At 52.5% G+C, this 125,983-nt stretch overlaps 41 protein-coding genes and 3 non-coding genes across 44 annotated transcripts in view; 21 read left to right on the top strand and 23 right to left on the bottom strand.

Moving 5' to 3' along the window:
- Positions 1-93: 93 nt before the first annotated feature.
- On the bottom strand, positions 94-1,428 carry GLOTRDRAFT_129944 (aldolase; the record flags this gene model as incomplete). Its single annotated transcript, XM_007868683.1, has 4 exons — positions 94-332; positions 391-537; positions 594-1,049; positions 1,110-1,428. 4 exons carry the CDS (start codon positions 1,426-1,428, stop codon positions 94-96), a joined length of 1,161 nt encoding a protein of 386 aa, XP_007866874.1.
- A 794-nt stretch (positions 1,429-2,222) lies between these two features.
- Positions 2,223-2,595, top strand: GLOTRDRAFT_43526 (uncharacterized protein; the record flags this gene model as incomplete). Its single annotated transcript, XM_007868497.1, has 2 exons — positions 2,223-2,345; positions 2,410-2,595. 2 exons carry the CDS (start codon positions 2,223-2,225, stop codon positions 2,593-2,595), a joined length of 309 nt encoding a protein of 102 aa, XP_007866688.1.
- A 287-nt stretch (positions 2,596-2,882) lies between these two features.
- GLOTRDRAFT_121678 (Sec1-like protein) lies at positions 2,883-9,527 on the bottom strand (the record flags this gene model as incomplete). The annotated part of the gene is made up of 31 exons (XM_007868682.1): positions 9,423-9,527; positions 9,111-9,343; positions 9,023-9,038; positions 8,933-8,964; positions 8,854-8,878; positions 8,705-8,795; positions 8,528-8,636; positions 8,354-8,464; positions 8,072-8,303; positions 7,908-7,980; positions 7,544-7,687; positions 7,288-7,495; positions 7,136-7,215; positions 6,856-7,083; positions 6,599-6,802; positions 6,225-6,545; positions 6,001-6,159; positions 5,839-5,946; positions 5,643-5,773; positions 5,415-5,582; positions 5,140-5,359; positions 4,999-5,069; positions 4,684-4,942; positions 4,577-4,619; positions 4,348-4,506; positions 3,993-4,282; positions 3,608-3,931; positions 3,449-3,526; positions 3,270-3,381; positions 3,119-3,200; positions 2,883-3,033 (listed from the first exon to the last, which is right to left on the bottom strand). Exons 1-31 carry the CDS (start codon positions 9,509-9,511, stop codon positions 2,883-2,885), a joined length of 4,551 nt encoding a protein of 1,516 aa, XP_007866873.1. The 5' UTR covers positions 9,512-9,527.
- Positions 9,528-10,089: 562 nt separating this feature from the next.
- On the top strand, positions 10,090-10,449 carry GLOTRDRAFT_42777 (uncharacterized protein; the record flags this gene model as incomplete). Its single annotated transcript, XM_007868447.1, has 2 exons — positions 10,090-10,285; positions 10,340-10,449. The coding sequence occupies 2 exons, from the start codon at positions 10,090-10,092 to the stop codon at positions 10,447-10,449; spliced, it is 306 nt and encodes a 101-aa protein (XP_007866638.1).
- A 170-nt stretch (positions 10,450-10,619) lies between these two features.
- On the bottom strand, positions 10,620-11,749 carry GLOTRDRAFT_116441 (opioid growth factor receptor). Its single transcript, XM_007868681.1, has 4 exons — positions 11,551-11,749; positions 11,439-11,492; positions 11,163-11,380; positions 10,620-11,109 (listed from the first exon to the last, which is right to left on the bottom strand). Exons 1-4 carry the CDS (start codon positions 11,709-11,711, stop codon positions 10,799-10,801), a joined length of 744 nt encoding a protein of 247 aa, XP_007866872.1. The 5' UTR covers positions 11,712-11,749; the 3' UTR covers positions 10,620-10,798.
- An 8,051-nt stretch (positions 11,750-19,800) lies between these two features.
- On the top strand, positions 19,801-22,253 carry GLOTRDRAFT_116440 (uncharacterized protein). Its single transcript, XM_007868680.1, has 2 exons — positions 19,801-21,142; positions 21,204-22,253. The coding sequence occupies exons 1-2, from the start codon at positions 19,852-19,854 to the stop codon at positions 21,383-21,385; spliced, it is 1,473 nt and encodes a 490-aa protein (XP_007866871.1). The 5' UTR covers positions 19,801-19,851; the 3' UTR covers positions 21,386-22,253.
- A 7,644-nt stretch (positions 22,254-29,897) lies between these two features.
- On the top strand, positions 29,898-30,777 carry GLOTRDRAFT_111328 (peptidyl-prolyl cis-trans isomerase). Its single transcript, XM_007868679.1, has 6 exons — positions 29,898-29,954; positions 30,009-30,066; positions 30,119-30,185; positions 30,241-30,299; positions 30,364-30,419; positions 30,480-30,777. The coding sequence occupies exons 1-6, from the start codon at positions 29,952-29,954 to the stop codon at positions 30,561-30,563; spliced, it is 327 nt and encodes a 108-aa protein (XP_007866870.1). The 5' UTR covers positions 29,898-29,951; the 3' UTR covers positions 30,564-30,777.
- Positions 30,778-30,916: 139 nt separating this feature from the next.
- On the bottom strand, positions 30,917-33,347 carry GLOTRDRAFT_139137 (uncharacterized protein; the record flags this gene model as incomplete). Its single annotated transcript, XM_007868678.1, has 15 exons — positions 33,254-33,347; positions 33,157-33,182; positions 33,013-33,043; positions 32,933-32,954; positions 32,718-32,879; positions 32,641-32,656; positions 32,466-32,588; positions 32,315-32,418; positions 32,254-32,262; positions 32,157-32,204; positions 32,050-32,107; positions 31,939-31,999; positions 31,824-31,884; positions 31,041-31,398; positions 30,917-30,990 (listed from the first exon to the last, which is right to left on the bottom strand). Exons 1-15 carry the CDS (start codon positions 33,310-33,312, stop codon positions 30,917-30,919), a joined length of 1,212 nt encoding a protein of 403 aa, XP_007866869.1. The 5' UTR covers positions 33,313-33,347.
- A 410-nt stretch (positions 33,348-33,757) lies between these two features.
- Positions 33,758-35,873, bottom strand: GLOTRDRAFT_139136 (uncharacterized protein; the record flags this gene model as incomplete). Its single annotated transcript, XM_007868677.1, has 3 exons — positions 33,758-34,660; positions 34,730-35,724; positions 35,792-35,873. The coding sequence occupies 3 exons, from the start codon at positions 35,871-35,873 to the stop codon at positions 33,902-33,904; spliced, it is 1,836 nt and encodes a 611-aa protein (XP_007866868.1). The 3' UTR covers positions 33,758-33,901.
- A 252-nt stretch (positions 35,874-36,125) lies between these two features.
- On the bottom strand, positions 36,126-37,038 carry GLOTRDRAFT_111327 (uncharacterized protein). The gene is made up of 3 exons (XM_007868676.1): positions 36,778-37,038; positions 36,663-36,724; positions 36,126-36,606 (listed from the first exon to the last, which is right to left on the bottom strand). Exons 1-3 carry the CDS (start codon positions 36,968-36,970, stop codon positions 36,478-36,480), a joined length of 384 nt encoding a protein of 127 aa, XP_007866867.1. The 5' UTR covers positions 36,971-37,038; the 3' UTR covers positions 36,126-36,477.
- Positions 37,039-37,325: 287 nt separating this feature from the next.
- On the bottom strand, positions 37,326-38,778 carry GLOTRDRAFT_61765 (ARM repeat-containing protein). The gene is made up of 6 exons (XM_007868675.1): positions 38,575-38,778; positions 38,378-38,511; positions 38,132-38,310; positions 37,849-38,079; positions 37,563-37,794; positions 37,326-37,504 (listed from the first exon to the last, which is right to left on the bottom strand). The coding sequence occupies exons 1-6, from the start codon at positions 38,723-38,725 to the stop codon at positions 37,430-37,432; spliced, it is 1,002 nt and encodes a 333-aa protein (XP_007866866.1). The 5' UTR covers positions 38,726-38,778; the 3' UTR covers positions 37,326-37,429.
- Positions 38,779-38,791: 13 nt separating this feature from the next.
- Positions 38,792-39,897, top strand: GLOTRDRAFT_77184 (uncharacterized protein). Its single transcript, XM_007868674.1, has 5 exons — positions 38,792-38,825; positions 38,885-38,943; positions 38,998-39,095; positions 39,165-39,264; positions 39,321-39,897. Exons 1-5 carry the CDS (start codon positions 38,798-38,800, stop codon positions 39,798-39,800), a joined length of 765 nt encoding a protein of 254 aa, XP_007866865.1. The 5' UTR covers positions 38,792-38,797; the 3' UTR covers positions 39,801-39,897.
- Positions 39,898-40,222: 325 nt separating this feature from the next.
- On the bottom strand, positions 40,223-41,134 carry GLOTRDRAFT_94043 (uncharacterized protein; the record flags this gene model as incomplete). The annotated part of the gene is made up of 3 exons (XM_007868673.1): positions 40,223-40,280; positions 40,304-40,880; positions 40,930-41,134. The coding sequence occupies 3 exons, from the start codon at positions 41,132-41,134 to the stop codon at positions 40,223-40,225; spliced, it is 840 nt and encodes a 279-aa protein (XP_007866864.1).
- A 344-nt stretch (positions 41,135-41,478) lies between these two features.
- On the top strand, positions 41,479-44,577 carry GLOTRDRAFT_61760 (alpha/beta-hydrolase). The gene is made up of 13 exons (XM_007868672.1): positions 41,479-41,755; positions 41,827-42,340; positions 42,396-42,509; positions 42,557-42,702; positions 42,751-42,835; positions 42,889-43,447; positions 43,507-43,572; positions 43,633-43,724; positions 43,782-43,837; positions 43,890-43,998; positions 44,079-44,254; positions 44,308-44,376; positions 44,432-44,577. The coding sequence occupies exons 1-13, from the start codon at positions 41,517-41,519 to the stop codon at positions 44,490-44,492; spliced, it is 2,286 nt and encodes a 761-aa protein (XP_007866863.1). The 5' UTR covers positions 41,479-41,516; the 3' UTR covers positions 44,493-44,577.
- A 331-nt stretch (positions 44,578-44,908) lies between these two features.
- On the top strand, positions 44,909-50,081 carry GLOTRDRAFT_139131 (uncharacterized protein; the record flags this gene model as incomplete). The annotated part of the gene is made up of 8 exons (XM_007868671.1): positions 44,909-45,599; positions 45,650-45,885; positions 45,943-47,007; positions 47,059-47,116; positions 47,178-47,724; positions 47,776-48,235; positions 48,288-49,677; positions 49,734-50,081. The coding sequence occupies 8 exons, from the start codon at positions 44,909-44,911 to the stop codon at positions 49,973-49,975; spliced, it is 4,689 nt and encodes a 1,562-aa protein (XP_007866862.1). The 3' UTR covers positions 49,976-50,081.
- A 1,014-nt stretch (positions 50,082-51,095) lies between these two features.
- GLOTRDRAFT_42824 (uncharacterized protein) lies at positions 51,096-51,961 on the top strand (the record flags this gene model as incomplete). Its single annotated transcript, XM_007868451.1, has 3 exons — positions 51,096-51,146; positions 51,217-51,571; positions 51,630-51,961. Coding segments are annotated over 3 exons (738 nt in total), but the record flags the coding sequence as incomplete, so codon positions are not given.
- Positions 51,962-52,121: 160 nt separating this feature from the next.
- GLOTRDRAFT_t85 lies at positions 52,122-52,193 on the top strand. The gene has a single exon. It is a non-coding gene; the product is annotated as a tRNA-Glu (tRNA).
- A 644-nt stretch (positions 52,194-52,837) lies between these two features.
- Positions 52,838-54,795, top strand: GLOTRDRAFT_43704 (cyclopropane-fatty-acyl-phospholipid synthase; the record flags this gene model as incomplete). Its single annotated transcript, XM_007868509.1, has 7 exons — positions 52,838-52,975; positions 53,114-53,287; positions 53,356-53,395; positions 53,552-53,995; positions 54,228-54,313; positions 54,456-54,628; positions 54,744-54,795. The coding sequence occupies 7 exons, from the start codon at positions 52,838-52,840 to the stop codon at positions 54,793-54,795; spliced, it is 1,107 nt and encodes a 368-aa protein (XP_007866700.1).
- Positions 54,796-55,151: 356 nt separating this feature from the next.
- GLOTRDRAFT_129926 (uncharacterized protein) lies at positions 55,152-59,790 on the bottom strand (the record flags this gene model as incomplete). Its single annotated transcript, XM_007868670.1, has 9 exons — positions 55,152-55,462; positions 55,520-55,618; positions 55,675-56,737; positions 56,790-57,084; positions 57,132-57,275; positions 57,325-57,815; positions 57,866-58,984; positions 59,038-59,276; positions 59,334-59,790. 9 exons carry the CDS (start codon positions 59,788-59,790, stop codon positions 55,152-55,154), a joined length of 4,218 nt encoding a protein of 1,405 aa, XP_007866861.1.
- Positions 59,791-60,853: 1,063 nt separating this feature from the next.
- On the top strand, positions 60,854-61,364 carry GLOTRDRAFT_24481 (uncharacterized protein; the record flags this gene model as incomplete). The annotated part of the gene is made up of 4 exons (XM_007868422.1): positions 60,854-60,933; positions 61,022-61,119; positions 61,174-61,266; positions 61,324-61,364. Coding segments are annotated over 4 exons (312 nt in total), but the record flags the coding sequence as incomplete, so codon positions are not given.
- Positions 61,365-62,216: 852 nt separating this feature from the next.
- GLOTRDRAFT_129924 (uncharacterized protein) lies at positions 62,217-62,737 on the top strand (the record flags this gene model as incomplete). The annotated part of the gene is made up of 3 exons (XM_007868669.1): positions 62,217-62,472; positions 62,533-62,625; positions 62,682-62,737. 3 exons carry the CDS (start codon positions 62,217-62,219, stop codon positions 62,735-62,737), a joined length of 405 nt encoding a protein of 134 aa, XP_007866860.1.
- Positions 62,738-63,109: 372 nt separating this feature from the next.
- Positions 63,110-63,835, top strand: GLOTRDRAFT_129923 (uncharacterized protein; the record flags this gene model as incomplete). The annotated part of the gene is made up of 2 exons (XM_007868668.1): positions 63,110-63,440; positions 63,504-63,835. The coding sequence occupies 2 exons, from the start codon at positions 63,110-63,112 to the stop codon at positions 63,833-63,835; spliced, it is 663 nt and encodes a 220-aa protein (XP_007866859.1).
- GLOTRDRAFT_111322 (Emopamil-binding protein) lies at positions 63,583-65,142 on the bottom strand. The gene is made up of 6 exons (XM_007868667.1): positions 64,919-65,142; positions 64,752-64,854; positions 64,430-64,698; positions 64,352-64,365; positions 63,891-64,290; positions 63,583-63,842 (listed from the first exon to the last, which is right to left on the bottom strand). Exons 1-5 carry the CDS (start codon positions 65,075-65,077, stop codon positions 64,191-64,193), a joined length of 645 nt encoding a protein of 214 aa, XP_007866858.1. The 5' UTR covers positions 65,078-65,142; the 3' UTR covers positions 63,583-63,842; positions 63,891-64,190.
- Positions 65,143-65,324: 182 nt separating this feature from the next.
- GLOTRDRAFT_61750 (UPF0172-domain-containing protein) lies at positions 65,325-66,310 on the bottom strand. The gene is made up of 4 exons (XM_007868666.1): positions 66,073-66,310; positions 65,870-66,016; positions 65,768-65,809; positions 65,325-65,700 (listed from the first exon to the last, which is right to left on the bottom strand). Exons 1-4 carry the CDS (start codon positions 66,265-66,267, stop codon positions 65,473-65,475), a joined length of 612 nt encoding a protein of 203 aa, XP_007866857.1. The 5' UTR covers positions 66,268-66,310; the 3' UTR covers positions 65,325-65,472.
- Positions 66,311-66,360: 50 nt separating this feature from the next.
- Positions 66,361-68,141, top strand: GLOTRDRAFT_61748 (Metallo-dependent hydrolase). The gene is made up of 5 exons (XM_007868665.1): positions 66,361-66,514; positions 66,567-66,909; positions 66,970-67,333; positions 67,385-67,799; positions 67,861-68,141. The coding sequence occupies exons 1-5, from the start codon at positions 66,439-66,441 to the stop codon at positions 68,037-68,039; spliced, it is 1,377 nt and encodes a 458-aa protein (XP_007866856.1). The 5' UTR covers positions 66,361-66,438; the 3' UTR covers positions 68,040-68,141.
- Positions 68,137-69,346, bottom strand: GLOTRDRAFT_77167 (uncharacterized protein; the record flags this gene model as incomplete). The annotated part of the gene is made up of 3 exons (XM_007868664.1): positions 68,137-68,734; positions 68,792-68,975; positions 69,087-69,346. The coding sequence occupies 3 exons, from the start codon at positions 69,344-69,346 to the stop codon at positions 68,183-68,185; spliced, it is 996 nt and encodes a 331-aa protein (XP_007866855.1). The 3' UTR covers positions 68,137-68,182.
- A 197-nt stretch (positions 69,347-69,543) lies between these two features.
- GLOTRDRAFT_129918 (DUF254-domain-containing protein) lies at positions 69,544-71,993 on the top strand (the record flags this gene model as incomplete). Its single annotated transcript, XM_007868663.1, has 10 exons — positions 69,544-69,937; positions 70,013-70,081; positions 70,136-70,180; positions 70,257-70,441; positions 70,505-70,619; positions 70,673-70,815; positions 70,883-70,964; positions 71,020-71,375; positions 71,438-71,797; positions 71,853-71,993. 10 exons carry the CDS (start codon positions 69,544-69,546, stop codon positions 71,991-71,993), a joined length of 1,890 nt encoding a protein of 629 aa, XP_007866854.1.
- Positions 71,994-72,271: 278 nt separating this feature from the next.
- GLOTRDRAFT_129917 (uncharacterized protein) lies at positions 72,272-73,189 on the bottom strand (the record flags this gene model as incomplete). The annotated part of the gene is made up of 4 exons (XM_007868662.1): positions 72,272-72,326; positions 72,431-72,520; positions 72,884-73,037; positions 73,096-73,189. 4 exons carry the CDS (start codon positions 73,187-73,189, stop codon positions 72,272-72,274), a joined length of 393 nt encoding a protein of 130 aa, XP_007866853.1.
- Positions 73,190-73,290: 101 nt separating this feature from the next.
- GLOTRDRAFT_t84 lies at positions 73,291-73,362 on the bottom strand. Its single transcript has one exon. It is a non-coding gene; the product is annotated as a tRNA-Glu (tRNA).
- Positions 73,363-74,063: 701 nt separating this feature from the next.
- On the top strand, positions 74,064-75,147 carry GLOTRDRAFT_129916 (uncharacterized protein; the record flags this gene model as incomplete). The annotated part of the gene is made up of 2 exons (XM_007868661.1): positions 74,064-74,284; positions 74,349-75,147. The coding sequence occupies 2 exons, from the start codon at positions 74,064-74,066 to the stop codon at positions 75,145-75,147; spliced, it is 1,020 nt and encodes a 339-aa protein (XP_007866852.1).
- Positions 75,148-75,929: 782 nt separating this feature from the next.
- Positions 75,930-76,730, bottom strand: GLOTRDRAFT_17778 (SMAD/FHA domain-containing protein; the record flags this gene model as incomplete). Its single annotated transcript, XM_007868411.2, has 5 exons — positions 75,930-75,988; positions 76,089-76,183; positions 76,250-76,301; positions 76,377-76,487; positions 76,544-76,730. Coding segments are annotated over 5 exons (504 nt in total), but the record flags the coding sequence as incomplete, so codon positions are not given.
- A 486-nt stretch (positions 76,731-77,216) lies between these two features.
- On the top strand, positions 77,217-77,288 carry GLOTRDRAFT_t86. Its single transcript has one exon. It is a non-coding gene; the product is annotated as a tRNA-Glu (tRNA).
- Positions 77,289-81,782: 4,494 nt separating this feature from the next.
- GLOTRDRAFT_129914 (uncharacterized protein) lies at positions 81,783-82,045 on the top strand (the record flags this gene model as incomplete). The annotated part of the gene is made up of 3 exons (XM_007868660.1): positions 81,783-81,818; positions 81,866-81,946; positions 82,001-82,045. 3 exons carry the CDS (start codon positions 81,783-81,785, stop codon positions 82,043-82,045), a joined length of 162 nt encoding a protein of 53 aa, XP_007866851.1.
- A 9,164-nt stretch (positions 82,046-91,209) lies between these two features.
- Positions 91,210-92,079, bottom strand: GLOTRDRAFT_129913 (uncharacterized protein; the record flags this gene model as incomplete). Its single annotated transcript, XM_007868659.1, has 3 exons — positions 91,210-91,576; positions 91,633-91,781; positions 91,834-92,079. The coding sequence occupies 3 exons, from the start codon at positions 92,077-92,079 to the stop codon at positions 91,210-91,212; spliced, it is 762 nt and encodes a 253-aa protein (XP_007866850.1).
- A 516-nt stretch (positions 92,080-92,595) lies between these two features.
- Positions 92,596-95,137, bottom strand: GLOTRDRAFT_43196 (vanillyl-alcohol oxidase; the record flags this gene model as incomplete). The annotated part of the gene is made up of 13 exons (XM_007868471.1): positions 92,596-92,705; positions 92,759-92,867; positions 92,922-93,052; positions 93,101-93,152; positions 93,209-93,337; positions 93,399-93,827; positions 93,894-93,945; positions 94,014-94,143; positions 94,206-94,292; positions 94,347-94,374; positions 94,428-94,576; positions 94,639-94,794; positions 94,879-95,137. 13 exons carry the CDS (start codon positions 95,135-95,137, stop codon positions 92,596-92,598), a joined length of 1,821 nt encoding a protein of 606 aa, XP_007866662.1.
- Positions 95,138-95,734: 597 nt separating this feature from the next.
- GLOTRDRAFT_116429 (alpha/beta-hydrolase) lies at positions 95,735-97,019 on the bottom strand (the record flags this gene model as incomplete). Its single annotated transcript, XM_007868658.1, has 7 exons — positions 95,735-95,862; positions 95,920-96,049; positions 96,105-96,251; positions 96,316-96,499; positions 96,550-96,619; positions 96,677-96,745; positions 96,821-97,019. 7 exons carry the CDS (start codon positions 97,017-97,019, stop codon positions 95,735-95,737), a joined length of 927 nt encoding a protein of 308 aa, XP_007866849.1.
- A 2,290-nt stretch (positions 97,020-99,309) lies between these two features.
- GLOTRDRAFT_121668 (uncharacterized protein) lies at positions 99,310-102,829 on the top strand (the record flags this gene model as incomplete). Its single annotated transcript, XM_007868657.1, has 11 exons — positions 99,310-99,418; positions 99,506-99,994; positions 100,088-100,559; positions 100,612-101,181; positions 101,229-101,765; positions 101,818-102,095; positions 102,152-102,205; positions 102,260-102,303; positions 102,353-102,476; positions 102,543-102,649; positions 102,702-102,829. The coding sequence occupies exons 2-11, from the start codon at positions 99,735-99,737 to the stop codon at positions 102,827-102,829; spliced, it is 2,574 nt and encodes an 857-aa protein (XP_007866848.1). The 5' UTR covers positions 99,310-99,418; positions 99,506-99,734.
- Positions 102,830-103,044: 215 nt separating this feature from the next.
- GLOTRDRAFT_77157 (uncharacterized protein) lies at positions 103,045-105,137 on the top strand. The gene is made up of 8 exons (XM_007868656.1): positions 103,045-103,441; positions 103,501-103,522; positions 103,575-103,742; positions 103,791-103,990; positions 104,045-104,303; positions 104,368-104,638; positions 104,696-104,710; positions 104,760-105,137. Exons 1-8 carry the CDS (start codon positions 103,146-103,148, stop codon positions 105,008-105,010), a joined length of 1,482 nt encoding a protein of 493 aa, XP_007866847.1. The 5' UTR covers positions 103,045-103,145; the 3' UTR covers positions 105,011-105,137.
- A 1,965-nt stretch (positions 105,138-107,102) lies between these two features.
- Positions 107,103-109,074, bottom strand: GLOTRDRAFT_43396 (galactose oxidase; the record flags this gene model as incomplete). Its single annotated transcript, XM_007868481.1, has 5 exons — positions 107,103-108,062; positions 108,123-108,652; positions 108,709-108,847; positions 108,902-108,943; positions 109,006-109,074. The coding sequence occupies 5 exons, from the start codon at positions 109,072-109,074 to the stop codon at positions 107,103-107,105; spliced, it is 1,740 nt and encodes a 579-aa protein (XP_007866672.1).
- Positions 109,075-116,426: 7,352 nt separating this feature from the next.
- Positions 116,427-118,927, bottom strand: GLOTRDRAFT_139119 (uncharacterized protein). Its single transcript, XM_007868655.1, has 3 exons — positions 118,252-118,927; positions 116,768-118,199; positions 116,427-116,720 (listed from the first exon to the last, which is right to left on the bottom strand). Exons 1-2 carry the CDS (start codon positions 118,811-118,813, stop codon positions 116,782-116,784), a joined length of 1,980 nt encoding a protein of 659 aa, XP_007866846.1. The 5' UTR covers positions 118,814-118,927; the 3' UTR covers positions 116,427-116,720; positions 116,768-116,781.
- Positions 118,928-119,647: 720 nt separating this feature from the next.
- GLOTRDRAFT_100221 (uncharacterized protein) lies at positions 119,648-120,542 on the bottom strand. Its single transcript, XM_007868654.1, has 2 exons — positions 119,736-120,542; positions 119,648-119,686 (listed from the first exon to the last, which is right to left on the bottom strand). The coding sequence occupies exon 1, from the start codon at positions 120,271-120,273 to the stop codon at positions 120,094-120,096; it is 180 nt and encodes a 59-aa protein (XP_007866845.1). The 5' UTR covers positions 120,274-120,542; the 3' UTR covers positions 119,648-119,686; positions 119,736-120,093.
- A 146-nt stretch (positions 120,543-120,688) lies between these two features.
- GLOTRDRAFT_61727 (pyridoxamine 5'-phosphate oxidase) lies at positions 120,689-121,942 on the top strand. The gene is made up of 2 exons (XM_007868653.1): positions 120,689-121,319; positions 121,370-121,942. The coding sequence occupies exons 1-2, from the start codon at positions 120,730-120,732 to the stop codon at positions 121,485-121,487; spliced, it is 708 nt and encodes a 235-aa protein (XP_007866844.1). The 5' UTR covers positions 120,689-120,729; the 3' UTR covers positions 121,488-121,942.
- Positions 121,632-122,603, bottom strand: GLOTRDRAFT_22642 (uncharacterized protein; the record flags this gene model as incomplete). The annotated part of the gene is made up of 1 exon (XM_007868420.1): positions 121,632-122,603. A coding segment is annotated over one exon (972 nt), but the record flags the coding sequence as incomplete, so codon positions are not given.
- A 90-nt stretch (positions 122,604-122,693) lies between these two features.
- Positions 122,694-125,983, bottom strand: part of GLOTRDRAFT_43328 (uncharacterized protein) — a gene marked incomplete at both ends in the record, with an annotated part of 4,466 nt that continues 1,176 nt past the window's right edge. Inside the window, 6 exons of the mRNA XM_007868478.1 lie at positions 122,694-123,255; positions 123,309-123,814; positions 123,995-124,510; positions 124,577-124,887; positions 124,939-125,177; positions 125,367-125,983. The exon at positions 125,367-125,983 is cut by the window's right edge and continues 1,176 nt beyond it. Coding sequence (XP_007866669.1) covers positions 122,694-123,255; positions 123,309-123,814; positions 123,995-124,510; positions 124,577-124,887; positions 124,939-125,177; positions 125,367-125,983 — 2,751 coding nt within the window. The remainder of the gene's footprint in view (positions 123,256-123,308; positions 123,815-123,994; positions 124,511-124,576; positions 124,888-124,938; positions 125,178-125,366) is intronic.

Genomic DNA, 125,983 nt, shown 5'->3' with positions numbered 1-125,983 from the left:
CAAGTTGCAATCGCTGCATGATGAACACGCGTCTATATACACATCGCGCTCGTATGGCCCCAATTATGGATTAATCGCCTTATCCACAATACCTCACACGTTCAGCTGGCCCCTTGCAGCATCGTAGCATGCCTTAGCCCTGACTTCAAATGCCTTCTTCGCCCCTTCCTCGTCACCCTTAACCCACTTCTTCATCGCGTCCCCTTGTAGGCCCCTGCCGAACGAGAAGCTTAGCGGCGGTAGCCTCGAGAAAGGCGACGGCGCCGTGGAGGCGTTGACGAGTACATTGAGTTTGTTGAGGTAAAGGATCGATTCCGAGTCGGATAGACCACCTGAAGATTAGGCATCAAAGTCAGTTTGAAGAGGTGAGCGAAGGAAATTGAGACGAACCTGAAAGGAAGACGACACCAGCGACTGCTATCGGCACGGACCGGGCAAGGACTGTGGCAGTGGCAAGAGCAATGTCCTCGGAGGTAGTAGTAGCCCGCGAAGGATGCTTCAAGCCTGGCTGAGGGAAGGACGGCTTGATCAACGAACCTATATCCTCCCTTTAGCACGCCTACCAAACGAGTTCATTATCTAACGCAGCTCACCCTCTAGGAGCACCCCATACTGGGCGCACCGTGCAAATATCATACTAATAATCTTCACGTGCACCTCTACGCTCCTCTTCAGATCCGCATCCTCCGCGAAGTCGACGTCGGGCTCCACAATGGGCACCAAACCCGCCTGCTGGCTGATCGCCGCAAATCGCGCGAGGCTCTCCGCCTGCGCCTCCAGCGCGGCATGTGTGGGCAGACCGCCCGCGGCCGATGTGCAGAGGATCGGGGCCCGCCATTTCGTGAAGCGTGCACCGGCGAGACGCGCTGACGTCAGGCGCGGGAGCAGATCGTCGAGACCCTGCGTCGCGGGCTCGAGCGGGGAGATGGGGAGCGGGTGCGAGTCGGTGTCGGCGCGGATGCCGGGGATGATGCCCCTGCTGGCGAGGACGGGCCCGAGCTGGAAGTCAAGGAGGGTCTCCGCATACAAGATCACTCCGGAGATGTACTCTGAAGTGCGAGGTGTAGACGTTAGTAAGGGCACATCACATGACGGACGTCCGAACTTACGCGTAGGGAGAGATTCGTAGAGACATTCGCGGAACCGCCGTCTCTTCTCTCTCTTCTCCGCGTCTGTCCATTTGGTATCTTCACCGAGGGCGGCGATCAAGCGAGCTTCGATGCCCTCTGGAGTCTCGTCCGTGGCATATATGCCCTTTCCACGAGGGTTCACGAGGGTCTGAGCGGTAGATATCAACTGATCCGCTATCGCTGTCGAGTGATACGGATACAGATAAGCGTTGGCATCCGAGGGGTTAGAGGAGAAGGAAGCCGTATTTGCGGGGCTGAAGCCGTAGCCGGGCGTGCTTGTCGCGTTCAGGTTAGACATGTTCCTCGCAGACAGATATCAATATGATAGCCCCGAGTATCAAGCAGCAGCGTCGGCGAGCATTGGCCCTGTATTTATGCCCATGGGTGAGGTCTATCCGTCAGATGACACCGCGCGAAGAGTATTTTGGTTCCACGAGAAGCCACGGCACGGGAGACCGCACCGACAATGCAAGGCCCGACGGAAAGCTTGCTCTCATAGCAAAGTAAGCAGATCGACGGCATTGTGCTGAAAGAAAAGCATTCTTGGTCGTGCTGAGACACGTTCGTGATCCCGTTGGAAGCTGCAGGCAAGTGGTTGTACCATAGCCTGAGATGGAGATTAAGGATGAGCGCCTATAAAGAAGCTGTGAAAAGCGTAGGTGAATTCTTCCTTTCATCTTGAGATATGGTTACTTACTGAGTCTGCGTTTCTCTATACCATCGGGATCCCGTTATAGGGCATGAAGCTTGCAGGGTGATCTGATCGTAAGGTCGTCGGACAGTTTGAGGAAGGACTTCGAATTCAGGGAGCCTCGGGGACGAAGCCGAGCTCGCTACCGGCTATGCAGCGACTTCGCGTAGCAGCGTCGGGAATTCGAGATTATTGGAGAGTGTTGGAGCTCCATCGCGTCGTCGGCTTCGACGTTGGTCAACAGCGCTCCCTCGACCTCCCCAGTGCTTGACATCAGCATGACGTACCTTCCCCTCCGATCCTCTTTATATTTGCTGCCCTCACTGCCATGTCTAGCACAGACATTTGTTACGACACAACCTGCATCTGAAACCACTCTCAGTCTCATAGCTTAAATCACCATGTCGCGCATCGAGGCACACAACGACGAGTCCAAGACCTTCAAGAAGGCGTTCCAGGAGGTCGGACGCCCCGCGACCACAGACCACAACATTAACGACGAGTATATGCGCGATCCTCCAAACGTGAGTTATAGTGACTCGATGCACACTTGACTGGAGTCTGACACGGCTTCTGTAGAATCTCCAGAACACCGGTGATGCACCAACAACAGACCGCAAGACGCGGGGTGCAAAGGAGGGCGCCTATGGTATCGAGCCCACGCAAGAAGGCGTCCTTGGGGATCCAGGCAAGGGCAGGCCAAAGAAGGACGAGCTCATGAGGGAGGCAATCCAGGGAGCTGGGGACGAAAATGAGCTGTTGACGAGTTCATAATCAATTAACTTGCCGGACTATTGCATGGAGGTGTATGATAGAGAAGCACTGTAATCAACATTCGTAATGAAGGATAAGCATGGAATCAACGTCCAGACGACGAGTGCAACGCAGCCGCGCTCCATTCTCAGAGGTGCGATCATAGTGAGATGCTGACCTGCTCGCAACAGTTGTCGACCAAGCGTTGTGAACCTGTCCGTAATCAAGCAAATATTTGGACGGAGCAAGACCGACAGCGATATCCCACACCTAGTACACACACTTTGTAGCAGCAAGATTCCGAAGTTTTACATGAGCTTCCCATGTCCGTACACCCCATTCCCGTTCACGCTCGGCGAGCTCCCAGCTCCCGACTTCTTCAACCGTCGACTCGCCGTGAACAGCATACTGTCCACTATAGACGCGACGGTGAGAACACCTCCCACGATGGCGCACGACCTACAGCAGAGCGAAGAAGACGTTAGAGGCAATTCAGGCGTAGCAACGTGGGGTGCGACGGGACGGGTATGAAATGAATACATACGATGTGAGGAAATGCGCGAATGACTGCCGCGTCTCAGTATGCACCACTAGAATTGGCGAGATTTCGAAGTTGAAGAACGCGCCTGTGCGTCGCAACAAGCGTGTCAGATACCTCTTTCTATAGATGATACGCGGGTAGGAAGACAACCTACCCGGTAACCCGGTGGTTCCATGCTGTATGTGCAAGCCCTCTCCGGTGCTCCCTCGCTGACCTTGTGATAGATCACGTTCAAAGTGCGTCGCGCTGTATTGGTGGGTGTTGACCTAAGTCCGAGTCGCCGAAATGAACGACGTGAGTACCAGCCAGTCCCAATACGGTGGCGGCACGTACAGTCCTGCCTTGCAGGTCCACAAACCGTGTCTTCACGATTTTCAGGAAGTATTGAAACATGAATTGGTGCTTATTCGTCTGTTTCGTATGGATGTCAGTCATTGGCCCGCTCTCTGCCGCAAGGTGGTGACACGTCAATATAACAACCAAGCTACTCACGTTCGCAGTCCTCCCATTCAGTGGCTGGTCCAGCATCCCCATCTTCGCACGCATCTCCTGCGATATCCTGGCTTTGTTCATGTCATACTCGTCGTCTCCAGAGAACCTGAACTCGTGTATGTAATGACTGAAATCGTGCTGGTTCCCGTCGTTTCGCAGGTACGGCACGAAGTCATAGATGTTGTTGCCACCCAGGCTTCCGAATGAGCGGCCCGGTGACATATGAATGTTCCCCACAACCTTGTTGACGCGCAGACGTCCGGCGACGTTGCAGCCTTCTGATGCTTGGTCTTTCAGTTTCTCCGTCCAGCGCTCAGAGACGCACTACCGTGCCAGCGGGTTGATCAGCAGCTTATTCAGATTCACTACACAGATTACTCCGCACCTGTTCTATCGCGTCCGGATTACTGAAGCTCCATCCCCGCTGCACGTATGCCTGCCGTACGCTTTCACACGTATTACAGCACTCCATGCCCTCTGGCGGGTCCGCGCCGTAGCAGCTACCGCAGTATCCGTCGGTCCGCTGCTCCTGCATCTTCTCCACCTCATTTCGCAGGTCGGACGAATGGATCCCGGTGACACGCTGGCCCGTCTGGTCGAGACGGGTTTTGACGACCGCATGGGAAATGTCGCGTTGCTGCTCCCCGGAGATGTCCATCACGTCTATGCTGAGTACTGGACGAGGGAGATTTCGAGCATTTTAAGTCGCAGCAGGTTGGGGGAGAGACATGGGCACTCACGGTAGCATGGCACCCTTGGGAACGTTATATTCAGATTCACCGTAAGCTTCTCACCCCGACTTCGATCCACCACAATGGAGGTGTCAACGTATACACGTCGGTAATCAATGAACTCCATCATGCAGAAAGCCAGTATAATAGCAGCCGAAAGAAGAGTTACTACATTCCGGTAACGGCCACGCTCAGCTCAATACAGCAGACATCCGCAAGCATGACCCAAGGCACTCACAGAAAGCACCAGTGCGCGTCTTGACCTTTACATCTTCCGTAGTCTACCCCGCATCCATACCACGTCGTCACTTGATCCAAACAGCGCATCAGACGAGACGCTCTCACCTTCCCAAAGGCATCAATGCCCTTGAGCCCGCCGAAAAGCCCCTTGGCTGGCATCGTCGCTGCGGTGCCAGGAGCACGAATGGAAACCAGACAATAATAAGTAAGAGGAAGGAAAGAGAGACGAGCAGTCCGCAGGGACACGAGAACTGAAATAGCAGTGTGGGTTACGGAGACCGAGGCACTCGGTGCGGGCCATGATGGCCACGCGATCGGCGTCGACGTGTCTCCATCACGCGTCCCTGTGCTAATTGACGCCGAGCTTTGTCCCCGGACAATGTCCCGTGCTTGTCAACGACGCATGGCCGTCCGACGAACTCTCCAGATTGCAATGCGGACGCAAACTCTCGACGATGATGCATTAGACCAGCTGTAGCACCATGAATTATCTGTATTATCATAAATACCGATTAAAAAATATAATTAAGGCAACCCTATGCGGTCGACACCTTGCTTCACCTTCCCAAATAAATTCTTTACGCCGTCTCGGATCCCGTCTGCCTGGACACCAACGTTCTCGCCGCTGGTCCTGAAGACACCAGGTGTAGTTCCGCCAAGGCTGACATTCACGCTCCCTAGACTGATGTTCAGTGCAGGCATATTCGACCCAGACTCTGGCGGCGGCTCGTAGACCGAGGAAGGGAAGGAGTTAGCAGCAGCCCTAATCATTTCGATGTAGCTGGTGTAGTTGAACAGTCAGACTCCAACGAAGATACACAGGCGTAGCATCCCACCTCGAGGAATTGTGTACGCATGTCCCTCCTAAGAGAAGTCTAGTCCCAGCAGCGGACGTGAGTCCTGTCTGACCCCCGCCAGCAGCCAGCTCCTGGTTCAGGAGAGCAACCGTTCTCGCCTCTTCATAAGTTGTGCCTCCGATCATGAACACGATGACATCCTGTGGTCTGCACGGAGTGCATTAGTACTGTCACCGAATGACATTATTCAGTTTTCCGGTTGTTCACCTTTGCAAGCCTGCATTAGGGCCTGCACCTTCGATGAACGGATAGCTCGTCTCCTTCAACCGGCCCTTGAAGAGATTCTCCAACGTTTGTGACATCCGCGGCGTGTGCTGCATGTAGACGTTTTCGATGCCCTAAGAATTGGTGAGACCCAGTGAGAAACTGTGAAACCCCGAAAATCAGAGCGCCTCAGGCCGACCTTGAGTCCTTTCAAAGCCGAACGACCTTTGGCAAGGAGTGACTCCATGGAGAATAGCTCATCTTGTCTTTGATCCGAGCCGGCAATATTCAAGAAAACATACACAAGCTATGGGCCTAGTTAAAGTGATGACTTCTAGGTCTAGGGATGACTCAGACTTACTCTTGCGTCTTCCCGGCTTACTCCATTTTCAAGCATAAGGTTGATTAGGGAAGCGATGTTGTTGGCTTGACTCTTCTGGTATCGCAAGGCGTACAAGATAACAAGGCGCAGTTTATTCCACGGCGTCACAGCAGGGTTGGTAAGGAGAGCTTGTACACTCTAGCATTCGCATTCGATGTAAAGATTAGGGGATATGATGGAGTCGGATATGATTAATCACTTACTCGTAAGTCGGCTCCAGAACCAGTGGCGAGGCCCTGTTCGACCTCCCCTACGTCCAATAGCTTGTCCCTCTCCACGAGCCGACTGAGCTCACCGACGAGGGCGACATGTTTACTGACGTTACCACCAAGCTTCTTGAACTCAGGATATTCCTCCACAAAGCGTTTCATGTCGGCTATGGAATTGATAGAAGATGGTGCATGCGCCAGTGACTTGCTCTGGTACGACTGCACATAATTCTTGAGATGTTCACCGAGGTCTCCAAACGTGGCGAGGTGGTGCTCTTGGAAGAACGGGTCGGTCGACGTGGTCAAAGTGACTTCCTGCGAAAGTTCAGTTATGGGCTCTGGGTGACGGCCCTCGGAGAAGTACATACACTGAGTTCCGGTGCTATACCGGGCACCATGCGCAGATCAACACGGCCATTCTGAATCCCGAGCAATTCGTGCACCATTGCCTGGTATGTCCATTGACATAGCAGCGGAGTGACAGGATCGTTTCTTCGGTCAAGTATCAGTAACAGCGGCGGGACTTGTGTCAATCTGAAGTCAAACAAGGACGACTCCGATTGGATACGATGCTACAATTCCAGCGTCAGAACTGTCTTCATCACTAGCCGTGATTTGAATTCACCTGTATCTCGATACCTAACTTACGAGCCATCCCGCTCATCTTCTCGTACCGTATAACGGGTTTCTTTTTGAGACTGAGCAATACAGCAGTGATACCATCGACCGCGCGATCCAATGCCTTCGAGTCCCACAAATTCGGTGTCGACCCGTACAGTGGTCTCTGGACGGTCGGGACGTGGTTCAAGGAGAATAGCGACGGAAGTAGCGGTGCATAATCTGCAAAATATTCCTTGCTCATGAATCAGGGCCTTACGATCGGATTTGCATTGCCATCCACGTACTTGGACTTCTCTCACCACTTCATATTCGTCGACCTCCGCTAGCCGTTCGATAGCTGTCTTGCTCAAAACGTTGCTGAAGTCTGGTCAGAACGCGCCTGGTGAGTCAAGGTACGTCGACGCGCCGATATGAGGCCAGAGATTCACCAACTGACACAGGTAGTACTCTCCGTACTTCGGCTCCCTTAGTTCGCTCTCAAGAGCCTCGAGGCTCTCTTCGCTATTGCGCAGGAAACACACACATTTCATGTGCGGCAGCCGGTCCCGCTTCCGGTTATCTATCCTGTCCGTCAGATAGACTTGATGCGATAGAAGACTTGACTGTGTTGAGGCCAAGGACACGATGGGTGTCTTCGGCGAGCGCTATGGGTGAGCATCTCCATTGACGCGACAGTTATTCACACAACTAACAGTATGAGAGTCCAAGAGTAGAACCTTCATAGCCGAAGGCACTGAGACCATCTTTGTGACATAAGTTTCCACTGCTTTGACTACATCCATCTTGAAGTCGGTGGGACTCAGCCACCGGAGTGAATGGTGCGTTGAATGACACGGCTACCAGACGAGATCCCAGCGCGGCCCAAGTCACCGGAATGTTTATCAGATATCGGAAGGAAGCACACAATCCGACCAGAATGCGAGAAGATATGTGAGTAAGGCCTGTACGTCGAATGAATATGTCGAAGTCGAGCTGGCGAGAAACTTCCGAAATTGGAGTCTAATAAGCGCAGCTGCACTTCATATCGACGGCTGTGCGCGGCCCGCTGTGGCGTACCACCTTGCCCTCCCATACCGCCGGCTGGATTGTGAGATAGCAGAAGAAAACTCGAGCATAATCAACAGGGTATCTAGGATAACATGAGGGGGATGTACGATAAACGAAATAATGCCCTTTGGACAGGTCATTGCTGGTACACGCCCAAATCGCGTAGTATAGACAGTGTAGTCGAGTAAAGCTCCTCCTGCAATTCCAGGTCACGGGCAGGTCTGTTAGCCGCGTTCACTTCACCAACCGGATGTAAGTACGCTCCCTTGAATTTCTCCGCATTGGCGCGAACAGCGGGTGATGTCGCCGCGAACACGGAATTCAATGCACCGACTGGAGGGGTGACAAAGATGTACCTGAATAGCCATGCCAGATGATACTGCGATAAGTATTCTATGCCGTATTCTGCCAGACAGTCAGCAGGGTCAGACACCTCATGTGAAGAGGAAGCTTACCGGTGTTCACACCACCTGGATGGACTGCCATGGCTATGATGGATGAACTATCGGCATCTAGACGCTTTTGCAAATGCTTCATCCATATGCAGTTGGCGAATTTTGCTAGACCTGCCAAGAAGTGGAAGTCAGTTCGAAAAGCGCACAATCGCCGCTAACAAGCGGATACTTCACCGTAACGATTCATGGAAGGGTACCATGCCTCCTTGAAATCTCGATTGAAGTCGTTAATATCTCGGAAATGTATGTCATTGGGCATCAAAAGGAGGGCGTCAGAAGACAGCTTTAGAAAGTCGAAGCAAAATCGAGATCAGCAAAGTCAGCATCCACGTGTGAGCGGCGAAAACTCACAGTCACAATGCGCACATCAGCGTCTGGCAACTGCGATGTCTTCTTGAGAAGCGGAAGCAGCGCTTCAGTGAATACAAACGGGCTAAGATAGCTACAGAGAACTGGTGTCAAGACAGCCCCACCACTTTGGAGCATGCCAGGGGACGTACTCGACCATCATAACTTGTTGGATCCCTGGATTTCGAGAAGGTCACAAACGCGTTTTATGTTAGTCTTTCATTTTCTCACCATCTCTTGTCTTCTCATAAGGAACCATCAGCCTGATGAAGGCAAAATAAGCTTAGATTCACGACTGATGACGATTAGTGTGGTGCTCACAAAGCAGCGTTGTTCACTATGGACATGCGACGAGACATTAAGCCGTAGGACACCTAGAACCGACGAAACGTATTCCACGATGACATACCAAGCACGTCAAGTCGCGACTCTCTTCCTGCGAACTCCTCTGCGACCTTCTTCGCATTGCGAGGATCGGTTAAGTCAAGGTTCAGCCAGTGAACTTCTCCAAAACCGGGACCCATTCCCTCAGCCTTGAGGCGTGCGATAGCGCCAGTGGCTTTAGATTCATTTCTAGCTCCCATGTAAACCTTCGCACCGCGCCGCACGAGATGCTGGATGGTCGCGAAGCCAATGCCAGTGCTGGAATATGTTACGGACACGTAATGTTCATCAGGTTTCGTGTACCGGGCGCGACCACATGAACGACTAGCGAACTCACTTTCCACCTGTCACGATAATGACTTTGCCCTTGAGATCAGGTACATCCCGAATGGGGTCGAACTTGGTGCTCGAGAAGAGGCCGCCCATGACGAATCAAGTTAGCAACTTTTGAGGCTTGAGAGGGCTGAAAGTCGCGTCCGACGCGGTCGCTGGGAGTTGAGGAGTTATGAAGGCTGGAATTTGGCAGCGTTTCTATATTTACGTCAAGCCTAGCAAGCACCCACGACAGTACTTCGGCCATGGTTCCATGCCTGAGTGCCAAGTGCGATTCAGACGTGCAATGTGTAGCGCGTGTACGATGACCTGGCTGCCGAGTAGGACCTTCGAGAAGTTATGCAAAGTGTTGGTAACGGCAAGAGGAGCAACCCTAGAGTCTGTACATGTAAGATGTTTATCTCGGTACCACGGAGTCGACACGCTCATACGCGAGTTGGACGCTTGCGAGCTCGCGACCAAGCCCAATAGTGCGGCAACCAATGAAACAGACGCCATCCTTCCAGGATTTTCCCTGGGTTACACATTTCGCCCTCCAGCCATGACCTCTCTTCACAGACAATGAAGCTTTCCGCAGACGTTTAAAATCCAGGATGTTTCGCCAGGGGATGTCGTATTTGTTTTCCGGTTTCCGCTGGAGAAACGAAGAAAACACCGATCCTGCCACCTTAATGTCCCAGCCCGCCTCCTTTTATCGAGACGAACTCCGGAGAATACTCAATGAACAGTTCTTTGGCGTATCTTCATTCATCATAACCGGCGCTAGTGCGGAAGACGCTACAGCATCCGTTAAGCTTTTAGAGGGCAGGGATGTCACGATCATTCTAACAGCTAGAGGTTACCAGGTGAGGCCATATTGCACGTCGGGTGCTTTGGTCGTAAGTAATACTAATGTCGTTTCATTGCAGGACTCTTCTACAGGCTCCATGTACGAGACGATAGAAAGCCTTCTACGATCTATCAGCCCAATGTATGCAAGCAAGTATCAAGAGGTCCTCCTCTCCAAGCTCGGACAGTTATCCCAGCATTAGTGTATAGGTAAGTAGGCAGGTTGAGACAGCCGGACGAGCTCTCGGTGCTAATTTGGTCTCAGTTCACTACAGCTACCGAGCCGGAGACGACGGTCGGCGTATTTACTGGTGATCGACCACGTCTAAAGGAGCAGTGTACCATTTGTAGACAAGCCCCGACGCAGCCTGTCGTGCGTCTATCACCGACAATATTCCCCACTTTAGAGATTCAAGCATATACAATGTACATGTACTACTTATGGTTGGTGATACGCTCGTAACCCCCATGCAAGTCGGCACCGTCTTATGACGTCGGGCTTGATTGCCTTCTCTAAGTCAAAGCTAAAAAGCCAAAAACTACGCGAGCTCCTTACGGGCCTAGGCGGCCCGCCGACCTTCGCCTCTCTAGAGCTTCTTCGTACATACCTCTTGAAAATACGAAGTCTGGGTCTCCCCTCGCCTTTTGGATTAGACTTGCGATGTATAGTCTTTCCTCTTCATTCCTCAGGCAGTTGGTCCACCACCTGTCCATGCTGCTGAGGAGCATGGGAGAGTTGAGATGACCGTGTTCACTCTGTTCATTCAGAACGTGCAGGAGAAAACCAGCGTTCAACCGCTCCAAGCCAAATTCGGATAGACATTTCAAGATGCGAGATATCCGCAAGTTGTTGTGGCTGGAACCTAAGCAAGACGGGGTTTAGCTGGTGAATACGTGATATATAGAGGATACTTACGAACAAGGTTTTGATAGCGAGCGCCGAAATGTGACGAGGGAGATCTGTTCAACAAGCCGGTCTCCTGTGATTCGAGCCGCATCCCGTAGAAGTCCAGCATGAGCCGATACGACAGCAGCAGCCTACCCATGATCTGTTCGTCGTTCCTCATGAATTCTATTTCATGTGTCTGTAAAGGCTGTGACTCATAGTTCATGCCGTGCTCTCGGATAGGAAATCTGGCGAGTCGGCGGATGTTAAGCACAACACATACGGACAGAGTAAAACGAGACTCACAGCCACTGTATGTAACCATGCTTGTACTCTAGCTTTTGGTAGTCTCCAAGCCACCTATGCAAGCGACGATATTCAATTACGACCCTTACAACAATCCATCGAAGCCACACACCGCTCATGCAGCTCATCGATGAGCAGATTATCCGGACGACAACGGAGTCTGTTTGAATAGAATTCTAGGTTGGCATTGAGGGATATGTCATCTTCTTCACCAGGATAGCTGTCGAGGAATTCGACGATGTCTCTGGGTAATGCAACTCTGCGCGTCGACATAGCGGCCGAAGCTTTGAACGATTGCCGCCACACCTGGGATGATAATCGGCTGCCAAGACGCATGCGGGGAAGTTGCCGGCGGTAGTTGCAGCAAAGCAGTACATCCACGTGCAAGCCACATGCATACGCGCTCCTTTGAATGAGCTTAGCTTAAGTTCAAACAAGCACATCGAGCAGGCGTGGCGGCTTGTTTGCAAGAACTGCCCTTCCTTGTGCTATCAGGTACTTAGACTGAACTAATATCACGGCCAGGAATTTCACAGTGCCGTTACTGGCATGCACATGGCGGCCGCGGATGTCCTCAAGGCAGTCCACTCGTTTACTCTGTCAGGATTTGTCTTCCTAGGGCTTTCCCGTGTACTTGTACAAGGCAGCTTTTAACTCGTCTCCCACCCGCGTTTGCATGCTTGCCGTGATACTTATCAACCTGCCATTATCTACCAATTTCTCTGCCACAGGCATACTACTACGATGATTAATGAGCCTCACCTACTTAAGGTTGAAGTTCGTGCCACGACTGGTTCCGCCCGCTGTGAATTAGATGCCTAAATTCTGACTACAAAAAGGACTGGAGCAAAGTGCCGGCATACCGCTGAGGACCAAACTGAGACATATCTCCAGGCGACTTTCAATATCAGCGATGTTCCGGTCTAACTGTGTTATCGGGTCTCTCGGGCTGTAGGATTAAATACCTCAGTATTGCGCATGTGTACGTTATCCCTCGCCTTCGCGGAATATACGGAGGGTCCGCGCATATTCCACAAGGTACTCGGTTGATAAGGTCCTTAGCTCTATGTATTAAGGTTGATTTATACTTTCTCGACGCGCTTCGATTTCGGATCTTCGGGCTAGTGGTAATACCTGGTATCGTCGTGACAACCTTCAGCAGTCAGGTTATTGGCTCGGAACATGGAACATTATCGAGCTCGTACTTACGCAGGGGATCTTCACTAGATGTTCCTACTCTAGGCCGTCTCTTGCCATTGATTTTCTATCAATGACACCGTAACCCTGCCACAACCGGGAGAACATGCTGAACGTTCAAAGCGAACCCGGTGGGTCCATGAATAACGCGCATCCAAATACTAAGATGAAACTACTTTGCAGTAACACGTAGTTAGTGGAATTACGGCCAAAGCCAACATGCATGTTCTTACTAGATCAAGGTGCGACTCCATAGTGTCTACATCGACTTTGGCTCGGATCAGCTCAATTCAGGTTATCGGCAAGCGTGCTATCCGAGTGGTGGCACCAGCCGACGGCGAAGGGTGGCTATCCTCTCAACCAGCAAGCTGCAGGGAAACCGCGTAGAGACATGCAGAAAGAGGGACTAAATGCAATCCTCCCAACAAAGTTGAGGACGCGGGGCCCGTAAAAGGAAGGTCGAGGCCATCGTGAAGTGACTGCACAGACGGCTGTGCGGCAAGTCTGCGCAGTGCCTATGTTGCGTTCCCACGGTCTCTGGCCATTTGAATCCGAGTCTCGACACCAGAACGATGCATATACATATGTAGAGTACGTAGGGAGGTATACGAAGTATTTTATGTGATATGTACTGAGAATTACAATCTCGTTGCGATAAAAAAGGGGTGCGCAGCAGGCGGCAGCTGTGACTCTTGACACACTGATATCAAAGTTTTTCTCCTGCCCTAACTACAGGCTTGTCAGCATAATATCAGGATGGTGTGGAGTGTATTGTAAGTTCTGATGAAATACATTGAAGCCCCAAGAGTAAGGAGTTTAATTTACAGGTGATGCATACATGTTGACAATCTCTCGGAAAAAAATGGTGCGTAAAACACACGGCTAGGGAATCGAACCTGCGGGCTCGAGCATCAGCCGATCCGATCCCTACAAGACACTTACCATATACACTACAAGAACATATCATATAGAGATGTCGAATTTTATATATCGCACACAGCGTCTACTGTTATCTATATACGGCCAGGCATAGGCTAACCCCCGCGCTGCCCTGCGGAGTGACGCTTCGCGTTGCGCGGGGCCCCGTTACGTAATGCGCGTCCTCAGGTTTGTTGGGAGGATTGCATTTCGTGAAAGAGGGACAAAGCACCGAGGGCATTCTGGACATTAGCTGAGCAACGACAAGTGACTTATGGATTTCGTGCCATACTTAGGTGGCCCCGAAAGAATCGAGGACAACAAAGCGTGCCAAAATTTCTGTTCTTCCTGATCTTTCCCAAAGACTCGTTTCTCGAGGTCACCTCACTTGCTGGTTAAAATGATGATTTACCAGCCGATCTGACGCATGTCCTTCAAGCCAATGGTTGCATCCGCAATTCCTAGATGACCAAGTGAATTTGTATAGCAAAGGCACAAGCATGGTTGTAGATATAACGAAGAGGTGAAAAGCGCAACTCACGAGGGAATTGAATGACATTCAATCAAATTGACTGGTACTTGCTGAACGATGCTAGCCTGTATGCTCCTGCTAACCAATGACCATGGATCAAAATCGTAAGACAAAAGAAGATCACAGGAGGAAAGATCGACGCAAGGGAGTCGAGGCATTGATGCAACATAAATTAGAGGCAGCTCGTGTGAGAACAAGAAGCAGGGCCGGGAAACGCGAGCCTATTGAAGCATCTACGCTTCGCATCGAATGGAAACATTCAGCATAGATGGATGCGATTTGCCACGGCTGACGCATGTCATTCGAGTCGAGCGACACAAATCGTCGGGCGTACTTCGGCAGGATCACCGGTACGAGCAGGCATGACTCCTTATGTACCGGAATAAGCGGTAGGTCTCAGGTGGGGCCCCATAGGGTGAATGTCGGGACCGTCGTTGCACCACAAACCAGACAGATCTCTTGATATTGCAACATCTGCCGAGAATATCCGAGCAGCCTTCCATGGTTGGTAATGCGGAAGATACAGTGAAGCCAAATGAGCGCATGGTCCTCATCTTGATTGGCTGCCGAGGCAGAAGCTGGAGGGTAAATCACCCGCGTATGGAAAACAGTGCCAGTCATGGACGATGTCACGTCCAAGTCCGAATGCAACCTTGAGACGTATTCAGCCAGATCGCAAGGAAAGCTAATCACGCGTAACTTGCTTCGGACCGTGGCTGATCGTCTCGAAAGCGAGCAGGCCTTGAGTTGGTTTGCAAACCGTGACACGAATCCCAAGGCACAATGAGAATGGCCCACGAGAGCTGGGGAACTTGCCTGGGCTACCAAGCACGGGATCTCCGGAAGTCAGAGGGCGCGGATATCAGATTATTATCGAGGGAGCATGCAGCACCCTTGAAATGAAATATCCGCAGCGACCGTCCTAAACCATATGCAGCGGTAGTAAGACATCCCGCAATGCCTTGGTCCCGGTCGAGGAGATGGAAGAGTCCGAAGAGATGGAGAAATCGGGAAGGCGTGCCCAAGATGGCAAGTACACAATTGTCGATGTGGCGTCGATCCTGGTGGGCATGGTCATCCTTACACTGCCATGATCCTTTTTGCCCTCGGCATCGTATCTGAGCGCGCTGCTCTAGGCCATGGCCTGATATCTGTTGATGGCAAGATAGACTGGTCAAGTCAGAGCAGGCCAAAGCATGGAGAAACAAGGGTATCGCGTTTGTTCGCCATCGTAGGGCAGAGACGAGTATTTGCGCGGAATCTCGATGTTGGTTCTTGATCCTGTCAAATTTCGCTGAAGGTCGGGTCAGGGAACAAGTGCAAGGTGAAGTCTAGGCCGAGAGGCGAAAGGAAGACAATACACAGGAACAGGAGCGAATAAGGGACCGCGTCTCATACAAAGAAGTCGGCGAGCATGGAGCAAGAACCCGGTCAGCTGAGGCCAAAGCTGAATTATTGCACTGTTACTCGCTCTTGTCCTTTGCTACTGTGATGTCTCGCGCACTACGATTGTATTGGGTCAACATATCTTTGATCAACCTAGCCGGCGGTCTGGTACTTGCGATTAGATTCGGGCTGCACTCCCTGGTTATCTCCCACCAGGCCCTAATTTCATCTGGCACTCAATGCCATAAGAAGCTGGCCCCAGCACTCAGAGAAAAGCTTCACCGGTACAATGCTTTACTGGCTGGCAGGGGTGGTAGTGGAAGTTTGCCGGTTACTTGACTCTCGGGGATCTGTCCTTTTCGTTCTCACTAGTGCTGATCTTGGGCCTTCAACTCAATTACCAAGTGTTCCGAGATCCAGGGCAACGGACTTAACGTGCGGTTCAGGACCGGTATCGCGAACTCGTGCGTGAATTTTATTGGCCAGATCGACGCGGGCGCGCCTGGGGACTGGTACGTGCAGGCGCGAACTCTGAGTAGGACGCCCAAGAAGTCTACTGATGAACATACTCCTCTCATGTCGGGAATATGTCGAGCAACGAGGACGGCAGGCTTGAGAATGTCGAAGGCGACGCGTACGTCCCGACTACCCGTGCCACCCGGTCCAGAGTAAACCTGCCACCACCTCGAGTCAAAGCTAATATACGAACACCGTCGCACGGGGCCTAATCACGGAATGGCCTGGTCCTGTAGCATGGACAGTGCTTCTCGGTCTCAGCAAGGTTTTAAGCAAACACGGTGTACAGCATTGGAGGAGGTGCAGGCTTCTCGCGTCCAGGTAACCTAGGCCTACAGGGAAAGCCACACAGTCGGAGCACGAGACGCGCGTCGCGACTCTGGGGAGAACGGTGCCGTGGTTATTCGGGTCAGCTGAATGTATGTGCGATATCTGAGTGGGTATCGCGGGGTGAGTGGTTCGTACTCGTCGCGGCCATCTTCGGGCCAAGATTTGCTCGGACGCAAATAGTATAGTATGTTCATATACACTGAATGAAAGCTCTCCGTCTCCATAACGTTAGTCGGAAGCGTGCCTCGTACTCGTCTCGAACGTTGTCTGCGCACGTTCTGCAGTGGCATTTGCACGGCTCTACAATAGTGCAGAACATCTGTGTACGAGCGCCGAAGATAATCAAACCTGCGAGTGCGGAGCTTGGCCATCAAAGAGAAGCGTGTACAGCGGTACCGTGCAAATCACAGACGCTTGACACGGAAGCATATCTCGATACTGGAAACTGACAGGGAAGCTGTATCGACATCGACCAATGCTCTGATTCAAGCCACAAGCAGCATATGCATGTGCATGTTCCGTGCATTCCTGTGTATGAATGTGATAGCTTCAGAGCAACTCGGTGATCTGAGACTCGATCTAGGCTTGGTGCCCGGAAAGAAGCGCGCTGCTCGGGACGCCAGCAGCATAGGATGGGTCAGCTGGACGCTGTGGAAGCCCGCAATGGCCTTGTACAACGGGAAGTGAAACGAGGCTCGGACCGCTTGACATGGCTTCCGAAGGTCTTGTAGATTGAAAGCCAGATGAGACCGGGTGATTTCGAGGGTACGGCGGCTTCCCAAATATTATCGAGATCATGGCCCTTGTTCGGCCGACATTTGCCTGCGCTCGTGAAAGGAAGGTGCGCCGGAGCGAGAGATGCGCGTCAGCTGCTCGTCCAGCAGTGGGTATGTGGCACAACCGCTGCCAGTGGCTTCGGATTCTCTTTGATGCGCGCCGGATGGATCAGGCGCGCTCGACAAACGTTCGAGTCTGCGCAGGTGAACAGCGAACGCGTTCTTTCATCCAGCAATGCGCCGCTCTTGTGATCAGACCGACTGGCACGGAAGCAAATCACATCGGCGAGGCACAAGAACCATGGCGGATTAGATTAGATTAGATACATGTCGAAGTGATTAATGTGGATGGACCTACAACGGCCCAAGATGACTCGAGCGGGCGATGATCCTAATCGGCAGACAACGATGAGCCGACGCGACCGTCGTTGCGACCAGTATGGTGTTCCGTCGGAATACCTGTGCGCCGCGTGGTGCTGATGAAATATGCATACTGGTCTACGTTCATGCATTTGGTCACAACACGACGATCTATGCAAGGAAATCAAGTGCTTTGCAAGTAACAGACGCAACGGATACATCTCAGACTAGGACAACAGGGAGAGGATGCATAGTGCCCATGCAGACCGGAATCAACTCTAATCTTGATGAACGGAGACGGAACGATGGGGTTGAAACAAACGTCCGTTTATAACAGCAATAACGTCGATTTGGGCTAGCGCGGGCTTAGACTGCGTTGGGCGGGAGCACCCGAAAGTTCATCCAGATGCTATGTCGACAATCAACAGGCCGGGCTCACCTCGGGGGGACAAAGTTTGGACTGCGCGAGCTCCGGGTATCAGATCAGCGCAGTTCCGTAACCGCGCGCACGCTCGGTGGCGATAACATTTATTCAGTATGAACTCGAAGGCGTACACAGATGCTAGGAGAACTGGACAGGTACACGAGAGAAATGGGCGAGAGGAGATTTGAGAGAGATAGCGGGCGGGAGATGGGCGCCCACGAGGATCTAGGATCAAAGGGAAGGAGCAACAAACAATGCACAAGATACCTTGACAGATCCATCCGGGACGACAGACCAGCCGGGTATTCGGTGGTTTTGCGAGCAAGAACGACAGGTGCTGGATCAGGCATCACATCAGCCGGGAACAGCCAGCAGCGCTGCGAGTCGGAGACCAGAGAGATGAAGGTTCGGGAAAATGCGAGAGGTGGGTGCGCGCGCAGATGACAGGGCAGATGGACCGGACGGATCTTTGTGCTGTGTTGGACATGATGATTGGACTCTTCCGCGCGCGACGGATGGGACTGGGTCTGGACGGTGGATACGAGTCATGTTATTGCCACGAGCAGGGCGTGTGGCGATTAGATGCTGATACAGAGTTTAATGGTGTTTTTATTTAATGTGCGTGGTAGGACAGCGACGGTAGGATATGATTGGCTGATGGAGGCAGGGCCGTTGCACCGAAGACAAGTGAGAATAAAATACGGGAGCATGAGGGACGCGCCAGGCAGCGGGAGAGGGATTGCTATAGAGGAGGAGCTGCGACGGTGACGAGTGATGGAGGGAATAACGGGACAACGTGGTTGTGTGGACGAGTTGGCTAAGCAACAAGCGAAAGGAGTAACCTGGGAACGCGGAGGGAGGGGTTACGTTTTCGGGAAGGGAAGGAGCGCGGATTGCTGAGAGCGGAAGGCGAAGAGTGCAGGGCCATTTCGGCAGGCGATAAGGATTTAGCTTAGTGCGGTGGGCGTGAGGACGGCGTCTGTGGCTGGCGCGGGGACAGCCGAGCGCGTGCGGCGGGGTGGGTATTGCCGAGGCAAGTCCGATGCGGGGATAGACACAACCTGGCATTGCGAGCAGGGCTTGAATGTTGTGAGAGGGGTTGCATGTTATGAGATACAAGAGCTCTGTCTCGTGTGGAATAAAAAACATATATGCGGCCCAGACCAGCTGGAGCCAATGGAAGCGAGGAGCGAATAGGCGAGCAGGGCCTGGACGCGGGCGGGGATTGGTCTGTGGGGGAAGCGAGCCAATGGGAGCGCGGGCCCGAACGGACGGCGTCGGCCCAGTTACGGCAGTGCCCAAAGAGGCGATGACGTTTCGATGGTGTAAAACGGTCGGAGGGACCGGCGCGGCACTGCGAGCAAACCGCCTGTCCCTGTCACGCCCCTGTGACACGCCCGCGACTCGCCTGCTGTTGATTAACCTAAATAAAACCCCGGCCGTCTCTCAACCGCTTCCCTTTGTCCCGTCCCCTCAGTCCTCCGCCGTCCGCACCACAGACGCCACTCTTATAATGGACGCCTTCCTCGACACCTCCTGGTGTCCCGTCTGCGACCGCCAGATCGTCCCCAAACGCTACCTCGTCCCTCTCCCGCCCCCGCCCCCTCCCGACGCCCCCGCCTCCCCCGCGCCCCCGCCCAGTTCCCCCTCTTCGTCTCGTGAGTAGCCCGCTGCCATGTGCTGGGATACGCGCTCATAATATCCACAGCAAAAAACACCTCGTCCGACGCAACCATGCGCCAGCAACAGCGCAAACCAGCCGCCACGCGCACCCGCAACGCCGGCGGCCTCGCCCACGGCACCGGACGCATAAAGCCCAACGGCACAGTCAAGCGCAGCGACAACGCGGCCAAGAAACCCTCGCCCGCCGCGTCGACGACCTCCGAGTCCAACTCGAAGCCAGCCGCCGCGGTCAAGCACCGCACCGTCATCGACCAGTCGCCCTTGCCCCTCTATTGCTCCGACGAGTGCAGGATGAAGGACATTAACAACCTCTCAGGTGCGCTTGCCTACAACTACAACCCCGACCGCTATTCCCCGCCGGTCCCCCCTGTCCCCCACAACTCCTTGACGGGCCTGAACGAGGAGAGCGACTCGAGCGATAGCACGACGTCTTCCTCTGTCCTCTCCCGCTCTCCGCCTTCCTCCGACTCGGACGTCTCCCCAGCATCCACACGCCCCAAATCACAACACACCGAGTCGTCTTGTCTCCCGAAACACCTCGCGACCCTCGCGAGGATCTACGACTTTCCCCCTATTCCGCCCGCTCCTCCCCTTCTGACACCTGCCTCTCCCACGTCGACGCTCTCTTCCTCCCCTTCCAGCCACGACTCGTACCAATCTGGCATCATGATGGCCGCTCGCCGAATTTCGGAGACTCTGCGCCCCGCTAAGCGCTCCGACAAGGATTCGAGAGCAGACGTTATGCAACGCGAGCGGGAGAGGAAGCCGATCCCTGGCTGGACAGATGGCAGCGACGCGTGGCGCGCTGACGTCTATTCCTTTGCAAAGCCCATGGACCCGTCTACGGTTGGCAAGCGCGCCGAGGAGGGCATTGAGCGTGCTTACGGTGGCTTCGCTGCCAGCCCACATCGCAGCCGCGGCGTCTGCTCTACCCTGAGCGACGCGGGCGTGCCTGATCTCCGGGCATCGACTCAGAGTCTCGATGGCGGCGCTCGCAAGGCGGTCGACGAGCTCTACGAGAAATACCCGCTCAGTCACTCGAAGAGGAGCGAGAGTCGCGTTTCTCTCCAGTACAACCCGTCGTTCACGAGTCTCTGCTCGACGTCGCCGAGTGCCGTTGAGGACTCGCTCCTCGGTAGCCGGAGCTTGCCCTCGGCGGGTGTGCGGAGGAGGGAAGTCAAGTTGGTGAAGCCGGGCGCGGAGGGGAAACTCCTCGTGCCCGACGTAAAGATGGTCTCGCGGTCACCGCCTTCATCTTACGCGTCGTCGGCCACGACCGCGTCCTGGTATCCTTCGAGCTCGAGGAGGAGCTTCGGCTCAATTCCGAGCATCCGCAGTCCTCTAAGCAGGGTTGGCAGCGAGCTGATGATGGGTGAGGTGCAGGAGGAATGCGAGTCGCTGGAGGACAGCGCTAGCGAGTACGGCTGGAGAAGTGAGAGCAGCCGATGTAAAGGCAAGGAAGAGCGCGAGCGTGAACGCAAGGAGAAGCTTCTCGTTGGTGGTAGTTCAGAAACAACCCCGACCTTCTCCTGCGGCAGCGAGAGCGGTAGCTTGCCCGCACCGAAGCGGCCGACTGTCGAGAGTGAGTCACCCTGTTGTCTGCTGCAGCGAGAGGCGGTAGCTGACTATATGCGGTCGCACAGCCCGGACGTGGTCATACGACAATCTGCTGACTTACCCTGCCATGCCTCTTCCCGTCAAGAAGGTGAAGAGGAAGGAGAGGAAGATCGTCGATGGGGAGGAGAAGGAGGTCGAAGTCGAGGTCGACGTCTGCGAGCCCAAGCGTCTCTTCTTGTTCCCGGGCAAGGAGGTCTTCCGTGGTTAGGTTCTCTCGCGTTCTCCCTCGTCGTCCTCGGGTTCGGCTTTCTGGTCTTGGCTCAGCATTGGCTTCATCCGGCATCTCCTCATCGCGATACCATCATTCATGATACCCTCTCCTGGTTTTCAAGCTCGTCCGCCCTCATCCATCCATCGCCTATCTATCATCACGATTTGACGCATACACCTCATCCACTCACGCATCATCATCGCCATCCATACCTCACGCGCATCGATACCTTACTTATTGTCCCTGTCACGAACGCATGGCCTCTTACGCGAACTCACGTTTAATGGATGATGGATGGTCGGGCGGCGGCTCTCGCTAGGACCGGTCTTTCTATGTCTCCCTCCCTCTGTCGTCGGACCCGTCGGCAACGACCCTCAAAATGTTTATAATCTATTTCTCCTCAGGCTCATCATCTCGGTCGCAAAGCAAGCATGTATAATTTGTACTTTTATCGGTCAACACTGTACTACTACGTCAACATCTTTTCGATTCCTGGGGGGCTCTACGATACGGACCTGTTTATTAGTTGGATTTCTCTGTTGTTTGGCGTTGCCGTCTTTTTGGAGCGCATCATCTCAAGGACTTGGTTTTTGGTGGTCTTGGACTTGGAATTTACCCCTGTACGTGCATGGGTCCATACCATTGATATCCAACCGCGTCCTCTTTTTTACTTTGTCGTCGTTGTAAGCTTTCGCTGTCTGTACGTTTTGCACATCCAATCCTAGTCGTTGTCGTTCCTGCCGCATATCACACACATCACATCCTAGCGTACATATGGTTATCGATAGGGACGAGGTTAATCGCATTGTTTTGTCCGTCTGCATACATCTGTGACTAGTGAAACTACATATGATACATCATGGCGACGCGAATGTGCATGCGTGATACGTCAAGTGGGTGGGAGCGAGTCCAGACCGGGGAGAGGTGATCACGCTGGGTGGTTGAAACAAGGAGACGACGTGAGCTAATTATATAATTGGGCAGGCGGGTGCGGGAAGGGACGACGCTGGATCCGGATCCGCACTCGCTCGTGGATATTTGAATGGGAGAAGTTTCTGAGGGTAATTGGCGTCGAGGCGTGCGCGCGGCCGACGATCCTGTCGCTACCGCGCGTGAACCGTTCAAGGCAGCTCGGAAACCAGTCGGGGTATCATCGACATCATGCATGCCGCGCGATAGGCTGACCGAGCACACCATCTGGAAAATGCAGGGTTATATCAGTTGATAATTGGCGTGGTGCGGGCGTGCAGTTGAAATCGTCGGCTACGAGGAATTGCACTGATCTGAAATAATTTCTGGGGGAGGAGGGGAGGGGGGGGCGGGCCGAGTGTCTGGGCTCGGAAAAACTCCAGGAAGCACATGGGCGAGGTACGTGATTGGCCCTGCTCCTGTGCGGAGGGCCAGCGCGCGGAGGGATTGTGCCCGGGCGTGAGCCGGCGGGTGAACTTGAAGAGGCGACGTGCCGCGGTCGGCGGGGGCGGTAAGGGCTTCGACGTTGGAGATGGGGAATGCAGATAGCGAGTCTGGGCTCTGTGGAGCGGAGAGACATATCCAACAGGGGACAGCGAGGAGATGATACACACCGGTGATGGCTTGATAGGGCCCGGCCACTGACAATCAGTTGGGAGGGCAATTGCGACTCGCTATTCTTGTCAGGAGCCGCTGTCTCGCAGCAGGAGAATGGACGGGGCTGGACGCTCGCCTATGTCATGCGTGCCATGGCAGCAGTGCCCAACTTCTCGCCGAAGTCGAAGTATTTCCTCGGTAGGAATTGCCTCTGCGAAACCAATCACGACAAGTCGCCAAGCGTTGCCGAGGTGGGTCATCTGTACGAACAAGGACTTGCCTGTTTCGACCCCTGCTACGCCTTCTCAATCTGTTCCTGCCTGTCTTGCTTCCGTCTTGTATTTCGCTTGTTGTCCAATAGAGCTAGCTTCGGTCTTTGAGGCGACGAACAAGAAAGTTTCTGGTTTGCGTAAAGCCCGGCCAATGTGACCAGCGGCGTCTTTGTGGTTTGTATATTGATTTATGATTGCGTCCCATGATACTTACATCCGGATGTAAAGGTGAAGTAGCGTCGACCCAGTCCAGCCCAAATCTAAAACAACGCCGAAGCTGTCGAACGCCTCCAAGGCAGGAGAAGCCATGACGTCGCTGCCTCTGCCCCCGAGACAGAGTCTCGATCCGTGGCCTACGTCAGTGATGCTCGGGCTCCCATTGGCCTATCAGAGTATCCTGACAGCCCCCGACTCTCCCCACTCTGCGGCCACTCGCCCTCTTCCCGACAGCCACACCGCTCCTCCTCGAAATGCTACGGTGGATGTCCGCTGTAGTCTCGTGAATTGCTAAACCCACCTCGGCTCTCCGCCCGCACCTCGATAGGACACCACCGGCTTGCAGGGCTCCCCGCCCCATGCCCAACGTCCGCGGGTGACCGGTATCTCGACGGTCCGATGGGAACCGGACGCTATCAATCACGACATTGGGCGACACGACATTCCTTTCTCTGGCACTTCTCTTTCGCTTCCTCCTCCTTCCTTTTCCGTCGCCCTGCTTTGCTGTGTCGCCGCCTGTCATGTCACGCTCGATTCATTTCCAGGCTCAGCGCTCAGCTGCTGTGAATCTGTGGGGCCCCGCACGTAACAGCAGGCAATTGCACATGATCCCTGTTGTTGCGGAACGCGAGGCAGTTGGCGCCGCTGCGTGCCCTCGCCTTCATTCAATGAATAGCGAATCATGATACCGGTGAAACTCTGATTGTGCTCACGTTACAGCCATTCTCCCTACGGACAAACAACCTTACACATGCGTCTAGCCCTTGTATGTACGTGAAACGGAAGGCGTCTGCGCTTGATCCCCGCTTTCGTAGCTCTCCATGGCACAAAGGCTGTTGTAGCATAATAAACAGGTCAAATGGACCGCACGCGATCCGCGGACATGCGAGCGGCTACATATGTGCATAAGCTTTACGATTCTCAATTGGTGAACGCAAGACGTATGTGGCTGGCAGCGCTCCGCCAGTCGAACCACCGAGCGAGCCTCATTCACAGAGAAGTTTCCCCGACCGATTTGCCCCACCTCTGTCGGCAAAGGGGTGCCATCAGCGAATGCGGCACCATCACTGAAAGAAGTCTGGGGTAAATGCGGGGTAATAAGCGCTCCTGAGGCACGCGCCACTCGGTATGCCGCAACGTGAATTTCCTGGAACAACTAATCGTGCTGCGTACGAAGCCGGTTGCCCCGATATTCAGCGGGTGGTAATCCAATGCGGCGAGCGCGGGGAGTGCTCGGGAGGTAGTGCGCAGCTGGTTGGCATGGGCGTGGGTCAGCGCGTCTCGAATGACTGCCCCTGCTGGCACCCATGGGACATGCGTATGCAGTGACGAGAACAAATACGAGGATAGGGAAATCGGGTTGCTTAGCGTGCGGCGAATGCCAGACAGCTCCTGAGAAACGCGTCGTGAGTGTGTGCTCACGTCCGCGCCTCCGACGTCCTAGGCCTCGGAGGCCCTGCGATGCCCCCGACTCCGTTCCGCAACGTCCGGAGCGCCTGCCTGTACTACCCCCGCGCAGCTTGGCTCTTCTGCGTTTCATAGTGTCATCTCTCGCGCTGTCAACGCTGGAGAGTAATGGCAAAGAAGGGAAGCACCCGGGGGAAGATGTGCATGTCATTGGTGGCTGTGCAAATAGACTTGAGAACGCGGTGGTACTTAGTTATGCACGGACGGCCTCGATTGTCGACGTAGGGGGTAACAAGTGTTTTAGGCACATCAAGCAGAAGTGAAGAGAAACTGTATCTTATGGACATGGTTCCTTCACCCGCAAGAGTAGTCGTATGGCAGGTTCGGCTGCAGAATCCTGCAGATCCGGAATCTGCATTTGTGGCAGCGAGATACATGAAATCTGGGCACAAGATAGACTGCCAGAGAGCTACCCTCCTTTGTCGTGTGCACGCTTCCTACCTAACTCGCGGTGCCAGTCCGGGGAGACGTGAAGAGACCAGAACCTGAAGAATGCACCCCCGCCCAGACCGATGTTGAAAAATGGGGAGCACAGTTTGGTCTCTAGCCTCATGAGGGGATGGTGTACTGGCTTCTATCGCTCTTTGGATTCGTTCCGCTTGTCCGAAGGGCCGAAATCCCGACCAAGGGTCCCTGCATCTCGTGATATAGGACGTGCATATGCAAATGGCAGACTGTATCTAGATCATAACCAGGATTTTAGTAACAGAGTATGGTCCCAATATCTGAATCGAGTATACCTTATGTAGTACGCGCTTTGGCGAAGAGATTTTCGGTGTGTCCGCGCCGACGTGAAGAAATAGAAGCTGCCCTTCCCACTACCTTGTCAACCGGTGTCAGGAAACCGGAATGCATAGGTAGGCCCGACGTCCAAGACAGAGAACAGAAGCAGTCGGACCCACGTTACGCGGATCGTCAACCGCAAGGAGGCGGGTAGGGGAAGTTCAAAAGGGTTGTCCAAAGTTCCGAGTCACAGCAAATGGCTGTATGGATATACGCTCCTCGAAGCATAGACCAGGCAGTAGACTCATCCAAAAGTGTTTAAGGATACCGCCTCGAACTTGACGCCTTGCGGACTTGGCGGGCCATTTAATAAAAGGGACCGTTCCGACGACGAAAAATGTATATTCGTCAGGATGCCCGGGAAATTTCTCCTCGTATCATTTAGGTCAGCGGATAAGTCCGCTGCATATGGGGTAGAACAGGAGCGGTGTCTGCCAAAGGATCGAGTTCCGCACAACGCCCCGCTTAGAGCAGCTGCAGGAGCACTACTGATCCATTCCTAGCGAAAACTGCCCAGAGAAACAAAAATGGATTACATTGCAAAGGCAAGGGTGGCCAACTGTCTGACGAAGCCGCCAATGCAGAAGATGGGGTAGATTGCCGTAAGTCGGGAGTAGGAATTGAGGCACTTGTTCCAGTCTTATCATGCGTAGACAGTCGCGGTAAGGATAAATCCCGCCCAGACCCATAGGCAGCACATATGGCATAAAAGGGGTTAGCTTATGGAGGAAAGGGGTCATGCTGTCTGTCTGCGTGGTTAGACCTGCTTTCAGTCACGTTGGTTAGAAGGTGCATGACATAAAGAACACAAATGGGACCGTCTTGCAGAGCGCAGTACGAAAACAGGGGTGTCGACCTCTTTCTTGGGCAATAAGCAAAGCAAAGTCATCACTTCACCCGTGCGTACGAGCATGGGCCGGTTCGGGCCCGTATCGGAACCCGAAGGATAACTACAAATTCTCGGTATGGCAATGCAGGACAGAATGTTCGACAGGCTCACAAATTTCGATGCATGCGTTGTAGCTCCAGAATTGCCTGGGTACGGACGACCCAGGTCCAGCCGTCGGCAGGCGCCTCCAACGATGAACAGGCACAGATATACGTCCTCCCACAACGATGGTTATCTGCACGACATTCTGCTTCAGTCCGGATGTTTGACAGAATTGTCAGCAGGGAATGCATATGCCTCTACATACCGTCAGCACCAGAGTCAGGTCAGTTTCTCCAACAGCAATCCCCCGAAGAATCTCCCGAGTTGCGAACGCCACTGAGCGCTGAGAAGGTCGTAAGGAGTTAAAATTGGATGGTCCTACCACGGGGAAAGCCGACCAGTAGTAGTTATCAGATATCAGCTCCGGTCAAGTCTGGCTTCCAGTCAGCAGCGGCGAGCTCGGGTAGCATCTTTCTCCAGTGACAGTAACTTCAGAGGAACGGAAGTCTTTCAGTATGGACCGGATAAGCTATCCAGATTTCCCCGCGTTCCATTTGAGCGCTTTCAAGCATCGACATGGATAGTGTCACTGCATGCCTGAGCCGTCTGAATGTCGGATTGCCTGCCATATGGCTCGTTCTCACGCATGATACCAGGACTTCCTTTTCGCGGGGATCCTGAGACATCTGGCTCAGGCTGGCTAGCAGGTAGCACGGACAAGCCCGCAATGAATGCATGTCCGGACGCGCAGTCTCGCCGAGGTGCGAAAGCAGTCAGGGCCGTCATTCCTGCTCAAGTCGCTTTAATGAAGATATGCTCAATGGATTTGATTCAACGCACCCACCTCGCTAATCCCGAATGTCTATACCATCACGATTGCAGGAGATAGCCGGGGCAGATGGTTCCCTGCACCTCACGGACCGCGCATGGGGAGTAAGCAAGTGGCCGACCAGGCTTCCGGTAGACCTCATATATCATGCGGAGATACCGGCGCAACGTGGCAATTACGGTAGAGTATGGAAGAGGCCCAGCTATGATAGTCAGAATAAGTCGAGGTTCAGCCGCCAGTTGCTGCGTCTTTGCCGGACTAGCAGCACGCCAACGGGTTCCTGAGGATTGTGCACTTCAGGGCCCCAGGGGAGGAGATAACAGTCGTACATACCGTCACGATAATCAGGTCGTGCACCCTTTGCTGCTACCGCCTTGAAGCATCTATCTTCCTCGGGCAGCAACTTCGTCAGTTCATCACTTTATCCAGAAGGTAAGTCCTTCTGCATGCAGCTCCGAGATGATGGTGAAATAGCATTTTCGCAATGCTCCGCCCTTCGTAGATATTTATGCTACTCCAAGGGGTTGAGCCAGGGTCTTTCCGAGAGTGTCTTGAAGCAAGCCCGGTGCAACCTTCTCTCATCTTAGCGGCCTTGAGACGCAGAAGAGTTGCAGCCGGGTCGTAAGACGAAGTGCGTACAATGGTTTACATGGTGGAAACTTAGTTTCTGCATACGTGAATAAACTAGCTCCTGTGCAGTGAAGTGATTGGGGCGACCCATTAATACATTGATGCCAAATGTACGGTGAAAGCACTTAACCGAAGAGACGGGCGGTACTCCATGCAACTCGAAGATCATGTTCCTACCGACGAAGGTCTGGTTCTAACTCGACCACGCTTGCGATTCGATAAGTACGAGGAGGCACATAGGACGTGCAGAAAGCATGAACATATTCCCTATATGCGCGTCGCGACACCCGGCCTACGAAGGAGGCCCCCGGCGAATCCCAATCTGGTAACACGGTCACGTGTCAGCAGGCTTGCACGTTACGCTCATGTTTGAACTGGGAAGAGGAGGATTGCCGACAGAATGTGGACTGTCTATGGCCGCGAGCTGTCTACGTCCTTCTGAAACTGCTAGGCATGCTTTCTCTCCGTTTTGGCCACTATCAGAATGTTTTTTACTGCGGAGGAATGGCTCCTGATCGCCCGAAGAGCGGACTGGGAGGGCTGTTATTTCCGTCTATCGGAGTTCGCAAGCGCAAAAACTTTGACCTCCTCGCTCACATGGAATGCTCGAGATCCGTCCTGCCATATTCTTACTGCTTTGTCTGGTGCTGCCCCACCACGAGCTTGTCTTCATTCCACCTGGCTCACGGAGGAGTCGCGCTGTCTTTGCCTTCAATAGTCTTCTGCCTCGCACTAGTAGGGTCCAAGAAAAACCACGGCGCAATTGCCACGGTGCTGACGTTGACTCAGTCCTACTTCATCCCGTCCGGTCTCTATCGAGACTTGCTATTGCATGGGTGTCGGGCCTGACGTTACATATACATGGCTCCACTGGTTCTCTGCTAGAACTACCAAGCGGCTTCCGAAGTAGTGTTCTCGAACGGATTGGAAGCACCCGGATTCTGTCCACCGCACTATCAAACCCATCGCTTCCGCTCAATGACCAGGTTCGCACCTGGGAGATGCGCCAGATCTCTCAGATTGTCAGTTCTTCACCGCAGGACTCGAGAGAAGCCTCCGTCTGGCGTCACCCTTGCTCTCACCCCATCTTCCAAGGGCTGGTGCCAGAGAGGTCGGGACGCTGAAAACATATCTTGGTCATGCTCGCCTGGTCGTATGGCAGGTTTGGCCGACCTAGAACCGCTTTTCTCGCTATCCTTGGCATGGATTAAGGTTCCAAAGTTATCTTTCCTGTGGTATCCACTGTACTTCCCCCGGCTGTTCTTGCGTTCGGTGGTAGCGTCATCTATGGCTATCTGCGCTCTGGGGACAATCGTCTCGACGCGTGTATTCATCGATCACCGTATTTGGTAGAGCGTTTACTACATCCCGGGCAGAATTGTGGCGCGCTTTCATGTCAACATCCTAGATGGTGCTCTAACGAAGTCCTTAGATTGGGACTGTATAGAATGCGATTAGCGTTGCTTCTGACATCCTGGAGTGCTGACTAATCAGAGAGCCTATTGTCGCCTATTATGCTTAATTTCTATCCACCCGTCCGCTCCCTGTCTGTGGCCGAATAGTCGCGGGCTATGGACGCTCGATGTCGCTATCTAGGCCTTGGGATGGCAAAGAATTTTGGAGGCCGCGGGCTAAGTTATCGACGGCGAACTCTGCTGGCTATCTTGTGCTCACTCAATTACATCGATAAACAAGACAGGGCGTTGATTGCAAGCAGAAGATCAGTGGTCGGATGACGCCAGATTTTCGGATCAAGATCCGTACTCCGCGTCTCTCCGGACTATAAGGACATAGCCGCAAGCTACTGCTCTTTCCACCTTACACCTCACCTTCCTTTATCTCTACTGTACTATCAGAGTTACTGACGATATGGTGCGCTCTGCTCGTCGTGCCGTTCGCTCTCGGCAGCTGATCCGGGTCTGCTAGGGTGTAACGGTTGAATCTATCACGCCTGGTGATGGTAAACACTTCCCTCAGCGAGGCGGTGAGTAATGTTAACGCGCTAGCTACGAGTCTGCTCATCGTCCGATGTTTAGATAGGGTCAAGATTCATTATGTCGGTACCCTGCTGGACGGGAAGAAATTCGATTCAAGCCGCGACCGGTGAGTATCACCTCAGTGCCCCGTCTATGTTGGTTCATGACCAACGACTTTACAGCGGCTCACCATTCGAGACGGAGATTGGTGTAGGCAAGGTGATCAAGGGATGGGACGAAGGTGCGCCGCCATTGTCCAGCCTTCTGTCGTTATCTGCTCATCGGTCGATAATCGATGTGATCAGGCGTCCCGCAATTGTCCCTCGGGGAGAAGGCGATTCTGACCTGCACGCCTGATTTCGTACGTCTCCGTTCCTATCATGCCTGGCAGACTATTTACGACGATCGATGCGTGGCGCAGGCATATGGGGCGCGTGGATTCCCGCCCGTCATTCCGCCAAATTCGACGCTAAAGTTCGAAGTGGAACTGCTGAGCATTAACTGATTTACGCCTCACGTAATGCACGCCATCGTCGATTTTTGTAAGCTTTGAGTCGTGGACTACCCTGGGTCAGCTCTCGTGTGTTACATACTGTTCTGTATCACTGCATGTTTTATATGTTTTCCATTACATTCCCCGGTGCGATGAGATAGAGCCAATGATGCGTGCCGGATATGGTAGTCAGTTAGACTCCTTAATCGAGAAGACAATCGGTCAGGTCTGATCTAAGTTGTGCCGATCAATCTGGTCTGGACCCGCGCCCATCGCTTCCCCTCCATCGCGATAATCTTGCTCTTGTCTCCGCTAAGTCCACGATGAACTGGAATTTAATATCTGCCTCGGACGGACATATACTATTATCTCCTGCGGTTGTTTTCCTCGATGGCTGCTCGAAGTTCTTCTTGATTTCGTCTGTTGATCGCAAGAGTATCTGCCGAGGAATGTCAGCTAACCGGACATGACTGGAATGCAATGATTGACCTGCCACAAACGTCCTCAGCATCTCCATGCGCTCCTCGTGAGCGGTGTGCAGCTGCTGCGTCAAGAACTCCATTTGCGGGGATTTATCTAGCGGGGGACTTGGATCAGGTTTCGCAGAACATCTTATAATGGCAGGGCGACCTTCGCCTCTGGTTATGATGTTTCTGAGATCCTCGTCTTGGTGATCGCGCATCTGGGCAACTTTGGAACGAATGTCCCCAGAGCGACGATCTTTCTCCTCCTCCCGGGCGTTCGTAGCCTGATCGCGCTTATTCATGACATCTTTGCTGTCTTCGCAAATCTCCCTACTGTTTTGTAGTAATTGTCGTAGCACGGACAGTTGTTCGTCAACGTAATTCTGAAGCTTCTCAGGGTCAGAATGCTGAGTTTCGCTCATAGAGGAACGTCCCGCGTCGGACATCGAGTGTGTGGAGCTTGGACCAGGAAAGAGTTCGATAACAGATAGGAAGAAGGAAGGCGCGACTTTCCATAAAGTCCAAGAAATGTGGTATAGTACAGTGCTATAAATACACCATTGTCCGGGCAAGCAGTCATGGTATAGCTTGCAGTTCTAGTCGTTCAATCGCGTCGCGTACGAGCGAAGAATGCTGTTTTAACACTTCCGTATCTGTAGGAAGGACCGTGCGACGGAGCATCAGTATCCTGCGAAGAACGTAAGTGACGGGAGTGCATCCAAGGCTATGAAGGCTATACAGACAATCGGCAAGCCTGGTAGAGAATCAATTTGATCTCACAGTGAAGACCCTCATGCAAAATACTCACAATTATGTTGGGGAGTATCATAGTGTAAGGTAAGCTCATGCCATCATACTGTCGTAAGGGGCTGTTGTGTATGATAAGTGGTGACTGACATATGGATGCTACTGGCCAGACGTACGAGAAGTATAACGCAGCGGACAGCAGATTCAGCACAGACATCACGACGAATGCGCCGATCCCTGGTGAGAAGCTGCGTTAATAAGAAATGCATGAAACACGGAGCATTCACCTTGTTCAACGAAAGTGGTCGCCAGCCGGCATCGAATGCTCGGCTCAGAGAAGCAGTACTGAGAGTGGGTTTAGAAGGCAGCGGGTAAAAACGCGTATAGATCGTACCCATATGACCAGGCCAATACACAGGCAGTCGAGTCCAAATGCAGCAAGCTAGTTCGTAGTTCAGCGCTGTGGACGCCGGATGAAAGATCAAACATACAAAAAGGGACTACAAGAATCAGCTACGCGGACGTCAGGGTGTGTACAGCCGGACAACCTACCGCAGTATGGTAAGCACGTTGATAGACAAAGGCCTGCGATTGCGCAAACTTGTCGTTGCCAAAGCAAGCTGTCCTTCCGTAAAGGACGAAGAGTTCCTCGGCCACTTCGCTTCTGTTAGGTTGAAACAACCCCATCCGTCTTAGCACGCACGTGAGAAACTGGCGCCGAAAATCCACACTTCGACAGCAAACAGGACCGCAAAAGCGAGGCACAGGATACCCAGTATGACTTTTTGCCGGCCCGTGAACGCGTACGTTCGGAACAATATTACCGCTGCAAGAGCGCGCGTCAACGACCGTGGTAGGAAGCGGTGAGGGACGCATACCTTGCGCAGACATGGGCTACAGCGACCGCTTACCGCTAAGCATTATAATGGTAGGAGAAAGGAATCCGTCCGCTTACAAATGGGATAACCATGCAGTACAACAGGCGGACTATACTGTGGCACGTATGGAGACTATGGTCACCCAGCCAAGCCCACATATGCACCGGGAAGAATAGGAGCGGGTAATATCGACTGAATAAGTAGGCGACTTTTATCGCATTCCAGCGGGCCCGGTGAATCTATGGGACGCATAAATCAGTTGTTCAGTGCCGTGCGACATCGATCGACAAACCAGGGTGATTTCCTCGTCGAGGCTGTTAAAGCAGGCAACTCAGCTATGTCGCCATACTCCAAGCTTTGAGAGGCACGTACGTTAGCAACCATTCGTATAAATGGAGGGCATCTGCGTGTTCAGGTTAGGGGAGGTGGATATTCAGCTCCTATACCTAAAGAATACTAACAGACAGCTTAGAGAACGCCGAATATCAGAGTCTATATGCATCCTTATGTTCTGAGACTCACATGTGACATTGTAGCGACCTCTGTTCAAGTCAAGAGGGAAGATACGCGTTCATTCCTACTGACTGATCTTCATAGCCACGTGCTCACTCACAATGTCAGGGATCTCACTGCGATTTCTGCGATCTGCAAGACGTCTGGTACGGCGGGCATGAATTCACAACATCGGCCGGAGACGTCGAGGATAAGGACAGGTAGAGGGTTGGGTCCAACACCGAATACACTCGTTACATAACTGCTCTGCGAACGAATTAATCTGTCTGAAAGCGGGAATAGAAGATCCGCGGGGATGTTGGGCCACCTGTTTAGACAGTTGCCGACGGTTTGTTGCGATCATTCGAATTCAGCAGACTCTGAGCAGACCGCCTCCCCAACTTCGCCAGCTTTATAGTGGCCATTACTGCGAGCGCTTCAACGCTGCACGCCATCAGGACTGTCACAGTCGACTTGCAAGCTTAAGAATGGACCGCCGTCCTGCGAGTTGTGCAATGTACTACTTGCGACCGCCAAGTCAGTATCAACTCGAAAAAATTACCAGTCCAGAAGGCTGTCAAGCTTTGACAGTTCGTCGATGACTTACGCACAGTCGCATGATCAGGTCCGGGCGAAAATGTGCAATCTCTCTTCAATCCAAATTAGCCAGACTTTGGACGTTATATGTACTACGAGAGAGACGACAGCAGTGCGATACAGAGCAATTCGACAAGCAGTGACATGCAGCCAAAGACCATAAACCGTTCAATCATGTCCGTGGTGGATCGATAGGAACCGACACATCAACCATCTCCATATCCTCGTCAGAATCCTCGCTCTCAACGTCCTCATCCCGTTCTCTTGTACGTTCAGTCTGTGATTGCCTGGAAGGGCCAGATACAACCTCGGCTGGATCGTGATGTTCCGCGGTAGCCAGCATCTCCTCCTCTTCCGCAATCTCTTCGAGCTGCGCAGCCAAGAGCGCCAACTGAGCCTGCAAGGCCGCTTTCTCCTCGTCTGTCAAAGTAGGCGCCGGCCCGGATCCGTCTCCATTGATCTGGGAAGCCGTGGCCGAGGGTTCAGGAGGCTGCACATCCACACTTGTTGCGCCCAGGTTAGCTTGTTCCAGCAGAGGTCCAAAGTTGATCGCCTTGAGAATGCTCTGCGCAGCCTCCCAAGCATCGACATGCGGGGCCTCAGCGGATTGGGTATTTGCATCAGGTTTGGAAGCGTTGTTCGCAGATGCGCTGGTCGACGAGACGGTAGTCTTCTGGGCCTGAGCATGACCAGCTGGCAAGGAAGCCGGCCAACCAGAATACTGGTAACCGGGATACCCGGAGGTCTGGTAAGGGTAGGGCGTTGCACCCGCATGGAGGGGCGAATTATAGTTGGGAGGAACATTAGCCGGCGCACTGCCTGCGCGATGAGCGAGTGGGGCATTCGTAAATGGAGACTTCGATGATTGAAGGTCATGCGACAGAGCAACTTGCGTCTGCGTCTGCGGACGTCGCGTGGTGCGTTTTGACGTCTATATCCAGTACGAATTGACAATTAGGAATGTATATCACCTGAGGTAATCTCATAGAGGCAAGCTCACACTTCCACCTTCCCAAGCAGCGTTGAGACGGTACTTCCCGTCGCTACTCTTCTCCAATCGACCACGTTTGAACGCTTTCTGCAGCGCCTGGCTCGCTGATGGCCTGAAATTTGACTGTAACGGATATCGCGCCGCCATCCACAGGAACATATTCTTCGGCGCCAAACCTTCCGGATCCGCACAATCCATGAGCGCCTCCACGATCATATCTTCGTAGCTCGGTAAGTCTTCTGCCGAGCCACCAGGATGCCCACCGAGAATAGGCGGGCGCGTCGGGGGCGGCGGCTCGTGGTGGGGAACTGGTGGGGTGTGCGGAGTTGCAGGATACGCACCTGCTTGAGGATAGTGGGGATATGCGCCGGGGTATGGGGGATAATGGGGCGGGTAACCTGATGGAGGATGACCGTAGTAGGACGCATGCGGGTAGAGGTGATGGGGATGGTAGCCATAAGGGACATGGGGGTACGGCGGTTGGGTTTGAGCATAGGCGGAAGGAGGCTTGTTGGGCTGAGTGGTGGGAGCGGGCGAATTGGAATGACTAGGACCGCCGACTGGCTGCAGCTGCGGAGTCGGTTGGGTAGTTGCGGTACTGCCCAGTGATGTTGTAGACGCTGTCTGTTCAGTTTGGGCGGCAGGTGTATTGGACGATGATGCGGGGTCTTGCAGCGAATCCATAGGCGGTGGATCATTGCCATGCGCAGTGGCGGTTGGGCTATTGGTAAGGAACGGAGCAGAAGCCTTGGCTACAGGCGTATGTCCAAAGGGGGGTTCACGAGAGGGGCCAGGTAGTCTGGGCAACACCGAAGCTTCCAGCTGGAGTGCCGCAATGGCGGAGTGAAAGTCCACAGGCCATATCCTGTTCTTCACGTCCGGGGGCACATAAGGGTCAAAGCTCAGGCATATCTCGACGACCTGCACAGGTGGTAGAAGTCTCAAGTAACTTCGCTTCAGGTTGGTCTCATCGGAATGGACGAAATTTGGCCGATCATTGGCAGCTAGGATTCGGCACGGATGTCAGACATGGGACCGATAATACTGATCACGGTATTATCTATGACATACCAGACTGGGGCGGTTGCGAAGCGGCATCCTGAGGTTGTGTGGTGGGAGCGGGCGACGCTGCGTCGCCGCTGGGGGCCTCCATAAGAGCTGCACAGTTTTTCCAATCAAGGTTCGCAGCTGCAGCCACTTCTGTCTTTGCCACCGCTGAGCGCGTCGCGTCTGGCGCCTGCAGACATTCTAATTTCTTCCGCTGCAGGCTAGTATACTCGTGAAATAGAGGTGTTCTGTGTCTCGACCCCGGACGGCTACGCTATACGCCACAAATACTACATGAGATTGCACGACTCATCCTGAGCGAGTCGCAGACGTGTAGGAGATAATGAACCCGCATAACTATCTCACAATTCATGCATTCGGATTCGCGACGGGGCTTACATGCACATTCGAAATATTAGAGGACTGGAGCTATGCTATATGGTACGTGAATGGCACAGTACAGACATCCTGCCTGGCGGATACTCCTTCGTGTGCCTCGAATCCATCCATGTCTATACACAAATGTGTCCAAATCTCCCGGTAGCGCATCACCCCGCTGAAGTCCTGCGTACCTCTCCTTTGCCTCTCTTCATGCCGATTCGCATCTTGCGGCCAGAAGTCTCGCCTTTCCATGTGAGCAGCGGAGAGAGCGTGCGCGTTGAACTATACATCACACTTGGTCCGAGAGTGACAGTGTGGGTCCAACTAGTTCAACTTTTTGTGGGTGCGTCAGCTGCTGGTGCAGCAGGTGACTCTGCCATGTCCGTCTCTACAAGCTTGCGCTCCTCTGGTGAAAGGTTGAAGAACGCAGCCTTCTGCTGTTCCAGCCATTTCCGCGGCTGGTGGGAAACATAATGTCAACAAGTCCCCTTCGTAACAAGGATCTTGAACCTACGGGTCTGAACACATGGTCACCCTCGCCCCAGTCAGCGTAGAAGACAGAATAAACAAGAAACCCTAGAGTAAGAAACATCAACGCAAGCGGTAACTCACACCGGACAGGGACATACCAGGGACAAGCGTTACCCTTAGCCAAAAAGCCGCTCTATGCCACCAGGGCGCTTTCAACAGAGGTTGCGGTTCCTTCGGCACGTCACCATTATGACGAGACGCGTGCTCCTTCAACGCACTCCCGGAGGAGGCTCTCCTCGGAACCTTGAAGAACCCCTGTAGTCTTAGATTCGCGCGAGCATAGCGATGCATGTAAGCGGCGCTTCGAGCCTTCAGAGACGATACTGTAATGCACGAGGAGGCAAGCGTCGAAGATACCCATCCGAAAACATATCACCCGTTATGGAACCCTCGGGACAACCCGATTGGCTGGTATCTGGGTCTGGCGTAGTGGAACTTCCGAGCTTCGAGTGCAGTCTGCGTCAAAGCAAAGGGCTTTCCTGCATATCCGGGCGCCATCAGTCTCCTCTCATCATTCTCTCGACCGGTCGTTATGCAGTGGATCTTCGCCGCAGGACACGTTAGATTAATTCGACGACCGGTAGGGAATTTAAATTACCACACGCATTTGGACCATTTACGAAGAGCATGACACAACGACTCGGTACAGAGTACAACAGAACATATATTACCATCCTCACAGCACTCCATGATCATGTTGACAAATACACCAGTGGAATTGACTAATCGATACATATGACACGTCTAACTTTACGCCGTGAGTGAGACGGATGCAGGTGTTGAACCCAGTCCATCGGCATATTGGAACTGATCCGAGTTTTCGTACTACACGGACGACGGTCAGCTATCATGTGAACCAGCAATCCTATTGAACTATTCGTACCTCCCACATGTCAATCGCGACTTGGCAGCTCTCTCTGACGACACGAGGAGCATCTTCACGGTTCATCCATTCTTTGAGATGGGGGAGAACCTCGGGAGTAGCAATCCCACCCAACGCTTCAGCCGCCTCATGGCGAACCATATCGGACTCGTTGGTGTCCCGAAGTACCTGTAATAGAGAGGGGACGGAATGCGCCGACAGAAGTTGGCCGAAGACGAAAGCTATTTCGTGTCTGTATTGCATGTTACATCAATGAGCGACCTTCGACAGAAGGAAATTGACGTACTTGAACAAAGCGCTATCGTCTGCGAAGCCTGCAGAAAGGGCATCGACCGCAGCAGGCGTACCGATGTCCCGTAAGGCGAACATGGCCCGGTACCGCTCGAAAAGGGGCAGTTTCTTATCGAGCAAGGTAGCACGCAGCTGTGATATAGTCGTCTCGGACAAGTCTTCTGGTGCTGGTTTGCCGGATAACAGTCGGGAGCTCGGGGGAGCGGGATCAATGGACGAGTAAGACCTATCACGCGTATTACAGCTGGGAAAGGGGATCAGCCACATACTTGGCGCACCTATCCTTAGACTCCTCTACAATTTTGCTGAACTTTTGACCCTCCTCCGAATTATCCCATCGAATCTTGTCTATTGCGATCTCGCAGGTTTCGCGAACGCTTCTCTCAGGGTCAGTTGCGTATTTCTCCAGAACGGGGAGGGATGCAGTGGATGATATTGCGCCCATAGCTTCAGCTGCCTACTCCTCGAGTTCTGATGTGTCAATTTGGTGCAGGAGTACTTGCGATGTAACGTGTACCGCTCACCTCATGCCGAACCATGGGATCCTCAGACTCGTCCGACAGCACCGACTCCAATATGGGAAGCGCTTTTGTGTTCTTCATCTGGCCAAGACAATATGCGAGCTCGTGTTTAAGAAGGGCAGAATCGTCCCTGAAACCTAACATCCAACCACCCGGTCAGGAATTCACGCCTATGCTGTTCGCAACGCGAAACGTCCGACCTTTCGAGATAATCTCGACAGCATCGTCGTTTTTAAGGGACTTCAGCGTAAATAAAGCTCTGAACCGGTTGTGAAGTGGCACAGTGCCCGACGTATTGAGGAGCGTTGCCTCGAGGGCCTCGAGAGTGGACGCAGAGACTTCAGCCACCATGAGGGAAGAGATCTAAGAGATTTTTGGCGGACTTCCAAATTCGCACTTTGTACATCCCTTCAGCCCTCCACCATGCCCAAGTCAAAAAGAGCCCAAGTCGGTGAGTGTATCCGTTAACTGATGCACTTAAGTCGCAGCGCTGAACAGGTTGTGCTACAGTATCGCTCACAAAAGTCACCAAGAAGACACGAGAGCAGAAGGGCGCCCTGATCCAAGAGGTATCCTCATTCCTTGCATAACCCATCCGGTGCACTCACCCTCTCACCACTCAGATCCAACAAAATGCCGAGAAGTGGGAGTATTGTTGGCTGTTTGAGGTCGGGAATATGCGCAATGCTCACTTGAAGACGGTCCGAAAATTATGGAAAGAGTGCGTCTCGCACGTATTTCATACACCATACGATCTCTGACCTTCAGCCGTCTCCTCTTCGCAAGGTAGTTCTGCCCGAATGTTCTTTGGGAGAGGCGCGGTTATGGCTAAGGCATTGGGGACCACACCGGACGAGGAATGTCGGACAGGCGTGCATAAACTGGCCAAGGTGATTTAGACCGTCCTGCATCTCCTTCACCAATGCTTACAAATACATTCCCCTAGCAAATCAAGGGTCAGGTTGGTATATTCTTCACGAATTCTGAGCCGGAAGAAGTCACTGCGTGGTTTGACGACTTCCACCCGGATGACTTCGCGCGAGCGGGGAATCGCGCAACCCGCACCATTGTCTTACCTGAGGGCCCTGTCCTGCAGTACCATTCTGTACCGCCTGAACCCTTCCCACATAATGAGGAGCCGCAACTGCGAAAGTTGGGACTACGGACCGTGATGAAGAAAGGCGTGCCTACCTTAGAAGCACCGCATCAACTGTGTGAAGAGGGGAAGACGCTGACGCCGGAGCAGGCGCAGCTATTAAAACTCATTGGGGAGAAGATGGTGGAGTTTAGGGTCCGGCTCCGCGCACGATGGGACGCATCGAGCGGGGAGGTTGTTCAGGTTGATAGCTCGGAGATATCTCCAGATGAGCGAGCGGGAGATGTCGTGGATGAGGCGGCGGCGGATGACGCGATGTTCCTTTCTTAACTTTGCTTGTCTTGCATTCCAGCAATCATGTATATGTACCATGGTAGATGTTGGCATATATGATCTATGGGTTACAACACGGACTTGATAATACAGCAGATGAAGAAGAAAAACAAGCAAAAAGATACCATACAAATTATACAAGCGCCTCAACCTCCCATCGCTTCATGTCGGAATCGGACACGAACATGCAGTGCCGACGAGTCCTTCTAGTGCGACGGAAGTCTTGTCCACTCATAGGTCGCTCACTCTGATTAACGTCAGAGACGATATCCCGAGAGACAGAGCGTTCGCAAGGCAGTACCGGAGCGGAGTCCGCCTTTGCATGATGTTTCCGGTTAGCTTTCTTGGGCGGACAGGAACTCTGATCGGGGATTACGAAGTCATGGATGGACAGATCGTAGATATTGACGGTCGTCACTTCATGCTGCCTCGACGGTACAGGAAGTTTGCCCTGCCGAATTTGCTTGGCCGGAAGAGCTTCAAATATACTTAGGTCGTACATGGCCAATCGAGACTCATTTGGAGAGTCGATAGAAGTATTCGGGGCGAAGTAGGATTCTCCGTGCATACTGAAAGGGTCCGAATCCCAATGGCTGTTCTGTATGGAGTCCGATATGGGCAAGAAGAGCGATGACAAAGGCGTAGTAGGCAGGGGAGACGGCAGGGGCCGCAACAGGTTACCGAACTTAGCCTTCAAACTCTTAGAAGTGAGAAGCGATCCAGGTTCGGAGTAGGAATCGTTTGAAGCTGTAGATGACTTCCAGTCCTTCGGCTCGATGATGATCGGGGAACCTTTGAAACCACGGCGTTGAGCAAGGGCGCCCAACTGAGAGTAATCTAGGCCATCTTCGGCACCGCTGCGGTGTGCGGTTGAAGGAGGAGAAGAATCACGAATTGCCAGAGAGAACGGGATGGAAGGAGCAGTAGATCCATGCGAAGACACGGATAGCTCGGGCAACCATCTACTGGCACTGTCCGAGGTTGAACGCCGGGTGTCCCCGCGGCAATGACCATATGAAGGTCGACGTGCATTCCAAACACTGGATATCGTGCTCTCCTCTGCAGCATAAGAGTGGTCTGTACGGGAATTAGGCAAAATATGATAGTGAGTGTATCTTTCACCAACCTGCGGTTACTGCGGATCGCCACGGGAATGAGCCTTGAGTGACCCTCAGGTTGGTGGTGGTGTACTTGCTTGGGTTCGGCCCTGCAGAAGAGACATTGGCCAACTCAGAGGGGTGATCGTTAACCTCTTCAGCCAGCCCTAGACACGAACAGATGCAGGCCCAAAGAGACAGCCAGACTCCCAGTACAGAGCCGACTAAGGTCATCTTCACTTAGTCCTTCCACGAGTAACGTAGAGATAAGCGGCGGGAATGGGAGAATCTGTGGACCGTAATCCAGTCTTTAACATCTTGCAGATCGTCAGCCGCTTGGTGGCCGACTGGCATGGGCGACACCGTCCAGTTCGAAATCTGCTGGTATATCTGAAATGCCATGCTCGAGTCCCTGTCGAGTCCGGTTGCAATTGAATGCGATATTGGGGCGGCATTACGATTTACGAGAGTGGTAGACAGCATGAGAGGATTGAGGACCGTCCAGGTCTATGCGATCACATGTTTGGTAGTCACGGAACCCCTTATTCGAGTTATCTCCCACAGACATAAGGGGGTAGAGACACTATAGTTGGCCGTGTACACGGGCGGGCGTACCATGCGGTTCCCGCTATCTCTACTTGGGTTTGCCCAAGTCCCTCTCGAGCAACCACAGCCTGCAGGCGAGATGAGCATCGTCAGTCCGGTCCCACCTCCGGACTTCAGCTTCAAGGAAGGCGTCGATGTATTCTCGCCCAAGGATCTCGTCGAGTTAGCCAGACCGGGCACAGCAGCGGCCAACGATGCTGGCGATCTCGTCCTTGTACCTGTCAGCAAGTTCTCGCTCGAGGAGAAGAAGTGAGTGGCAATGCAGCCTCAATGCATCACTGATACTGAGGCAATTGCTATCCGGGGAAATCATCGCTTAGGAATAACAAGACCATTGTTATTGCCTCCGTGGACTCGACGGTGCAGCCTCTGGAAATACCACTGGCCAGGGGGGGTACGGCATTCTGGTTGGACTCACGTACTGTGGGCCATGTCTTTTCCCCGGAAGAAGGGAAACCTCAGGAGCTCTATGCGATCTCCGTTAAGTTCGAAGCGGAGTCTAATATTCTATCGACACCGGATCCCCCAGCACCGGTTGGGGAATTCCCGACTTCTACCTCTGCCAACTTCCAATACTCTTCTGACTCAGGCATCTTGGTCTTCTCTGACGAAGTTTATGCAGATGGGCAGCTGGAGACGGTCAAGGCACAGGATGAGGCTTGGGAGAACCGAGGCAATACGGCCTTGGTCTACGATAGCACATACGAGAGGCACTGGGACCATTGGATCGGGCCTAAGAAGTCCTCTCTATTCTCCGTTTCCTTGTATCTGGCTCCCGGAAACAAATGGATAATGGGGAGGACGTTCCTGAACATCTTGAAGGACACAGGCCATGTAAGCCCGACACCCTTATCTTTGTCAATGAACCTTAACCAGGCATCGCCTTTAGCACGTCCCTGTGGAACCGTTCGGAGGGACGGACGACTTTGACATAGGCCCTGACCGCATTATTTACACGACGAAAGCCCCGGATCTGCCGGAAGCCTGGCATACGAAACAAAACGTACGGCCTCGTCTTTCGCTTCCTGTCCCCTCCATGACGTGGATTAGGTCTATATAGTAGCCGTTTCGGGAGCAGAGAAGCCCCGGGAGTTAACCTCTGGGAAGCAAGGGGCGACGCATAGTCCCGTCTGGTCAAAGCAGGGAAACAAAGTTGCCTGGCTCGAACAAGATAAGGACGGCTACGAGTCCGACAGGTGAGTCACAACCCCTTATCACTGGGTAGCTATCGAACTGGCGTGCAGATCCAAGGTCGTCGTATATGACCTCGAGAAAGACGTGCGGTTCACTATCACACAGCACTGGGACCGGTCGCCCGACTCCATAGTTGTAAGCACATTTTTATTTCGAGAAAACTGGGTGGCTTTAATACCGTTTATTAGTTTTCGAAGTCGGGCAAGTCAATCATTGCTACCGCGGGTGACAGGGCCAAGATCAAAGTCTTCATTTTGCCTGTTCCGCCGACCCCTTCGGCATCGTCTGAACATCCTGCACTTGGCCGGCAATACACGAAAGATCCTGTGCCACTCATTGAGAGCGGAAGCTCTGGAGGGCTTCAGATCGTCGGGGAAGGGCGTGTCATCTTCACTAGGAGCTGCATGACGAGTCCCAATGATGTCTGGGTAGTCAAAAAAAATCTGGATAAACTGGAGGATATGTTGCACGAAGACGCTAACGCTACCCGCTCGGAACTGCAATCAGTTGTGCAGGCGGAACAGATCACCCGTTTCACCGGTGATGCCCTGTCAGGGAAGACCCTCCACCCTGGCTCGGAATTCTACTTCGAAGGTGCTGAAGGGAAGCAAGTGCAGGGCTGGCTCCTGACACCTCCCGGCTTTCAGAAGGGCGTTGACAACAAGAAGTGGCCAGTGGTCATGCTTATTCATGGCGGTCCACAAGGCGCTTGGGAGGACCAGTGGAGTACGAGATGGAATCCTAATGGTGCGGTTGGCTCTCTTTGATTCGGGTGTCTACAGACAAATGTGACGATGCTTCTGTAGTGTTCGCCAACCAGGGCTACGTAGTTGTCGCCATGAATCCCACAGGTTCCACCACGTTTGGCCAAGGTTAGTGTTTCTTCAACGGTACCATGGATTACTTCTGACTGTATGCATCCCTCCTGACAGAATTTACGGACGCCATAACTGAAGACTGGGGCGGCAAACCGTTCGTCGATATGCAGAAAGGGTGGAAATACGTGCTGGAACACTTCCCCGAGGTGCGTCGCATCACATCTTTACAAAATGCCGCTCCGTGACTCGCGAACCTTTCCAAGATTGACTCGAACAGGGCCGTCGCTGCAGGGGCCAGCTGGGGCGGCTATGCTATCAAGTGAGCGTTGTTCATAATCTTTTCGCAACTTACCCATACAATTTATCGACAGCTGGATACAAGGTCATCCCGAATATGGATTCGGTTTCAAGGCACTTTTCTGCCACGACGGCGTCTTCGATTCCATTTACAACGGCTACTCTACTGATGAGTTATTCTTCGTGAGCGAATTCCGCAGAGTTGTTGATCCGTCGAGTCTGATCTAATTGTTGTGGTTTTTTCCTCATTCATGACTGTCCAGTTTAATCATGACTGGGGCAGCGCTCCGTATGAATCCAAGGCAAGAGAGCTGGCTGAGAAATTCAGCCCGGTCAATTTCGTCCACAAATGGTCGACCCCCCAATTGACGGTTCACGGTAGCAAGGACTATAGATTGCCCGAGACAGACGGGATCGGTGCTTTCCATGCCCTTCAGGGGTAAGTCGTAGTTATCCTGCTCGACGTTTGAGCTGACATGCCTGGGACCTTAGGAGGGGTATACCCAGTCGGCTGGTTATTTTCCCCGATGAGAACCATTGGGTCCTCAACCACGGAAATAGGTGCGTAAACGTCCCGAGGCTACGGGGGAGTCTTTGCTCACGATAACACGTCCAGTTTGAAATGGCACTACGAAGTTTTCAGGTGGTTTGACAAGTACGTTGGAAGGAAAGATTGAGCATTACGTGGCCCTGGCTTACGTCGTGTTTGTAACTATGTATGTAATTACAATAGTATCTCTGAATCCGAGCTCAATGGCCCTATCTTCACGGACTCTGCTCTCTTTACTGCGATGTACATATGATCACGCGTATGAGTACCTTGCATTCACCGTCAGAGAAGTCCTGCCACCACGAACCATATTCGGCTATCGTGGTACCGGTTTAGGTAACGACGCGTCCAGCAAATAAATGCAAATAAACCCCGCAACGCGTCAACAGACGCGGTTACGCCCTAATTTAGGACGCGACGCGGGGTGGGCTCTTCACTGCGTCTTGACTGCCGACGCCAACATCGCCCACCACCATCAAGCAGTCTGGTCTCCATCCGCACCCGTATTCTCCATCGTTACATCCCTTGGGGCGTCATATAATCATGAGTCTCCCTACTCCGCCTGGTACATCTCATCGCGACAAGGAGAACCGGCCGCCTCAAGCTTCGTCTGGAACTCGCGTCGCGTGGTCACAACAAAACCAATATCACCTAGTTCCTTCCAGCCCCGAGCCATTATCCACCGGGACGGTCTCATCCAAGAATCTTCCTGTAAAGTCGATTCTCAAGAAGTCGTCACAGCCTATCTTCCCATTCCAAGATGAAGACGTGCGGGAGCCCACTCCAGTCCCAGAAGATCCAATGAAAGATGCTCTTTACCTCCAGTCCGCTGTCTCGAAAATTATTGCGGTGGCTTCTACAATGCGGGATATTATCCAAGGGTACTCTGTGCTTGGTGCGCGAATTCGGGAGCACGTCGACGACGACGCATTCCGAGCAAGTCAGTGCCCCTTGCTCGCACCTATTCGGGATAACCGTGATACACTAGCAAACGCTATTATTCGGGATCTCGGTAGGGCATTGATACATCCTCCCACTATGGACGTGGCAAAGGGCGAGCCAGAGATTAGACGGGCCTTCGGTTTGCCGTCGCCTAGGCAGAGTCCCAAGAAGAAGAAGAGCATGACTGAGGAGCAAGTCACCTACGCCCGAGACCTCGGCACCACGTGCCACGCAGTGATAAGGTGTCTCGCCGTCATCTGGACGAAGCCTGCCGTGCACACAATCTTCACTGGTAAGCTCTCTCGCCCCTGCGATGTCGCATACACTGAGTTTCGGGTACAGAACGCCAGCTCAACGACATGCTCACGGCACTCCTGGCCATCCCTCTGGAGTCTGAACTGCCCACCCCCAATGCACGCAAAACATGTGCGCTCTCGATTTGGTTAATTCAAGTTCAGCGATTACCTGAGGACGTCCTCTACCCTGCAAAGGACCGGATTGCGTATGCCATCCGACGAGGTATAGAAGGCGAGCTGGGGAAGGAGGGGAAGAAAGGTTCTGTGAACGATGGGTACAAGGTAAGTACTACTAGGCATGCCTCCCGGATCCTTTATCTGATCCTGCCTCCTTCACAGGCGATACATGACCTATCCATGTATCTTCCTGCGGTCTTCATCCCACCGTTCACGGATCTCCTGCCTTGCATATTCTCAGGACTTCTGGGGCCGACGGTAGTAGTGCGTGCCCAAGCTTGCAACGCCCTCGGCGGGTTTGTGCGTGGATGTGCAAGTTTGCAACGGTTACCCATTCACACACGGATAGCGACTCTCGTTGGTGACTTCTTGACAACGCCGTCGACTGCACTCCGTAAGAGTCCCTCTCCCAGCAAGCTTCCCCTCGAGTCCGCGATCGTGCGCACGCTGCGAACGACCCTGAATGCTGTTGAACCTGCACATGCAGCCCAAGGACCGGTGTGGGCCATCTCTGTGATGGCGAGCATGATTGTCCTGCTGGGGCCGACGCTAGGTACTGATCCGCAAATCTTGAGGATCATTACCGCCCTCCTGACGTTGGCGATTCGGCACAAGAAAAGCTCAATTCGTGCACTTGTCTGTGCGCTCTGGCCATCTCTTACTCATGCCTTCTTCCAACCTCCGCTGATCGTTGAACGTGACGAGGATGAAGATGGCTCCGATGGTGAGAACGACCAAGTCGTCGAGACTCGCGCCAGCGGTAACAATCGAGAGGCCTTCTGGAAAATGATCAAGAACATGGTAGACATGGGCGCAGGTGTATCAACCATTGCAGCAACACTTATCGCTGAAGAGGACGAAGAGGCGAGGTTCACACGAATTCTAACTGTCCTGAATCAGATGGTCCACAAGGGAGGCCCGCCGTCGAGCAACGCTATGGATGTGCTACAGCGTCTCGTTAATTTGGACCAGGCGTCCGACGACCACGATCCAGTCAGACTATTAGCTCCCGGCCTATTCTCTAGTCTTGGAGGTCTTCTCGCGACAGAATGGAAGTCAGTGCATAGTACAGTAAGGCCTCTGTTCGACGACCTTGCAAAGGTCGGAGCAGTACGACCGCTCAGCAAAGATGAACTGGCAGATGGACGGCTGTTCCAGGGTCTTATGGACATATGGAAGGTCGCCATGATGAAAGCCGAAATTCCAGGCGATCAGGACGGGCTGCCTGTACGTGAATTCTGCTTGCTTTGTCTGCTTTGCTTATAGAAGTGCACATAGGAGAATATTACTGCGGCCTGGGAAGGCCTGCTCAAATCCAAGATTTCTCTCATGCAGGGTGAGTGGCCACTGCTTGCGTGGATGTCCACAACTCACGGGTCGTGTCTTGCGCATTTCAGACGATGGAGACCATGACGGCCTCCTAGAATTCGCTGAGTATATAGTGCAGATCCTCGTGGACGTCTTAAAGGATGACGAGATAGACTTCACCACATGCTCGGCGACCTCGAAAAGCTCCTCGAGCTCGATCGAATTGCCGAAGGTGCTTGTGAAGTCCAATCGTTCACGACCCGCGTTGAGGCTATTGGTGGTACGAAAGTTGTGGATGGCTTTCCGACCTATGCTTCCTTCGCAGGACCTTGCGGCGGCGGCAGAGCAGCTTTTAGCGTGCCTGAGGCAGGACCGTCCTCAGATCATAGGCGATGAGAAGTCAGGAGGCATCGATGAAGACGCGTGGTCCCAATGGGCCACCTTGTGCTCCCAGACTCTGGCCATCTGCGACGTCGATGACCTTAAGACATTCTGGTCCCACGTCTCCGATGTTTCTCTGACGTCGTGGCCAGCTGGTATTCGAAGTGTTGTATGGGATCGCTTTACCAGCGAATGGTTCATTGATCCAATGGTCTCTCGCGAGACGGCCATGATTGTGCTAAATGTCCCATTTACGTGAGTCCTTGTCTCCGTTCCTGCCGAGTACCTCTGACAATTATGTTGCAGTTCTTCTGTTCCGTGGGATATGGATGAATCAGAGTTGCGTCAGTGGCACCATTGCTGCTTGTCAGGAGCGAGTGATATGGCGTACGACGCCGGTGATGACTACATCGGCGTCTTGAATGAAGTGGTCGACACTATCTCCAAAGCACACTGGCAACTGATGTCGTCCATGACGTCTCCGGCTCGTATTGCGGATATTCTGTTGCAGACTTTCGGGATCAGCGATGCTACTGAGTTACCATGCAGGCTCTTCGAGTTCGTCAACGATACATTGTTGGCATCCTACCCACCGGAGCCTCGCAACAAAGTCGTCTGTACCTGGTTAATTCGGACGTTCGTCCGATCAGTCGAAGAATGCCCGAGTGACCTCCTTATCACCATGTTGGAGTCCGTTACGGACGGCCTAGCGTTGTGGATCGCAGATGAACACGTGGTTTTTTCACAGGACGAATATGCTCTCGACGTGAGTCTTTCTTGATATGCTGACCGAGATCTCGTACTTACGCCCCTGTAAGATTCTACCCCTCTATCAAACAGTCCTTGTGACGGTCGGCGCTCTCCCCGCTTCGCTCGACATCTTGGATAAGCTGTCTCCTATAATCCATTCAGCTTTCCTGGTGAAGAACGAGAATTCATCGTCCACTGCTCAGGCTTTCATCGACTTCTGGCGGTCTGGATATGACCAGCTTCCGGTACCGGAAGACGGGTGGCCAAGCTACATTCACGATTGTCTGGTGGCATCAGGAGCGAATACCTCTGGAGACGATGGGGACAACGGGTACGAGGCAGACATGTCTCTTCTTTCGGCAGCAGAGAAGTCCTCGGTCTTCACGCTCAGGCAAGAGGAGGAAGGCGAGGAGCCGTTATCCTTCCCGGACAGCGATGAAGAAGATGTGGTGCATTTGCTTGTAACCGAGTCCAGTGCGGAGAGTCCTGAAGGGCTTCGAAATCAACCCCTGGCTGATTCAACGAGCGCGCCGATCTCATCTCCTACGACGCCCCCGACGAAGCCGTCGGCTGTGACCACCCCTTCAGCAAGCACAAAGGACAAGGACTCTGAATCTGGACCTAGCACCCCGCCGTTGGCAGTCTTCCGTTCGGTGCGGTCCACAGAAGGATCTAGACTACTTTCTGATTCACCAGGGTCCTCTATCAATACCAGAGCTGAACCTGAAACTCCGAGTCGTTGCGTTGCAGCCCAGTCTTTCTATGCCACGACTCCGTCTAGACGCAGTGCAAGGGAGAGTGCGTCTCCTATCGAAAGCGCGACTGGTTCTTCTTCAAAGACACCGGGAAAGAGACGACGATCGAGCGATGCTGTTGTACTTGGCGAGAAGCAACCCGACTCTGAATCAGCCGTAAAGTCTCGGAGGACCACGAGGGGAAGACTTTCCATCTCCCCAAGCAAATATCCCGTCTTCGCGAAAGCTCGCGAAGAAAAGCGAATGATGAGTATCGTCACTACGCCGTCGTCGAAGAAATCTGTCAGACGCAAGCCCAAAGGGAGCAGCTGTAAAGCAGCGCCGGTGACAGGCGGTGACGATGATCCATTCTCCTTCCATGGAGGCCGTGGCCTGGCATCTAGTTCGACAGATGTCTCTCCATCAGTCGTCCTAGCGACCCCCACTAGACGATCTCCACGAACAGCTAGAGTGATGATGGATTCGGTGGAGATTCCGACCTTCAGATTCGACAAGAATGAGTGGATCGATTTGAGCCCCGCATCCAGCGGTTGCAAGAGGAAGAGGACATTGTCTCGCACTGAGTCTTTGCCTCCATCGGGGCTCGATCATAACATTGGCTCAAGGGAGAGGTTGGCACAGGGCAAAAGACAGCGGTCAATAGTTGAGATCGGTAACTCATCTCCCAGAAAGACCCGCCGTTCCAATCAATCTGTCATGGTTGGTAAGTAGTCTGCTTTCATTGATTGCGCTACATCTTGTTTACTGACATTTCGATAGATGGTTTCGCCGTACCGGACTCTGATGAGATTCCTTCCTCCACCGGGCAAATTGGTCAAGTCACTCCCCACCATGTCATCTCCCCGACCCTACAAAGGAGGGGTTCTTTCGCTCTTGACGAAGACATGCCCAGCGACGGCGAGTCCGAACTGGGGAGTAGCCCGCTGAGGGCGCTCGCAGCGCGCAAGCAGGCCAGATCTGCGTTCCATGGCTCGACATTGGAAAAATTTATCAGGTCATGAAAGCTTAGCACGTACATGCAACTTACAATGCTATCGATTTCCTCTATTTTCGTTTTGTCTAGATCTAACGTTCCATCGCATTTGCATTTGCATCACTATTCTCGCATTATGATATGGAGTGTACAGTATATGACTTCGCTTTGCAAATTTATGAATGAAATACATTATACGAAACAAGCGGACGAGATGGTCTCCGAGGAGAGTCGGAAGTCCGTGAGCTCGAAGGGTAACTGTGACATCCAAGTTCTGATCTTGAGGTTGCTTCAGCCAATGGTAGCTGTTTGTTCTTAGCGCGCGATTGCCACCGATGGGCGTTCTCACGAACAGCTCTGAGCCTTTGGAGACCTCTCTTTGGCCCTGCCTCTGTATGAGTCCGTGTGCTCCTTCTGATAGCAAAGTCGCGAAGCTAACTCACTCACTGCACGTTGTCTCCTCCTGCAAGCTCCACATCACAGGATGATCCAAGTCATTGAAATCATTGAAGCCCCATATTACTCCCTCACGCTCTTGTGTCTACTCCCCTCTAACTCCGTCTCTGGTCTTGGCTTTGTTATGCTCGCTTGTGGCAATCACCGCGAGCTGTCCTATCTACTCTCTTCGGGCTATATACGATCTTTGCATGTTGTCTGCGGCCCCATGATAGGCTAGAGAAGGTGCTCCTTTACGGCATCTTGCGCCTTCTCTTTCCAGGCTGGCGTCCCTCCATCAGGATCCTCGTGAGCCTGTCGGTACGTTCACCATCCTCTTCCTTAACCCCATGCCAGCGGGTCCAACATGGCTGTATTAGCCGTACACACACTCCTTATACTATCTGTCTTTTCTACCTGCGGTCTCGTTCTCCTGTATTGTCACTACCTGTACTTGACTCTCCACTCGAGAGAATCTCAGCCCTTACTTTTGGCCGACGAAAACTTAGATGGGCAGAAGAAAACTGTGCGGATAGAGTCGTCGTCTGTGCAGGACTTCAAGAGATACCTGCTGAAGGACGTGCATCCAGAGCGTTCAACAGTGCTCTTGGCTTGCTATTGCTTCATGACTGGCATGGTGTGAGTCTCTGCCCTGCAGACCTAGTTCTGACAGTGTTGCTAATATTGCATGTGCCTATAGAGATGCTGTTGGCTTCAGAGCTATCTACATCTGGCCAGGTTTCCAGACCGGTAACGCAGTGCAGGTCAGTTCTCGTCCATTGCGAGCCCCACGTCAATCTCAAAGTGCTGTCTATTGGAATTGGTAACGTAAAGCTCGCGCTAGCTTTGGGCAGACCTTTCCTAGGCGACCATTCGTTCCACATTCCCGACCGCCAAGCGCTCACTTCCCTCCTCACCTTCATCTTTGGTGCACTTCTCGCCCGTATAGGCGACCGGGTTGGATCGAAATCCCGCGTATGGCTTTTTTCAGGCTCCCTCGTGCAAGCCCTATTTACTATGGCTGCTGCAGTCTGCATCTGGCGAAGTGGCGACGGGAGCGTGGCTTCGGACAGAGGTAGTCCTGCTTGGACGACGCCATTAACTTACGTCGCCTTGGGATTCATCAGTGCTAGCTTGGGCTTGCAGGGTGGTATGGCGAAGCGGATTAACACCCAGTTTGCCGCGACATGTAAGTTCTCGGATCCGCTTACTACGTGAACTAGACTGATATGCCTGTGTTCTGTCAGTGGTGATCACCACAATGTGGTGCGAGCTCATGGCTGACCCGAAGCTCCATCACATTCGTAAATGGGTTTCAACGCGAGATCACAAACTTGCCGTGATAGGTTCCCTACTGGTCGGTGGCTTCATGGGTGCCGTCTCGGTCGAAGCTATCGGCTCAGCTGGTACCCTGGGCCTGGCAGCGGGCCTGCGTGCCCTCATCGCCATTGGATGGGTTTTCGTTCCGGATAGAGAGAAAAAGAGGCGATTTAAGCCTGGGTTTCATAGTTTGCACCTGCATCCCGAGCAGATGGCTGCTCTTGACAAGGAAACGATATGGTCTGCCAAAATCGTCTGATGGGCGGTGGTGTCCAGGCCCGGATGGGCTGCCCTGTACTTCGGTCGATATCATTTGCTGCTTGATAGTCAATAATGTATGTGTACCTGAACCGGATACTGGTGACTGTCGACGTTGCTCAGCAGCAATATAGACAAGGTGTAATAAGACAGTTCTACCATCGGATATGGTGTAATGGCTAACATTACCGCCTCTCACGCGGTAGCTCGGGGTTCGATTCCCCGTATCCGAAAGTTTATTTTATTGGACTTGTTTACGCTCATCGTATCGGTCTCGGTACGTCGTATGTGTATTGCTGGTTATGTGCCGGATACCTTTCACTATGGTGCTAATGTGCCTTTCGAAGGCGAAGGGCCAGGCGAAGAAACGACGGAGCCTCGGAAGAGCTGATCGGGAAGGCAACGATCCATGACGATTGTTCGATCGCGACGATGGTTGGTCAATGAATCGGCAGTGATGGCTTCCGAGTCTGTCTGCTTGGTGACAGCTGGACGCCGTTACTGCTCGAGTTGACGCGCTGGCCGCAACCGTCCCTCCTCCTCGTCGCAAAGTATCTGTACATTCGCTGTAAGACATGTCCGACCAGCTCCTCGACACGCCCGCAAAGCACCCCTTCTCTCTCGCGTCGCTGGCAGACTCGGCATGGAATACGGTGCGCGAAGCTGCATTCAAGACAGGCTGGAAGCCCGTCAGTAGGCTGGCCGAAGCAGCGGTCGTCGCGTATGTTTTTTTTTCGCGTTTGCACGAAAATATCTCACATGTATCTCGTTTCCTAGCCTGATGCAGAATATCACCAAGGGCCAGCTACGCGTCTTCACCTATGATCACATATACACTTTCCCCGCTCCCGGGTCAAAAGAGGAAGCAGAGAATGAAATGCCCGAACTTAAGGCAGAATTGCGCGTCGTTAACGACGTGTTCTGGGTCAGACTGTGTACCATGAGTGACTTGGGCTTCGCGGAGGCGTACATGTATGGTGATGTTGAATGCGATGATCTGGTGTCCGTATTTATGGTGAGTCCGTGCCGCTTCCATGGCCGTCAGAGCTCTCCAGCTCCTCCATGCGTGATGTTCGCCACTATATGCGCGCCGATCTTGCCCGCTTGTCCTTCAGGCCTGGTTATTTACTGTTGCATTCGCGTCGCTCTTCAGATGTTCATCTATAACCGTGAAAATCTCGCCTCCATGACCTCTAGAGCATCGTACCTCTTCAGCATCCCACAAAAGCTGACGTCTTACCGCTTCGTCAACACCATTGGTAATTCGCGATCGAATATCTCGGCACACTATGATATCAGCAATGAGATGTTCATGGGCATGTTCTCCGTCTCTTCTACATAGGCATTCAACTAATGGTCATATGCCTATGCGCTTCCCCAGGCTTCCTCTCTGAGGATATGACATATTCATGTGCAATATTTGACGACCTCGATGGTGACCTGAAGAATGGCACGACCGTCCGCAGCGAATGGAGTGGAGGCCAGGGGCTCACTCGCTTTGACCTGGACTCAAAGAATTCGAGTGCAGACGCCTCCGAGGCTAATTCCCACTCCTCAACGCCGACTTTATCCTCATCTCCGCTGTTAAAAGCCGTCGGCGATGTTCAGCCAGACCCTCTGCACGTTGCCCAACTACGGAAACTAAATCATATTATCCGGAAAGCCCACATTCTGCCGGGCCAAAACATTCTAGAGATTGGAAGTGGTTGGGGATCCATGGCTATCCTCATCGCTCGGACCATCCCAGGGACTACTGTTCATACATTGACTCTGTCGGTGCACCAGCGTGAACTGCTGCTCACCCGGTTGAAGGAGGCTGGCGTCGAAGATGGGCGAGTGCAAGTTCATTTAATGGACTACAGGGAGGTCAAGAAACGGGCCGACTGGAGAGGCGCGTTCGATAGAGTTATAAGCATCGAAATGGTGGAAGCAGTCGGGGGAGAATATTTGGAAGACTACTGGGGTGTGATCGACTGGGCGATGAAACCGAGGACAGGCGCCGGTGTGATACAGGGGATTACATTGCCCGAGTCCAGTGCGTATTGCTGCTTCCATCCACCATTCCATAAGTCGGCCTCTCTATCCTCTTTCTTTCATCCAGGCTGACCCTAGGGTTAGGGTTTGAGAAGTATCAAGCTGAGGTGGACTTTATTCGGAAATGGGTGCGTCTCACGTCCATACACGCTTTTTGATGATGATTGACGCTCAGTATAGAGTGAGAATATAACAGCACTCTCCTCGATTTCGTCGCTGACGATGGTCCCTAGTTTTCCCGGGAGGGCTCCTGCCGACTGTCTCCCTGCTCGTCGAGTCCATGAGGAAAGGATCTAACGGCAGACTTATAGTAGATTCGGTGAGAGCTGACTTACGTTATCCATATCGAAGTATTGCTCCGCTTGAGGATCATGAGGGCATATAGACGCAGAAGCCTGCGGCTTTTATTCGCTTCCATTATCAATTACGTGGAGATTCTAATCTTGCTCTTTGCAATGCAGGTTTCAAACATCGGGCCTCATTATGCGCGCACGCTGCGCGAATGGCGGCGCCGGTTCCTTGAAAGATTCGACGATGTCATTGTGCCCGCTTTGGTGAAGGAGTACCCCGCCGTCATGGGTGGCCAGAGAGGAAGGAGCGAAATAGAAGTGTTCAAGAGGAAATGGATATGTGAGTGTGATTTCACTCCTCTGATATCATGCTTTCAGACTCATCTATGCTTTCAGACTACTAGTAAGTACTCTGTGAACAGAGGCATAACGCAATGAGCTAATGGAACGATTTCCCAGTTGCTACTGTGAGGTTGGCTTCACGACAAGGACGTTAGGAGGCGAGTGCTGAAGCAGCTTTGCATATTATCGACCTTAACAGACCCCATTTTAGACCACATCATTACCTTCACGCGCGAAGGCAACGAAGAGTATGGCTGTCAGGTCTTTGACTGAAGGCCTCACTATGAACTTCTTGTCGATGTTCTCTCGTTGGGGATTTCCCCGGTGAAATCATGCGTAAGTACCATGATGAGTCGCATACCCAACAGTGGCTATAGCTAATACTAGTTTTACCTATTGATAGTACAGAGCAAGGTAGAGAGCAAGGTCACAGCATCCGAGCAGAAGAAAATGGACATGGGAGTAATAAGTTACATTTTAGAGTTCTGGGTCGTTGGGTCCATTATATCACCGACACATACTGCATCATCCAGGGGCCCCACGAAGGCGCTTGCCTAGCTGCTCAGTGAACGTGTATCCGAGTTCGCTCACGAGTTTCTGGCCCTCCAGCAGCTGATCTAACGACAAATCCGGGGCACTGTCAGACAGAAGTGTGACTGCTTGACGGAGAGTTTCTAGATAGTCCGCAGAGGATGGGGCTGGAGCCGTTAGGGACCTTCGCAGCGTGCGTGCTTGGGCATGCGAAGAGCTCGCGTGAGAGCTGCTCGCCGGCGCTGTTTGTGAGCGGACGGGACGCGGTAGATCCCCACCAAGGCTCACTGAGCTCGAATCGAGGACTATTGAAAGGGAGGGTTCGCCGACGTCAGATATCCTAGGCTGGTGAGAGGGCTTACCATCGATGCTATGCCTGTCGTTACTCTCAGTGCGGTCCCAGGCGGTAAGGATGTGGTCGTCTGAGATGTCAGTCGCCTGGGTGGGCGGTTCAGCCCATCCTGGAAGGCGGCGTGCATTAGCGGAATGCGAGAGCTTAACAGATGGCCAGACTAACCAGAGTTCTCTACCCTATCTGATGCCTCAGGTGCAGGCTGCACGTCCACTCCGCTGTCGTTCATTGAAACCAAAGATGAACTGGCGGTGGAATCTTCCTCGGCCCTCATACGCTTGAAGGGTCTTTCAACGAACGGAGAAGCGAGAGGTAAAGCGTAGTTCAGCTGATCTTCTGTAGTCGAAGCTCTCGTAGGAAATATCCCCGGTGACACCACATCAGGCTTCGCTATGGCGAAGTCTAAACGACTGCCAGTGGCAGGCGCAATTTTGATCCGTGCGCGAGTCCTATCATAGGACGAATACCCTCCACGACTCACTGACAATCCCAGAGCGTCCGAGAATCCAGAGTGCTTCTTGCCATCAAGAGCATCTGGTATAGGTTTACCCGTAACTGGACAGGCATCCAAGGGAGTGTCCATGGGAGTACGGCGTTTATTCTGATTCTGCCGCTGCCAGCTCACAAGAGGAGAAGATAGTGGTGGAGAAATCGGCCGTGGCACGCTTGATGGCACAGACGAGGCGTCTCTAGCAGCCTTAGACAGGAACGTGCCCGGATGCCGAGAACTGTTACCTCGGTTACCTACAGCAAAAAATGGGGGCGGACGCAGAGCAGCGCTCTCCTCAATCTGCTCTTCCGTCTTCCATCCGTGTGATAACGACGGCGAGTCGATGCCACCTCCTTGGCCGTCTTCGGCCGGCAGTCCTTGTCGCTTCGAACTTGTCACTGGGGTTTTCCGGTGAGGACGGGGTGTAGCCTTCAGCGGCGAGGTGTATAAAGACCCTACGTCTTGATCACTGGCATGTCGCAGAGAAGTCTGAGAAGTCTGCAATTGATTGCCGTAAAGAGCAGCAAGACAAACGCTCAGAACTGGAGGGAAATGTTCATCTTTTTCTATGCCGCGGTAATGCGATTCCCAAAATCTTTTGAATGTCGACGGCCCCAAGGCAAGGGGCCGAACACTGTAGAACGCAGATGCGAGAAATTCTGCCGTGCATTCGAGGATGCTTACACTGCGAGGAAGCTCGCCGAGCTTAGCCAGGGTCGTACTGTACAGCGACATAATCTGGCACAGTCGTAAGTCCCCAAGTTGATGATCAAGGACGTGGAGAGCTCACAGTATGATTGTACTCTTTCTCCGGGATAAGATTCTTCTCGTCTTGAATCCATCGCAGCAGGCCCGCCTTCATGATTGTCATAGCGTTGAGCACGTGGGAGGGAGGCAGAGAGTTCATGACTCTCTCGAGAATCTCCAGGGGCTCATAGAACAGAGAACACCCAGGCGAAGCTGAACCGTACATCTCGGCTAGCAGTTTGTCCAGAAGCAAAAATAGGCTCGACGGTATGTCGTCCGCGGTAGGAACATCCACGTGACGCAGCAAGACGCATATAGTTTGTCGTATAGACGCAAATCTGGGAAAGGTCAGGCGAACGGGACGAAGGTAGGAATTCACACATACGTTGTGACCTCTTCAGGCTCTATTGCACTGCATACGTCTTGCAGTATGCGAGACGGGTGTGAGGATGACCCTTTGCCCAGCGTGATGGCAAACTGAACCAGAGCCTCCCATAATACTATCTCATACGCTGTTAAGTCCCAATGTCTGGTATGGACGTGAGTAATGAGCAGGGATCACTGTAGCCTTGTATTACCTGAAGGGCTTGATTATCAGAGCCAGAGTGTCCTGGAGGTCACTTGCGATATCGGGCCATATTCTCGCTAATCTCATCCAGCGTTTCCTGTCTTGTGCTATGCGATCCGTATCAGCAGTGCCAGAATGAAGGCTCAGAAGCAAAGGCGGTGTGCCGCAATAGAGCAAGGCGTGACACAGGCGGCCATAAGGGTCTTTCGCGTCTCCTGCATCGGAAGGCATGTCGATGTTCAGAAGCGCAGTCAGAATAACATCCGCGGTTCCAGATAGCCATGGTGCAGAGAAAACATGAGTGACCACTACCCATAGTCGATACAGAAGTCGTAACGAGTCGCTCATTTTCGTCGGAATGGTAGCCGCAAGAGCCAGCAATCGCTCGAATAAGGCTGCGACCTGACTAGCATTCTCTGGTTCAGCTGTGAGGTGACTATGCCCTTGTGTGAGTTGCGCTTGAACAAGCAGTAAAGATTGCCAGATGAATTCGAGATCATTCTGGACGCCGTCGTTTAGCCTTGCTTCGGGATGAGAAGGAAGGCACTCACGCATACAGCGATGCCGGGAGCGTCTTTTATACAGGCCTCAGCCCCTCGGGTCCAGAGGGCAAATATAGGATCCCATTGCTCCATTATTTGCTCTTCTGAAAGAGACGGAAGAATATTCAGAGGGAGCTCGTTCATTTGACGGATGACCTTCTGAAGCTTGTTAGTGTCGTCCACCGGTAGTGTGGAACCAGTTAAGATATTACGATTGACGAGGTCAACGGCCGTCCACTGGCGTTTTGGGGTATCCTCTGAGACAGCAAACCCGATTGTTCCGACCAGGTGCTTGAGAATAGCCAAACCCTCAGGCAGGTGAGCGTGGACCATATCGGCGATAACGGCAAGTGCTTGCGAAATATTATCCGTAGAAAACTCTTCCCGTTTATTGCTTTCTGCGACATCGGGGACGGCACCAACAGTATATCTGCGTCGTTGGCACAACAAAACGGCGACAAGAGCAAGACCCAGTCCTTTACCCAGTTCTTGCTTTACGACGGCGAGAGCTCTCTCCCTAGTGTTATCTTCCGAGTCCTCTTGAGAACGTTCCGATCCATCAGCTGCTACTTCGGAGAACGCCCATGTACAGCATTTCCAGATCAACGGATGCAGTTCTCTTGTTACACGGCATTTGCTGGCCGTCAGCGTGGCTACACACTGCAAGACCATCTTGAGAGCGCATGGCTGCTTGTACAGATCGTGACCCAGAAGCACGACAAGTGAGGAAAGTACAGAAGCGCCCCACAACGGATCCTGCCGGGCCGCAGGACTATCACCGGTGTCAGTGTCGGAGAAGGCTGAGAAAATTAGGCCGGGGAGTGTAGTACTTGCAGCTCGGCCGCCAGACCACCCAGAGCGTTGCTTACGAGCTTTGGAGTAGGTCTGCCATTGCCTCGTAACGTACGTGATTACCGCATCGGATATACGCCGGGACAATCGCGATGGATATTCGTTTGGAATTTTCCGGAGGTCGAGGAGGCAAAGGGCATATCTACCCAACGCTATTCCAGCTTGCGATCTTATCACGAAAGACGCTGTAGATATTCGGGTGAGGACTTGCGGCAGCAATCTTGTGAGAGGTGACAGAAAAATACTGGGCCGGTGCCGCAGTAAATCAGCCGTAACCTTGAGTAATAATGGTCAGTGCATGAGCGTGAAGGATTACTGGAAGATGCAACCTTCAGTGCGTCGCATATTATGGACGAAGTATCGGCGTCCGCTACGTCGTCCGTTCGAAGCCTCAACTTCAGTACCTCGTATACCCGCTCGGCTTTGGCAGAGTATATGCTCGCAGGTAGCTCCATACTTTTCAGCGTCCACATGATCGCTTCGTACGTCTTATGTCCATTAATGCCATGGGCTTGCCTCTCGAATAAGGCATCCAATAAAATATCCAGTAACGTTCCAAGGTTGTGCGCTATGAAGCAGAGAAGTTATGCGTTTGAGATTCTTGTGTGAGAGGAGCGTGACACACCAGCAAATACTGATTGCAATACTGGCATTCTGAAAATGACCGATAGGAATCTTATCGCCGAGTGACAGCACGCTGTCGACTCCAATGCCCGTCTGACGACCTTGGGATCACGTTTCTCGTCCTCTGCGCCCCCTTGATGCTGGGGTGTTCCGCAATCATGCTTGGCACGGTTAATGTCGCGTCTGAGGCACCCGACGATGGTAAGCAATTCGTTCTTCAGTGGTTGGAGTACAGTTGTGGCTCGCTTGGGGTCTGTGACGATTGAAGGGTGGGCGCGTATGCGGCTCGACATAGCATCATAAGCATCACAGATATCATGTGGCGTCGGAGGTTTCTTAGTCTCGTGTCGGTCAGACTTCACCAGCGTCTCTATAGATGACCGGAAGAGTTCTTCGTCAGCGTCTTTGGGCTTCTGCGGGGTAGATGTCGGTGTGGGCAGAGCATGTTGTGGCGCCATTATCCTCGGGGTTCGACTAGGTTTCTTCAAGATCGACTTCTGTGGATGACAGGGCTGGCGGGACGGAGGCAAGGAACGACCAGGTAGGGGGCTAAGTAAACTCTCTGAGATGCCTTCAAGCCAGCTAATATGAGGCGATTGGTGGTCCAACGGACGGTTTTCCTTCTGGCTGTCGGTATAAGGGAGGGGTTTCATGACTGTGCGCAGCCAAAGAACATTCGTTACACAGCTATCGCTTTTGTTGTCGTGTGGCTAGAATACAGTGTGGGAAGTGAAGATCGGTCCCAAATATGTACAACGCTGCATTCGCAACAAGCCCCTATTCACGAATCCCAAGTATCAGTCATGAGCAGACAAGGGTGTCCCGCAGTTCAGAAGTCTCCCAGAACTTACCTGATGTCCTATGGCAAAGGATGAGAACAGGACTACGAAATAGGGTCAGGAAAGACGCCACGCAGGAACAGCGCCTTCCTCGACACACACATCCCGAATCGTTCAACTCAACCCGTGGGAATTGACGCGTCAATCACGGGATTCACTGTCACACTTCCGTCACGTCACGGAGCGTTAACTTCGAGTGAGCTGAGTGGGCGAAGGTATCTTCCTCTTACTTCTCTGCTGCTCGTAGCGCCTGGGTGCGCACTGGCTCTGGTAGCTGACTATTTGGCAAACTTGCTCTATTGAAACTACGCGTTGCTGCTGTGCAGCGAACTTCTACCGTCAGGTCTCAGACTGTCAGCCTCCGGCTTTGTTCCGTTCACCCTCGCCTCTGGGGAAGCTCCTCTGGACGTCAGTTACTGGTCTCAGACTGCTAGCCTTCTCTGGCGCCTATTTATTACCTTCCTGCGCTCGCACAGGCCCCAAGTCTTCTGCGGATCCTCCTGCGACTAAGATGATCTACCCTCGGACTGTCCTCTCCTCGCTTCTCTGTTGGGCTACCATCATTCGAGGCGGAGAGGCTTTGAGTGCCTGGAATGCCGATATGGCTATTGCTAATTCGCTGTTCTTACGGGAGGCTGACTTCAATCAAACTACCATTGAAGATTTCGGGAACACGACCGTCCGAGACGTCTATGACCCTAGGATTACCAGCCCCAAGTCCTCCACTGTCTGGGTGGTTGGGCACTCTGTGGAAGTGACGTGGTGAGCTTGGACCGTCTACTACCTGCTTCCGACATCGTCGCAAGGGAATGCCACAATTCGGTATACTGGGATGCTGAGATTCTGCCAGGGACACATCCGACAAGCCCAAGCACGTTACGAACCCCGAGGGCAAGGTCGTGCTCGGCTACGTTGAGGACGGCGATCCCAGCGAGCATCTTGACATGGGTATGCGCTTCTCCGTTACGACCTTGATGCGCTCTGACTTTCCGGACTCACCAGATCATCCCTTGGCTGACGGCTTCGACATCTCGGATGGCCATGTTAAGATCAAAGTGCCGAACGTCGAGCGTCGGAATGATTACATCGTCATATGTCAGTAGATTGCCATCTACTCATACCTCGGAACTTGCGCTCATGTCTTCTGTCTAGTATTCGGTGACTCCGGCAATAGGAGCCCAGCCTTCACTATTAACTAGTAGTGGTTCTGTAATAGCCCTTCCAGTTGTACCCAGCTCCATGTATTTCATGGATCTCCGTTGGTATTGCACATCGAAATATCTCCCGAGATACCGGAACGCCAGACTGTCCGAGCTGTCGCATCTATCAAGCCAAGGGTTTACAGTGTCGGCCGTTCCGTTGTCCAACATGAATGCTGGGGCGTTTATCCACCTACCGTTTCCTGTGGGTAATTGTGGCCACTGGTCCGATTCAGTTTGCCATGAACCGCGCGCTCGGAAAGCGGTTGCTCCGCGGGCAAACGCCGAACACACTTGATGTTCCAAATGCAGTTAAGCAACTTCCTTTTATGATCAGAGAAGCTTCATGTTCGCTTCTTTACGCTATGGTCGGGTGCTACGCGAAGTTCATCCCGTCGCTTGGCCCCTGAGCTCGGTGCGAGAACCCGCAAACCAGGATGCAAGCGAACAACAAACGAACGCCAGGTTGGGCTCCTGCAGTCCCCAGCAAGCTTGGGCAAGACGGAGGGGATATCCGCTTGGTCTGGTGATGATACCTCTGAAACAAAGCTCCAACGTGTGAGAGGTTTACTTCGACGGTTGCCATGTGCAACGGCCCGCGAGAACCCCAGATCATGTCGAACTGCGCCTGTGCACGAACTGATCATGCCGACTTTGCTCGGCAGGCTGGTTCACATTTCACAAACTTGGTATAAAATCCTCGTTCGATATTGCCGAACCGCATCTCTCTCCTCTCCTCCACCCATACCCGTCGTACCCCCTCCGTTCTTTACAACTTACCCTTCGCAAAGGCCGTACGACACCCTTCCCCTTACACCCAATACCCAAAGTATTATCGCAGCCAAGATGATGACCTCTTTCACCACCCTCTTGTCCGCTCTCCTCGTCGCCGCCTCTTCTGCGGTCGCTGCCCCGGCGTCCCCCCTCGAGCTGATCGTCTTCAGCCCCACCATCACCGGACCTACCGCTGGCGCAATCTGGACGTCGGGCTCCAGCCAGACCGTCACCTGGGACACTTCCAACATCCCCGCTGAGAAGGAGAACTCTACTGGTCTCTTGTTGCTGGGTCGCCTCCAGAACAACAGTGAGAACCTCGACATCGGTACGTTGATCCGCTGCTGCATTTATGACTTCGCTCCTGACATTGGCTCGTTTCATGAAGCCCACCCCCTTGCTGTTGACTTCCCCATCAAGGACGGCTCCGTCAACATCACCGTTCCCAACGAGCCTTTCGGCATGGACTACATCGTTGTTTGTATGTATCTCGCCTCACTTGTATTGTCAGTATGAACTCATTCGGGTTTCATCTAGTGTTCGGTGACTCTGGCAACAAGTCTCCAGAGTTCACGATCATCGGTGGCCAGTAAGCGCAAGGCATCCGGAGATGAGGAAGGACGTTTGCCTTACGTAGGAGCACGACGGACTCCATCTTGGACTCGTAATACTTGTCTCGCATTAGCACCAGTCGCAGTACTACGCTCTCGTTTTGCAATTCATGGATTCCTGGAATATCGTTCTGAATCTGAACTGGACTGAGTCTTCGCTGGAATGAGCCAATTAGGATGCAGAGAGGGGGTGACGTCACGCGTCTTAATTGACAATTGCCTCCCCTTTTGAGAGTGAGCATCATTGTACCTCATTGTACCTGGACTCCACTTGGCTGTCGATACATAACAGACCAACATGCGCGCTGTCCATTCTCCTCACAATCCGTCTTGTATTCTTTCCTTACCGCAACCATGTCTGCTCCTAGAATCGACATCGAGCCCGGTACTCCCGCTCGCGACTGGGCGAACGAAACTATTCTGCAAGAAGCGGCTGTAAACCCCGACCCTTACTCTACACCAAACCTCGAGATCCCCGGTGCATACCCACTGACGAAGGAGGATCATGATCCCGACGCGCAAGTCGATCCAAATCAGCTAGTGGATCGCGCGAAGCAATACCTCCCTGCCCAAGAGGACGTCGCTGAGACACTGCAGAATGCAGGACAGGTCGCTAGCTCCACTTTGCAGTCTGCAGCTGAGACCGCGAAGCAATACATACAAGCGGGGGCGGCCACGTACCTGCGTGAGTGACATTTATTTTATTCTATACAACCCGTATGGCTAAGCCTCACCACGTCCCCGTTAGCTGTCGGGAACTCTGGGGATGTCTCACTGCCCTCCACTGAAGTAAACGGCGCACGTCCATCCGAGCATGTGGACGGTGTCGGCGCACTGCCGGGGAGGATCGGCGAGGCAGGGGTGGCCAAGTTACCCGACGAGAGGGAGCCCCAGGAGAAGCAGAGCACGCTGGCCGGGGTGGCCGTGACGGCGGGAGAGAAGGCCGCCGCGGCGCAGAGGAGTGTCAGCTCTACTATCGCCGGCGTGCAGAGCACTGCTAGTCAGGTGATGGGGAACGCAACCAGCGCCGCCTCGGACAGCGCGCAAGAAACCGTTAACCAGATCAATGGCACGACATAGAGCAATGGTGAGTATTCAGTGCATTGTGCAAGAGTCTTAGACATAAGTTCAAAAGATAGTCAGACCGATGTGCGATAGGTCGTAGAAGGACAAGTAAAGCAGTATCTCCTCAATGTAAAATCACGATACCCTCCCTTACTGCCTGGCTACATTCGCCGATTGTATAGCATACTTGTGTTATGACCTTCAATAGCAAAGATTTTCATACGGTTGTCCGAACCCCAGCATAACATTTCCTTGGCCGGGTATACTTCGTACCTTACTGTTAGATGCGGTATGCTATGCTACGCTATGGCCCCCGCTAGTTGTGCATATTTGCGCGTCTGTGTGGTACCGCTGACGAGTGGCATGCATATCATTCCTTTTTCGATCTCGTTCTAGCTTGTGCCAATCGCAAAGACTTCGCGATATGGCCGTAGGAATCTACCATGAGCCAGAGGGGGACGAACACCCATCTGGATGATAATAAAACCTTCGTCAGTGGATTTTGACTTCGCTTGATACATTCTGACTTACATGATGTTCATAAACTGTACCAATGCAACGCGGGATCATGATTAGGCACCAGTCAAAGGTTGAGGCAGGAGCACTTACGATGAGATACACGTAGAAATACAGGGGGTTGGACGTGTCCAGGTTCGGGCTTCCTGTCAACCACTCAGGGCAGAACGTCATCCAGCCGCCATACAGCTCCGCCGTGCTCAGGACGACGATCCAGTAATGCCTCGCAGGATCATCCCTGACGACCTGGTAGATGATCCAGCAGCACAGCGGGCCCGCACCGAGGACGGTCAGGATTTCCAGGGAGACGACGGTCGGGTCGGAGAAGCCCCAGCGGAAGTCTGCGCGGGCGTATTCCTTCCCTGCGCTCCTCAGTCAGGGCGGGCTGTAAGACCGGGAATGGGGGCATGCTCACACATCTCAGCGAAGGGCCCGACGCTGGTATTGACCTGTCGCCCGAACGTCGAGAGGTACAGGAAGGACCCCTCGAACGAGAAATGGATTAAAGCATCAAACGCCTGTGCCCAATGCGTGTATATGAGTTGCGCTGAGTGGCAGCGATATAGTTGGCTCAAGACGTACCAGCCAGATGAACGTCGCCTTGTCCTGCCATCTCACCGACCTGGGGAGTAGAATCTTGGCCCCGAAATTCGCTATGAGCGCGATGGTAGCCACTCCGGCCAGAGAGCATGCTGAGGTCGCAGTGAAGAATTCCGGTTGCGCTTTCGTGTCTTCCAACATATGTCCAAGATGGCTAGGGGTTAGAATGTGGGGCGGGTGTCAAGAGGGGGCGTGTCCAAGGACCGTGAACTGTTTTTGATGACATCGTACGTGTTTTGAGTCTCTGGGCGAGATACAGCGAAGTGGTGGGAAGCGTTCCACGCTGAATGCGCGTATGTTTCATTTAGATTCAGGGTTTCTCTACCGGTATATGCAACTCATACTGCAGCCTACGTTGTAACAACCACCAATGCGTCTACAAGGTGAAAAGAAATGCCAAGCTGCGGCCGTGCAATGGAGCTAGCTACGGATGAACTCGAATTGGTTACTGCAGAACGGAGACCATCCGACCTTCGACGGAAATCGTTGTAATCTGCATAAGTACAAGACACGGCGATGGGTAGGGAGCCGACATGTCATGGAACGGGATCGTTGCACGCTTCGTTCCTTAGCCAATCTATGCTGACATCTTCCAGGTGATCGTCAAAGTCCCCGAACTTCTCGTGCAGACGAGACTCCCGAATCAGAGCCACTGCACGAGTGGGCGACTTCTCAGATACCAAACTGAATGTTGATCCGAGTGTGAATGGAGGAGGAGACGACGAGACTGGCCTCCATGAAGTTCCTGATGCCGCCACAAACGGCTGTATTATCGGATGCGTTCGTTAGACAGACTTCCACGCGAGCAAGAATGGGTAACACATAACGTACCATCAGAGCAGCAGATTCGGAGCCAACTTGTTGTCCATCGACCTGGTGGAAGAGCGGGAAAACATAAGGGGACCTGGACTGAGCGCAAAGCACGAGACTTACGACCAAGGCAATAGCCTCAGGGAACGCCTCACTAATCTTGCTCGCCATCCTCTCCCCAACAGGAGCAAGAGCCACCTCGCCGACGCGCTCGCTGGCCTGATAGTAGCCTACGACGTGCAGGCCCTTAGACTCCGCGTACCCGCTGGCCTTGCCACTTCAGTTGATTCGACAGTGCATTCTCAGGTTAACGGACATGTCCTCACAAGATCAAGGCCGATCTCCATCATGGGGCTGAGGCTCGTCCAGTTGTGCAGCAGGGGGACGGCATCGTCGATGGCGACTTGGTCTGACCCGACGCGTTTCCCCAGCAGGACGCCGTTCACCAGTTTGTGCGGGTACTTGGCGGAGTGGAGGATAATTTTGACGTAGGCTTGATGTGAGACGGTGTAGGATACCATTGCGCACCCGGGATTATGTGGAATCTGAAAGGAAGTTGAACTTGGGCGCGGACAAACGTCGGAGAAGCGTTTCTGCTTTCCTACAGCTACCGCGATGTGCTTCCGACGAAATGAGGAGGCCACAGTGCAAATGTCTGCTAGCTGGGGGAGATAGCGGGTTCTTATCTTACCATGACGCTCGTCAGAGGCACGTTCGTCCACTGCCCGAAACTTGGAGAACTGGATATCCTAGACGACCATCTGCTAGGTACGGGTTCATTCCTTTACTCTACGTGTACACCACCAACATACCATTCTAGGTGTCGACGATGCGGGATTTATCACATATATTGGTCCAGCTACTTCTACAGAAGCCATTCAAATGCTGGGAGACGGGGAAGATGTAACAATCATCCCAGAAGGCAGCTTTCTCCTCCCAACCTTCTGCGACCTGCACCTCCACGCACCCCAATTCCTCTACCAAGGCACCGGCCTCCACCTTCCGCTGATGCAGTGGCTCGACGAATACGCCTTCAAGGCCGAAGAGAAGCTTGACGCCGACCCGGGGCTCGCGAGGAAAGTGTACGAGCGGCTGGCGGCGAGGCTCGTCGAGGCAGGGACTGGCGCGGTGCTGCTCTTCGGCACTATCAGGGAAGAGACCAAGTACGCATATGGCCCCGTGAGTACGGTGTGAACGACGTTGAGTAATATTCGTGTCTCCAGCTTGATCCTGGCGGAGGTCATGCAAGCAGCGGGCATACGCGCCTTCGTGGGCAAACTATCCATGGACATATCCTCCCGTCCGTCCTATCGTGAAGCCTCCGCTCAAGCGAGCCTTGCATCCGCCGCGTCGTTCGTCCACGGATGTCGCAGTCAGACTGCCCACCTGCCGCCGCACGTGCGACTCGTGCAGCCGGTCATCACGCCCCGCTTCGTGCCGACGTGCTCGAACGAGCTGCTCGCGGCCCTTGGAGAGCTTGCGGAAACGGAGGGACTGGCGATTCAGAGCCATATGTCCGAGGCGCGGGATGAGATCGAGTGGGTTCAGCAGGAGAGGGGGATGGAGGATATGGACGTCTTCGAACAAGTCAGCATTCTCGCACCCCCCCCTTCTTGCACCATCTCACTGGGACTACAGAATAAGCTGCTCACCCCGCGTACCATCCAAGCGCACTGCACTTTCCTCTCCCCTGCGCAACTCACCCGCCTTTCCTCGCTGGGCAGCGCCGTTGCCCACTGCCCCCTCTCCAACGCATATTTCTCCGAGCGCCCTTTCCCATTACGCGAGGCCCTCCAGGCCGAGGTGACGGTAGGGCTAGGTACGGACGTCGCAGGTGGGTACTCCATCGACATTATGAGCGCGATGAGACAGGCGGTGGTGGTATCGAGGATGCGCGAGGGCGCACGGAAAGAGGCGGGTGGGACAGGGGACGGGGAGCAGGTGAGCGTGGATTGGAAGGAGACGCTGTATATGGCTACGAGGGGCGGGGCAAGGGCGTTGGGTCTCCAAGGGGGGCTGTTCGAAGTGGGCGCGCCCTTTGATGTGCAGCAGAGTTAGTTCTGTTCAGTATTATTCCGGTGCTTACTCTCGTATGTGTCTGACAACGTTGTCAGTTCAGATGCACGATCCTGCGACGGCCTCGGGCGTCGGCGCGCTCGACTTCTTCGGCGATGCTGGGCAGGATGGCACGACGGTTGATTTACGGGTGCTGGAGATGTGGTGGTGTCTGGGTGATGTGCGAAATCGAAAGGGGATGTGGGTGCAAGGCAGGAAGTTGAAAATGCCGATTTGACTTGAGGGCAGTATGAGCCGGATATATTCGTTGTATAGCATCTCGATATCTCTGTATCATAGTACATTCCGAACAGAGAAGAAACACATCAATAAACCCCACTGGTATACCACATGCTAGAGAATCCAGAAACAGAAGCCCGGTCAGTTCGACTCCAGATCCCGCGCAACAAGCTCTTCCCAGCTCGGCAAGCCAATAACACCAGGCAGGCCATCCCATGTCCGCTGCCTGAACGCCATCGCCTCCGCCTTGAACAGCTTCCTGCACGGCCTACATACCGTGTTATTCTCCTTGAGCTCCAAGACCGCTTGGACGATGAAATGCATGGGGCCGCTGCGGACCCGCCACGACTGGCTCAGCTTGCCGACGAGCTTGCGGAACCCGCGCACGCACGGCTCCGCGCCGTACTCGCACGCGGGCGCCGCGCCGCGCTGCGCGCAGAACGCGTGCACGAACTCGCTGATCGTGCTCAAGCGGTGCTGGAACATGAGCGTGTAGGGGCGGGTGTCGGGGAGGCTGAGCTCCGAGGAAGGCTTCGACGGGTGGGCGAGGTGGAGTTTGGGATGTGCGCCGGCGAGGATGTCGTGGAGCTCGTGGAGGGAGAGGAGGTAGAATGCGGAGGGGAGAACGATGAGCACGTTGGTTTCTCGAGCGAGGTTGATGACGTGGAGTGGGTGGATGTAGGGGTAGGTGATCTGGACGGTGGGAGTATCGGCGGTCGTGTCTGTATGACCGGGTGGATCGATTGAGACGGGAATAGAGGGCAATGACAGGGTTTTGTCGAGCATCTCGTCATGACCGCGAAGTGTGTGGGACCATATAGAAGTAAGCTGCTTGATAGCCTGGAGACGTAGGTGGGCAATGAAGTACTTGGTGGACAAGCGCAAAATGCCCGCCAGGTGGAAAAAGTCGTCTGCATTGCGATGCTGGAAGGTGCTAGTCTCGCAGGATAGAGTGAAGCAGCCGGCAATACCAGTGGCAGATGGCAGAGTGCGAGTTAGATCAGAAAGGAAGCGGATACGTACATATGTGCAGGGTGAGACTCACACCCCGTCATAGAGCGCCTTGATGAGATTAGAGAGTTCGAGCGGGGGGTCGTACATCCTGACAACCTGGCAGCCATCGAGGGTCTCCATTGCAGCCAGGTCAGCCGGCTGGGGCATTTGGAACATGGACTGGAAGATTTCAGAGTGACGAGAGAGAACGCCCCGGTGAACCTTGAATGCGACGCCGTCCGGGTCGGTCAAGAGCACGATGTTGCCATCGTCGAACCATGGGTCGCCTCGCTTGTCAATTGGGACCTCCATGCAAGTTATTATAGGCCGTAGGAGAGCACGTTCCAAGCCGACGTCGCGGGACCTAGCTGAGCATACTCGACGCCGGTGGTCGAGTGCAGAGTTGCTACCGTGACGACAGGCTGTGTGACTGCGAGTAACGGTGTAATTGCGCTGAGGTCAGCTAATGAGCGCAGGTTGACCAGCCTCCTCAACCCAAGTCCTCGACGATGTCCACAACACCGCGTTCCCGAACTCCCTCTCGCGTCGGCACACCCGTCCCAGGAGGCTCGCCCTCCCGCCTCGTCCTCGCGCCACCGCTGCGCCCGACCCACTCCCTCACCAACCTCCGCGTGTACTCCAAGTCCTCCAGCAGTGGCGCATCCTCCTCCTCCCACTCAACCTCCCCCTCGACCACCCCCATCGCCATCTCAGCGGTCAACACCCCTCCGCCCGGCAATGCGGAAGGGATTCTCGTAACAGAAGCAGAGGCTGAGCCTGACGTCGAGGAGAGCGAGGCGATAGGTATTGGCCGGGTCGCCAGCCCTGCCGGGGATGAGGACTCAAAGAAGAACCTACGCGACCATCTCAGGCAGACACTGAGCTATAGGCAGAGTACGGCGGGTAAGTCTCCCCCGTTGACATGAAGGTGCGCCAGCAGGTGCGAAGGTGTCTGAAGTGTGTACTTCGACCACATAGATATGGCGTCGAGGCCGCCGAAGAAGAAGAGCAAGACGCTCAACCTGAATGAACTGCCGCACGAGCTCGGTATGCTTGCTTTCTCAGAAGCTTCTATCTTTTTTTGAAGGACGCGGCCTATAGTCGACAGCTTTACTCCCCGCCAGTACTTCGTGCTCACCGAGGCCGGTAAACCCGTATTCACAAGGTCGAGTCTCCGTTACCCTCTGCTGATACGTTAGCTGAGTCCACTTCAGCCGGCCAGATTCAACCGACTCGGACGACTCCGCCTCCGCCTATGCCCTCATGCAAGCCCTCATATCCATCTTCCTCGACGACAACAACGACAAGCTGCGCTGCATCAACGCCGGCGCGACCCGCATCACCTTCCTCCTGCGGCCTCCGCTGTACTACGTCTGTATCTCAGACTGGGGCGAGCCAGAGGGCGTGGTAAGTTGCCAGTTACACAGGTGCTCGAGCTTGATGGGTCCCTGACACGACCTGGAAGAACAGACGCGAAATCATCTCGAATACCTCCACCTGCAGATCCTCAGCGTCGTCACCGCGAGCCATCTGCGCAAGATGTTCGAGCGCAGGCGGAATTCTGACCTCGGGCGGTTGCTCGGAGGTACATGCCCTCGTTTGACTACGTCCTGAAATTGAGTCTAACGGCGGGTTCAGGGGCTGAGAATATCCTGAACTCTCTGCTGCATAGGCTAGAGTGGGATCTGGCGTTGTCGACATCATCGCTGCATTGTCTCAAACTAGATACCGGGTTACGGGCCAGGCTTGCCGATGCGCTGGTGCCCTCATCCAAGGCTAAGGTGTGAACCGTCCACACCGCTCAACACCCGGGTCGACTTACTGAGATCCACATTTGTGGATTTATAGGACGTGCTATACGTCATTCTAGTCGCCAACGGCCAGGTCGTGACCCTCGTCAGACCGAAGAAGCACTCGATCCACCCAGCAGGTTCTCCAATTCCCGCTGCTATATCATGATGGCTATGTTTACTCACCCTCCGCAGATCTGCACATCCTCGTCAACACCATCTACGCACCTTCCATCCTCACCTCCCCTGCCGCTGTTTCCTGGCTGCCTATATGCCTCCCAAAGTTCAACCCGAACGGGTTCGTGAACGCCTACGTCAACTTCCTGGTGCGCGGACGCGGGGATGAAGACGAGCCAGGGCAGAATACGGCCTCGAGCGCGGAAGAGGCGTCTTCTCCTACTGCGCGCGAGGGCCCAGCGCCCGCGCAGAGTGCACCAGGTAAGGAAGAAGAGAGCGGGGGCAGGGGCAAGGACATAGACATCGGGCTCGTCTGCATCAGCGGCGGGCCGGACTTCGAGACCGTCCGGACGTGGTGCGATTCCGTGATCAAGGTAAGCTTCCTCCATCTTCGCTATCCCTATCGCAGTGCTCAATCTATCCTTCCCGGACGCAGAAAATGGGGAGCGACGGCGCGCTGGACGCGCTGATCACGGCTGTGCGCACGGGCGCAACGGTGTACTCCGTGTCCGAGCTGGGCATACCCGGCCTGCGCCACTTCGTGTACAAGTCGCGGTCGCATGTGCAGATCACGGCGCCGGTGTTCGAGGACCCGTATGATGTCAAGCGAGAACAGCAGAGGTGCGTGCATGCCTCTCACTACTCTCTTCTGCCGTGCTTGACGGCGGCGGCGGCGGCGGGTAGGTTGATCACGCTGTACCAAACCCTCCACGACGCGATTCACGCCCGGTCGGGCCAGGCGGGAAGTCTGAAGCTGCAGTATATCAAGACGCAGAAGGAGAGCGTGATGGGCTGGGTGCGCGACCTGGTTCTACTCGCACGGTTTCACGCTTAACAAAAATTTGCCTCAGATAACGCAGCCGTTCGAGCTGTACGTCGCTCTATCTTCGAGGCTGCCCAAGAGCGCCGTTGTCGGCGCGGCGAACGCGGTGGCTAGATGGGTCAAGAAGGAGGAGGGCAGGTTGTTCTTGACTAACGCTCCTGTGTTCTAAGGTCTATATACTACGCTCGGCAGATAGGCCAATCACTATCTGACACACTGGATAATCCGCGTGTGATGTCTGTCACGAAGCTGCGTTGCTTATGGTGGGTGCTGAACGTCATTAGCGGTAAGATTATATCGCGTCGCTGTACATAACTTTTCTCGCTGTCTAGTGAGCAATGGAGCTGGGCCCAGTGCAACCTGTGGGGAGAATGAGGCAGTATGTCTATCCGTTTCCACAACTTGCGGGAGGGAGGGGGGTACGAGGCTCGGGCAGCACCTAGGCCCTCACCGATCCCTCCTTGACCGAATCCTCTTGCCGAACTGGACCGAGGGACCACGCCTGCAGACATAGTTGAGCACATACCCAGATGGCACAGCAACACGTAAAGAAATGCAGGGGTGCCGTCGAATAGTTGTCTACTGGCATATGACTGTGGAACTCACCCGCGTATCTTCTTCTTTGGCTTGGGTTCGTGTGCGAAGTCCTTGATCGCCCAGCCCAGTCGGTATTTCTCCATCGACCATAGGATATACCTGGATGGAAGAGAGAACAGTTAGTACCCCGAGGGAAGGAGACAGGCCAGAAGATGGAGTGCAAAGGGTATTGTGAAGTCTGATGACTGGGCATGTGCAGGAAGCTGCACCCAGCTTTCAAGGACAGGCCGTCATAGATGTGCGTAGGAGAGTAAGAGCAACCACAGCTCGGACCTATACAACCGAGGAAAGCCCACGGAGGATATACCTCCACGAGGATTAAGCAGTGCTCCTCTGCGAGGACGACCAATAACGCGTGAACTTCCGCCTGAAGCTTAAGCTCACTTTCCAGCCCATGCACTCAGAACGAGACAGTTTGCGCAGGTAACATCCCGTTAAGGTGGCAGTCGAATGGTTACTCACCGACGGTCCTTCACTGGTACCCCAGCCTTCTTCATCTCCAAACCCCCCAGCTTCCAAAAGTTACTCCATTCTGAAAGCGACTCGGATAGCGACGATAGTTTACTATCCGAAGAACGTCCAATAGCTTTCAGGAAGGCCTCCGGGCTTTCGATCCCTACTTCACTTGCAGCAGTCAGAACGGTCCAGCCCATTCTAATCCGACGTTTGCTCACCTCTCTTGGGTGGTATTGGCCTGGTGACGGCACTGCTGCTCAATGACCTAGCCAGAGGTCGCAAAAGTTTTTCGTATGCCCGGACACTGAACATAGAAAGAAGAATGTAACGATGCAAGTCCATGCCGCGGGTCAACGTTCGGTGGGGTATCCCGACATGACGTGAAAGAAAAACAGAAATTGCTACGATTGTGATTCGGATACGGGGAATCGAACCCCGAGCTACCGCGTGAGAGGCGGTAATGTTAGCCATTACACCATATCCGATACCATGCAAGTCTTATTATATTATCTATAAAGAATAACTATGGTCCCGCCACGTCACAACCTGCTCTGTTCTTTTATATTGACGCTATACATCGCGCATGGCAACCTCCTCGAGCATGGGTCATCTGTCTATTGCAAGGACCCGAGTTGCAATGAAGTTGACGAATATACCCTTCGATTCTACTGCGATAGGCGGCGAGCATCCTGCAGGGGAGGCCGCGCTTTAGCCAACGCTTTGGCCCATACGTCAGTCGAGCTGTGGTATCACCAGCGCTTTGGCCGACAACCCTTACGCTTTGTCCTTCATGAGCAATGCCTGATACCCAAGCTATACCATATGTGGATGGAGCATATGATCGATATTCTTTGTTCCTGCCCTGGTGCTGCCCCGACGAACGACGACAAGGCGTCGAATGCACGACGAATTTGTCTAGAAGGGCGGTGTGGGACTTACGCCCCGTCCTATTATCACATTGTGATAATAGGACGGGGTTATGTTCCCACCATCCTGCCTTTCTGGGCAATTTCTGAACAAAAGCGGTAAGACATCGTAACCGGTGCTTGGAACGCTTGGACCGAATCTTTGACCTTGAGGACCCCCTCCCCGCCTATAAAGCCATGGCCACTCCGCCATCGTTTCTATCAACATCACCCGCCCTCTTCAGAACACACCCGCCGCTCCGAACGACCACCCTTACCCAATGGCTGCCATCTCTCGCAAAGCCTCTTTCTCCAATGATATGGACAACCTTTCCGACTGCTGGTACATGGCTCCAGAAGACGCGGCAAGCACCAGACTAGTGTCGTACAACTACGACTATGGTGCCCCTGAGGCTTATTTCTCAGACGCAGAGTCAGACGGCCAGTCTTCGTCTCAGTCAGAGGTTGACCCATATGAAAGGTCGATATACGCCCACGCTCTGTAAGTGGTTTCCTTGTATGATCCCTTACAATTCATCTAATCGGGCGATTGATTATTTCATTAGTACCTCCGTCGACACCCCATATCAGCCCCCAGCCGTGAACACCACATCTCTTGCCTACGTCGAAACCCAGTCCAGCTGCGTTGCGGATACCTCGACCTCCTCGCTGGTCAATACGGGTTTTCTGGCACCAGAACTCGCCCCTGCCAGCGCCCATGAAGGTCGTCGCAGTACTCGCGCTCTTGTAAGCTACCGGGAGGACGAGTCCGACGCAGAAAGCGACGGGAATGGCACCGAGGACGAATATCGCCCCTCGCCTCCGCCCAAGCCCGCCAAACGCCGAGGAGGGTTCAGCGCGAAGCAGACTAGGGCTGGGGTACGAAGAGCGCCATATCCTCCCTCATCAAATACATCCGCTGCTTCATCGCCTTCACCCTCGTCGCCATCTGGATCGTTCAACCCCAGAGGATTTACTCACAGGAATCACGAGGACACCTCTCCTCGGTCTGATATTCCTGACATCCTAACTGATGAATCTGGTGCTCTAATATGCCCAGTAGAGGGTTGTGACCACGTCCTACGCCCCAACCCGACCGATCCGAAGCGCAAGCCGCGACTCCCGGACATGAGAAGACACGTTGCTACTCATTATCCCCGTCTTAGCGAAGGGAAGTGGGTGTGCCGTGGCTATCCACTAGAAATAGCAGACCGCCTCCGTGTGCCAAAGCGTCTCATAATCAATGTTGACGGGGTACCTTATCGGGGAGGCTGCGGCCGCGGCTTCAGCAGGAAGGATGCCTTGAAAAGGCATCTTGATAAAGTAGGGGCCCAGTGCCGCGGGGACCACACCATGCGATGCTAGGTAAGTTTACGTTCGGTGCGCCTTGATAGCTCTCGCGATACGAGCTTACACGAGCTGTCAACAGGAAGCGCTTTGATCTGCCAACATCCCTCTCACTTCTCAAGACCGATATCATGATGTCTCCCTCAACGAAGGACTATGTGTTACCATCTGCGTCAGGCTTCAATCTACAACTGTTTACTGTCTGTGTTTTCATTTTCTCCTACCCTCCCCGTCCTCTGTTTGATAACATCTGATTGGTGGCTCCGGACAAATACGATGTTTTCTGTATTATCGAAGTACTGTGTATTCTGCTTATTTGCTCCCCATCTTGTGTACATAGTCGATTTATCGTATTCCTTGTTTCCGCCACGGTCTCCTTCGTTGCTGGACCTCGTATGGTCTTCCACGCTATGTTCATAACAGCTGCCCACATCATTCGGTCGCAGTGAACAATGTCGCTATGCAACGCACCCGAATAAGGCCAGCGCACTTTGGTCATAGAGACATCCGGAACAGGTTCCACCTGAGGGCGCGATACCTGTTCCGGATGTAGGGACAACCACTGTGGCGAAGGCAAACAGTTATATCTAGTATATTCGTAACCGCACGATATGTACGAGTACGGTCGCTAATTACTTACACGATGCATACAACCTCGCCAGAACCTGCGATATCCTGGTAAGAACATTCTACCTGACAGGGCGTGCTTTTTCCTGTTAATTAGGGTACCCTAAGCTCTAGATCCGAGGAATTTCCCGATGTTTCAGGTTGCAGTAAAGCGAAAGTGCATGGGTCACCATTCATGCAGCTTCATCATGCAGAAGGACGTACTCCCTCAGGGAGTCACCGAATTTGATGACTGTTTCGGAAAAGTGAATTAATTTTCGATTGTGACGCATCTCAGCGGCGTTACACGCCCGCCAGATGCTACAAGGGAGAAAGCACAGGCACGAACTCACCATCGCCAGCCTGCAGTTCGAAGTACCTCGAAGTGGGGATCTGTTCATCGTTAACAGAAGTACCATTCGTGGATTCCAAGTCAATGACGAAAGGCCTACACGTCAATAATATTAGAAGGGCAGCAATCATTTAGCGGAGCATTCCCGACGAAGCAGCTCACTTGATGACCTGTTTAGCCTCGCCGAACTCATTCTTTTCCATTACTTGTCGGTCTGCGCGCAAAGACGGCTTGTCAGCAATATAACGATTACGAAGATGAGCAGATTACGGCGACATTTGAGACGTACGTTGAATCACGGCATGCTGTTTCGAGCATGATGGGTGTTCGACCGGTATATCAGCGACAGTCCGATCTCTTCCAATCAGATACGCGCTCTGGCGATGTATATGGAGCAAATCTTTGCAAAGAGCAACCATGAGTTCTCCTGCAAGCCTTCGAGGGCGGCCTGCGTACCGACTTGTTCCTTTCCCTTGAAGACGTAGAGCCGCCACCCTAGGTGAGGCTTCCTAGCTTCAGGCGGTTCATGGTACTTGAGTACCGTCTTCGACCCATCGCCATGTTCCACTGTCTTGGTGGCGGCAGCGAGTAATCCAGAAGGGTTGAAATTTGGTTTCGCTTTGTCCTTCTCTTTGTCAGCTACTGACTCTGACCGAGAGCGTGACTCAGAACGCGAAGGCCGCGGAACTGACGAACGCGAGCGAGGCGACGCCGAACGACGAGGGGATTCCTGCCGCTTTCTATCGCGACCCCCTTCTTCCGTGTTACGGTGTCGGCTATGCCTATCTTCTCCCTCGTACCTATTTTGTCTCTCACCACGCCTTTGTCTGCGCTCATCGCGTCCTTGTCCTTCTCGATAGTCCCGATGCTCGTCCCTGGTCTTGTAGTCTCTGCGTTCATAACCTCGATCGGGTTCCCGTCCGGCATCGCAATAGGTTGGACTGCGCCGTCGTCTTGTCTGGCCTCGGGGAAGGTCATCCTGTCGGTCGCTGCGCCGATTGTCTCGGCTTGGACCTGAATATGACATGGTGGTAGTGACAGTGGTCGAGTAGTCGGAAGGGTCCTAGCTATGGTTTGATGTCGGTATAGCCGCTGCATATATAATCCAGCTTGCCCACCACATCTGCAATCGGATATGGTGTAATGGCTAACATTACCGCCTCTCACGCGGTAGCTCGGGGTTCGATTCCCCGTATCCGAAAAGCGTGTAATTTTGTCCAGTCGACAGTGTCCCGCACTTGCGATATCAGTTTTAGATCCAATTTACAACACCATCTGTTGCATTTCAACCATTCATTGGACCAGAAGTGAATAATTTGAACTGTTCCCTGGTTAAGTCATCTTTCTCTGATTGCATGTACCCCAAATTTGGTGTGGATAGTTCACATACTATTTTACACCCTCTGCAAATTTCTAAGATTTCTCCAGTGGGCATAGAGATTGTACGGCATAAGGGGACAGGAACTGGTCCAATGATAATACTATCATTGAGGGTTTCTGCAAAATTTGCAGAACCCCCTCACCCCCTTATATCTTGTTCCACACTCAACTGGAAAATGTTGGGTAAGCTCAGGCAGGTATATATGCTAGAATATTCCCTCTGCCAAGTCAGAACGAGAATATTTGTTGAAGAGAGGGAGAGGAAACGGGTTGTGTCGGCCATGGGAAAGAAACAGTATCTGCTAGATCTCTCGTGATGCTCTCAACAGACTGCAGCAGGATGACTCGGGGTATCATGAATATGCCTTCTACAGTACAATACACCAACCTGATAGAGGCAACTTTGCACATCTCCTGGGCCCATATCATGACAAAAGTGTGACATCACTCACAGTGAGATCCCACTGTGACCGCATTCCGATTCCTCTAGAAATTGGTTTACTGTTCAGTAGTTGGATAGGGCTCTGGTGATGGAGAAAAGAGAGTGCTTAACAGTGGTTATACCACTTATATTCCAAATTACAGTGCTTTTCATATGAAGCCCAAAAACGTTGATAAGCCTCAAGATCATCTGACCCCCGAAAACGAGGACTTAGCACGTCGTACAAGCCCCCCCGGAGCTTATTCGACATAGCGCTCACACACCTCTAGGCTTCTATGGGCTCTAAAAGAATTTTTCTGTTTAGCTCCGGACTTCCTAACATCCTTGAGGCGTACACGGATCCATTCCACGATTTATCTCCGCGAACAGGAGCTCCGGAGCGACTTAACCAATGCGACTTCTAGATGCCTTAGCTCCGGGGCCCGCGGACGCTTCTGTCGTCCTCATGCCCAACCTCCAACACTCACTCCCTCTCGTTTCCATCAAACTACCGAAGGTGCGGACGCATATGAGTCACCATGAGGCCAGCATCTGTCAGCAAGCGGCCGGAGGTAATTAGCACGTGATCGGCACATCACGCGGAGTGATGGGACCTCTTAGGGCAGGTGGCGGAGCGTCGAGGCGACCTCTAGGGGGTGGGACGAGCAAGTGGGAGTGCAAGAGAGTCGTATGGTGTATGGTATAACGGCGGCAAGTGCTGAGCAATCCTGTGGGTAGCGGTGTTTATTTGTTATTTATCTCCGGACGGTCGCAAAGCCATTTCTGTAGTATAAATTGTACAAAGTAGCGTACAGAAAAACAAGTTTCGACTTCACCATCTCAGAGAATTAGCGTTACGATCTCAGCGACCCGAGAAGTTCGAAAGCACCGAACTTAGCGAATTATAACCGACCCTAGCTTTGCCAATAGGCCTGACTCGTCGAGTGAATTATCTCCGCCATCGATTCAATTAGCTCTGGTGAGCCTCACATAGCGAAATAAAATTAAACAAGTCTTTCTAGCGTTTCTTACTTCCGTGGGCCCGAACCTACACTCGGTTCCGTGGTTTGCGACTTTGTTTGCGACTTTCTGGAGATAAATACTCCGGAGCGTCCCTTAGTGTTTGTTTCAGGCGTCAAGGCTTTTGTTTTATTTTTCTAGGTCTTCCTACGGACTACCCTACGGCGTCTTACTCCTCCTTCCCCCTCAAACTATTAAAATACCCCTCAGTTGTCTCGGACCGCCTTCACCCATATCACGGGGTTTAGGTTTATTCCTTTTGGTCCTTGGCAATTGTTGTGTGTCTGTGCATATCAACGTGTTTCACAAAATATTGTTTGGCTGGACCAAATAAACCTATATGGGGTATTTCCATCACCGACTCATGGCAGGCTGCTTTGCTTTTACTTTGTGCCTGACCACGGTTGTGACTTCTTTCAGAGCTTTTTTGGGATAAACAAAGCTCATATATGCTACAATGTTGTTGGTTACATATGTTATGAGTTTTCCATGTGTTATGATTCCTGTAGGGTATGCCTGGCACACCCAACTTGCTGTCGTCGAGTGCCCTATATAGGTTGGTGTTGGCAGAACAAACAGAGACAAACAACATTTTGCAAGACATGCTTTCCAGCTTCATATGCAAAGCGCTGTACTTGAAATGTAATAGGATAACTGGAAGGTTGACTGACCCAAATCTTACCACCACCATAAAATAGGGGCTATTACTTCTTACATGTATGCTGATACTTGCCATTTGTGTAATAGGGACTAACTCCAAATATGTCAGCAATCAGCAAAACAACAGAGAGTTTTCAGAATTCTTTGCTCAGGCAGCTGAGCCTGGAAAGGTAATTATACCCCACTCGGGGCGGCAGTGCACCACCACTCACCACTGTTGTTGATCACAACACAGCATTAGCAGGGCAAAACTGGTGATACCCTACTCCAATAAGTAAGCAGCTCCGCAGCTGATGAGCATGGAAAATCCCAAACTTCTCTATTGTTTCACCAATGCTGGTAGGGTGGCTCTGCACATCACGATCCTTTAGAGACTGTCAGGCATCCCCCAGCTTAGGCTACCTGTGGAGTTGCGCCAATGGCAACATCACCTAGACAGCCCAGACCCCAAGCCTAATAAGGCTAACTCATCTGACCTCCGGTCAAGCCTAACAAGGCTCAGCAATGCCTGTTGATTGACACCAGCGGTCGTACCGGGGGTCGGGGCTGTCTTAGTACAACTACTATAGTATGTATTAGTGTTATAATATGGAGCATTGCTCGTAGCCACCGTCCTCGTCGTCGGGCGTCGTCGGCGCTTGCCGGTCTGCCTAATCGGGCAACCGAGCGCCTCCCGCCCGCCCTCCCCGACGTCGTCAGTAACAGCGCGGTACAGCACCACTGCGGTGGGACAAAAATGCGCTGTATAATATCTCGTGTAGCATAAGTATGGTGCTATTGAGCACCGTGGGAGCGGTGCGGAATGACGCGGCGGTCGTCGCCCGCCATTCTCCCCGCCGTCAGTGGCGGCAGCGGGGCAGCCTGTAGTAAACGGGCTCTAATAAATTCGCTAAAATCATGAATAAATTGTAGTGTATTCTGAAATAGTATACATAGCTTATATACAGAGTATAAGACGCGTACCATGGGATAGGGATCGAATATACCAATGTGGCAAGTTGGGCATATAACAGAATAAAATATAAAAGGCAAAAAAAAGCACCTGCCTGGATACACCAGCGGTATACCATTCAAAACTTCAGACTCCATATATAGAGCATGCTAGACCGTCAATTCAGTGTCCAGGATGAATGGAAACAGGCACTCACTGGTCAGACCACACATGGAGGAGACAACTCCATGGAGCGGTCCAAACGGCCTCAGACGGAATCTATTCAGCACAGGCAGTGGGTATGAAGTGAAGGTACCCATAATTCCTCTATGCAGGGTAACAGGAAGGTTCAAAACAAGAATACCCTATAATGGTATTAACTGCATTACTTGCCTCAGTGCAGGAAATCGGAATATATAAATTGTTATAGGCTCACCAAGCATCAATCCTTCCAGAATGACGTGTCTTCTTTGGCAGATGGAGGCTCTATCGGAGCAGCATAGTGCTGGCTTCCACTAGCACACTATTTTGGAATATCAGCACCTGGTGCACGGAAAACGCACGCATACATCGCGCAATAGTTATAAATACATATAATATATACCCAGAAATCATCTAACGCTCAATGACGAGGCCAGTATATGCACAAACTGGCATAAAGCTGAGAAACATACCGGATGTGGCTAACATCTTATAACGGCTCCCATCCCACCCTTTTTTCGCAGATTTTCGCCGTAACTTGAATTCAAGTACTTCTGCATCTCAGGAGGCCAGTAGAAGATAATATGAGAGGGTATCAGTAGCCCGAGAGGTCGGAGAGACCGAGGAGAGCAGAATCAAGCAGATGTCACAGCATGTGTCACGGCATGAAGGACATCCGAATTCATTCGGACGGAATGCGCTTGCTGCCTGCGGTGGCTGAAGACCAGATAGCGCACATTTCGAGACTCTTTGCTTTCGTCTTCCTCTGTCACCCCAGAATTTAGCTCTCTCTTGTTCTGTGCCTTTATGTGCACTCTATGACGCCTCAATAGAGTCCTGCTGTTTCTTCAAACCTAGGTTATCTTACAAATACTGCATTTCAGGAGCAAGTTAATTTCTATTTGTCTCCTTTGTTCTCAATTCCAGTGGGAGTACTGTATATAGCTTCTGCAGGTAACATACTATTTACTGCATTGTTTGGCACCCTTCCTAACTTCCCCACTATCCGCGATCCTCCGGTACGTCTTGCTCAGCATTGTGCTACTCACGCGGCTTCTTAGGCTTGTCCCGTCTTTCGGAAGATGGGTATGCTACGCCCGGAGTCTGATAATGCTAAGGTAAGCCCTTCCCAATAGGGGGCATCAGCTGAATTAGCTCTCAGCAGCCCAAAAGACCTGCTGACAACCAGGTATCCCACCTCTACCACACCCTCATATACACCAGGGATGTGGAGATATCCTCACAGGTGTGTGTTATCACTCAAAAATATAGTGATTCTGCTGATTCTGTTCCTTTCGAGGTTGCATGGACCGCTCCCTCGACCAGTCCCATCCGTACCTGGTAAGTGTGTGTTCCCCTTTGTCCTGCACCCTTCGCTGATGGTCTGATGGTCTGTTTATGTAGAATACATATATTCTAACGGTATTCTACTGGTTGATCCAGGTAGGTGCGTGTATTCCGATGCTCACATTATATTCTGTCACATGCCCAACTATTTCAGAATACACTACAATTTATTCATGATTTTAGCGAATTTATTAGAGCCCGTTTACTACAGGCTGCCCCGCTGCCGCCACTGACGGCGGGGAGAATGGCGGGCGACGACCGCCGCGTCATTCCGCACCGCTCCCACGGTGCTCAATAGCACCATACTTATGCTACACGAGATATTATACAGCGCATTTTTGTCCCACCGCAGTGGTGCTGTACCGCGCTGTTACTGACGACGTCGGGGAGGGCGGGCGGGAGGCGCTCGGTTGCCCGATTAGGCAGACCGGCAAGCGCCGACGACGCCCGACGACGAGGACGGTGGCTACGAGCAATGCTCCATATTATAACACTAATACATACTATAGTAGTTGTACTAAGACAGCCCCGACCCCCGGTACGACCGCTGGTGTCAATCAACAGGCATTGCTGAGCCTTGTTAGGCTTGACCGGAGGTCAGATGAGTTGGCCTTATTAGGCTCAGGGTCTGGGCTGTCTAGGTGGGCAACATCCTGTTGCCTACGGTACAAGCTATGACAGTGTTGAAAACATGCTGTATACACTACACTGACTCTACAGTAACACTAGTCAAGGGTGGCAGAACACCACCCGAGGGCAGCAAAGAAGGTATTTATTATCTATTTCAGATATATGTAACTGTAAAGCTTGACACCAAGTATCAGGCCCTCTGAAAATGCCCATAGTGGTCTGATACCGGTTTCGGTAAAAATCACCCTCAAATGGGTGCCAGGTCTGATACAGTTTTGGTAAAGGACCTGCCGGTGGGATCAATCTTGGATACCAATTTTTGGGTAAAAACAGGCATCCAGAGCAAAGGTCGGATACTATTTGGGTACCAATTATAGCCACAACAGTGCCACAACTTGCCACAATGATCAGGTGGCGAGATTCTTGGATTCCGTATACACCAGTGCACCTCGTAGAGGCTCATAAAGCCCATACATAACTGAACCTAGTATCACCTCACGCATCGAAATTTGTTTTGTGAATAAATATCCTCAAGCCCACAGGTTGGATACCAATGTTTCAGTAAAAATCACATCTAAGGCGAGAGGTCGGTGATATGCACTGACACACAACAGACACCAAAGACCAAGGGGAAATAACCTTACACACCCAGCGGTATGGGTGGAGGCAGTCTGAGATGACTGAAGGGTATAAAGTAGTTCAAGGGAGAAAGGCAGTCCATGTGTAATAATAATGTGATGTTTCTGGAAAACACTCCTGTGCTCCTTTACAATGTTTAGGGACAATTGTCAAGGCCTAATGTAATGGGATTTCAGGCGGCAGGCAGCATGCCGTGAGCCGGGCTGAGCTTGAATGGCCTGCCCCAACATCCCGGTGATAAGCCTCAGGATTGTCTGACCCCCGAAAACGCAGACTCAGCGCATCGTACAAGCCCTCCGGAGCTTATTCGACACAGCGCTCACACGCCTCTAGGTTTCTATGGGCTCTAAAGACTTGCTCTGTTTTAGCTCCGGACTTCCTAGCATCCTCGAGGCGTACACGGACCTATTCAGTGATTTATCTCAGCGAACAGGAGCTCCGGAGTGACTTAACCAATGCGACTTCTAGATGAATTAGCTCCGGGGCCGCGGGCACTTCTATCGAGGGGCGTTGTCCTCATGCCCACCCTCCAGCACAATCCCTCTCTCGTTTCCATCAAACTACCGAAGGTGCGGACGTATACGAGTCACCATGAGGTCAGCATCAGTCAGCGAGCGGCCGGAGGTAATTAGCATGTGACCGGCACATTGCGCGGAGTGATGGGACCTCTTAGGGCAGGTGGCGGAGCGTCGAGGCGACCTCTAGGGGGTGGGACGAGCAAGTGGGAGTGCAAGAGAGTCGTATGGTGTATGGTATAACGGCGGCAAGTGCTGAGCAATCCTGTGGGTAGCGGTGTTTATTTGTTATTTATCTCCGGACGGTCGCAAAGCCATTTCTGTAGTATAAATTGTACAAAGTAGCGTACAGAAAAACAAGTTTCGACTTCACCATCTCAGAGAATTAGCGTTACGATCTCAGCGACCCGAGAAGTTTGAAAGCGTCGAACCTAGCGAATTATAACCGATCCTAGCTTTGCCAATAGGCCTGACTCGTCGAGTGAATTATCTCCGCCATCGATTCAATTAGCTCCGGTGAGTCTCACATAGCGGAATAAAAATTAAACAAGTCCTTTTAGCATTTTCTACTCCCGTGGGCCCGAACCTATACTCGGTTCCGTGGTTTGCGACTTTGTTTGCGACGTTCCGGAGATAAATACTCCGGAGCGTCCCTTAGTGTTTGTTTCAGGTGTCAAGGTTTTTGTTTTATTTTTCTAGGTCTTCCTACGGACTACCCTACGGTGTCTTACTCCTGCTTTCCCCCTCGAACTATTAAATACCCTTCAGTTGTCTCGGACCGCCTTCACCCATATCACGGGGTTTAGGTTTATTCCTTTTGGTCCTTGGTGATTGTTGTGTGTCAGTGCATATCAACGGACTACCCTACGGCGTCTTACTCCTCCTTTCCCCCTTGAACTATTAAATACCCCTCAGTTGTCTCGGACCGCCTTCACCCATATCACGGGGTTTAGGTGTATTTCTTTTGGTCCTTGGTGATTGTTGTGTGTCAGTGCATATCATCGCTCTCGCCGTGAGAACCTCATGTAAGCAATGTCCCAACCGGACCGATGCCACTTTTGTTTCGACTTGAAGACAACTGCCCACACACACCTGACGTGAAAGGTCAAAGTGATGCAGTGCACAGCATTCGATAAAAGGATGCATTGACACAAGTGAGGCTGACAAATGAGACTAGTATCTCTGAGTGGGGACTGGGAGGAAGCCCCTTTAAATACTGATGTAGATATAAGACAGGACTATATCAATACTGTGTATGTGTCCATACGCGTCAAGACTGGCATTCCGCAACTTGACCAGACACTAGTACTGGAATACTTGATGGTTTCTGACTGGAGTCGGGGATTGGCGCTTGCGCTGCTACGATAAATAGCTGATGGGTACATATAAACCATGGCAGAATGCAGCTTGGCAGCCCATAGAAAATCAAAAGAAATGCAGAGAAGTACAGAAAAATTCAGGGCTACTGCCAATAGTTCCTGTGCACTAATGACATCACTATATTACATAACACACTTCCAAATGTGGCAAGATGTGGTGTGGTACACTGCTGGAACCCAAACTTTATGCTCTTTCTGGCTCTGTGGTCCATTTATCCTTATTCTTCTTTGTTCTAGCTCATATATTACCTGACCCAGGCAACTTATGGAGGGGCAATATGTGGCAGTCATCCATAGAGCCTAGTGGCTATCCATTGCTGTAGAAATATTGTTTCATCACCGGCTCCAAAACAATATTTCGGGGTTTCCCACGCATATACTATATGCTACATCCTGATTTTATGGGATCATACTCACCCCATATATATCTACAGGTCTACATAAGACACCGAGAGATTCCAAGCAGTGCATCATTATAAACCGCTTTTGGGTGGTACCCCTCCTGCGGACCCCCCAGGGGAGTGGAAAGTGGTTCAAGTGGTTGTAAATAGTTCTCCCTATAGTAGATAATCACACCACATCATGTGGACCACATTCCAGGCCACACAGCCCATTATTTCCTCAAATTGTATTACTCCACCTCAGAAACACACTGTTCACCCCACCCTGCACCAGCTGGAATCCAGCCCGGAAACAAGTAGTACTACATCCCAGAGTGTGCCTCATCAAGCACGAATCACACCCTAGCTGCCCCCAATGTGTCCCCATCCCATGAGCCCCACTAAGGCAGCATTGATAGCAAGGCTTGCCTGTCCGAGATCTGTCCGAAAGTCATCCGAAAATAGCCTGGGGCACCTTTCAGTGTCCTCTCGAAGGAGAATGCACCTGGGGTGGTCAGGACAAGATGTCGCACTACTGGGGTATACTCTGGGATGTAGTAGGACTTGTTTCTGGGCTGGAATTCATACCAGCTGGTGCAGCAGGGTGGGGTGAACAGTGTGTTTTGGAGCTGGAGTAATACTATGTAAGGAAATAATGGGCTGCGTGGCCTGGAATGTAGTCCACATGATGCGGTATGATTATCTAGTCTAGGGAGAGCTATTCACAACCACTTGAACCACTTTCCACTGAATCCCATTACATTAGGCCTGGACAATTGTCCCGAAACATTGTAAAGGAACACACGAGTGTTGTCCAGGTTTAATGTAATACTACTACAGCATCAGGTGGGGAAAGGAGGAGTAAGACGATGCAGGGTAGTCCGTAGGAAGACCTAGAAAAATAAAACAAAGCCTTGATACCTGAAACAAACACGCATCGAAGCTCCGGAGTATTTATCTCTGAAGAATCGAAAATGAACAAAGGTCGCAAGCACCGACACCTAGCGTAGGATCGTGCTTGCGGGATAGAAATTGCTAGAAAGACTTGGTTAATTTTATTTCACTATGTAATACTCATGGGAGCTAATATTTCAATGGCGAAGATAATTCAATCGATGAGTCAGGCCTATTGGCAAAGCTAGGATCGGTCATAAATTGCTAAGTTTGACGCTTTCAAACTTTGAGGGTTGCTGAGATGGTGACTCTGATATGCTGAGATGGTGAAGATCAAACTTGTTTTTACTTTACTTTCTATCGCACATTTTATACTACAGCAATGGTCCTGCAACCGCTCAGAGATAAATAACAAATGCTCGCCGCAACTTCCTTGACTGCTCAGCACCCATCCGCCACTATACCATGCACCATATGACTCCCTAGCCCCTAGAGGTTGTCCTGACACGTTAGTGCTTATCCTGAGCCTTCCCAACACGCTGTGCAGCATGCCAGTCACGTGCAAATTAACTCCGGCCACTTGCTGACTGATGCTGGCCTCATGGTTGCGGATTTACGTCTGCAAGCTTGGTAATTTGATGGGGGCAGAGGGGAGGAAGTACTGGAAGCCGGGCGTTAGGACGACCCACAACTAGACAGGTGCCTGCAGCCACCGGAGTTAATTCATCTCAAAGTCGCTTCCTGAGTCACTCCGGAGTGCCTGACCTCAGAGCTAAATCATCATAGGGATTCGCGCTGGCCTTGAAGACACTAGAAAGTCCAGAGTTAAATTGATAAATCCTTTGGAAAATTCATTGAATTTGTGATTTCCGGGGTCAGACGATCCTTGAGGCTTATCATCAGATACTTTTCGGGTAAAATGCATCCCAATATGGTAATTTTGGTTTTGGTAAAAATGGGGGGAAAGTTGATATCTGGTCTCAGACCTCTATGGGTATTTTCAGGGGGCCTGAAGTATCTGATGGATTGAAGACTCTGACCGCAATGTGAACCATTAATTTGAGAGTTAGAAGTTGATATCACCCAGTATCATTCAGGTCAAGGTGAAATAACTATTGATAGGAGTGTTCTTGATGCCATGTAGCGCCCGCTGGGGGAGCAAAAAAGATTATTTCCCTGCTTGTAGAGTCCCTGTCATTGATTTACAATAGACTTTTACATGTGAGGAATTGGACCTGGCGTGCCGCGCAGCTGTAACGGTCAGTCTGAGAAGACCGACTGAAACACCTAAGATCAAGAGAAGAGCGAAAACAAGTGTATAGGGTGCCGTTACTGGCATTGACGAAGCAAGCTGCAAAATGACTACAGCAATGCATAGGTATATGGGTACATTACGTAAGCAGATGGAATGGCCATGCCCATTACAGCAGCGCCGAATACCTCCCAAGTGTGATGCCTTTTTGCTGTTGGATTCTGGATTTCAGGTTCGAGCTTGCAAGCTCGCACCATGTTGCACATGGTCACCAGTCAGGAGGGACTGCCGTGGGCTTGACTGATAAGATGATAAGGAAATCTTATATGATTGTTGTTATCTACTTGATGTAGCAAAATGCAATCCTCCCAACAAAGCTGAGGACGTGCATTACATGCAGGGCAGCATGGGGTTGGCTCAGCAGGTCAGCCTATGCTTGGCTGTATATAAATAACAGTAGACACTGTATGCAATATATAACATTGGACATCTATATACATATGTTCTTGTAGTATAGATGGTAAGCATCTTGAAGGGATCGGAATGCCCAATGCTCAAGCCTGCAGGTTCAATTTCCACCCTGTTGATATGCACAGACACACAACAATCACCAAGGACCAAAAGGAATAAACCTAAACCCCGTGATATGGGTGAAGGCGGTCCGAGACAACTGAAGGGTATTTAATAGTTCGAGGGGGAAAGGAGGAGTAAGATGCCGTAGGGTAGTCCGTAGGAAGACCTAGAAAAATAAAACAAAACCTTGACGCCTGAAACAAACACTAAGGGACGCTCCGGAGTATTTATCTCCGGAAAGTCGCAGACAAAGTCGCAAACCACGGAACCGAGTGTAGGTTCGGGCCCACGGGAGTAGGAAATGCTAGAAAGACTTGTTTAATTTTATTTCGCTATGTGAGACTCACCGGAGCTAATTGAATCGATGTCGGAGATAATTCACTCGACGAGTCAGGCCTATTGGCAAAGCTAGGATCGGTTATAATTCGCTAGGTTCGACGCTTTCAAACTTCTCGGGTCGCTGAGATCATAACGCTAATTCTCTGAGATGGTGAAGTCGAAACTTGTTTTTCTGTACACTACTTTGTACAATTTATACTACAGGAATGGCTTTGCGACCGTCCGGAGATAAATAACAAATAACCGCCGCTACCCACAGGATTGCTCAGCACTTGCCGCCGCTATACCATGCACCACACGACTCCCTTGCACTCCTACTTGCTCGTCCCAACCCCTAGAGGTCGCCTTGATGCTCTGCCACCTGATCCAAGCTGTCCCATCACTCCGTGTGACGCGCCGGTCACGTGCTAATTACCTCCGGCCGCTTGCTGACTGGTGCTGGCCTCATGGTGACTCGTATGCGTCCGCACCTTCGGTATCTTGACGGAAACGAGGGGGAGTGAGTGCTGGAGGGTGGGCATGAGGACGATGCCCCTCGATAGAAGTGCCCACAGCCCCGGAGCTAATTCATCTAGAAGTTGCGTTGGTTAAGTGGCTCCGGAGCTCCTGTTTGCGGAGATAAATCGCGGAATGGGTCCGTGTACGCCTCGAGGATGCTAGGAAGTCTGGAGCTAAATAGAGCAGTTCTTTAGAGCCCATAGAAGCCTAGTGGCGTGTGAGTGCTGTGTCGAATAAGCTCCGGAGGGCTTGTACGATGTGCTGAGTCCGCATTTTCAGGGGTCAGACGATCCTGAGGCTTATCACCATGTGTTTTGGTTGGGCTCCATTGTCTTTTTCCAACAGATTGTCAAGATGCATGCATCACTTGTGAATAAAACTCCTTACTCTTGGGGCTTCAATCTATTTCATCATCACTTAAGATTCACTCCACAGCTTATGCTGACAAGCCTGTAGTTAGTGCAGGAGAAAACCTACGATATCAGTGTGTAAAGAGTCACAGCTGTCGCCTGCTGCACCCCCCTTTTTCATCCCAACGAGATTATAATTCTCAGTACATATCACATAAAATACTCCATATACCTCCCTACCTACTCTACATATATGCATTGTTCTGGTGTCGAGACTCAACTTCAAACGGCCAGAGACCGTGGGAACGCAACATAGGCACTGCACCGACTTGTCTGTGCAGTCACTTCACGATGGCCTCGACCTTCCTTTTACGGGCCGCACATCCTCAACGAGGATTGCATTTCAGCCATTCACTGGGTACATCACCCATATTGAGCATGCACAAAACTTTGAAAATAATCAGTCAAAGGTCAAACTTCTTTCATGATTGTCCATTGCACAGTCAGTGAAACGAATTAGAATAATACTACTTTTGAGTGCGCAAAAATTTGATTGTGACACAGGATATGATCTTTGTTCAACACTGTTCATTGAACTTTCATTTGTTTTGCAAGGCAACACTATGAACAAAATTCGACCTTTGTCCGGTTCCTTTCACACTTTCTCGGTGGCTCAATGTGGCCATTATACCCAGTGATTTGCAGTTCGATGGGCCCACTTTTTCAAAATCATTTGCAGTCAGACCATGTCGGAGAGGGGAAATCAAGTCCCTGAGGTGTCAAAGTCTGACCATCTAGACTTCTTTTCAATGTCCCTGGCACCATCTCCGATGCACTCCGGCCATATGCAACTTTTTAAAGTGGTGGCCTATCGATCTGCAAATGGCTGTTACAGTGCCTTGCATAAGAAACTGAACATCGCAGTTCCGCGCGCGTTGTTTGTTCGCGCCAAATATACCCTTTTCGGGTAGGTCCGGCAGGCCTCTCGCGGGACCGTTTGTTGGGCAGGGACTCGCAGACGCCCCGAGACGGCTCGAAAGGCTTCAGAGAATGCATGAAATGTATATTCTACAACTACACTAAGGGCTGTAAATCATTATACTCTGCCCCCACCTGTATGCCTAGCTACCCTCCCTCTTGATGGGTCTTTGCCGCACATTTGCCGATACCCGAAAAGGGTATATTTGGCGCGGACAAACAACGCGTGCGGAAATGCGATGTTCAGTTTCTTATGCAAGGCACTGTAGTCTCGATGTACTACCGTACGCGCCTTCTGGCAACCGACCGCTCGGGGCAAACGCGCTTGTCTTCCGTTTGCTAGGAATATTCCAACATTTGCAGAACCTACATGAACCGGCATATCTCTCCTACCTTCCACATAAAAACACAAAAAATGGGCAGGAGATTAATTACTAGGTTACACACAATATGCGGAAGATCCAATAAGAATCCGATACTTTTTGCAGAACTCCTCAATGATAGTACCTTTAGGCCAGTAGTCCCGGGGACGAGTTTGGAACACTAGTATGCCGCAATATTCTTGCCGATTTCGCAGAAGAAAAGGCTTCAGCCCTCGGGACGCTATCGCATAGTACGCCTGCGTTACTGCGGCAGAGTGCCAGGCACTTGCCGCAGACGAATCATGATACAGATGGGAATTAAGAGAATATGCTTTGTACAAATCGACGTGGCAATATAATTCAGACCTGTACATTAACACCGCGTCCGAGCCCCTCGACATTTAGACTTGGACGGCCGTGCACCGTTCAGTGCAGTTGAATCTTGAGTGGGCTTAAGATGTATCTTCAAAGCGTAAGGCCGACCTTCGTGAAAGTACTCTTCAGGCTCGAAGAAGTGGGGTCGCAGGTCGAATGGATCATAGCGCGGGTCATAGAAAGGTCGCACTTCAGATGGTACCTCCTTCTCAGGAACGGCTGTAGCCCTCGGAGTAGGAACTGGCAAGTGGTATGCTGGTTCTGGATAGAAGGTCGTGGACTGAGGGCGCGCCGAATGATCCAGGAGTACATTATAGTCGCCTTGCCAGTCCAATATTACATGCCTATGGCCTGTGTTCTTGCCACTGGGATGGTCTTGAGCATCGGCCGTCGCTATTCCAGAGCGTGTCGAAGAGCATACGTGGACGCCGGCCTCTTGAGCGCCAAAGCCAGCCAAAGCGCGCAGTAGCCAGAAACAACTGACCCAAAAGAGGATGGCCACGACACGTTCCCAGAGCCGAAGCCGCGTATCGACTTCCAGACCAGAGACGCTTGACGAGGTTCTATCCGCTACTCGACATTCAGGTTTGTTACGGCAGTGACTCCTTTTTGATTGGCGCACGGATGGCCTGTCGAGACTTGAACGTTGCTCGGGATGGTCAGACTGTAGGATCCTTGGAAGCTCAACCACGACCGGTTCGTATACTGGATTCTCAGCGAGAGGCCGATTTTCCAGAGGGATTACCGGTGGTTTCTTCAACCTGGTAGTCTTTGCCCGGTACGACAGAGGAGACGTTGTTTCACAGTCGAGGGCAGCAGCATTCCTTGCTCGTCCCGGCGTCATCCGATTGTAAGGCCCGAGCGGCATCTTTGCTAGTTGAGTATGCCAGATGGATAGAAGCGGTTGAGCGTCTAGTAGGGCGAGGAAAGGTAACGAAATGTAGCAGGGCAGAAGACAGGAGCGTGAACTTCTCCTTCGGCAGCCAGCTAACCGTGACGCCGTGACGTACGGAAGCAAAACATTTGAAAACATAATAATACATACGTAATTTCGTTTTGGTCGCTCTCAAGTGGGAAGTACTTCCGTGCATATATGAGTACTGACTCTTTCCTATTCTCCCACGAGGACCCGGAAATATTCTGTCTCCCTTTCAAACCAAGCATACAGCGTGGGGTCTACTCTTCTCTGCGATGACTACAGTGCATTGTGGACCTATTCGTGCCATCCTTGCGCTATGTCCGGGTCGCTGGCCAGCTCGAAGTCTTCGGGAGTGCTGTCCATTTAAGACAGTTGCTCGTTTACTAAGTCTTATTTAGGAGGCGCAGTATCAAGCCTACTGTCTGCTCAGGATTTGAAAGAGTGTAGGGAATTGATGCATAGTCATTATGGCGTCAGTGTTAGGTTCAAACCGTCTTGGTTCTCAACCAGGTTGCTACGCTCTTCGCCTCCCCACAGTTCAAAACCTTTGCCTCGATAATCCTTGGGCCAGATACCTGGGGAACAGGTCAGCTTCCGGCGTTCGGGAAAATGACAACATGCCTCATACCTGACCGGCCAGGTTGAAGGATGCCATTAGGGTCTAATGCGTCCTTCAATTGCTCGTTGAACTTCATGATAGCCCCGTTATTCCAGTTATACGTCTTGGCGACTTGGTCCTGTCACACGAGGGCATATGTTCAGCTCAACAGGATCAAGAGACTCTGACGCACCTGAAGTGCTAAATGCGTTCTGTATTCACCGACCCCTATGCTTGCTGCATCCGCGATCAGTGCCCTGATACAAGCCAGGGCCTTCTTCTTCTCGGCGACATCTTTCCGGTTATACATGAATGAGATGACGTCTGTGGCTCATTCAGATAAGCTAGGTACGGGACCGACGGAAGGCTTACGGTGCATCGCGCGCGTCCCTATGAAGAAGGTTCCCAGGTAGTTGAAGCCGTACTGTGAAAGCGAGTAAATACACGCCTCTACTCAGAGTAGCACGATGAGCTGCTCACCTCCTCCATTCTGGCTCTAAACATGTTCGCCTGCCGACCAGCATCTTTGCCGTTGTTGGCCGAGAGGGGAGCAAAGAAGAGGTGCGCAGCGTTGGGGATCCACTTCATTCGATCCAGTTCCCGCCATGTCTGTTCCCTCCGCCTATGTCAGTCGGAAGTTGAAATGGCACCAGTGATCGAGGCTGCTCACGGGAATGCCAGTAGTAAAACGTGCGTAGTTGTGGAGGTAGTGGTTCTCCGGGACATCTTCCCTCTGATAAAACTTGGTGTTCGGGATGCGCCTATGGAATTGTTCTTGGATGTACTGGTACTTGGCGAGTGTTACCTCGTCTGGACCGTACAGAGCCGCATAGAAAACCCATGCTCCGGTATTCAACTCTTCGATGACTTTCTGCGCCGACTCTGGCTTGACGACGCCCCTCTCATCGAGCTCGAAATCGTCTCGGGTTTTATACAGAGAGGCATCCTGAAGCCCCAGGCGCACCATGGGGACATTGCCGATCACCTTGCGGATCATTAGGGGCCGTATCACTTCAATGGCTTCATGGAGATCCGCATATTTCGGGAAAGCAGCCATAAAAACTCTGACGCCACCTGGATTCGGCAAAAGTTCCATGCCCTGCGCAGCGCAACCATCGGCGAGCCTACGTTACTGGTGAACGCTCGGGATCAAGTTGGTGCTTACCATCTTCGTGACAATCCCAAAATTCGACTGAGTGAAGATGCCGTCCTGGTGTCTGGTGCAGGATGTCAGGAGTACACGACGAGAAAAAATCGACAGGGACCCTTCAAAGTCGGGACTTACGGGCCGAATCCATAGCGGAACAACTGCCAGCACTCGGACCCCTCCATGGAGCCCATGCCTGTCCTAATGATCTCCCCTGTAGGAGTTACTACCTCCATGCCAATGTGGTGCGCCCAGTGGTCCCCATAAGCTGGACATAATCAGCGGTTCGTACCCACAACTGCTCGGCCACTTTCCACGCCTTGGACTTACGAGTATATCCAACCCCCCGGTCCAATGCATTGCCCATAACCGATCCCCCGGGCAAGTCTGGCACATCGATCCAAAGGTCGTTCCCCACTTATGACCATGAAGATTTTTAGCTAGCTCCTCCTACCTCGGAAGCGCACATACCTCCGATGCTTTGTAAGTACTCGTACAGCTGATCCGCTGAGGTTCAATAACGAGTCATCGCTGGGTATCCAACCCACTCACGGTGACATATTGGACGCCGGGCTCTATCAGGCACACTGCGTTCTCGACATCCACGTTTAACACCTTATTCATCCGTCTGCCAAGGTCGAGTACAACGGAACCCCGGACACGAGGAGCGGAACCGCCGTATCCCAAATTGCGGCCGATAGCTTCATACAAACATATGGGATGAGTCAGCTCCCCCGGGAGGAATGCGACGTATGTCACGTACATAATGGCCAGATTGGCACCTTCCACTTATTGGCCCATACAACTGTCTTAGATACCTCCTCGGTGTTGGCCGGCCAACAAACAGCCGAGGCCACGAAGTCACCAGGATCAAGAATATGATAGCTGTCGTGCGACAGAGGAACAGCGTGATAATCGCCTGTACGTACCACGAAATCGGCGCGCAGAACCGACATGACTGACCGTCAGAGCCTATATGTCGAAGGTGCGGGTGCAATCTCACCGTCAATCAGAGGTACGTCATTCAGTTTTACCCACTCCTGCCCCAAGATGTTTGCCAAATCGAGCAGGGCCTCCTCCAGTGATTTGGCTGTGTGGCCTGGGGGTACAGCTACCTTTCTCCGATTTTCTGTCGCAAGCCGGAGGGACTCTTCGAACCATGGCGAGGTTTCGTGTTGGTACAAACAGGTTCCGTGCCAAGGAGGGCGTTCTATCTTCTTTGGCCGACCCTCGGGTAAGGCGGTTGAAACGAAGGGTGCCATGGCGGGTCAGCAGCAAGGTTATACTATGCGCCTTCAATGCAATCTGCTCATATAGTCCTACAGAGCGAAGCTGTCGGCCATAACGTGTGAGAACAGGATGAACATTTCCTCGAGACGCGCATTGTCAGGATAGTGTGGGACTTGCGGTCGTATGTTTAGCCCCATGACAATTGTATGGTGTACATTCGTTCATAGAGGACAGACCGAGCCTCTGTAACCTGCCCGGACTTAGAGCGGCGTTGACTCTTTCCAAAGTCACACACTCAAGCCGGTTATAACCACACCTTGAAAGTCGGAGGCACACAACGCCATGTTGTCGATGTCTTCCCTGAGCCACGACAAAGGATAATATCATAAGTTCTCGGCGGAGCTTGCGGGGATAAGCTTCTCACCGAGGAAGTGATAGGTAGCGTTCATACCCTCCAGACATCCTGTCCATGAGCATCCCCCGTTATAATGATAACCAAGCTGTCTTCGCACCAAAGACCAAGTGCTCCTCGGAAGTATTAATTACCTTGATAAAACGACAGTCTGCACCAGACCTCCAGCAGGGATTCCGGATATATGTAGGCGGGTCGAGTCCGAGCTCGTACACAACTAGGAGTCACAAAATAGTGTACCAATGTATATACCCTCGTAAGGACCTAAGTGATCGAGCACGTCACCGTCAGCAATGTTGGGGACAGTTTTGATAGTGCATTGGTCATCGTCGGCATCGTCATCACCTAATAACGCGTTGGTATTCAGTGAAAGAGAGTCCTGAAGGAAAGAGCGCCGCGTACCAGGGCATGAAACCGCATCTCCGGGTGACACGATATGGATTTCTCCGTGGGGATGGGCGAATCCCAAGAAACGACCGGGCACGATCGGAACGATATCTTTCTCGTTATTTACTCGCTTGAAGTTTGGCACCTAACCAGACTCAGAGATCTGCATTGTAATACTTGACTGATATCGATGCTCTCACCTTTGAGTCGAAGAACGCGGCCCATGCGCCGTTGCCGACACGAGGAGTCCCGTAAGTCACAGCTTGAACACTGATGTCCCCCGGCAGGTTTAACACCATGAATAGGGAATCCAGCTCAGCCAGAGCGCCACCCAAAGAGTGTCCGACCTAGTTATCAGGCACATGAGACATGATGCAGTGGGGAACGACGTCCACTTCTTCCGATGCTCACCAGAGTTACACTTTTGGCGTTATTCGCTGAAAGCAGATTCTGAACCTCGGTGAGGATTGTGCCGGCAGTTTTCTTATGTTCGTCGGCAAAGCCGGAATGCACTGTAATGTCGTCAGGGAGCCCAGGGAAGAGTGTGGCGTCGGGCTTCTCCGTTACAATATTGACGTCAGTCAAGTCTGACATTCTGGGACAATGTTCTAGACAGACGATCTCGGATAGCGAAACAATACGCACAATTCCGTGGGGTCCGTCCCTTCATGGGCAACAACGACAGTCTTCTGGTCTGGCCAGTAACCGACGTAGACTTGAATGTTGTCAGCTTGCCGTGTAGTAGGACACCAGTGACAGGGATATTATTCACATAACTGTATCTCATTGCCATCTCCGCCCGTTAAAGTGAGGTTGAAACCCGGAACAGCATCACAGGCCTCTACAGTGAGGAGAGCAATATTAATACGTCGATGTAAGCGGAAGCGCGAAGGGGGGTATGTATGAGTTCACTTGCCTCCGCAGTTCCAGCCTTGCACTTTGTCTGAAGGGCAGTATGCTGCTCTGGCAAATTGTGTGAAAGGCGCGAGGCCAGATAATTCCGACGGTGAAAGGGTAGTCACACGATCCCGCCTGAGTGACTGAGGAGCTGCATGGACAACCGCGCTGGTCAACAGCGCGGCCAAGAAGACCAGGGTATAGGGAAAAGTCTGCATATTATGCTGGAGACCAAGGGTATAACACGCCGTTGGCGGGGTTCACGGTCTCGGAAAATCGGAGAGGAAATGCCACCGACAAACGCATCCTGACAATAGTCCGTGGTATAAATATCGAGCTTGTCTGCAATATCGAGCTTGTCTGCACAGCTCGCACAGCGCGTTTTCGGAGAAGCTGAGAGGATCAAGTGTGTCGCAAGCCCTCGTATCGGCTGGAAGGGTCGCTTACTGCGTACTCGCATGCAACGGTTCCCGCCGCTGTCGAGAGCTGAGCTCTGATTGATTGTCGTTTGCATCAGCGGTCACAAGGGTGACCTTCATCGTTCTGAACTGCGCGGCTGCTGTGGCTTCGAATTCCTGATGCTGATGTCCGCGCTTAATTCATACACACGCATAAGTGTGGGGGTGGGGCATTGTCCTACATAGTACGTATGGAAGTCAGTCCGTTGCGGGGAACGTAGGACCTAAATGTGCTTACGATGATAGTAGACTCACCACAAGTACATGTCAGAGTTCTTGTCGGACTTGGCTGTGGTGAACCGAGCGTACGCACCGGCCCGGCTGTGCCGACGGTCTTAGACTGGAATCGTATCATATCCCCGATTTGTCCAGGGCATTCGGGTCCTCTGGTCAACTTGATCAGACGCACTCTGTTGGACTTGTATCGTCTGAATGATTAGATCTCCCTGTTTTACCCGCATCGACTCATCAAATCACGACTTCGAGCCGCGTTCTCTCGTCTGCAGGGCCTCTGATCACCTGGATAGATCCACGTACGCCTGAAGTGTGTCTCATACCTTAGATCACTATGGCGGTCCGAATTCATCTGAATCCGTGGTTTTACTGGCGTTAGAGCAAAGCGCGGCACATCAGTCTGCTGGTCTCCACTAAGAAATTGATAGGTCTGCGGAACATCTCAGCCGTCGCCTGCTCGAGATCTCGAGCTCCTTTCGCGCCTCGCAACGCTGGACATCTATGTAACTTGGTCCACCACCGGGGCCGGATCCGAGTAGGTCTCGGTATCATTCACCAGTTCTTTGCTTCTGTTGTCCGTCGTAAGTAATGCCGTCGGAGACGCGAGATATCCCGCTTCCTTGGACCGTGCTTCTGCTATGTGATTTGTGATTAGCAAGTTGCTCCCTTTCCCGAGAAGACTAAGAAGTGATATAGTGGAACGTTTATAACTCGCGGTCGTGAGCCCGTCAGATACCCAGAACATTGGCCACCATTCTCAAGCACGCTGTCGCATTGCTGATGTGTGCGTCACTGGCACTGGTCTGGAAGCGTCCTGTCACTCCTGTGAGGTTAAATTGGAATGGCTATCGCGCGAGGTTCGGGCTTCGCCACCCATTTGACAGGAGCCTGAGGAGTCTTGAGCGGATATCATGTCTGTGGCGAGGTTTGGGCGAGGTGTTATCATTGTGGCAAGATTTCGCGCTGAGTCTTGTATCTATCTATGCCAAGCCGCTGAAGCGAAATACAGTAGACTATCTCATAATGCATCACATCATAATGCATAATACCTCCTAGTGCATAGCTGGAGGCCGGAACCATGCTTGTTCCTATGTATCTACGCAAAAAATCTACTACTGCATAATGCATAGCGATTTAATTTCAGGGTGCCAACCACCGACCTGATTATGCATAAGGTAGTTGATAGGTGAGCTTTTGGCATTACATTTGCCCTTTACTAGCCCATTCATGGTGACTTGTAGCCATTCCCAGCCATTTGGGCGTGAAATGATCACCATCCAGTATCTGATGCATGGATAGTGTGACAGGATACCTACAATTGTCACCGCATGTCACGATTTGTGACAATATACAAGTGCATACGACCTCACACTGCATCGCCGGAACCGGGGACCGACCCTATGCATTATGAGATAGTCTACTTGTAATAAATAAATGACGAAATGAAATTACTTAGGCATTGCGATATCGATAACCAGCTGGCCCAGAGACTACCACCGTCCATAGAGCCTCGTATCACCGTCGCGCCTCTTTAATCCACGATAGATGTTGGCACGTAGTGTATAATATAATGAATGTATGACAATGTATGATGCTGCGACCACGTGAATATCTGAATTCAGTCCATTTCTGAATTGATTTTGAATATTGCCGTAAGCAGGGGGGGGGGCGGGAGTTCCCATTACGCTTTCTCGTGGTCCTCGCCCATGTAACTGACAGATTGAACTTATTCCCCCCGCACTGAGCCTTGGAATAGCACGACTACGGGTTCCATCCTCCGCTCAGTGCTCGTTTGGCTCGGTGGCTCATGAAAGATCCTCGGTGGTACTAGAAAATCTGGTTGCAAGGCTTTCTTTGATTAAGGGGTCCCTAAAATTCGGTTCCCGAGCGCAACGTTTGTGAGCAAATTGTATAAGTACTGTTAGGTCTGTAAGAACATTTACCTACCGTCACGAAATGTCGCTGAACCTGCGCCATCCGTTCCCCCTTCACTCGTACCTCGCACAAGACAGTCGGAGGACAAGCTGTCCCGAGACATTTGCGCATGCCCTTCTGACCACCGAATTATACAATTCCCACTTGCTCTCACTCTCACAGTGCGGTATCTTGCTGGACTCCGGGAATCTTTCAGATCCTTCTACCGCTCGATCTGCCCATTCAGTCCCTCGTTCTCTGCCTTCTCTCCACAGTACCTCAGCCTTGGCTCGCCTTTCCTCTTATACACGCGCTGCCCGACCCAACATGTCTGACCTCGACCCCTACATTGCTGCAGAAGTCGATTCACCAGGTGATCCGTGTCGTTCTGAGGTGGGGCTTGCTCAGTCGACATCGCCCACTGTCAGCGGCTCAGAGAGCCTCGATGGTCGCGGAAATTCATCTAGTACGTCAGGGAAAGCCAGAAAGGCACGGCGGGAAAAGCCACATATCGAACTAGCCCCAGGACAGCCGCCCACGACCCAGGGAAAGCCTCGACAGCGCGTTTTCGTCGCCTGCTTACAATGGTATGTGGGTTCCACTCAGGACACGCATGGAGTACGCGGATGCTCATGTTATCGTTCGTTTCTGACACTGTATTCGTACTTCCTTCGATACAGCCGAAGCCGCAAAATCCGCTGTGATGGAGCGAAACCGATTTGCTACAACTGTAATCGTCGCCCTGATTCATTCTTATGCTCGTACGATGCCACTCCCAAACGGCGAGGTCCAGACAGGTTGCAGGGCGCTCGGCAGAGGTCCGCGAAAGGTTCTTCCGTTGAGCCCGCAGATTCCACAAGTCGAGGCCGTCGCCGACGGGTCAGATCGGATTCGGGACCCAGCAAGAGTGTGGCGGAAGGGGATGCGGAGGCTCCTACCTGTGATTTCAGCCGTTTCCCAGCTGAATATCCTCTTTCGGGTGAATATGTCTCAGTTACAGAGGTTCCAACACAAGGATGGGTGTCCCAAAACTTCACTGCTCCTTTCGTAGAAGAACCCCCATATAGCGCTTACCCCTTAACGAGTGATGTACGCTCACCGTCTTCTGAGGACTTATCTGGGACCTCTGACCGGTACAAACTGTCTGGCGAGGTGAGTGTTTGATGGTGCGTTCCTATATGTTTCGCCGTTGATAGTGTCGTAGGGTTCGGCACAGTATGGAGGTCAGGATATCCGTGTCGTCGATTTTCAAAATGCCATCGCAGACTTGATCCCTGTACTTGACGGAAACCCCAGAGAGAAAAGGGGTGGCCGTCTGCCGAACGAGGAAGTGCTCGCTGTCAGCATTGCTGCTGAACCGTCCTTATGTTTTGCTCGCAAAACTTGGTGGGATTCCTTGCTGACATTCTACTCCGATGTCGATCTTACTTCCGACAATCGATCGCTCACGCTTACTGTGCACCAACGGGAATTAGGCATGCGTCGCATCACCTCCGACCTTCGAGCTCTTTTCCGGATCTCGAACTACTGGTTCGCATTCTTTAACGTACCACGTTTCCTCAACGACTTCTTTGACACAAGGCGGAGAGAGAACATGCAGCCCAGTCTGGTTTTGGCCGCCTTGGCAGTCGTCACCTTCCTGCATAGTTCGGAAGTTGAAGAAGGCGAAGCGGGTAGATTGAAAGCCATGAAGCTCAGAGACGAAGCCCAAGCAGCCCTGGAAGCCAGTTTGAATGCAAGGTGGATAGACAGTTCGTTAGCGCAAGCGGCTTGGGTGAGTATGTGGTACTTGAATGTCGCTCTTTGTCTGAAGTCTTTCAGTTACTAGCATTCTTTGAAGTCTGCAGCCATCGACATCATTCTAGCGCGCGGGTTGCCTCGGCACTGTTTCTGTTAGACGGCATCATACGCAGTCTGTACCTGACACTCCTTGACGCGGACGATCCGCAAGCATCGCTGCTGCACGCTAGTTACGACAGAAGTCGCCCGAGGTTGCTAGGCCAGCCGACTTGGGGAAGTAGCCCCAGTTCCGGCTCCGAGGTAGTCTCCTCCCTTGGTCCTGCTCAGAACGCTACATCGTACGATATGATGCCATACACTTCCCTGGGAGAGGCTGTGTCTCCCGGGTGCACCTGCGCTTCCATGTCTCTAGGAAACACTTGGTCAGCAGCAAAAGAATACACCCCCCTCTGGTTATCTACCCCTGCTTGGGACGATACATGGTCAGAAGCTGAAATCAAGAAGGAGGAATGCCGCAGGCTCTGCTGGAGCACGCTATTCCTAGCCTGTGGTCACAGTAACTACGCGTGGGCCCACAGAGAACGAGGACTGAACCTATTTGTCGTTGATCCCGCGAACGTGAGTGCAACTCCTACCTTCGTCCTACGAGTATTCATTTTAAGCCACGTAGTATGCGTTACTCACCCCAGGAGAGTCGTTGACTCGATCACCTTGCTTCGCGCCTCTACGCCCGGGCGTAGAGTCCATATGGGCGCTATATTCCCGGATCATGCTATTATGGAGCAGCTGCCTCCGGATGCGCTGCGATGAAACCGCGGATAATACACAGAAGGCACATTTCGCCGTGAAAGCCTGGTTATTTGCAGATTCCATCGAAGAGATGTTGGACAAGCATACCTGTAATATAGAACGATCATTCATGTTTCTAAGCCGAGAATATCTGTTCAAGTAAGTTCGGATATGTCACATATAATCCGGGAACATGCTCAGCTCTGGTCTCTTAGCATACGCATGTGCATTTCCCATGAGTATCAGCAGTTCATTCCACAGGCAGCTGCGTGAGTCCCATCTCCGGTAGTTCGACGGGACTCACATTGGAGAATATATTGCAGAGATTTCAATGGCATCTTCCACAGACGGAAGGCTGACGAGTGGTGTAAGATAAATCTTCCCGACTACGCCATAAGCTCTAACATTCGATACAGTGCGATATCAGACAACCGTCGCCCAGCGAGTGATGCAGGGACTGAATAAGGTGACCGGTCAAGCTGCCAATGTACTGGCGAAGCGACCTCTATTTGTCTTCCATTTTATGGCCCAGGTATCCAGGTTAGTACCTGTAAGCTGTGGCATGACATCACGTCATATATTAATGTCCATGTCTCCGACGTACAGGACACTATCCCTGTGGGCTCGGGACAACACGTACGTGGAAGCTTTGGAGGTCTCGAAGGCACTTTTGCCACCGATTGATTACCTATCGGCTCTATGGCCATGCCCAGGTATGCGAATAATGTCACCGCTTGACAATTCCTGAACTTCGGACTCGTGCAGAGCAACGATCTCGGTATGAGCGTCTGAGGGCCGAACTCAATGAAGCCTGCTACATTGCGGGGATAACGCCGCCGCCGCCGCCGAACTTCAGGCTGCCTTCGTTAGAAGATCCTAACTCTATCATATAGCGTCGGACTCGAACTCTCTCGCCCGTCGCATAATTCGATAGTTTCTTGCTCTATCGCAATATGTATTGATATATAGTGGCACTGTATTATATACCTGTTGTTTAGGTAGTCCTCTTGACTAACTCTCGTTCGAGGCGATCCAAGTGCTCCCGACACGCCTTCCCATTAAGGCATTGTGGCGGGTTGTGGCTAGATGCCGCGTGCCGTATATGAGCACTGTACTTAACCGCCTTAACTTAACGGTTATCTGGACTACTTGCATAGCGAGCGTCGGCATTGACTCGTCGGAGTCTCTGTACCCTCTACGTACGAGACCATGGCCCACCAAGTGTCTGCAGGCTCTACCTCGTCTGGCTTGGAACAAAGTCTCGTCTGTGCCACCGTGAAACGCAGAGCTTCTCCGTCCTTCGAAGATTGCGAAGAAGGCTCTAGCAGAAAGAGACTGAAGGAAGACAAGCATCGTGGTGTAGATGAATGCAACGAACGCTGCGTCCGTATGGACGCAGAGCAAATCATAGATGAAATGGAACAGGAGCTGCAGTGCGGATGCTGCTCGGGTCTGGTATACCGGCCTGTCATCGTCAGTCCCTGCCAACATTTCTTCTGTGGAAGGTACGTATGAGTGAAAATCACGCGATGCTGGCGTCGCTGATGTCTGTATGTGCTTTAAGCTGCTGTATGTTGTGGATTCGGGTGAGTGATCACACTGGACGAGTAATGCTTTGTTGATTGAGGCGAACCATAGAACGGCGGAACGAACTGCCCCGTTTGCCGTGGTATTTCAGGTTCCGTTACCCCTTCGCGTGCTATTCAGCGCATGGTCGATCTTCTCCTGAAAGCCGCGCCACACAAAGCCCGTCCCGAGCGAGAACGCCAGCAAGCAGATGAAGTCTATACCGCTGGATCTATGAGGGTTGGTACATTCCATCATTGCAAAGCGTCCGGAATTAACGGGGAGCAGATTCCATTGCCTAGAGAGCCTTCTCCGGAGCCCACGATACATCAGAATACTGATCTGGCGCGTCCCTGCCCTCACTGCGACCCTGCAAATCCATGGGGCTGGAGATGTCCTCAGCCTATCCCGGATCCAGTTGCTGACTTGGACCATGCGTGGCACCTGGATGATGGCGCCCCACCGGGTCATGCATACTGTGGCAATTGGTAGGTTACTTCGCAACTTCTATGGGGGCCTAAAGTTAAGTTATGGACAAACAGCGAGAACCTCATGGCCCTCAATGCGCCCACCAGTACCAAATGTGATCTATGCCAGGTTTCATTTTGTGGCATTGGCGTTCAAGGTCGCTGTGTTGCTGCACCGTTGCTCTCTCAGCACCCACATGGAATGTCTGAAATTGGCGATCTCATCATGTCGTCGGAGGTGTATGAATGCTTCGACAGTAATACGGTCGAAGTCGACATCATGATAGACTACCTCACTGCACACAGACTGACCCCTCGTCATATTTATCGAGAGGTATGTTCTAATTGTCCTAGCGTCGGTGTTTAGGCGCCTTTCTGAGCTGACAGCCTCCACGTAGATTGTCGGACATCTGCAGGGACAGCCGAGAGGCTTCGCCCCCCTGATAGAATTGGAACTTTTCTCCGACGTACACGGCGTGGTTGCAGGTACTGACCCTGATCCCACTGCTCCTCGGAGTCGCATATGTAGACTATGCGCCACGGAGGTACTTCTCTGGGGTTTGCGCGACTGGTGGATTAGAGAAAGGCAAAAGGGGCTATTAGACGAGAGTATAGTCAAGAGGATGGACTGCCCTGATGGCAGTGGTTGCCAGAAACAGAAGGATCTTGGTATGTTGATTCTGCCTAGGAAGACTTGGCCTGTTACTCACTGGTCCGACTGAGCAGCGCATGCTAGGGAATGTAAGTCCCTTGCTATCTCTATATTGATCATGTTTCAATTTGACTTCAGTCAATCACGTTATGGCGAGTCCTGGTATTGTCCAGGATCTGCAATCCGGAGGACAACGGGACGTGCAGGTGTCAATACAATCGTCAACGTACAGCGCGGACCCCTCCTCATGCCTCAGCGCTGTTAATCGAGGGTTCACGACGTCTCACACCGATGATGAAGCGCGAGTTGCTAGGGAAGCAGTGGCTAACAACGTTGCTCAGTCGGACAGCAACACTGCATGGTCAGCAGATGTTATAATCTCTCAGTAACTATGATTCCTGTCTCTACTGTTCCTCGTCCTAAGCATTTCATTCCCTTGTAATTTTGACGTACCATGTATTCTATCGTTTCTCACGCAATAGGATTCCTTCAGAATAAATGTTCGCCTTCCCCCAGCCTCTGCAAGAAAGCAGTATCCACCGACAGGCGCTGGTATAAACATCCTCGTACAAACGATGGTGATGTATGCTCATTACTCCTAAAGCAGAGACAATATATACTAATGCACAACGGAAGCAATCAAATGAATGGGAGCAGTTAGTGGACAGAATCAAGTGAGCTGAAGAGGTAGCACCGATATCATAGAACCATAGATCATAGCAAATGTTACATCCACACCATACCGCCGTACATGACAGCGTCTTTCTTGTCTCGACTCCCGTTCGAATGCACAGACTGTTTCTCTTGTTCCGCCTTCCTGTCAGCAGCGCGCTTCTTTAGTTGTAGAGCTAGTTGCTCCGTTCGTTCTTTGGCCTCCTGTTTCTTGCGCCGCTTTTCTTCCGCCTTGCGAGCTTTGGCATCATTAACGCGGTCCTTGGTAATAGCCTCCTTGCCCCCGGGAAGAATAGAGCGCACGCTCGAGGAGCCCTTTTCAGCCTTGGATGTCGACAAGAAGCGCAGACTGCCGCCCGAAAATCGGGGAGAAGGGGAGACTGTTCGGGAGGACGAAGGGGTGGGGGATGATCCCCAGCGCGACGTACTTTCTGAGTGCCTCGAGTTGTCCAAGTTGGGCATGCTCTGCTTATGCTTCGGTTGTAACCCTTGTGAAGAGCGCAATGGGTTCTCCATGAGGGTCACGTCCGATCTAGCAGAAACGGGTGCTGCGATATCCAGGGTGAGAATCCGTCTCTGCGAAGGCTCTACGGGGGCGAAAGAAATCGCCGTCAGACTTTCCTCCGAGCTGCTGGATAGCCTTCGGGGATCCTCATCTTCGAACGCCTTCTCAGGAATGGCAGCGAGCTGCTCCGCCGACGGGAAGGGCAGTGGACTCGCGGGAGGAGAATGGACGTGATGGGAAGAGGACAGCGAAGACCTGCTGGGAGTTCCGGGAAGGCTGCTCGAAGTAGAGCTCATGGAAGTCCTCGTTGTTAGAGACGGCAGATCACTCTCGCTGGTTGTGTAAATACGCCGGGGACGAGGAAGGTGGAAAGCCGGGTACGCGCTCTGATTAATAGCCAAGTGCGCACGGTCTCCAAATTCATCAGCGGAAGATCGTTCGGCATCTAAGTCGATGCCCGACTCTACAGAGTAGATGGACGTTGCCCTTGAAGAGGGCGGCCTAACAGCGGATAACGCCGCTTTCATTGAAAGGGACGAGATCCGCCTACTTCTGTCGTGATCTCCAGGGAGCGGCGTATCGATTTCTGAATCCGTCGAGTCCTCCATGACCGGAGTCAAATCACGGGGCTCCTGGATGAACGAAGCCCGCGTATCAACCACCACAGGAGACAAGAGTTCAGCCACAGCACATATTTCATTGTCCGTAGAGATCGAAACTGCGCTATTGGACCGGGAGTGACTGCCATTTATCGGGCTTGTTAGTAGCAAAGGTGGTGGAGCAACCTTCCTGTCAAGCATCCGGCGAGGTGGAGATAGCAGCAAGTGTTCCTCAATCATAGAGTCAGGCCTCTCTAGAAAAGCGGCTATATCTAGAACACGATAAATATCACAGACACCACGTGTCGACCGACCTCACGTACCGTCAGGCATATTTGAAGGCCTCAGCATGCCAGAGGAATTTCCAGAAGAGACGCTACGAGAGAATGCGTCTGACATTCCCCGCGGTCTAGCGGCAGATGGCATTTCACCTAACGGGCCACCACCTGGACCCGACGGACCAGGACCATCGAAGCGACTACCACCACCACCGCCGCTACCACCGCCACCTCCAGGGCCACCAGGACCGCTACCGCCATCTTTGTCTGGCCGAGAACGAACTGCAGGTCGCTTTTGACTATATGACTATATGGATGACCGTCAGCAGACAAAAGCTACGGTTCCCAATTCCAGCTTACCATGACAGTCTTGAGAGCTCTGTTAAAAAGATTGAGTATTGATTTCACAAGTACAGAATGCCTGGACTCACCGAATCTGCAGACTCCGGCAACTGCAAAGGGTGGCAACCTCATAAACCCCCACGGAAGTCGAGTTCGATAAAGCTCGATGCATCGCATGCCTCACCAGCTCTTCGAGATGATGGAGCTTGTAGGTGCTCGCCAGCACCAGCAGTTGGCTCAGCACAGCGGGAGCGTGCTGTAATGGCGTTATCAAGGACAGAGTATAGAAGTACTGCACGAAGGCCAGGGCTATGGGGTATGGTTCCGATAAGTTGAACGAGCGGGGGGTTAAGCGTGGATCAGGCTTCGGGTCCTCCGTTCCCGAAGCACCGGGTATATCTGGGAGACTGACGTGCTGCGAATTTTGCGGGAGCGTGTTCAACGTTCGCTGGGCTGCAGCAAGGAATTTCCTTCTCTGTTCTTTCATCCACGGCCAGCGTTCCTCCAAGACTTTGCGAGAGCACTCAATCCGACGCCCATCATCACATATAATTTCGAAGTCCGCCAGGACCCCTTCTTCCAAAGCCGCTAATCCAAGCTCCTGCTGGGGTATATCTATGAGAAGCCTTGGCGGCTGATAAATTCCAAACGCCTCGAGATCGATACAAGCGACGTGGTCCCAGCTCAGCAGTCTTCGATTGTAATCCTCGACAAGATTCCCGTACCGATTACCGAAAATTAAGAATTTATTGGCCTCCGGCCAGAGGCAGCCACGGAACCATGAGCCCGTCGCCAGAGCACTACCGGGGTCGATACGAGACCACTGCATAGTTTGTAGATCGAGCGCCCAGACAGAGAAGGATTGATAGGTATGCGCGAGGTAAGTGCCGGCGATGATCAGGTGAGTACCCAGAATAGCACCAGTAGGGAAGCGCAGGCCTGGCGGGAACGATGTGCCTTGCATAGCATTTGAGCGGTCGGTGATATTGAACTTCTGACCTGGGAGGGGAGTAAACACCTCGAGTTCGCGCTTGACATCTGTGAACTGGAAAGGGGCGCGTGATGAGCATCACGGACTGGAGATGTCAATTATTACGCGACGTACGTTATAATTGCTGTACAGGTATATGTCACTGGGGTACTCATCCGTAGGGACAGTGGAATAAGGGAGGTGGACGAGGGAATCACAATGCGTGAATTTGTCAGGGGTCGGCGGCAATCTTTCGTACTGGAACTTGGTGCCTGGGGGCGACCTACTTCGGACCTCATCTCCGGGAATCCGGACGCGAAGATTGGAAGCAACGGCGACGCTGCGGTAGGTCCCGCAGTGTCTGGGATAGTCTCGCCGCTGTATCCACGCCTTGGCCTTTAAATCATATATGTGCACGTCGTCGAGCCAGACATTTGCCAAGTCTTGTCCTCCGATGATGAACAGTCTATCCGAAGTAACCGAAGAAAGATGTGCATAGCGAGCCTTGGGAATGAGATTTTCGGAGGCAGCGGTGACAGACGGAGACGACCAGCGCCTTGAGGACAGATCGAAGAACCGAACGTCATTCAGCACACAAAGGTCCTCAGGATTGTCAGAGTCCGGGCTGATGCCCATTCCCCCGAAAATGATCAAACTGTTATTCCCTAGATAACGTACGTCAGACGACCCAGATATTAATGAACAGGAACCGAATACATACAAGCATCCGCACTATGGAAGTATCGTGCTGGGGGAAGCCCATCGTCTGGGTATGGAGCGATCTTCTCCCAAACAAAGGTCTCGAGATCAAACACGTATAGATCTGCGACCATCCGCCGCTCCGTCACGAGTCGACCGCCCTGCACAAGTCATTTCAACGGTCCGTTCCCGACGGGGAACGCAGACAGACTTACAAACAGGTACATCTTTGACCCTACAACCGTTGTGGACGCCCCCTACCATGAACCGAACAGAACTAAGCTCGGTCGTTCCTGTGCCAACCGAAAAGTGTGCGTACCACAAGTTTTGGGGGGACATCGCCAGTGGTTTTGCGACAGAAAGTGGTCAAGTCGGATATCGAATGCATGGCGGCCAACGCGCGCCCCGACGGCGGAGGGGGGAAATCTAGGAGAGGGAACGGGCGGGACAGCGAGCGACACGGGTGGGACTTGGTGTGCTTGATGCTGGTATATTTCGGAGTTCGAAATCACCATCTTGAGAAGCAAATCTTGTATATGAGATCTGGGTACCTAAACGATTTGCAAATTCCACTTTGTGCTCGATGGCCGACTTCAAATTTGGTTGGCAAACTTTGGCAAACCGGCTACCTTTCCCTCCGACATGCCATCTCAGTGGGTTCAACCGTGCACCTTCTCGTTCAGGAGATATTTGCTGCCTCACGAACATCACCTTACCGCTACCACGCTGGCGCCCCCATGCATGAGATATTTGGGCGGAATTCTCGAATCACGCAGAAGTGATCAGAAGTATTTAGTGTGGCAACTCATGCGCTGGAGGGGCTCCCATTGACACATAAATACGACTCGGATATCATTCCAAGCCCACTATCAGCCCCCGACTGGTGCTAGTGGCCGGCTGGGGTTCTCTGGAAAACACAATTCCAGCTCGTTCTCGTGCATCACTCCGGTAAGGACGCAAACGAGCAAGCCGACCCAAGGTCGTGATCCTCGTGCTCCCGAACTTCCTCGCGGAGTCTGCCGCAAAAGGCTGCTTCTTTAGATAGAAGGCGTCTCCACTGATCGCCAGAACGACATCGCAGGAAAGCTGTGCTGAACACTTCCTTACATCATGCTGGTGGTCCACGTACATATGCATACGAGCGACGGGAATACACGGAGCACGTTGCAAACAATTCGGACATGTGCAAGCCTTTAAGGTTGTCTATACCTCAACCACGGGCGCGCTAGACCACATAGTTCGTGAGAACTACACAACGCTGAATGGAGAAGGTACATGTATGTATGGGAAAAAAAGATCTTGCAGGGGAACTGAATATATCCCCTGTCGAAACTATCCACGCTCGCCGCGGTAAGCAAGACTATCACGCCCAACTTGAATTCACATAGAAGAGGAAGTAGTTGTCGGATAGCAGACGATACAGCTGCTTGCTGTATGGCAGTGTCTGCGCAGTCCTGATAAGATCCTAGGTACGGGAGTCCGACATGACCTTTTCCAGACGGTTCCGGAGCGTCGATCGAAGCGCTTGCATTCGACTCGCATGCCAGTGTGGCCGAAGTCTAATGATCGGCAGGCATGGTACTGAGTGGTGGTGGCGCGGAAGGGAGTCTACCACACCGTAACTTACAGTACTCTGTGGTCCATAACCCGCACGACCCAAGGACCCAGTGTAAACGTCCGGTTGCAGTGCAGTCGTGCAATCGCGCTTAACCATCCAGACGCTGATCGACAGATCTACAAACGCGTCAGATGCGGGGGAGGGATTGTTCCTGGTCGTCCACGATCGTCTCGTTCCTGCTTGACTAGAGGGCACCGGCTACTACTACTTGCGTATCTACATACAAAGTATATAGCTGGGCACCCCTATCTCTACCCTCCCGGGTAATGTGTTGGGGCCACCGCGAGTGAGTCCTGCGAGGAATTCTAAACCTACAGACGGGACCAAGAAATGGGAAGTATCATCCGCTTGAAATTTTAGACGTCGGTACGCTGATGCTGTCGAGCCAGATCATGCCACGAATTGGCCGTCCAGTAAATCCTTTGGGATCCCAAGACGTAGGGTCACAATTATCGCCTTATCTCGCACGTTATGTCTAACTCCAGTGCAAGCCATCACCGCAACTTACATACACATTGCAAGCCGGGAAGCGAGAATTGCAACGAATGTGAACACGTACGCAATCGGGCGACGAAAATGTTCTAAGCACAACGAATCCACGCTGGCCGCGCTGGTATGATATTATTTATGTACATGGCCCTGGGATCAGTAGGTGTGTCTTGAAATAGGCTGTAGCAAGGTTGTGCTACCCTGCCACTGTACTATTAGGATGTAACACCGCCCGGCTAACCCGCCCGCTCTCAGGCTACTAGTCAAGCGACTCAAGCTTCAGACTTGTGCTACTTCATACTCTAGTTCATGACTCGGAGCCCCATCCTTTATTCTATGTAGCAAAGCTCTGCACACAGACATCACACCATATTGCAATGCTGTTGTCGGAAGAGCTGTCAGAATTAGGAGAGAACATTTTCATCTACCTGAAATTTTGTGAGTTTGACTGGTAATAATGAATTTCTACTCAGGTCAGAAGTACTCAGGTGGCAAGCTCAATCAATTTCATATTGAATGGTGACAATCACTCTTTATTTAGGAATGCAAGATATTATACACCATAGTGAAGTGTACTGCCCTCCTGCAATACATTATTGAACTGGGCATCACAGAGTATGTCCTCAGAAATGGAGACTTATTCCGCTGGCTTTACGCTTTTCCTTCCTTATTAGGCAGGTGGGGATCGGCGGTTTCCAGGTATTCCCACGCCTCGCGCGACGCGTCGACGCGTCGCCTGTCCCGCTCGTTCCCCGGCGCTGCACCTCCCCGGGGGTGCTTTTGCTCTCCTGCAGTAGATAGAAGTTGATGTATATTACCAAAATGCGCGGAACTACGGATAATGTACTCAAAAAATCGTTTTATGTAGTCAGTTTAGCCCCCAAGAGCCGGGGAGGCATCCCGCAGGTGCAAAAGCACTCAGTTTACAGCATAAGTGCGCGAAAACGCGGCATAAGCAGCGTAAAGCGTTTATTTCGGTGGATTTACGCCGATTTACATGATTTACGGCCACGTGATGCATGGATTTACGGGCACGTCACGCCCTCCGTACAATCACATCAAGCCGCCGCCGCTTCGCGCGGCGTTCCCGAGCGCTTCTCCCCATCAAACCCCGAGAGCTTTGGCGCCCTTGTCGGGATACTCATTTCGGGACCCCAGGACGCGTGGCGTGTAATTAGAACGCGTCTGACGCGTCGAGGACCTTTGTGCTCCTCCTCAAATAGCACTATTTATCGTATTTAGAGCCTTTGTATCTAGTAAGAATAATATGTACAGTATACCGCTTGTGTTCAGCATGAATCTGGCACTACTCGGGACCTTTTAATGCAGTGGGACTTAGAATTTTCGCGCTCTACCCGCTACCTTGGGCCATCAGCCACCCGGGTCACGGTAGGGTTGATTTACGTGGATTTACAGTACCTCACGTAAACTAAGCCAAATATCTCATGTAAACTTACTACAGAACATCTCAATAGCCTTTGACAATACCAGGAAGCCCAGAAAGACCCAGGAATCAAGGGGAAGGAGATAAATGGGCTGGAGAAAACCCCAGAACAACTGTCATCAGTGCCTTCCATGACACGTGATATTCAAGATAATATTCTCTTAGTGAAGCAGTGGAGAACTCTGAGCCAGAACACTCAGGCAGCAGCTTGCTTCAATTCCGTAGAAGTGTTACTCCTTAAAGCTAGGAATAGAGTCTTTCCTTCACAGATTCTGAACCTTGACAAGTTTACGAGTCCTGAGTTTACAAAGGATGAGTCCTTACCCGCAAAATTGGGTGCGTGCTGAACGTTGTACCCGTGGGAATCAGCGTTGCCGAGAATGCGTGCGACTTCTGTGCTGTAGTCTTGAATACAAAGTTCAATGTCGGCTTTACCGCCCACTTGTATTTGTGACTACAAAAAGACTACAAAATCGGATTTGTAGTGTCTGTTTGCAATCATAGTGTATTTTCGTCCTGGGTTTTTCATGCATTTCCGTGGTTTCTTCTACGAAGAAATGTTTTTGGGTTATCCGTCTACTTGAATATTTTGAACATTTAATCGTATCTCCTTGCTTTACTGCTTGCTCTTTGTTGTGTGTGGCATATTGTTACCGAGGGAATTGACTCCGGTGGCTGTTTGTAGTCGGTGGCTGAGGTGCCGCGCCGGTTGGGATCTCTGGCTTCTCATTGGCTCCTGCTTACTATGACATACAGGCATCAACAGTGATGGGCTAACCCCGGTCAAACCCTCGTCAAACCCGGTCAAGGGGGTTTGACCGGGTCAAGCTTGACTCCGGTCAAGGTAAAGGCGTGAATGTCACGTGCCGCACTGCCACTCTGCCATTTAGGTGGCATATGCACTCGTGCAGGAGATTCACATTGTCAAGCATTCATAGATACATATTTAGTGTACTTTGCCTCAGAGAAGCAGAGCTATCGACTAAGGACGTTATCTCTCTGTGCAGTTTCATGCCTGAGCCAATGCCACACTCACTGCCGGTTGAGCGCCGGCACGGAGTTTGCCGACCGTCCTTGCTTTACCCTATGACGTCATGTCTATAACCTCATCATTCTTTCACCGTATAAGGTAACATTTTGTCATGTGGTGTCATGCACAAGTCACGATTTGCCTCGCTTGACCCGGTCAAACCCCGGGTTTGACCGTCGTTGGTCAAACCTTTGGTCAAAAGTCAAGGGGTTAAGGCTTAACCCGCCCATCACTGGGCATCAACCAGTCCTTTACACACTTAGTTTTGCAGATTCCTGCTAGCTGTAGAGCAAGGATAGGCCATAATAGTGTTCAGTACTGTAGTATGGTTCTCAAAAACATATCCCAGCATGTCTTTCACTTGATAGTGCTGCTTTGGGTTGAGATACTAAAGTCGACATATTGGTAGCTGGGACCCCGGAAGCTGCCCGAGTCCTTTACGCACTGCAAATCTTGTTCCAGTGCAAGTTCTACTCATCCCATGTATTATCTGTTTAGGAGTATGATATACCTATATTATACAAACATTTTGAGATACTGAAGTTGCAGAAAAACCCAAAACTGAATGAACCCAGGACGACATAGATTTCAGCGTGTAAAGGACCGGTCGAAGCCTGTACCTTGACTGCAGAAAGTGCATTTCTGTAGTTGAGTGATGTCATAGTTGCCCACTTGCTCATTAGTCTAGTACTTGCAGCAGTTGAAGCATTTCAACTTGATGGGCTGTGCTTCCTATTAATCCAATCATTATTGGTACATACACATTGATCTTATGTTGGCTAAAAGAGGTTCTTGAATGTTGCAGTTGTGCTCTGAAAGAATACGCTGACTGCTGAATAGTTTGATAGATTGTTACTGTGGGAGTTAGCCTCAACGTTGATTGTTTTTCACACACATAGTCTGAGTCTATGTGTGGGTGGCAGGGACAATGATACAATCTCTTTGGTCACAGGCATCTTGGGCCTGTGTTTCTCAATCTCTGCTGCCTCTGAAACCCTGATTTCTTCCACTCAGTGGTCTCTATATGTCCCCTTGAGAAACTGAAGCGGGTACATGCGTAATATATATTTCGTTTCTGCTCCCAGCTGCTTGGAGTACTGTTTGGGTACCCTTTCTGATGACTGTCCTTCAGCTTGGTTCGGGAAAATGAGTGTGAGAGAGCTGCCAATAAGGTTGGGCACAGGTGGCAGGTGCCACCGCAGTATTCAACCCGAGGGTTGCTTGGGTGCGGGTACGGTGTGTGGACTGCCCACACTGCGCTATACTGTGACCCGCGACGCTGGGTATATGGGTCCGCGGTTCTTGCAGATGGGTCGTGTTTATCACCCAAAATGGTAAAATTTGTACTTATAAATTGACTTATTGGCATATTACAGAGTGTATGGCGGCTGTTACCAGCCTCGAGAGTGCAATAGACAGGGAGCCGGCTCTATCAGTAAGCCATTTCCCGCACCTTTGTACTGGTGGCAAGTGGCACTCGGGCATCGGCCAACGACCCGCGGTCTTGATGGCAGGTTTTGTACCTGCACCCACTGAGGGTACGGAGTACGCGGGTGCCGGTACAGTGTCGCTCTGACCACCCGCGGTGTGACCCGTGCCCAACACTAGCTGCCAATCGAAGATTGGCAGTGGACAAACACTCTGGTTGTGGTAGGATGCTACCTGGAGTCTGCAGGTATTATTGACTATCTCTTCCACTGGGAACAAAAGACCTGTGTCACAGAGCTGCCAATCAAAGATTGGCAGCAGAGGAGAACTTTGATCTATGTTACTTGTGTCTAGTAGTGCAGCTGCTACTATCCCTTGGGCTGGGTACAAATACAATTTTGTAGTCTTTTTGTAGCCACCAATACAGACCGACTTTTGATCTGTCAGAGCGGCAGGGACTTTTATGGTATAATGATGGCAGAGCCACAGGAGGACAAAGTATGAATGAAGGGGACATTGCAAATACAGATCTAAGGGATTTTGATATGTGCATAAGAAAGAGTACTGTATACATCAATTGGAACATTTATACACCCAATGCTATCACTTATCAGACACAACTCAGGACTCGTGTCCTGCCATGCATAGCAATGGCCCTCTACTGACAGGTACATCTTGGGTCCCCTGACACACAACAGACCCGAAGACCAACACAAACAACCAACACACCCACCAGCATGTGGATGCGGTCTAGGAGCACTGGAGGGTAATATAAAGTTCAAGGGGAGTAAGATGGTCCACAGATGGAAATCTGTAATAAAAGATCTCGAGGCCTGTAAACAAAAGTAAAGCCTCCCACCCTGGTAGTGCAGCCCACCAGCACTGACTAGGTCAGCCCCGGGCTGCCAGATCCGAATCCTGCAGAAAATGCCTACTGAGCATGGAGGTACATTGCTGTATGATAGCCAAGGCCAGGAAACTTTTTCTGAGTGCATAGGACAAGAGGGGTGCAAGATCCGGATTGGGAACACCCACCTCTTTCTTCCCACGGTGACACCTACGTGCAAGCCCTCTGGAGGTACAGGACCACGGAATTTCACCTTCTTGACATGCATGAGATGGTCTATTATCAATGTATCTGGACCTTTCTGTCTCTTCAGTTTCTCCAGAAAGTGTCTACGGCGAGAGCGGTGGCCTTGATAAAATCACGGCAAATGCCGGGCAATGTTCAAGCTGGCACTTCGCCACCGCCGACTTCTTACACCCATAACTCGCTCAGGCAACGCTCAGGAGGCAAAAGTCAGAGGATCGATTATACTAAACCCTCCTCTGAACTGCTTTCGTAAATTACTAACATGTGATTAGTTTTGCGGTAGGTGCAGCCGATGTCGAGCTCTCAGGCAAACAGCATGAAAAAGGAGGTCACTGGCAGTGTCCAGGGTTAGAGTTTTGCACCCCCCTTGACGTAGGAGTCCTGCCAGTGCCGCATCGTTGTTAGCGCTAGTGAGAACTAGTGAGAAGCCTTTCCCGAAGGTACCTTTAGGCACGTACCAGTCAAGTCATTTAACTGCTAGTGATTGGGCAGTGATGAGATCAATCGACCACGCGCGTGGCTATGGTTGGCCCGAGACTACCAGGGTGTTGTTGTACGGAATATTCATTGACGTTGTGGATGGTGTCACGAACTTTTACCATCTCTCACCTCCTGGCGGTAGGCGTCGAATCATGGTTTCAATGACATTGATACGAATCAACCCAGTGTTTCGTTGCTGGGAGGTCGCGAGATTTGAATTGTAATGGAGGATGCGTTCGGACTAGTTGTGCCCCGGATGACGACTGACGAATGCGCTTCAGTGAGAACGCGAGCGCAGCCGCATATTCCTTGGTAGACAGTCCCGACAACTCGCTACGTGTTCCTTCATGAACCCTTGGTTGTATATCTCTGGTCTCGATGATAACTGTGATGGCTTCCTCAAAATTCCTGGACAGCCCTGACCCTTGCGTCGAAGACATATCTCTCTGGTACTAGATGGGCGTGAATGAGTATTCATCGCCATCAACGCTTTGCTTACCTGGCACTGCGCCGTCACTGTCTGAGCGCTTGGAATTCGTCTACGGGAATATCTTCGTAGTTCATCAGTTCCCAGCCTCGTTCTTGCCTCAGTCTCTCCAGCGTCGCTTCCAATTCCCGTACAGCCTCGTCGGGGGCCGTTTCCTGGCCTTGCGATATGATATCGAGAAAGGAGGGGAGACCGTGTATTTCCCAAGTGAGTGCAGAGCCGTCGTCTACGTGACGGACATCGTGCGGCTGGATGGGGTCGGTATGGGGCCTATGACCGCCTTCCAGAGACGGGCGAAGTCTGATGAAGCCCCAGGTCTTCCGCGCCCGAGCCGTGTCATCCTTCAAGAGAAACATCCAACCCTCTCCATCGAATACGGCCCCCGAGAACGCAGGGATACATACGAGGCTCCTTTCATTCCAGCTTTGCCCCCTTCTCCTAGGTGCAGCCGCGAAGGCAGCTCTGGCTATCCATGGCCTCGTACTCGCCGTTGGGAAGACGACTCCCTCGCGTGGCATGAACGTCTTCAGATAGTCCACCAAGTTCTGGACTATACAGCGTGGTGTTGCAAATGGCACGCTAACTGCCACAGCACCATGGTCGGTTGCAAGGGTCACAACAGAGAGACAGTTCATCGGTGAGGAATGGAACGAGAACACGAATGGATGTACGATACACTCCATGTTCGCAAACAGGTGGCGTTCTCGCCGGAACAGCGCAGTCAAGTCCTCGCCCGATAGACCGGAACATCCCATCAGGACCAACCGACGAAGGCGCGGTAACGCCATGATCACATTGTGCACCGTAGTGGCGGACACCTTGGGATTGAAGGATATGTCGAGCCATCCTATATGCTGTCCGGCATAGGCTATCACCTCCTGGATTTGCTCCGTAGAGAGGTCAAAGCCAGACAGATCTAGGCGGCCTTCTCGAATCTCGTCCGTCGGCAGAAGCTGCAGAACAACAGGTATGGCAGAATTGGGGATGGCTTGCATACTCTTCAAAAGATGCCGCACAACCTTGGCCCTGCCGGGCATGATCAATGCCTCCGCAATTCCAGAGAAGTCGTCTGTCTGCACCGCATGCTCCATTGCGGGAGCGATGGCCATATCCGCTAGGGACGCGATATGCTGAGGAGACGGGCCTGCAATGTCGATGCTCAGCCGAAAGATCTCGCTCCCGTACTCTGCCTGCCAGGCCTCAAACAAAGCCTGTCTATCGAGTATCTTGTAGCTCCGGATTATGGGCAAGACGGGTCGGATCTCCGCTTCGATGTTCACGAGCCCTGCTGGCGATGGAAAATATGCGCGTAGATATTGCGCGGCAGACAGAGGATGCAGGAGCGGTGGCTGGAGAGATGTCCCCAGCCCTTGCACCGACACAAAGCAATAGGTAGGGTGGAACGGGTCTGTGAGGTCTATCACAGAGATACCGTCATCGTCGGCTATCGACGCGGTCAGTGGATGCGCGGCATGGATCATGACCATCGTACTCACGTCCTGCCTCGGTACTGCCTATGTCTGCGGACAGGAAACTGGCATGGGAGTAGTAGAAATCCCCAGGAGTGCTCAAGTCGGTAGTATAGGCGGCCCCAAGCACGAAGGCGACGTACGGACATGGGACGTCGGGGATCTTGGGGTCGCCTCCCCACCGACCGTACTTCCCATCGATAGTTCGGAGCTCAGCCCGAATAACCTCTGCGTTCTCCCTTTGCCCCGCGAGGATCAGACAACGGAGCATCGCTTTGACTGCGACAATCCCAGAGCACCTCTCGGTGCGTAAGGCCGCCACACATCTGTACTTCGCCTCCCCTACTGGAAAGCCACTAGGTCGAATCGAAGCGACAGCAAATATCCGATGCGCTGAAGTAGCCATGGGGTGCACTGACGGTGGCCTGGCTTCCGGTTCGAGCAAGGTGGCCCTTCCAGCGTCAGGCGTGAGGATTGTGCCGGACTCTTGAATTTTGATAGGGTCCGTAAACGGCTGCTGGCACGGGTCCATGCTCCAGACAAAGCTATCAACACTCCTGGTTGACCATGGTCCACGGTCTTCCTTCATCTTTCTCAGCTCCTCTCCCCAGCGGGTTTCCGCCCATTTCTTGCCGAGTTACTTCGCCCTGTGAATATAAATTCATATTATGGGACGTACCCTGGCTTTTTTTCGGCGGGGTTCCAAGTGGTCTTCGAACTTCTGAGTGAAGTGGAGCGACGTTCGCCACCTGAAGATGGTCAAAGTTGGCGCGCTCGGCACTTGCCCTGTTTGTCAGGGTCTTGGGCAATACGACCCCTCGAAAAAGCAATCCCACGGCTTGCTGACTAAGACAAGTCAGCACTATTGGCTGTATAACCCCTAGTGGCTGCACAAGCGTCTGCTATGTGGCCTAGCGGGTCTGCGTTGCGGCCGTAGCTCGTGGATCTGGGTTCAAAACCTGACGACTACGTTTTTTGTTGGTTTGTACCAATGTTCTACCTACATCCTCTATGTTTTTTCTTCGCACTGCGGAGGGGTGGTTAGGAAGTTTGGGTTAGGGTAGGTAAGGGTAAGTGGGGGGTCCGGGGGGGAACCCCCCGGTTGGTTAAGGTTCGGGTTAGGGTGAGGTGGTTAGGGTATGGGTTACAGGATATCGATAAAGGGGGGGTCCGGGGGGGAACGCCCCGGGTTGGTTAAGGTCTGGGTTTTCATATAAAATATGCTCTGGGAGTGATTTGATATGCTACCCTGACCTTAGGACCGTCTCCTGGCGTCGGGAACAGTGACAGCCACGGCGCTTGCCATATTTGTAGTGCTTTGTCAGCTTATTCGTGGGATTGTTATTTCGAGGGGTCGTATTGTGCAAGTTTTTGTCAGGTCTGCGAGGCAAAGTGTCTCTGACCATGTACGCCCATGGATCACAATTATCGTCGCCTGAAGCGATCACGGTGTGACGCGAATGTCAGTGAGGCTACTTTATCTCCGTCTTATGTTGCTGAGAGACAGACAGCCTGCAGCCGGCCGTTGGACGGTATTGGGTCGTCTCTGCATCTGTGAAGCTAAGGAATTACGGGACACTGCGGCAGTGGTGATGCTCCTTCACATCACGGGGAACAAGGAATAAGGCCTCAAAAGCCTAAGAAAACGATGGCCACGCTTGCTTCGTCTCTTCCATACACTCTCTATCCACCCAACCTCTGAGGAACTCGAACTAACCAGGGAAACCCTTAGGGAAGAGTCGGAACCACGTACACCCAAGTTTTCACGGGTTTGAGCGGTCCATTAATTCTGCTAGATGCTGGGTGAGTCACTGCGGATGTCCTCTCCTGCCCCGCTACTGGCACACAGATCATGGAACCGAATTCTAACTACAGCGGTCCCGAAGGAGACTGCAGCTGGGCGTACTCACGACAGCCCGCAAAGGTGACGGAGAGAGCGCTAGGTCTGTAATAGCACTGCACGGCCGAGTTTCTAGCTAGAGGAACTGTGCCGACTCGGTGCCTTCGCTTCCTTGCGTTTTCGGCGACATGTCGAGGTTTTTCTAACATTACAGGTGCCCGTCCATTTGCTTCAGCGAGGGTAACGTGAATGGGGCCAGAACCTGGCTATGATCCAGCGCAGCGCGACGTCGACAACTAGAGCAGCGTGGGACATGCCCATCGTACACAGGAGTTAGCTGTGGCTGATCCTTTTCAAGGGAATTTATACGTCATGACGTGATCATAGCGCTCCGCGTTGTGCAGTACGAAGGCAGAGCTTTGTGTAATTACTTTCCAGGCACTATTAGCAAATTACAAGTGCAAGTCACTACCTTCTATGCAACGTTACGACGGATGGCGGTCGGATTGCAGGGGACTGTGGCCGCGGTAGCCTCTGCCATTGTGGCGGGACGAGTCAGTCGCCACGTGCCATAATACCCGATCTAATCAAGTAGTGGCAAGCATACCTGCATGCTCTGCCTTGGGCGATTTCTGCCATTTGTTTTACAAACCCGTCATATACACATGGCTGCCCCGGCCACCGTCGCCCAAGTCTCCCCGGACAAAATCGCCATCCTCAATCACCAGCAATACGACGCACCGGACACCCTCTCCCCCTCCTCCGTGCTCCCCTCCCCGCTCGACCAGTTCCGCGCATGGTTCACCTCCGTCCAGGGTCGGGTCCACGAGCCCGAGGCCATGGCGCTCTCCACCGCCACGCCCGACGGCCTCCCTTCCACCCGCATCGTCCTCTTCAAGCAGCTCGACGCCCGCGGCTTCGTCTTCTTCACCAACTACACCTCCCGCAAGTCCCGCGAGCTCGAGGCCAACCCCCGTGCTTCGCTCGCGTTCTACTGGCGGGAGGTCTCCAGGAGCGTCAGGGTCGTCGGCAGGGCGGAGAAGGTGAGTAAGCAGGAGAGCGAGGAGTACTTCAGGAGCAGGCCCCTGGGCAGCCGCTTGAGTGCATGGGCAAGCAGGCAGAGTACCGTGATTCAGGACGGGGAAGTACAGAAGAGAATGGAGGAATTGAAGCAAAAGTTCGGTGTCAAGGACGGTCAAGAGGATGCTGATATACCCTTGCCTGATTTCTGGGGAGGCTGGAGGATAGTGCCCAAGTGAGTACTCTGTCTGCTGTCGTCGCATCCGTACTGACGCGGCTCGAAAGCGAAATCGAATTCTGGGCCGGCAAGCCTTCACGGGTACACGATCGTGTGCGGTATCTGAGGGTAGAGGGGTCATCCGACGACTCGCCACAATGGAAGATAGATAGACTGTCACCATGATTATATGGAATTCCAGCTGAGTATTGCATCAAATACAGCTCGTATGTTCGTAAGTATAGTCCGGATAATGATGAGGTAGTCTATTTGATACATTGCCCTATCTACTAACCAAACATAACTATCTCTACCGGGAACTCACTCTTCCGACACCCTTTCGAAGAACTGCTTCAACGTCCCACTCAGCACCTCTGGCAGTGCCTCCACGTCCCTTAGCACAACATAGTACTCGAAGGGGAACGAGTCCAGATACCGCTCCATCGACAGCTCCATCCTGCCGTCCTCTGTCGTCTTGTACGACACCTGGTTCATCGACAGTATCGAATTCGCATTTGCGCCAGTGTCGGTCCCAGATGCCTTTGCCTGGGTATGGAGCGAGTCCAGCACGACGAACACAATCATAACCTTCATCTCCTCCGCCTTCCTCAGCACCCGCCGCAGCTTCTCGTGGTCCTGGCAGATCCCATCCGAGATGATGATCTCCAGCTGCCACAGCTCGCCTGCCGCGCCCGCCTTGCGCTCACGCGCTTCTTCGAGCACCTTCAAGCTCGTCTCTACCAGCCTGAGCACGTCCGTCGCTTTCTGCGCAAACGTGAACGCTTCGATCACCCGTGCGCCCGTCGCATCGTTGAACGGCCCCGCGCCCGCGCCGTCGGCGAACCCGTGCAGCACCTCCACGCTCTCACCGAACTTCGCGATCCCAACCTCGCCGACCTCGAGCTTCCCCAGCGCCTTCGACACGAGCGCGAGCGTCTTGAACGCGAGCCCGACACTGCGGCTCTCGCGCATACTCCGGCTGTCGTCGAGCGCGAGCAGTACCTGGTACTCCCGCTCGCTCGGGCGCGTGCGCCGCAGCCAGATCTTGTCCTTTGTGTATTCGCTCGCGATGTACGGGATCAGCTTCTTCATGTTCAGCCGCTTGCCCGTGCGATAGTCGCCTTTGAGGCGCGTCGCGCGCGTCGGCTCGAGGATGAGGCGCAGTTGCTCGCAGAGCATCGAGGAGAGGTGCGACGTCAGGAGGGAGTAGTGGCTCCATAGGGACTGGGCAGTTTCATGGTCATACGCCGCAGTGGAGAGGTAGGTCTGTAACAAAGAATCGGTTTGGGCCGAGAGTTCTTCTTCCTGCGCGGGTGTGAGTTCCTCTTCGGCCTCTTCAGTCGCTTTGGGACCTGAGATGTCAGCTGGGGCTTGAGGATCGGCTCGTCCATCCCTAGCTTGAATCTGATTGCTCGTAAGCGCGCTGTCGATATCCTCTTGAATCGCCTCCCCCGTCGAGTCAGCGTGCAGTTCCAGTCTATCCATAGCAGGTTTCGATGGCCCCTCTTGAACAGACTCATCAATATCCATGGGGACCTCCGCGCCCTCCCTCTTCTGCTCCTCGTCTACGATGTTCAGCTGACTCAACTTAGCCGCATCGACACCTGCAGCAGGGCCCAGAGCTTCCATGTCCTGGTCTTCATCGTCCGGCCGCAAGTACTCTACTTGCGAAGTTTGACCTGTCTCGCCAGACTTTTCGACGGGAGCGTCAGGGCCGTTGCTGCTATCTTGGATATCTTCAAAACGCCGGCGGATTTCTTTGAGGGCTTCTCCCAGGTTGCGTAGAGGATTAGATGCGAGTGTCGCAGAGGGTTCTGAAGGAGCTGCGCCCTGCCTTTGGACACCAGACGACGAGGTTGCTTTTTGTGGGCTTCCACTCAAGTCGTCAGCTTCCTCCGACGCGGGATCCTGCGCCATAGCTTGGTCGATTGTGTCAGCAGCTGTAGAGGGTGGCCTTTCGATCTCATCAATGGGTGCAGTCTCATAGAGTACTCGGCGATCACTTACATGTTTTCTGCACCTGCTTGGTTAGCAGCCGATCCTTGAGCGCCAGCGCCACCGCTCTGTTCCTCAGACCCGTCTGCCGGCGCCTCACCTTCTTGAGGGCCAGTGGTCTCGCCTTCGGCCTGACCTTCCCCTGCGTGGAGGTCTGGCTGGGCCACAGCATCATCCTGCTGTTCACCGCTGGGTTTGACGTCGTGCTCAGGCTCATTTGTTTCCACTGGCGGGGATTTGGCACGATCAGTCTCGTCGACTTCAGGGGTCCCTGGTTTATCATCCATGGTGTCCATCTGATCGGGGCTGGGCTCTTCGCCTTCGTCTGAGAGCATATCATCGTCTTGATCGCCCATTAGATCTGGCGTCTCCTCAGGGCCTAAGTTGATATCATCGGGCAGTTCCAGCGCATCGCCTTCGGGTACATTCTCCATTGGAGCACCACTGGCATCAGGATGGCTCTCGTCGGGTAACTCTTCTTCATCTTCTCGCGGAATTTGCTCGTCCGGTGCATCTGGCTGAGGTTCCTGTTCATTAGCCTTGGGTGGAACGTCCCCCTCTAACTTGGAGTCCTTCCCGTCCTGCTTCGCCGCCATCTCCTCGTTTCCTCGAGACTCCTGTGGGCGGTTCTCAGGCCCATTCTGATCCGACTCTGATTCGTCTTTTGGGCCCTCGTCACCCCACAGCTTCTCATCCACGGCAGATGGATCGGAGGCATCCAATTTGCCTGTTTGTTCCTCCAGATCCTCCTGTTCTTCATCCTCCGCATCATCACCCTCCTCTCCGCGGTCGGGAACATCCTCTAGTTCTCCCTCGAAATCTTCATTCATTTCCAACCCGCCTTCCTTCTCATCGCTCTCCTGCTTCTCCTCGTCTTGCTGTTCCTCGCCGCGCAATCCCTCTACTTGGCTCTCGTCTTCTATCTGATCACTTACATCCTTTGCACCACTTCCCTGGCCCATTCCAACCCCAGACTCGTCCACCTCTGCACCTTCACCCTGTGCGTCTTCCTCTGACTCGGGAGGCTGGCAGAAGCCCTGGGTAGCTACCGTGTACATGGTATTGCACAAGACGAACGCCAGCTTGAGGAGGGTCTTAGCCCAATGACCGTGGTTGGTAAGCTGATTCCTAACCAGAACCATATATCGGCCTAGGAAGGGCAGGAGGCGGGAGAGCTCTAGGTGTGTCTCTTCCTCTGACGCCCGGTCCATGTACTCGAGAGTGTCCCCCAATTTATCGACAAGCTCATTCAACTTGAGCGAAGCGGAAATGTCGCAAACCAGGCGGCACATGTTGTAGGCATCCTCGTCCTCCTCTACTTCCCGCCCATCGAGATTGACCTCAGGACAAAGCGCCATAAGACCCTGGGCACGGAGAAGTAGAGTCTCGATCACGCTGTCAACAGTGTACCCTCCTGCAGTGATTGTTTCTCGACTTGATGTTAGGGTCGATGGCAAGTGTTGCGACCTGAGCCAATCTATGACACCAGCGAACAGATATCGCAGATCAGGCGCGTCTTTGGCCCACCGTTCTAGCGATGCCTCTATTTGTTGCAGGTGTGCTATGCCTGTTGCGATATATATGCGCTCCTCTGTGCATGCATGTTATTCATGCTATTGCTATTGGGATGATGAAGACGTACCATCCAGCAATAATGCGGGGCTTGTCAGTCGCATTTTGTCAACCACCAACCTAAGACTCCCTTCTGTAGTTTCGGTAGATCGGACTACAGTCTGGATCTGGGAGATTACGGAGGAAACGGCCTCTGTCACGCCATCCATACTCTGGAACTCTTGCACTTCTTGCAGCAGCTCGTCAAGCGTCCACCGGAGCTTTGAGCAGACCGATTTCAAGTGGGATGCATCCCTTAGCTCTTGAGCGCTGAGTCTTGCATTTCCCCCAGTCGACCGTAGCATTTGAAGCCGTTCATGGATACCGACAAGCTTTTGATATTGCAGCAGTTCATTGATGAGCCTTGGAAACGTTATCAACCATTTGCTTAACTTCCCCTGAGAGTGCACTTACCGTGTTCGTGTGTGCAGAGCCAATGCCAACGCGGAATCCAAGAACCCAATTCCCCTTTGCAAGTCGCGGGTAGTTAGATCAGTGTGGTGACTGGATAGGCTCCCTCTGAGTTGTGGGAGCAATGTATTCAAGCGATCGAGATAGTCGTCGATCTTCTCAGTCGGGATGTATTCAGGAGCTGTGGGCATGACGGCTTGCTCTCTCATCCAGCGAGGGTCTCGTAGGCGGCCCACCACTTCCGGCTTGATGTTTGCACTGAAACCCATCTTCTTCAACTCTTTGAGGAGATCACTCCATGCCTTCCGCTTTCGAACGAGCAGAGCCTTTAGTTTTTTGGCCCGCTTCGCTGCCGGTATATTCGTAGGGACGGGTGTAGCGGCTAGGTTATGCGAAGTGACTATAACATCTATCGTCAAGTCGTTCACCGCGTGAGGGTCCCGAGATCTCAAGAAGCCGCCGACCCGATTGTTGAGCATATCAGCAAATCTCTGGTATGTCCGACCTAAATTCGCCAGATGTTCTGGGCCATCCGAAGTGGGCCTGCGTTCGAAAGAGTATTGAACCGTAGGCGAGGATTCCAGGAACTGTGCATGCCCCTGCTCCGAGGAGTCGTCCTTGGCTACGCGAGCAGATTGCAAAAGCGGGACGATAGGTTGGCGCAA

This window comes from Gloeophyllum trabeum (assembly GCF_000344685.1).
Source record: "Gloeophyllum trabeum ATCC 11539 unplaced genomic scaffold GLOTRscaffold_00008, whole genome shotgun sequence".
Taxonomy (NCBI): domain Eukaryota; kingdom Fungi; phylum Basidiomycota; class Agaricomycetes; order Gloeophyllales; family Gloeophyllaceae; genus Gloeophyllum; species Gloeophyllum trabeum.
Note: the sequence above shows the minus strand (reverse complement) of the source record. Positions and strands in the feature narration are given on the sequence as shown.

Bases quoted from the DNA above. Each gene is read 5' to 3' on its own strand.
- GLOTRDRAFT_61750 (XM_007868666.1), bottom strand. From the start codon at position 66,267: ATGGTATCCTACACCGTCTCACATCAAGCCTACGTCAAAATTATCCTC. The intron at 65,810-65,869 runs GTAAGTCTCGTG...CTCTTCCACCAG, and splicing joins CTGAGGCTATTGCCTTGGTC to GTCGATGGACAACAAGTTGG. The intron at 65,701-65,767 runs GTACGTTATGTG...CCGATAATACAG, and splicing joins CCGAATCTGCTGCTCTGATG to CCGTTTGTGGCGGCATCAGG.
- GLOTRDRAFT_111322 (XM_007868667.1), bottom strand. From the start codon at position 65,077: ATGTTGGAAGACACGAAAGCGCAACCGGAATTCTTCACTGCGACCTCA. The intron at 64,855-64,918 runs GTACGTCTTGAG...CATTGGGCACAG, and splicing joins AGGCGACGTTCATCTGGCTG to GCGTTTGATGCTTTAATCCA. The intron at 64,699-64,751 runs GTGAGCATGCCC...TGAGGAGCGCAG, and splicing joins CGGGCCCTTCGCTGAGATGT to GGAAGGAATACGCCCGCGCA.
- GLOTRDRAFT_139119 (XM_007868655.1), bottom strand. From the start codon at position 118,813: ATGAAGGAAGACCGTGGACCATGGTCAACCAGGAGTGTTGATAGCTTT. The intron at 118,200-118,251 runs GTGAGTACGATG...CCGCGTCGATAG, and splicing joins AGGCAGTACCGAGGCAGGAC to CCGACGATGACGGTATCTCT.
- GLOTRDRAFT_100221 (XM_007868654.1), bottom strand. From the start codon at position 120,273: ATGTTAGAAAAACCTCGACATGTCGCCGAAAACGCAAGGAAGCGAAGG.
- GLOTRDRAFT_111327 (XM_007868676.1), bottom strand. From the start codon at position 36,970: ATGCATCGCTATGCTCGCGCGAATCTAAGACTACAGGGGTTCTTCAAG. The intron at 36,725-36,777 runs GTATGTCCCTGT...TTCTTACTCTAG, and splicing joins AAGGGTAACGCTTGTCCCTG to GGTTTCTTGTTTATTCTGTC. The intron at 36,607-36,662 runs GTAGGTTCAAGA...GTTTCCCACCAG, and splicing joins GTGACCATGTGTTCAGACCC to CCGCGGAAATGGCTGGAACA.
- GLOTRDRAFT_77184 (XM_007868674.1), top strand. From the start codon at position 38,798: ATGCCCAAGTCAAAAAGAGCCCAAGTCG. The intron at 38,826-38,884 runs GTGAGTGTATCC...GTTGTGCTACAG, and splicing joins GTCAAAAAGAGCCCAAGTCG to TATCGCTCACAAAAGTCACC. The intron at 38,944-38,997 runs GTATCCTCATTC...CTCACCACTCAG, and splicing joins AGGGCGCCCTGATCCAAGAG to ATCCAACAAAATGCCGAGAA.
- GLOTRDRAFT_116441 (XM_007868681.1), bottom strand. From the start codon at position 11,711: ATGTCGACGCGCAGAGTTGCATTACCCAGAGACATCGTCGAATTCCTC. The intron at 11,381-11,438 runs GTGAGTCTCGTT...CCGACTCGCCAG, and splicing joins CATGGTTACATACAGTGGCT to ATTTCCTATCCGAGAGCACG. The intron at 11,110-11,162 runs GTAAGTATCCTC...CGTCTTGCTTAG, and splicing joins TCGCTATCAAAACCTTGTTC to GTTCCAGCCACAACAACTTG.
- GLOTRDRAFT_61727 (XM_007868653.1), top strand. From the start codon at position 120,730: ATGGCTGCCCCGGCCACCGTCGCCCAAGTCTCCCCGGACAAAATCGCC. The intron at 121,320-121,369 runs GTGAGTACTCTG...GCGGCTCGAAAG, and splicing joins GGCTGGAGGATAGTGCCCAA to CGAAATCGAATTCTGGGCCG.
- GLOTRDRAFT_116440 (XM_007868680.1), top strand. From the start codon at position 19,852: ATGAAGGACATTAACAACCTCTCAGGTGCGCTTGCCTACAACTACAAC. The intron at 21,143-21,203 runs GTGAGTCACCCT...GCGGTCGCACAG, and splicing joins GAAGCGGCCGACTGTCGAGA to CCCGGACGTGGTCATACGAC.
- GLOTRDRAFT_111328 (XM_007868679.1), top strand. The intron at 30,067-30,118 runs GTGAGTAATGTT...TCCGATGTTTAG, and splicing joins ACACTTCCCTCAGCGAGGCG to ATAGGGTCAAGATTCATTAT. The intron at 30,300-30,363 runs GTGCGCCGCCAT...CGATGTGATCAG, and splicing joins GATCAAGGGATGGGACGAAG to GCGTCCCGCAATTGTCCCTC.
- GLOTRDRAFT_77157 (XM_007868656.1), top strand. From the start codon at position 103,146: ATGGCCCACCAAGTGTCTGCAGGCTCTACCTCGTCTGGCTTGGAACAA. The intron at 103,523-103,574 runs GTGAGTGATCAC...GGCGAACCATAG, and splicing joins GCTGTATGTTGTGGATTCGG to AACGGCGGAACGAACTGCCC. The intron at 103,991-104,044 runs GTAGGTTACTTC...ATGGACAAACAG, and splicing joins CATGCATACTGTGGCAATTG to CGAGAACCTCATGGCCCTCA.
- GLOTRDRAFT_61760 (XM_007868672.1), top strand. From the start codon at position 41,517: ATGCGGTTCCCGCTATCTCTACTTGGGTTTGCCCAAGTCCCTCTCGAG. The intron at 41,756-41,826 runs GTGAGTGGCAAT...ATCATCGCTTAG, and splicing joins TTCTCGCTCGAGGAGAAGAA to GAATAACAAGACCATTGTTA. The intron at 44,377-44,431 runs GTGCGTAAACGT...TAACACGTCCAG, and splicing joins GTCCTCAACCACGGAAATAG to TTTGAAATGGCACTACGAAG.
- GLOTRDRAFT_61765 (XM_007868675.1), bottom strand. From the start codon at position 38,725: ATGGTGGCTGAAGTCTCTGCGTCCACTCTCGAGGCCCTCGAGGCAACG. The intron at 38,512-38,574 runs GTCGGACGTTTC...GTTGGATGTTAG, and splicing joins TGTCGAGATTATCTCGAAAG to GTTTCAGGGACGATTCTGCC. The intron at 37,505-37,562 runs GTACGAATAGTT...TCGTCCGTGTAG, and splicing joins TCGCGATTGACATGTGGGAG to TACGAAAACTCGGATCAGTT.
- GLOTRDRAFT_61748 (XM_007868665.1), top strand. From the start codon at position 66,439: ATGACGCTCGTCAGAGGCACGTTCGTCCACTGCCCGAAACTTGGAGAA. The intron at 66,515-66,566 runs GTACGGGTTCAT...ATACCATTCTAG, and splicing joins CCTAGACGACCATCTGCTAG to GTGTCGACGATGCGGGATTT. The intron at 66,910-66,969 runs GTACGCATATGG...TCGTGTCTCCAG, and splicing joins ACTATCAGGGAAGAGACCAA to CTTGATCCTGGCGGAGGTCA.